Source organism: Nelumbo nucifera, chromosome 6 (assembly GCF_055504915.1).
Source record: "Nelumbo nucifera cultivar China Antique chromosome 6, China Antique-T2T, whole genome shotgun sequence".
NCBI lineage: Eukaryota > Viridiplantae > Streptophyta > Magnoliopsida > Proteales > Nelumbonaceae > Nelumbo > Nelumbo nucifera.
In genome coordinates, this window is record NC_142654.1 from 55302889 (window position 1) to 55447067 (window position 144179).

General features: G+C 38.0%; 3 protein-coding genes across 12 annotated transcripts in view; all 3 read left to right on the forward strand.

Annotated features, from left to right (window-relative positions):
* LOC104602034 (uncharacterized) overlaps positions 1 to 843 on the forward strand; it is a 6218-nt gene extending 5375 nt beyond the window's left edge. For both annotated transcript variants that reach the window (XM_010265581.3, XM_010265582.3), the window contains exon 4: positions 78 to 843. In XM_010265581.3, the coding sequence (XP_010263883.1) occupies positions 78 to 612 (535 nt within the window). In that variant the 3' untranslated portion in view covers positions 613 to 843. The remainder of the gene's footprint in view (positions 1 to 77) is intronic.
* A 22162-nt stretch (positions 844 to 23005) lies between these two features.
* On the forward strand, positions 23006 to 87686 carry LOC104602033 (transmembrane and coiled-coil domain-containing protein STS1-like). Of its 2 annotated transcripts, none has more exons than XM_019198566.2 (16): positions 23006 to 23701; positions 24209 to 24290; positions 26384 to 26568; positions 26678 to 26885; positions 44748 to 44913; positions 45054 to 45206; positions 83028 to 83125; positions 83262 to 83353; positions 85294 to 85364; positions 85457 to 85592; positions 85791 to 85850; positions 85961 to 86046; positions 86120 to 86196; positions 86304 to 86374; positions 86901 to 86958; positions 87064 to 87686. In XM_019198566.2, exons 1-16 carry the CDS (start codon positions 23460 to 23462, stop codon positions 87196 to 87198), a joined length of 1920 nt encoding a protein of 639 aa, XP_019054111.1. In that variant the 5' UTR covers positions 23006 to 23459; the 3' UTR covers positions 87199 to 87686. The 2 variants fall into 2 exon arrangements, with proteins under 2 accessions (XP_019054111.1, XP_088745610.1); XM_088889484.1 differs by having other exon boundaries at positions 23124 to 23701; positions 26678 to 26939.
* An 11546-nt stretch (positions 87687 to 99232) lies between these two features.
* On the forward strand, positions 99233 to 143726 carry LOC104602032 (protein FMP32, mitochondrial). Of its 8 annotated transcripts, none has more exons than XM_088889466.1 (10): positions 99233 to 99689; positions 101200 to 101259; positions 131169 to 131297; positions 131421 to 131484; positions 131664 to 131795; positions 134232 to 134291; positions 142979 to 143055; positions 143147 to 143203; positions 143346 to 143412; positions 143554 to 143726. In XM_088889466.1, the coding sequence occupies exons 3-10, from the start codon at positions 131230 to 131232 to the stop codon at positions 143671 to 143673; spliced, it is 645 nt and encodes a 214-aa protein (XP_088745592.1). In that variant the 5' UTR covers positions 99233 to 99689; positions 101200 to 101259; positions 131169 to 131229; the 3' UTR covers positions 143674 to 143726. The 8 variants fall into 8 exon arrangements, with proteins under 8 accessions (XP_088745592.1, XP_010263876.1, XP_019054099.1 ...); XM_088889465.1 differs by lacking the exons at positions 99233 to 99689; positions 101200 to 101259 and adding exons at positions 123256 to 123926; positions 128573 to 130989; XM_010265574.3 differs by having other exon boundaries at positions 131169 to 131484.
* The last annotated feature ends 453 nt before the right edge of the window (positions 143727 to 144179 follow it).

Genomic DNA, 144179 nt, shown 5'->3' on the forward strand with positions numbered 1-144179 from the left:
TTTGTGTTCTTCCTTGGATTTGTATTGCCCATTTTGATTGATGTTGTCTATATCTATGCATATAAATTCTTTACCAGGCACATCGCATCAGAATGCACAACCAAGTCTTTATGTTGGAACTGTCGAGAGCCTGGCCACGTGGCCAGCAACTGTCCAAACGAGGGTATCTGCCACACTTGTGGCAAAGCTGGCCATCGTGCCAAAGATTGTTCGGCTCCTGAGCTGCCACCTGGTGAGTTGAGGCTATGCAACAACTGCTATAAGCAAGGCCATATAGCTGCTGATTGCACAAACGACAAGGCATGCAATAACTGCAGGAAGACAGGCCACTTAGCTCGAGACTGCCAGAATGAACCTGTTTGCAACTTGTGCAATATCTCTGGGCATGTTGCTAGGCAATGCCCCAAGGCTGACATTCTTGGTGAGAGGGCTGCTGGGGGTCGAGGTGGTGGTTATCGAGATGTAATCTGCCGGAGCTGCCATCAGATGGGCCACATGAGCAGGGATTGTATGGGCCCGTTGATGATTTGCCACAACTGTGGTGGTCGAGGACATATGGCATTCGAGTGCCCATCTGGGAGGTTTTTGGACCGTGGTCCTCGAAGGTACTGATGGGATGGGGGAAACTTGCAGCGTGGGTCAATGGGAGACGATATAATCTTGTTGGCTCTATCTACCTTTGAGTCCTTTTGGTTGTTAATTTTGAAGTTCATAACATTGACGGTTTGGTGGATTTCGGCAAGCTTTTCCATTAAGTGAGATTTAGCATGTCTGCATCTTCGGCTTACTTGAAATTATAGTATGGATTTATACATTACATTTATGTTACTGTTAGTGAACTAATTTGCCCTGTGTCTCATGACTTCCTCCTCCCTTGACCTACCCACTTTTTGGAATCATTGATGTATTTTTGTTGGGCTGGTTGCCTTTTTTACTAACTTTGATCTGTATTTGAAATCCTCTACGGGCGTTGAGTCTTTGGGTCGAAGCAGGAGAATGAAGGAGCTTTTATTTGATCCTTTATTGTTGCAAGCGTCAACTGCTTAAACCTTAGTTTTTTTGTCAATTTAGTTGATACTGTGCCCGTATTGGGTTGATGCTAGGGGTACTGGTGGGATAAAGTTAAGTTTTGGCCTTTCCACCTGCCACGTATTTGTAACATTAACATGAGAAATTGATTCCACCCCCATGGTGGAAGTTAGATGATACATATTGATGCTTTGTACATCTGTCCTGTACATTATGGTCTCACATAACAAGGCTCAGTTTGGAAAGGAGTATAAATACAAATCTGCATGCTACAAAATATTAATGTCCGGTTCATGCGAGTGCAAAAGTGGTTCAAGATTTTCATGCCCACTTATCACTCAGCTCAAGATCTCCGTGCAAGTGCAAAGTGGTTGACCGTTAAGGTTGGAGATTACAGATCAAATCTCGATTGCACCTGGGTTTGGGAGAGAGAGTGGGGGGGGGGGTATGGGTTGGGGATGGGCTACCCCCCTCCCTTCAAAAGTTGTTAAAAAAAAGTCCATTTGTTTTGCATGATGCAAAGAACAAGAACAATACAATTTTTTTTGTGGATGTTTGACACTTTAATCAATGCAAAGACAACTGTGTCTGCTACCCAATGATGCTCCAACTATTCCCCCACTAATTTTTACCATTTTCCACGTTTATATGCAACAACATCAACTGTTAAAATTTGTAATCTGCCACAATCTAAAAGTAAAGGAAACATGCAAATTACAATAAAAATAGCAGAAATTTTAATATATATTTCTCACATGCGTTGCACGTGAAAATTTTTTTTTCATATTAATTACTTGAATTTTAGATATGTCATAATTAAGATAGAAATTGAAAATTAAAAAAATAACAATATGATTAAAAATAAACTTAAATATTTATTATAGAATTATGACATCATGTGTTTTTTTAGAAAAGTTGGATCATTGATCCATCATCTAGATAAGAAATAGCATTACTTTTGGATTAGTTTTAAAGTAGGGAAAATTATAGTTGGAGCTAGTTGTACATTTAAAATTTGGTTACAAGTTGGTCCATAAACCAACAAAACTTTAACAAATGGCTCTACATTTCAAGTTATAAAAACCTTCGCCATGTCATCGAAGGGTTATGTGGCTACTGCCAACATGGGACTCTTAATCCATATTGGACACAATAAAAAGCTTATACTGAAATTGCCCTCTAATGTTGGGTTAATAGAAAATAAAAAAAAGGGTTTTTAGTTTCTCTCTCTCAATCTCCCTCACACTCTTTCACTCACAATCATCTTTATCTGCTTAATGACTATGTGATTTGAAAATTAATAAAAATGGTTTTTGGTTTCTGTATTTACGTTCTCTATATCAAATTCTCTTATTCTCTCTCTCCACCTATCGTTCTCCCTCAATCTCTCCCATTCTCTTTCTCGATCGATTTCTCCTTCTCCCTTAATTTCTATCGTTCTCCCTCAGTTTCCCTCTCTCTCGTTTTTTATTTTCTTATTTTCTTACACACTTATATGGTATTAATCAAATCGTGTAAAAGAACATGAGACCAACTTGGTATGGTTAAAAAATTATTACACCAAATTGATAAAATTCACAAGAAACTCTTGGTTATGAAATTTACACCAATTGGAGAACGATAGAGATTGAGGGAGAAAGAGATTTTAACCGAGAGGGAGAGTGAGGGGGAAGAATGAGAAAGATTAAGGGAGAACAATAGAGAGAGAGAGAGAGAGAGTGAAAGGTTTTGATTTGGCTACAGACCGAAGCAGAGAGAGTGGGAGAGATAGAGAGAGTAGGAGATCGAGAGATGACTGTGAGAGTGAGAGAGAAGGGAGGGAGATTGAGAGACAGAGGGAATGGAAGAGAAACTGAAGACTTATTTTCGACATAGGTTTTTTGTTGTGTCCAACATGGAATAAGAGTTCCATGTTGGCAACAACCACATAAGCCTCTGATGACATGGCGGGGGTTTTTATAATTTGAAATGTAGAGCCAGTTTTCAAAGTATGGTTGGTTTTTGGGCCAACCTGCAACCTAATTTTAAACGTACAACCGACTTTGACTACAATTTACCTTTTAAATTATATATTTCATTTACATTGTATAAAATATTTTTTACTTATTACACTTAATTTTTGTTTGTCTATGGTATCATTTTACTCAAACCATTAACCCACCATTTAAAAATAAAAATTGTTTGATTTCAAGGTTGACATTAAATATTGCATTACATTTCCATCATTGATAAAATTATTTCATATGTATAAAACTCATTTTTTTTCAATATAATGAATGTACAATATTAGAGATGTACCCAATATTTTATTTTTTATAAATATATAACATTAAATATGTGTCCAAAATTTTCTCTAATTTTTTTTTATTTTTGTGATTCTTTGTATTTTCTATTATTAAAAAGTTTATCATTTGACTCTAACATCATTTAAATTCTGGGTAGATTTTGAAATTGGCTTTCCATTTCACCATTAACAAAAATATTTCTTACATTTCATAGTTATTTATTTTATTTTTTATTATTTAATTATGACATTATTTATTAATCCATTTGACCCAAAATGGTCAAATTGCTTGCCCACCACAAGGAGGGAAGAAAATGATTTTGTTTTCAATTACTTTTCAAAATATTTATTTTTATACTATTAAAATTAATATTGTGGATTTAATTACAAGAATTTAATAATGAGAAAAATATATTCTAAATATAGGATTTAATGAGAGAGAATAGGAAAATATTTTTATTTCCAATTGGTTTTAAATTTTACATTCAATTTTCATCATTAATAAAAACATTTCTTATTTAACATACTTATTATTGTTTAATTTGTATGTTGAAAATGTTCCCAATTTTTTTAATTTCTATTTTTTTCATTTTATCTATTTTTAATTTTATTATTTAATCGTGGCAACATGGATTAACCCATTTGACCCAAAATGATTTAATTTCTTACTACCACTTAGATGAAAACACTATTTTTGCTTGGTAGATTTTAAAGGTATAAGATTTTATGTTATTGGAATTATTAATTTATTAAGTATGAATTTAATTAATAGAACTTAATGATAAGAAGAAATAAAAATGACTTAAATATATGATTCAATGAACATGAATGCAAGTTAATAACTTAAATGTTGGATTTAATGAGAGAGGATTGAATGCATTGAATATCTTTAAATTACCTCTTTTCAACTCATTTAATGTCAAGAACCAATTACCCTACTTTCCCTTATTTTTTATCATTAAATCTAAATTTAGAGGGATAAATATTGTCCTTAGAAAATTCCAAAAATATTTGTGAGGCCATTAGTACTTTTTAAAGTAGTAGTATATATATATATATATATATATATATATATATATATATATATATAAATGCATAGAAAAGAACAGAAATTGAATAAAGATATAGAAAGTTCAACAATTACAAAAGAAAAATAATAGATCATTAAACAAATATAAAAAACAGATTGATTAATAAGTTATAAAAAGTAAAAAATAAAGGAAAGTTTATCAAAATTTTCAAAAAAGAAAATGCAGAAAACAACAAATAACAAAATATTTAAACATAACCTAGAAGCAAATAATAGATATAAAAAACGTAAAAAGTGCAAAAATTATAGATCTAAAAAATATATCATTTAGATAGAAGTTCAAGTCCTTTATACGACTTGTACAGCCTTGTAATTGATAGAAGTATAATGTGAAACCTAAAGTCATTACAAACAAGATGGGTAGTTATGTTGGATAAATGATCAACCATTGATTCAACAAAATTATGTTTTAGGAAGGTAATGTGTCGGGGGATGATTTTCAAATGATGGCCTTAGAACATGAATAGAGCATTTTAGAAGATGATATGACAGAAGATTCAGAAGACTCCCAGGAAGATAATGTGCTAGGGGATGATTTTTCAGATGGCATGCTAGAAGATGAAGAGAGCACTAGCACTTCAAAAAGTGATGATGATTTTCCATAAGATGATTATATGTAATCATATGTAACAACGGTCAGTAGTTGCTTCTGATTGTGATATGATATCAGTTCTTTGATAGATGATCTGATTGTCCATGGAGTCTCGATGCTATTTTTCAATTCTTTAATATATTCATTTAGCAAGGAGTAGACAGAAATCAGGTACTAGAATTTGCTACAGTGTTCTTGAACCATCTTTTTCCTCAATTGACTATCTTGAATGCACCATACTTATGGAGAAAGAGCTATCATAATCATGTACATAATGGCAAAAGGGACTTAAAAAATGTTTTTCATACATTGCTGCAACTTGCTTCTCCCTCCAACAAGGTACAAATGGATCGATGAACCACTTCATTAGCATCCTTTAGTTTTGGAAAAAAATGATATACACAAAGTAGGAGTGCAGAAGGCTTTATCTTGGACAACTTTAAGTTTTTTATAGGTTTGGTATGTTAAATGGTAGTGAAGTGGAGCTCCTACATTTTCATAATATTTGTACCAATTGTCTGGCATATGTTTTATGTTGGGTTATGTTTATAAATATAAATTTGCATAAGGATGTTTAAATGGTTTGACAAAAAGTTTTTAAGTATTAGGCAAGCATTTAGGTAAAGATGCATAAAGTAACAACTTTTAGCTTTAAGGGAAAAGTAGTTAATCAATGCATAGATCTTTTGGATCAGTTGCAATAAGTTCATTTTATTAGTTCTCATTTCTACATGTAAATGATGACAATTTGCTACTCTACTTTATGAGACCAAATGAGATTCTTATGGAGCATCTCTTGTAGAGGTATCTTGGATTTGTCACTAAGGGCTTGTTTTTATGGAGCATCACTAAAGGATATGATGGATAGATTTTTGGAGCTAGACCTGACTAAACAATAATATTATTTTTGGACCATAATAACCAATCAATAATGTTAAATTACTCTAATGAATCCATAAATCAACAGTTCTTTGAACCATATTAAAAATACAACTTAAAAGAGCAAGAAAAGTATACCCAAAAAGCTATAGTTAAAAAATATCTTCTATAAATGAGATATGGGGCAAAGTTTTTAAAGTTATTGTGTTCTGTCAACAACATAATCAAAACAAATTAAATCAAAGCATGAAAGGGACAAAATGAGAGATAAGAATGGTTTAAACTTGTCAAGATTAGTAAAAGTATCTCCCACTACCAAATTAGGTTACTAGGGAAAATTAGAGGTGATGGAATGAACTATTTTAACCATACGGGGCTTATCTCTAATAAGAAATATTTTGGCTTCTCTATCATTTCGAGCAAAGTAGCCAAATACTTCATTTAATTCTTCATGATCAAAATCGTCAAAGTCCATGACCTCATTCCAAAGACCCTTGGGAAATTCTTGCTCACTTTGAACTTTGAGAGCAACTGCAATCTTGTTCATTATTTCATTCATTGTAACAATTGCACTTATAAATTCATCGTCAGATTTCGTCTTATTTCCATGGACCCTCTTCTTCATACTTGTTGAAGGGGTTGTCTTACGTTGTGTATTGGATTCTAATGGGGTACCCTCATTGATAAACACCGGTGTTAATGCATCATTATCTATATCTACATCATTTTTATCATAGCCAATTTGTTTAATCCCTGTTTCATTTGCCAACTCAATACCTACTTTAACATCTTCACCTATGGCTTGATCAATTCCCAATACCACTTGCATTTCATCATACATTTCCATGACATGACCCTTTACATTAGCTACAAGTGGATTGACCTACATTGTACAATTCATGATCAATACATGCCTCATTAACCACTTTTTTTTACAAATGAAGACATATAAATATATCTATGTTATATTTACCTATAGATACTCCTTACAAACTTCATGATCTGCTTGAATTTGATTTTTTTGCTTCACTCCAACTAAAGCCACTTGTACCTAATAACGTTTTAGACTCTATGTAAATGGCTTCAAGGTTTACATCCTACTCTTAATGTGTAGTGTTTTGAACCCCTTGTCAATCATATTGCCTAAGGCAACTTGATTAACAAGTAATTCAATTAATGCTTTATCCATGGTATCACTCCATCGAAGTTATCAGGTTCTTTCATGCTAAGTAGAGGTAGAGTGAGAGATAGATAGGATGTCCTCACCCTTATCCCTTTTGGTTCCAATAGATGAAACTTGGGTATCTTTTTCAAAAACCATCCCTAACAAGTATTACATCCCATAAATAAATAGCAAACCTATGATTAACAAATACATTAAGAAATATAACACATGTGTCATTAACCCAATTAACATATTGACAAATCTAATTAGAGATGTTCATAATACAACTGATATGTTCAAAAATCCAATTAAAGAATACACATGCAATAATAAAAATAATGGTTCAACATCAATAAGGTTTTAGTAATTAAGACACAACATCAAATAAGACTCTGACACATTCTCCTCTAGTCATGAAACATATCTGATCCAATTTGATCCCTAAATTATGACCATCTTGCTAATTCATTCCTTTGGAGTCTTTGTGTTAAAGATTTTGGGTGGGGGTCATTATCTACGTATTCAACATCATCTACTATAACACTTCTATATGCTTCTTGGATTCCTCATTGAGTAATTTAATCAAATGGGTCAACTCCCATTATGTGATTATGGAGAACACAAAATGCCACAACAATTTTAACTTGTATAGAAAAGTCGAAACACTGGGTGGCATCAATAATGGCCAATTGCTTTTTTAAAACACTAAAAGCATGTTCCACTGCATTTCTCAGTAAGGAATTTCGATGATTGAATATCTCTCTTGGAGATTCTGACAATCGACCTTGTACCTCATTGAAGTGATATCTTACGCCTTGATAAGGAGATAGGAATCCTGACAAGTTTTATCCAACATCTACGAGGTATTACTTTCCTATATTTACACTTAAGTGAGAAATCAACCCAAAATTTACGTGATGATTGGTGGTATGTTAAGGATGAATAAATAACTATACAATTTACTAAAAGACAAAGTTTTTGATCCCTCTGTAAAGAATTATAGAGGACTGTGGCATTTGTAACTGAACCCTCCCACCTAGCCACTACATAGGTAAACTTTAGATCAAATGTGATTGTTGCCATCACATTTTGCATTGTCTTTCTCATCCCTTCACAAATTTTTTCATTCTTTTCAATAGGCACATTGTATGGGATATGAGTGCTATCTATTGCCCCTATGCAATCCTACAATTTCACCAAGGGCTTGTTCGTTTCCTCTTAACTCTTATCTCTTAAAAAGAATCTTACAACTTTAAGAGGAAATGGGTGTTCAGTTCCTCTTATATCTTATCTTTTAACGAGGTTACAACTTTTTATTTTCTAATGATACCCCCAAAACATAGACAAAAAATTTCATATTTGGCAATTTCAGAATTTAGAATTCAGAACAATATTTTCTACATTTAGAATTCCGATAAAAGAAAAATTCACTAATGCCAATATACCTATAATGTAATTATTGCACTTTTAGATGTCAGATATCAAAGCAATTAAACAAGCCCTATAATAGGGTCACTATTATTGTGTATTGGTTATATATATTTATATATTATAAATATATTTATATATATATATATATATTAATTAAATAGATAGTTGGAACATACCTTGAAATAGGGCATGAAACAAGGGTCATTACTAATTGGGAGGGGGGTATGTGCTCTCAAATGGTTGTATGACCAATATGGGATATAACTTATGAATGACATGTAAGATTGTGAAAGTAACGACTTATGGTCTCTTAGGAACATTTGAATCGTGCATGAATACACTATTCTAGACATTATGTCCAATAGTGTGTAAAAACATTGCAACTTACTCCTCTATGACCATATGATTGGTTAGTTGATTGAAGTCCACCATGCAAGGTAAACAAATCACATAGGGTGGAAAAACACATTCTCATTCTAATTTGTGAAAGACACTCTAGATCACTCATACGTATGCATTTGAGATAAACTCCTTTACATAGACTTCTAATCTTTCTGTTCTCCAGTTTGCAACCAATTTTTTTGTATTTCATCAAGACAACCTCCATGAAGATACTGAATATGGCTACAATGACCCCACCAACATTCTTCCATATGGCACTGACCAATGGGGGTCTCAAAGATAGTAGAACAAGAATTAATACTCTATCAAAGTCTAATAAAATTAGAGTAGAGATAACAACAACCCAATAAGCCTGTTAATAAACTTTTTACATGAGCTAATTCATAAATTTTTTTTATTATTTAGAAAAAGGTGTTGACACAATTCAAGAAGCAAGTTGTTTTGTTTGTGAATTGAATCTATATAATTAAGCTTTTATGGAGAAATACAAAATTGGCCTTCATTATTCTTTATGGACTAAGTTTTAAGCATTAAAAGTAATAATGGCATAAGAAAAATCTAGTTCAACTATCAGCAAGAGTGACAAATCTTGTAACTATAGTAAATGAGTGATTGTATAACAAACAAGTATCTATGGTTACAAGTTAAAGGAGATGGACTTGATATTAATGATTATACAACTACTAAAAACAGCTATACTCCATAGGATTAGTAAAGCTAAATCCAATAGATAATAGCAACGGCCTATGGGTTCACTCATATTGTATTAGTGAAGCTAAAACATTAACCATGGTGAATATTTTATTCCATTGAATTAGAATATTGAGTTAATAGCTTAGCTGATTTATTGGCTATAGAAGTAGAATTCATAGGGGATTTTCCTTCAAAAGTAGCATTTCCTAAACAATCCAATGACTTGCATAGATGTTTTTCTAATCATTAAAGAATGTGTTCAAGTTCAAGCCAAAGAAGTCCACTTTATCTGTAAATCTAGCTCCAAGTCCAAACCTATTTTTTTTTCCAAAAACCTCTTGTTTCTTTCCTTTCATATGCACCAACATATATCATATGGAGTTAAGTTATATAGGGTTACCTTAATACCTTTCTTGTTGTAAGTTATGCCCTTAACAAGTCATGCATCAACCATGTTCTGCAACCAATAGATTTCAGAAAATACTACCAGATTTATAATGGGAAGGCACAATGTAAGAGAAGGTGATGATATGAGGTAGCAATCATTTGATTCATTTCTAGGACAATAAAGAAAACAAAGGCTCTGGATATAACCTAGAAGAAATAAGGTGATCAATAGGATTAGAGAATTAAGTTATTCAAAAGCAAATTCATGATAGTTAGTAAACATAAGGTTCATGGGTAGTTTCAAAATGTTATCATGGAAAGGAAGCAAATTGTTTTCACATTAAAAAAACCAAACTATTTTCATGGGAAATAACCGACATGTTTTCATAGCCAAAATAGTATCAAACTACATCAGTTCCATCTCTAAGCAAGACTGATGAAAAAGAATCATAATGTTTCATAGAAAAGAATCATAATGTACTTAAAAACATGCAAATCCAAAAGTGTAACATTCCAATATAGAACGGGTACAAAAGTTGTATATAGAATCAATACTTCTGGAACATAAATGTTCCATTGGAAAGATATTCCCTTAAGCCTAAAGTGTATAATTTGTTAGGATTGAAACTTATTAATTTATTGAAGTAATTCTGAAAAGAATCTTTACTGCCTATAAGAAAAAGACATCCATGAAATAATGAAACTACAATCCCTCATCACACAATACCACCATTTTCCTTTTTCTTGTAAGACATTCTAACCAAATCTTAGATCTTATTTTCTAGTAAGTTCTTTTTATATTTTACTATTAAAAGAAATTTAGAAAGAAGAAAACATGTCCATTCCTCAGAACAAGAAATTGTTGGATAATGACATTTTTTCTAAAAATTTCAACACTTGGATCATTTACAAAAATATGAGGAATGGTGCCTCTAGCATAAACTGATTTATAACAAACCCTATTATATCAATGCAAAAACTAGTATGAATTCTGAACCTATGATATCAATGCAATAACCCTGATATCCTTTTAAAATATCTTGATTTCTTTTCTTCCACAAGCCCCACTTACAACAGGAGGGATGATCATCTTCCATAAGATAGCTCTTGGTTTCAAGTGATATTGCTATCCATCAATAGAGCAGAAATGGGACACAGTTGGGAACCCACCAATCAATACTCAATATATAAGAAGGAACCCCAAATCTGACTTCCTAGTTTCTACTTCCACATAACAAAAAGGTGGTCAAATGTTTTCTTTATCCTTTTGAGCATCAAACATTTGCTATAAATGTCAATATTTGGTATTTATGTTGATTTTGGGTTAGTATCTTCTCCAACACCATTAACCATGGATTTCCCCATAATTTGGACAAACTTCAAATTGATTAAGCCATTCCTCCAACAAGTTTGTTGTAGAACGATTTCACTATAAATTTCTCATACTAAAAATTTTTCATGTTTGATTCATTCAATCATGCAAACATGCAAAATTTTCTTATTCACTTTGCCATACTAAAAAACATGCAAGCATGCAAGAGTTTCTTATTCTCAAACATGCAAAATTTCTTATACTGAAAATTTACAAGTTTATGATAAATTAATCAACACTTGGGCATTGATTCATCGCCTACTTGCCATTCATTGCATCTCCTAAAGAGGCCAAAATGACTAGTCATTGCCCTACCACATTGCATTCCTATACATATAAACACTATTATAGTGTCTAGTCTAATTGAGTGAGAACAAGTATTATTTTCCTTCTAGTATAGTTGGAATTATTCAATATATTACGATATTGATGCCAAAATATATTTTTCTTATTCTCTTTGTTATTTATTACTTTCTCTTTTCAATTGTTAATTTACTAAAGTTCTATCCTTTACAACTTCTTCCCGGAAAGTATACTATAGCTTTTAAATGTTTTTAGCCTTCTCTTTCCAGCTTAATTTCTTATTTTTTCTTAGCCAACCATAAGAACCTAAATATTAGTCCTTTACTTATAGATCCTAAAACAAAGCAACCTCTATTCTTATGTTCGGACCTGAAAACTAAATTTGAGAACCTAAATTTGCACTTCTAGTCACCTATTTGAATGAATTTTTCATCCTATTGCCTATATATTGTGAATGTATAACCAATGAATTAAAACTCCATGGAATCTCTTGTTTCTGCAACCAATATATCATTGTGTGGCAATCTACCTCAACCTCCACAACCCTCATGCCATATATGTTCATTAGTTCAAACCTTGAACACTTACCAAATGGAAGCAAATCTGAACCGGAGTGCAAATTTGCAATGGCTCAACATTTGCACTCCAACCAACAATGGAACAAAAAAAGCAAGATTTTTATAGCCAACCCAAGACAATTAGGATAAGACCTAGTTGAGTTTAGTTCTTTGATGAACCTTTTGAACTCTCAACATGACCAAGAAGTCTCATACTCTATACTAAGACCACAATATGAGGTAGAGAGTAGAGACATAACTTGAACAAGCAAGAATTATGAGTTTCAATATGCTTTGTACTGTACAGTACTAGATACAAAACCATTTTTATATGAAGCATCTGAAATGGAAGGGCTAAAGAGATTGACATTATGTAATACTTCACCTTTCACTTGCCAAATGGCTAGGGAGCCTCCTTTTATAGCACCTTTTCTTTTTTTTTTGTTTTAAGGGAAAAAAAGAAACATTGCTTCCATCCACTTGCCAAATAGATGATTGTATTGGAAGAACAATTTGAATTGGCACACATGGTTAAACTACAAATGGAAATCTGAATTTTCATCTATTGCAATCGATGTCACATAACAGACTTGAGACACCCTATTGAAAATAGTCCAAAAAAAGATAGAGAGCAGCAGAAAAGAGAAGCAAGAAGAAGAAGAAGAAGAAGGTGGCGGAAAATAGGGTTCAGAGGAAGATTTTGAATATTATCTTCTCTTACACCCTAATTCCTTTTCATTAAACTTAATTTATAGTAATTACAGAGAGGCCCTTAACTGGGCAATTAATCTTAAGTAAACATAACATAAGGCACATTTTGAGACCCATTAATAGCATAGAACATAAACAAAAGGATAAATAAACAGTCTATAGGCCATTCGGCCCATTCTCTCTACACACACATTAGCAAGTAATCTAACAAGCAGTATTAATTCCATTTTTAGGTTGCTATTTCTGTTTGTAAATTTAGTTTGAACTTTTATTATGGTCAAGCTCAAAAGAGTTAGTTGTAAGCTTTTATTATTTGTTTCATACACATGTATATGTTGTGAGCTTAATTCCATCCCCTATTAACAAAGTCCCTATAGTTTCATGATTAAAGAGAGTATCATTAGTAATACGCATGTATACATTGTATATGTTTTCTATCATTCCTCACTAGTAGAATAGTGTTCATCAAGTTGGTACCAAAACACCATTAGGGTGTATAGTGTCAACTCATATGCAAGGGTCACCCTTAACTTCAAAATAATTTGATGCTATCTAAGATAAATGCCCCTTCACCAACTCCAGCAGAGAAGAAGACCTTTAGCTCCTTGCAACAAGAAAATGGATTATTAGATCAAAAAGCTATAGAAAAATCTTGAAATCATTGTTCTAAGACCTTGTTATTAAGCAAGCTAAGTTGCTTTTTCCCATCAATGGTATCTTGTGTTCTTAAGTTAGCATAATCCAGCTAATGGTTGCAAATCTCATCTAATTATTTTTTCCCATCTTGTAAGTAGAACACACAAACATATATTAGGAAATTAATTAGGTTGCAAATTGGCTCATCAAATTAAAAGTTTTAATAGAAAAAGAGATAGCTTAAATCTGTTGAATTATATTTGTTTCATGGATTGTTGGGGAAGGGCTAGTTCCAAGGTTTGTGTAGCCTTTTGCTTGAGTAGGGGTGATCATTTTTAACTTGGTTTAGATGCAACCATGCCTAGCTCACTTCAAGCTTGTGTAGGCCCGAGCTCCAGTTTATATTTTAATTTTATGTTCTAACATTATTTGGGTAGCATAGCTTCGAACTCCTTCACACTGATAATAAATTTGACCTTATATATATATATATATATATATGTATAAAGAAAGAAAGTTTTTGATAGAGGATAAGACTTGCAATGTTGAAATGAAGAGTTACTCAATTTAGGAAGTATAAAGCCCCAATTTTCTTATTTTTCTCTTTGTCATCTCTTTCCACCTTAATTTCTTATTTTATCTTAACCAGTCATAAGAACCTAAATTTTAGTCCTTTGCTTACAAATCCTAAAACAAAGTAACCTCTACTCTTATGTTTAGACCAAAAAACTAGACTTGAGAATTTTTTGTAGCCTAACCAATTTAGCTTGGATCCTTGACTCTCATAAATCCTTTTTCAAATCACTATAGACGAATAGTCTGTTCAGAACCTTTAAACACAATGTTGCCATATTATAACCTTTCTAGACCAATAACATAAATAGTCTCTAATCCCCTTCATATCTTATTTTTGCATTATACTAGACCCTATACAACTTGAGGAGGCATTTCTTGCTGCAATGATAATGCCAACAAACACAAGAATGCAATTCAAGTATTAGAACAGTCACTTTGTGCAAATATCAAAATTATGATTGACATTATTTGAAATTATTTGCATAAAAACTAAGGTGGCTAGCTCTAATTTTCCATGTGGAAAGGTCTTGGGTTGAAGCTTACTCCATGGGTATAGGGTGGAGAAAGGACCACATGATGCCAATTTCTATACAATTCATCAAGTAAACTTGGCCCTATATAATATCATATTTATAACATTAGATAAATGACCATGTACAAAGCGAGTTGAGTTAGGATAAATCCTTCTAAGTCCAAGATTCTCCCTATTTACTGGGCCAAAAAACTTGATCATTCTCCTAACTAAGATGGACTGGGACAATCATGCTGACCTTCCACATTCCATCCTTACACTATATTTTCTTGTAACCTAATATTTATATTGTCCCCTAACTCTAAATCAATAACCCATTGCCTTGCCAAATTTTAATTCTAGAAAAAATTGAGGCTACAGAACCATCAAACCTTATAATGTATTAGGCCAGACTTCATTGTTGCCGTACTTCATAGCTATTACAAATCTATACAAAACATCCTAAAAGGAATTTTCTAAATTTTAAAACAAGAACATCTACCATGCAACATCTTTAGAAAAAATAAACCAAGCTAAGACAATGTACAACTTATTTACTGTAATTTCATATATAACCTTATTTTGGGTACTCTGCTTCTCTAAAGAGACTAATGGTATTGTGATAATACACATTACACCAATGGGACAGTTGGAGTTGAACTACATTCTATACTATATATGAATAATGGACAAGACAAAATTAATTCAAAATCCAAAGAAGGTTCCAACTTCCAAGACTTTGCACCAAATTTAATTTAAACCAAAGAAAATAATCATTCCATTCCCTTCCTTCATCAACTCTTCATTACAAGTTAAAGCCAGCAATCTTCTTATTTATAAGAAAAACAAATAAACATAGACCCACTTAACAAAAATACCAAAAAATAATAAGAAAATAAAGTGAACAAAGAAAAAAATCCATAGTCAAAATTTAATGGATTCTAATCAAAGGAAATAGTAAAGGCAAGTTATAAAAACTTAAAACCCAACACATTCCAATCTAGCTTTGGTTTCCACTCCATATAAGTCAATAAAAAAAGAAACTTAGATTCTTATATATCATACTTCACAGTTTTGGAAAATAACAAGAAGACCAAAGCCTTAGATGTTAAATATTCAGGCAAACTACTCCAATTGCTCTAACATCATTAGATTTGCAGCCATGGCAGCATTTAAGGAAGAGATAAATCATTTATGATAGTATATGCAACCTAAAGACATAAAAAAATGCATTCTCATATACAACAATTGATAGAGTTGAGAATATAAAAAAAAAATTGAGGTAAGATAGTATGGATGGAAGTGCAGATACAATGAGGGAAAGCTCGGTTTGGAGAAATAAAATGAACATGAATAAAAGAACCTCAAAAATGGAACATCAGTGGTTATATTTCCAAATCAGAGGCAAATGAAGCATATCTTACAATATCTAGACTTACCATTGAGAATGGGGCTATGATAGTGAAGTTTTAGGCTAAGATCTAGGTTTGATTGCGATGAAGAAGGCAAGGGCTCAAATCTAGATATGGATTTGAGATATCTTGACTACACAAAGAAGTTATTGACAATAGATATCAAAGATCAGTAATAGTCATTATCGTTAGAATTCGACCAAGGTATGTAGTAAGCTGTGACAACGAATGCAAATGGTTAGCTTGTTTCCCATGATTGTTTGAAGAGAACAAAGTTTGCTAAAAAAATTGAAGTAACCTTTGTCCTTAATACCGATGCTTTTTTTTTTAACAAAATGCATATTTGTGTTGATCTTCAACACATTTTTACACTCTTTCCAAATACTTACAAATCTAATCTAGGATGCATATTTGTGCTGAACTGGAATTTTAACCCCTTCCAAATGGAGCCTAATATGTAATAGCAATAATAATACCAAAGATGTAAAACAATTTAAATCACTCAATTTGATATGCATTGATATGTTACAACATTTTGAACCTTGCAAAACATAAGACATGTATACTTTAATAATTTACACGGAGAAAAACATTTATATTAAAATCCTTTATTAAGATGGTGTCTAGTACCAACTCAACTCAAAGCCATTGGGTTGGGTTCGGATAGGGCTGCAAATGTTAACCATTATGTTTGAATTTGAATTCAAATTTGATCACATTAAGGTTAACCCTTATTTAATCCCTTTATAATTTGATCAAATATGGATCCACCCCTATCCTACCCAATAAAATTCAGTTCAATTCAATTTAAATGTATATGCACATATATTTAACATTTATATTGTACTATTTGCAAAGTTGGTTTGAATGTCATGTTTTTCCTAAATTGTCATAGCCTTAAGTTTCATGCAAGATGATTTTGATTCAATTTGTTCATGGAATACAATTATAAAGTCATTTTTATTCATTTTATTAATAATATACAATATTTTGGTTATTTTTAGTTTACTTTAATTAACACTATTCAGCATTCGATTGCAATTCAAATATGATGGATATGATCCAATTTGATTTTAAATGTAAATGAATCAAATTTGGTTGTTCCTATATTCAATTAGGCTCAATTTGTTTGCATCCCAAGGATTAAGGTTATTGTTGGGAGTTCAACAACACTGGTTACATTAAGGTTGACTTCAATCTCATATCACCTATGTGTTTTTTTGGGTTATTTATTTACACATTCCCTTGACTTTCTCATAATTACTAAAACAACTCCTTTAGTTTTCATATTATTAAGACACACATTGTGGTTTGCAATTGTATTATTTATTTTATTTTATTTTTTATGCCCAATTGTATTACTTATTACTTGCTCTCTTGAAATGAAGTGGAACATGGCATTTTAAACCCTAAGATTAGCTCAAACAATTTAATCAAAAGAAAAGAAAGACCTAAAATACCAATTTTGCCCATAAAAAAAATTATCTAGGAATTGATGTTGGTACTGTCTTCACATGATCATTGATTACATGTTTGAATACACTCATAAAATGATACACCAAGGTTTGGGTCTATCATTTTCAGCCTCTAGTTGTGACAGTTGCCCCCACCCCCTCTTTTAGGAATGGCAATGGGGCATGGCAGGATTGTGTTTTACATGCCCCATCCCTACCCTAAATCCCATCGTGGCTAGAAATCCAAACTCAATCCTCATCCCCACAAGGAATAGAGATGACCAAATTTGTCATGCCTTATCCTAGTCATTCCTACTTGCAAATCAGTTTTTTATTTTTTGAAGCCTACCTATAATTATAATATATTAGTAATTAAGCACGTGCATTGTGCGTGAGAAATTTTTCTTCATGTTAATTACTTGAATTTTAGATATATCATAGTTAAGATAGAAATTGAAAATTAACGAATAATGATATAATTGAAAGTAAACTTAAATGCTTGTAGTAAACGTACACGTGTATTGTACGTGGAAGTTTAATATTACAATAACAATTATTATTATTATTATTATTATTATTATTATTATTATTATTATTATTATTATATTTTGTATTCTACTTCTAGTATAAATAAAAGAATATTTTTATTTTAACGATTATTTTTATTGAATATGATGAATTAGAAATGTTCCCAAATGATTTTAACAAAATTCTATACTTTTTCATTTTTGTGTTCCTTTTTAAATATTTATTATTCAATTATGACATCATGGGTTTCTTTGAAAAGTTTGATCATTGACCCCACCATCTAAATAAGAAAATAGCTTTGTTTTCATATTAGTTTTAAATTATATATTTCATCTACATTATATAAATAATCTTTGCTTATCACACTTAAATTTTTTGGCATAATTAATATATAATTTTTTATATATTCTTTTGATTACTTGTACTTTTTATTTTATTTAAGATTTATTATTTAACTATCATCGACTAGTCCATTTGACTTAAACCACTAACCCACCACCCAAAAAGGAAAATAGTTTGATATCTAGTTTGACATTAAATTTTGTATTACGCTTAAATCATTGATAAAATTATTTCTTATGTATAGTACTTATTGTTCTTCAATATAATGAATTACAATATTAAAGATGTAACCAATATTTTATTTTTTATAAATATATAATATTAGATATGTGCCCAAAATTTTCTCTATTTTTTTATTGTTGTGATTCTTTGTATTTTCTATTTAAAAAAAATTATTATTTGACTATGACACCATTTCATTTTTAGGTTGATTTTAAATTTGGCATTCCATTTTCATCATTCATAAAAGTACTTCTTACATTTCATACTTATTTTTGGTTAGTATAATGAATATACAATATTAGAGATATATCCAATTCTTTTTATTTTTTGTATTATATATTTTATTTATTTTAATTCTTTATTATTGAATTATGACATTATTTGTTAACCCATTTGACCCCAAATGGTCGAATTGCTTACCCACCATCTATAAATGAAATTATAGATGGATATTGATAGATGGAACACAATAGGTACAAACTAAAGGAATTGGGATTTGCTCTCCTTAAAGAGCACTCCTCGTAACAACCTCATAGCCACATTCCACCGTGTATTGGGAACATTTCCCATGAATAATAACATACGAGTATGAGAGATGTTCCTAATGTATGGTCGGTACATGCTGGCATGCTATGAGGTCAGTATGGGGAGCGCTCTATGAGGAGCAAGGGCTTGCCAGAGGTTGAGAGCTATGGACTTAATGTCTAGAAGCCGCTATTGGGATAGAAATAAACTTATTCAAAACTTTGGTCCAAGTGAAGTTGAGTTGATTGAAAACACTCACATATTCAATAATTATGAGAATTACCAATTCCTCTAGTTGGGATCTCCTAATGGTTAATTTTTGATGAAAAGTTTTATGACTTGACATGAAGAAATTTACATGCAAGAGAGATTAGATAATAACTTATTATAGGTAATTAAAAGAATTTGGATGTTGAGAATGCTAATAAAATGCAAATTGCTCCTTTGGACGGTTGGCTAGAGATGTTGTATATGCTAAAGATAGATTGGTAGTTTGTGGCTTGATTGTTGATAAATCTTGTTTGTTTTGTGGAAAGGGGAGTATATCCTACATTTGTTTTGTTATTGCCTATTAGGATTTTCTTTTTGCTTCTCCTCGGGGTATTAGAGTTAATAACGAGTAGTACAATTCCTTTGTTGAGATTTTGTTTGATGTGTTGAAGTTCTTTGGTTGATGTTCATAATTCCCTTGCATTGTTAGTTGTTGCATTGTACATTGTTTGGAACTAGGAATGCATGTCCATCGGTTTGTAGAAGGGATATTGTGTTGAGCATCAAAATTTTTCATGGAACTAAGTGGACTTAATTCTATGGTCTTAAATCCTTTGTTGTCTAGTTATGTGGATGATAAATAATAATAACAATTTTTATAGACATAGAAATATAAAAAATTGTAGGAAATGTTAAAAACATATTATTTACTACCATCATCATCATCATTAAAAATTTGCTTACAAAGCACATGCTCACTTACTAATCTCAAAAACAATGCAAGAATATAGAAAATGATAGGGGTTAGTGCATCATAAAAATTTATCAATGATTGCTCCCTGATGCTGCCACCGCAGGCATCTTGCACAAATGCAAAAGTCAATAGGGTTAGGGTGTCTTCTCTATTTGTAGGGCATAGGTGGTCATTTTGAATTTTTTTGGGACAATCTTGTCCCACTAAAATGAAATAAGTACTTATTCCTGTTTTTTTGTCAAATAGGAATGTGCTTATTTTTTTTTCACTTATTTCACTAAAATGAAATAAGTACTTAAGAACCTTTGGGATGCTTATTTTAAGTGCTTAAAATTTAAGTGTTTATTTGTTTTTCTTGGGACGAGTCTACCCCTAAAAAATTTTGATATGATGAAAATGTTCACATGAGTGGAGAAAACCCTATCATATTTCTCCATTTGTGTAAGGTGCTTAAGCAATAACAGGTTGAAACATGGAGGGTGGCTTGAGGCTAGAGATACGGCCTAGGAACCTCATGTATGTGATTTGTTTTGCATCTTTTGGGCTCCTCATCCATTTATAGTCCAATTTGGACTATCTTTCGTGAGTTTTTATTAGTTGAAACAAGATTCTTGACATTTTTTGCACATATATAGTTTCTAAATTAGAAACTACTCGAATTCTCACTGGTGGCAATGGGTACGACCATCCTAACCCCATATTTTGATTGTTTAGAAATTTATATTTTGTTTTGCGTATTCCATTGAAAAAATCCAATTATCTGATTTTTATTTGGATTTTTAAGAATATTACTCCAATAATATGCAATTCCTGATATTTTTGTTATTATTATTATTATCATCATTATTATGATTTTATTACCATATATGAATTATTATTGTTGTTATTATTATGGTAATAATGCCATGTGTAGTTCAATGTGTGTTACACGTGATCCATGTGTCTTGAAGGAGTGATGTGGTAATTTCCTTAGAAATAAATAATATAATATTCAAAAACCAACAATTATATGGATTTGTGAAGTAGAGGCTAAAAATGTCATTTCCATAAAATTAAGTACTCGTTTGAGAAGTGGTTCACCAAATATCATCACCACATTAAGTGCTTAAAATAACCATAAGTGGTTTGGGAAAGGGGTCTCCAAACAACAATAAGTACTTATTTTTTAAACCACTTATTTGCCAAATATAGCCAAAATAAGCTAGCCTAGGGCTACTTACTTTTTAAGTTTTATTTTCAAAATGAATACTTATTCTGGTTTTTTTTTTTGCCAAATATAAAAACTTATTTTTAACTTATAGTCTCATCACTTATTTTAAGTGATACAAAAAAAGGGCTAAATATGCAATCATTGTTTTAAAAGGCTTAAGCCTTGAGGCGAGAAACACATATTTTGCCTTTAGGCTTAAGCCTCACAACTTTGATGTAAGGCTTAAAGCCTTTGTTAGAGTAAGGAGTAAACCTCAAGCCTAAGGCATGAGGTGTAACCTAAGGCGTAAAAAGGCATAGGCCTTAGTATCAATGATTACTTAATGATTTAATGCAAAAAAAGATATATTTTTATAATTCAAAACATATAGAAAAAACACTTCAATAATTATAGGCCAAATAAAAAAAGTAAAAAAGAAAAACCAATAGGGCAATTCCAATTCTATTAGCTTTTCCTAATATTTTAAGAGAGTTCAATGTAAAAAGGACTAATCAAGCTTTTAGTTTCTTTTTGATAAATGAAGTGAGATTTTTATTATTATTCTAAATATAATGTCCCAAATTTGTTATTTTTCTCATTTCTTCTACTAATGGCTCTTTTTTTTTCTTTTTAACAACAACAATAATAATAGTTGATTCTTCTTCTTCTTACTATTATTATAATTATAGATAAAATCAACTAAGTTATTTCCTTTCTTATAAATTGTTTTTTTACATGAAATGTACTATGTTATTAGTTATTATTTTATTTAATGCTTAAATGTTGAAATTTATTGCTTAAAAATTTATAGTTTATGGATGTATAGTTTTTATCATTTTAATTTGACATATTATCTATTATTTTCATCAATTGACAAATTTTAATTAATTTTTCTCTTAAGGCCTATTCGTTTGCTTTGAAGTCTAACATCTGAAAGTGCAATAATTACATTAGGATATATATTGGTATTGGTGAACTTTTCTTTCCTCTGAAATCTGAATGCAAAGATTATTGTTTTGAATTTTGAAAATGATCAAATATCCATTTTGACCCCATATATGAAAGTTTTTGTTTGTCTTTTTGGAAGTACCACTAGAAAACAAAAAGTTGTATAATTACACTTTAAGAGGTAAAAAATAAGAGGAAATGAACAACCATTTTTTTCTTAAAATTAAAAGATTCATCTTAAAAGATAAGAACTAAGAGGAAACAAATAAACCCTTAAACTTTGAGGCTTATGTTTTGCAACACCTTAAGGCTTAGACCTCACCTTTTTGTGCTCAACTTTGTAATTGTAATAGAATTTTTAGAAACGGGTTTTCCTTCCCTTTCTTGGGAAGCTTTTTGTTTGATTAATTGTATTAGATCTCTATTTGGTTAATTTTAATTTTTTACCTAGAATGTTTAATAGGACTATTCATAAACTTGCCTAAATAACTAAATGTTTGAACTCGGAGCACAAAAAAAAATCCTCTTTTTGTTGTTAGTGGCAGTTTTTTTACTTGTCAAAACACAAAAAACATAAAGGGGGTATTTTAATAAGAGGCATTACGCGTGGATGCTTTAATTAATACAGTAAAGTGAAAGGGGATGTCTTTATAAATGAGATAACTCCAATTCTCACCTTAACCCTAGATGCACACTGGTTTTAGCCGGTGTGGCAGCGGCTCTGATTTTGATGATAAACAGAGAAGTCAAAATGGTCAACCATGCTAAGCCTTGATCCCGCGTAAGATTCCAATCCAAGTGCCGATAACAAAAGACTACTCTTCGTTCCGCTGGTGCAGTGTCTGTGGGCTGGGGGCCGCCGGACGAGACGAATGTCGTCGAAAGGGCTAAAGAGGTCTTGTTAAGATGAATGATGAGTTTGAACTTTGAAACGGTGAAGAATGATGAAGAGGATGAAGAGTGGTGATCAAATCAAAGCTACATTGTCATTGGGTTTTACTTTCGTTTAATTTTATCTGGAAAAAGAAGAAAACAGAAGTTGAAGAGAGATTTATGCACGAAACGCTCACATGTTATACGACGGCGGATGAAACGAAAAGTCCAAAAACGAAACTTCAGTCTTGTGGTCTCCTTAACCTTTTTCTAATCTAATCTAACTGCAATTTACCTCTGATGTCCCTGAGAAGATTTCAGTTGTTAGAACCAATGCGGAGAAGGAACTCCATCGAGTGTTGATGAGCTTTGAACATTCAGTTAATGATGGGTTCGTCGACGATTTTGACGCCCACGCAGAGATACGCGGCTGGGGCTCTTCTTTCTCTCGCCCTCCACCAGGCTCAGATCCACCAGACCCCTTTAGCATCCCTTCTGCCTAGTGATGACGATACTGCCGAGGAACGAACGAGCAGCGGCAGCAGTACCGATTCTGTGACAGAGGATCCTCACATTTCTCACCTCTGGATCCACCAAAACTTCGCTCTCCTCCGCCCTGTATTCAGGTCTCGCCCTTTCAACGTGATGGATTTTATTGAAATCTGAATTCTTGAAACAACTCATACCAGGTTGCTTGTGTTAAATCCTCGGTTTATCTGTTTTGACTGAACGATGCTGTTGCTCTGATTTCGTGTTCTGTTTATGCTATGGTGTCAGTCACTTTGAGGTTCACTATTGGTTCTGCATTCTTTTACAAGTTTCAAGTATAAGTTAATTTGTGGAATGAATTGATTGAAAGTTAAGTTTTATCTCGACTGATGATATTCTTAATGTGAAATTTTAAATTAGTGAAATAGGGTTATTCTATTTTGGGTAGTTATGGTCTTATGGATGATTATTGTATTCGGAACTACGTTATACTACTAAACTTTACATTGGACGTTCACGTAGGATCCTATTTTCAAGAATTACTGGAATCAATTTTGATCGGTTCCCTTTATCCATTTTGCAGCATAAACAGGTTATGGAGCATTTTGTCTCATTTTCTTTTATGGTTTTTGTGCTATAAACAGGTTCCTACAGATAGATCCTAAAGCCTGGACTGGGCTGGAGGAAACTGCTCGGTCTTCTCCAGCCAAGCATCGTGTTGGAGCTGTATGCCTTCTTCCCTACAATTCATGCCTTTGAAATATCTTATCTTATTGCATAGGATATATATGATTTTTTTTTTTGATTGGGTTTCTGCTCAATGATCTTAAAGAAGAGGTTGATGATACTTTTATTACTTTGCAATCCATAATCAAGAACCTTCAATCTTTCTTCATTAGAAAATAGTGAAGGTATACAATATTTTTAATAAGCATTTTTTCCAAGGACCAATGGTAAGTGGGAAATATATTTTGAATAAATAAAGGGATACTTTCCCCTGGCATGATGTTCGATCCACATGCTCCAGGGAAATATATATATTGGATTGATTTTAGAAGTTGAAAGTGTCAAATACTGGAGCAAGAAAACAACAAACATACTGGCAGTTTTCTTTTCCATTTAATGTAGAATTCAAAATTGTCATTTGAATGCCTGGTTTTGGATTTTAACGTTAATCTTTGGTTCCTCACAAGAAAACATTACCATATTGGCAATTTCTTTTTCTCTGCTAATCTATAATTGAAATGTATCAACTGAATGGTAAGTGTTAAGTTCTCATTTTTTAATCATTGGGTGCTTTTGCTGCCTTTCTGGTTTTATTTTTATTTATTTATTTGTTTTTTATTTATTGGTATAACTTTAGAATACAAAAAGAACTTTCATGACACCTGTTAATTATAAGTATTGGTCTTTAAACTATTCCTTAGATGGTTATTGGGAGGCCTGTAGGGGAGTCTCCAGATTTCCTGATATTTAGTCATCTGGCTAGTACATTTTGGTCCAAGAGATAACTCAATGTAACCTTTTCTGGTACCTTGGTTTGATAATTCATAACAAGGGGAGATTGAGGGGGGTGCCATCCATAGAATCAGAGTGGGATGGGCAAATTGGAGGGGGTGCACCTAGAGTTTTATGTAATAGATGGATACCACATAGATTAGAATGAAAATTCTGTAAAAGAGTTGTAAAACCACATATGTTTTATGGAGCATAGTGTTGGACAGTTGAGAAACAACATGTCCAAAAAATGAGTGTGGAAGAAATACATATGCTGAGATGGATGAGTGGATAAACTAGAAAGGATGGGATCCGAAATGAAGTCATTTGAAGGAACCTGCAAGTATCTCCAGAATGTGATAAAATGAGAGGAAGTAGACTAAGATGGTTCAGTCACATGCATAAAAGACCATCAACAACACACATAAGAAGAAGTGATTTGTTGCAAGTTGAAAGGGTTAGGGGTAGACCAAAAAGGACGTGGGTAGAAGTAGTAAGAAATGATTTAAATGCCAATAATTTAACAATGGATATGGCATTAAACAGAATGGAATTGCGAAAGAGGATTCATGTAGCTGAACCCCATATGACGGTGAATTGGTGATGATTACTAGCAAATCGTAGTCACCAGTCTAAACAAAGTATAACAATCTATTAAGAAATATAATTAACCAAGTTCCATATTTTATCCTACACCATCCTCCCCCTTTGAAAGTTTCACCTTCTTTTGAAAAAATCAGGTACAATTTTATTGACCTTAATCATGTCCAGGAGCTAGTTATTGAGAAACTGTTTCCACCTGCTTGGTAGTTATTTCTCAGCCGTTATCATTTTCAGGTGTCTTAGTACAGATTATGTGACGAGAATTATGGGTATCTTATAAGATATGGCTTCATGTCTGGCTGAATCTGATATTCTTACTTTTATACAAAGATATATGAATTCTATGGCCATATTTAATCCAGTAAAAAAGACTTTATTATCTGGAGATAGATAAAATGGTGAAGTGGCATTATAGAAGAGTTGTGGTTCTTTATTTTAGATTATCATGTAATATTATTATAAATTCTATTTTACCATGCATTTAGGCCTCTCAGGATTATAAATTATAACTGTGACAGATGGGTAACTCGTATATGTCCCTTTTTTTTGAGAATTCTTGGAGTTATGAGGCATTATTACTCTCTTTATTGTAGAGACTATGGGATTTTTACCTAAAGGTGTTCACTACCGTTGTGGAAGCTTCTAATCTTGCATATTTGTTTTTCATCATCAGCAGTCATCATTATGGTTAATTAATAATTAATATTCATCTATTACAGTTTTTTAGGTTACTTTCAGAAGATAATGATGAAACTTCTTCAGAAAGGTTGGACCAGGAACTTGCTTTGGCAAAAGCTGTTGATGCTACAGAAATGAGCATGGGAATCAGTCCTGTTTCTTCTGAAGCTACTATAGAAAAACATCATGAGGATGAACATGCATGCCATGAGAATAGCTCCTCTAGGTGAGAAGAATTTAACCTCTAAAGTGTCTGATGTGCCCATTGAAACCTCTCAATATATAAGTTTTAATATATTGTCCAGTAAAGAAGATGCATCTGATTGGTCTGGCAGGGGATCAGATGAGAATCTTGTGGAAGAAGAAACATTGCTCAGTTATCAGAGGAAAGTAGTTGTTCTGTATGAGCTCCTCTCTGCTTGTGTAGCAGATATACCTGAAGATGACAAGAAAGATACTCGACAAAGAAAAGGTTATGATGCTCGACATCGTGTGGCTCTTCGGTTGCTGGCAACGTGGCTTGGAATCAAGTGGATTAAAATGGTTTGTCCACCAACAAGTGCCACTATTTGTATACACCTTTTATATATGGCTGTGGTACATTTTGCTACTTGTTTGCCTCTACATCGATGGAACATCTAATATGTAATGATATCCTTTTTGATTTTAGGCTCCAATAGTTTTTTTGTTTCTCCATCATTGTTGGGACAATTAGTATGCTATTCTTCTTGATTGTAGGCTTTGGTTGCATTAAATTTTTGTGGTCTTAGTATATTTTATTTTGAAGGAAAAGGATGCTTTAAAGCATCAAAACTGTCCTCACTTTCCTCATTGGTACCATACTGATTATAGTACCTGTTATGTATAGACAGCATAAAATGGTAGTTTCTATTTATTTCCCGTTGTATGATACCCATCATAGCTTTATATGTTTTGTGTCAGAATTCATAAAGCTTAGCTAGATGTAGGGTGCAGAGGGCATTTTTCTATTGTTTCTTCTCTTTACCTACCATACTCTTTGTATTTGAGATTTTTTATTGTGGATATTGCATATGTTTAAGATCCTGACATGTAAAATTGTTTTTGCCATATATTAATACAACATCCATAGATCCTGACAACAACCAACAGTGGGATTAAGCAAGATCATCAAAACAATGAAACATGCGTTCCAATGTCCTAAAAGTGAGGTATTATGTCAGTTGTTGTCTCCTTGCTTTACAAGCTATGGATGTGCGGTTTGAATTAAGATAAAGAGAAAAAAAAAAGCCATCAAACTTATTTATTGCATTCTTCTCAATAAAATAATTATAAACTCTTCTTCTATTTTGATTGTGAATACAAGTTTCTGACACCATATCCAAATAGCTTTTGTTTGAGAGATTTTCCTTGCTTATCACAAATTTGTGTATATGTATTATGGAAAAGTTGACATATATTTAATTATTAAAGTAAAAGAAATAGTGCAGGATGGTCTAGAAACCCTTGATTCCCCTAAAGTTGAAGAGAAAAGTGGAGAAGGAGATTGAATAATAACAATGAAGCTGAAATTGCAGCAACAAGTCTCCAAACCTGAAGTTGTTGATCAGTTCTGGATCAATTTGCAGCTGTCTATCTATGTGCAGAACTTGTCAAATGTAGGATTGATTTTAATACTTGATTGGTCTTTTGTCATTTTTTTAGATTAGCCGTACTATGAAGGATCCAAATATGGTTTTGCTTGGCTGGAAGTACATAAACTGTTTTCTATAATTATATCATGAATGAAAAACTGGGAAGGGGTGTAATTGAGAGTAAGATGAATGGTAGCTATCATCAACATGAGGAAGTTTGTGGAGGTAGGCTGATGGAAAAAAGCTTTGAAGGTAGAAGCAAAGGACTTCTTGTTTGAAGAGATGAGGCTGAAAGGTATGCTGAGCTTAAATATTTTTTTTTGATAAATGAGTGAAATTTTATTAAACCAGTAAATAAGAACTACATGCAACCCATGGAAAGGCATGAAATGTGACCTTTCCTTTAAAGCTAATTACAGAATTATAAGTACAAAAGAAATTACACTGAAGCCCAAAATAAAGTATCCCGGAAAACCCCTTGTTTTGCAAGTGAATCAGCCAATGAGTTTGCTGATCTGCCTACCCACTGAACTCTGATTGTCATATTCCTTGTTAACCATTTAACCTTTTTGAGAAGATCTCTAAAACCTCAAATCACAGTGTCTAGATCCTTCAGCCAACCCACTATCACCTGGGAATCCCCTTCAATAATCAGATGCTCTATGCCTAGCTGATTTGCAAGCTGGATTCCTTGTACAGAAGCCAGTAATTCGGCCCTTAAAGAGTCTCCCACACCCGCAGGACCTGAGTACAAAGATGTCACGTTACTATCTTTGTTTCTTAGCACTCCTCCTATGCCTGAAGGTCTTGGATTTCCTCGGCTACTTCCATCAAAGTTCAGCTTGATAAACTCCTCCTATGCTGAGATTAAATATTAGGGAAGCAAAGAAAGGGATGGTGCTGCTACAAGGTATGGGGGTGATTGAATGGCTCAAGGACTTCATGGAGGAAGCAAGTTAGAAAGGTAAGCAAACAAACTGTAAGGAACATCTTTCCGAGGATGGAAGGAAATTTGTAGTAGAAAGCAAGAAAAACTCTAAAGGATCTTTTATATCACTGACTGAGTATTTTGAGAGAGCTGCTGCAATGGAAGGTTGCTAAACAAGAAGGAAATACAACAGAAAAGGAAATGAATAGTCTCTCTACAGCCCAAGATGGGTTTGACAAGCAATAAGGAAGTACAACAGAGAAGGGAACGAATAGTTTCTCTACAAGCCAAGATGGTTCTGACAAGCAAGAGTTTCTAATTGTGGCTAACAGTGCAGGGAGATACAGAATAGGAGTGAATCTAAAGAAAGATGATTGGGAAAATAAATTTATAGTTGTACCAAAGTCCTGGGTCAAAGATTGGAAGGAAGTTGCAGATCTGTTAATAGTAAGATTGAAGTTGAAGGATCTCATTTATCAAAAAAAAAAAAACAAAATGATTGAAGTTGAAGAAAACCTTCATTTTAACTCCTTTTGAGAAATGTAAGGCAGTGCTGGATCTTCTTGAAGACAGAGTAGAATTTACGGCTTTAAACATTCAAGCAGATTTATTTGTTGAAGATAGGGGTACTGGTGAGAATGTTAGATTTGCCCTTTTCACTTGTGGAAGCAAGAAATTGCTGAATCTATTGCACAGCTGTGTGGAGGGACTCATGATGGAGCTTATTGGGGAGATCTCCACTCGACAGCTATTCTTTTAAGTGGAGTAAGACCAAAGGAGATACCACAAAAGATAGAACTGAGAATGGAATGGCAGTTTGTATCAGTATGGTTGGCTTCATCCATTGAAGCTTGTCTCTGGAATGAGGCTCACAGGGAGGGGAGATGAGAAGTTTGAAGAAGAAGCACTGTTTGACACTAAACGATTGGTGGATTCAAATAAGAATAGACTTTGCACCAAAATGGAAATACAGGCTCTGGGGAGACCAAAAGGCAGGGAACATGAGGGTAATCTCAAGCGTGTAGGAGAAGGAAACAATCTGACAGGTAGCTGGACCTATGCGCAGGTGTTATCAGCCACCAAAAAGTCAGTTTTAAACACTGGGGAGGTGTTGGCCCAATCTTAGTTCCAAAGAAACTGAACCAGGTGTAGGCCTGAATCAGCATGCCCCTTGTAACGTGGGGTTGCAGGTGACTAAAGATGGCCCCCCAAAAGATAAAATTCCCATTAGTCAAGACCTATCGGTTGGGCCAAGGGCCAAAGTTGATAAAGAGGCCCATATTAGAGTTTTAGAATTGAGTAAGTGACGTGAGACTTTAGAAATTCACATGGTTGAATTTTTGAAAGCAACTATAGACCGGAAGGACGGTATATCATTGTCTTCCTCAAGCTCCTCTGCTGGTTGCTGCAAGTCTGGAGCGGATTCTCTCCCCACAAGCTCACTGCAATGGATGCTGACCAAGATTATAAAATCGATCTCACCTGAAAGGCAAAATCCCAGATGCGTAAAAAGAAGGGACCTGGATTTTGCGAAAGCTGGAGATTGGTCTGATGAAGAGGACAGTGAAGATTCATAATCGGATGAAACTGTAAGCTTGGATAGCGTCGATCTACAAGCAGAGGTGAACATGTGGGAAGAAGAAAGCCTTAGCACAGAACTTTTGTTCATTGTAGAGGAAATGTTCGGCATCGGTGATGTCAAGGAAGACCACAGGATTGAAACACTGGCTTCAGGGGCTGTGCTTGCAACACCAACCATTGTCGTGGGAGCTAATTCAAAAGAGAAACACTTTATGGGCATTAGTGTAGAGAGGCATAACTCGCATGTGCCTTGCAAAGGTAGGTTGGAAAAGGAAATACAGGGACAAGGTTCTCTTACGATAAGATTAGAGAGGGATGTCAATCAAACTCAAAACACTCTGCAGGAAAGCCAGGATAAGGGGAAAATTGTGGCCTCAGACTTGAAGTCTCATCTCCTAGCCTCTTCTAATGTTCCTTCGTCTTCTCAAAGCCAGGTACGACTGTCCATTTGTTTTCTGGTACTGACTGTGTGTTGATCCTCCTGCAGATATCCTAACGCCTCATCTGGAAGGGGGCAGGGCAGTGACAGATCTAAGGGTGGAATTACAGTTGTTGTTGATGAAGGAAAAGAAAAGGCTGATTCTGTCTGTAGGAAGGGACTGGAGGAGAAGATTGAAAGGATTTGGAGTCTGATTTGGATGGACTTTGAGGAGCTTAAGCAGAGGGAAGAATTTCTGGAAGAATGTAATGAAAGGAGATTTTGGCCAGAAAGGAGGTGGAGGATGAAGGAGAAAAGGAAGGTAAAGGGGTAGCTAAGAAGGCAGAATTTGAAAAGGAGAGGGAGGCTTTGGAAAAATATCATAGAGAAAATGAGTGAAAGAAGGAAAGTAAAAAGAAAAAAAAGAAGGTGAGGTGGAAAAGTTGATATCTGGCATTGAGGGGGACGTAGAGTTTAGTGGAAGGGGAGATAGGAGAAAGAGCTCTAGGTGAGGAAAGGAGCAGGAGAGGGGTGCTAGAAGGGTCTTGAGAAGGAAGGTATTGATGAGAATAGTAAGCTGGAATGTGCGAGGTTTAGGGAGTGTGAGAAAGAGAAAACTAATAAAGGACTTAGGAGGGAAAAGCCTGACATCGTGATGTTGCGGGAGACAAAAATTTTCTGAGCTAAATGGAAGATGGATCAGAAGTTTTGGAGATCCAGGGGTATAAGATGGTCTTCAACTCCGTCTTGGGGAGCCTTAGGGGGAATAGTGACAGTCTGGAAAGATGAGGTAGTGGAACCTTTAGAGGAAGATAGGGGAATTCTCTGTTTCTATCAAATTTAGGCATGTGGAGGATGGAGTTATTTGGATTTTAACTAATGTGTATGGGCCAAACTCCTACAGAGAGAGAAATGAAATGTGGGAGGAGTTGTTTGCAATTAAAGGTCTATGGGATGGTCCTTGGTGTTTGGGAGGGGATTTTAATGTCATAAGATTTTCAGATGAAACTAGCAATTCCCAACAGCCAATAACAACAAGTGTGAGGAAGTTTAATGACTTCGTAGATCAATGCGAGTTGAAGGAAATTCCATTATTGTAGAATAAATTCACTTGGTCTAGCCTCCAAGAAAACCCTTTGTGCTCAAAGCTGGATAGATTCCTTTTCAACATAGCTTGGGAGAATAACTGGGGCAGCTTGGTTTCTAGAGCCTTGCCTAGGATCACCTCCGACCATTGTCCACTTAAGCTAGGGGTAGAATCCTTCATTAGTGGTCCTAGACCTTTTAGATTTGAAAACATGTGGTTAACACACCCAAAATTTTAGGCAAAAGTGAAGGAGTGGTGGAATGAGGAATTAAGGGGTGTAAAATGGAAGGGCATGAGATTCCATAAGAAGCTACGAAGTTTAAGATTTAAATTGAAGGAGTGGAATAGAGATCTTTGGAAGGGTAGGAACAAAAAATGAATTTATTCAATCAAATCGAACAACTTGATTATGTCTTAGGTACGAGGAAAAATAAGAGATGTGATATTTGCATGGGTGAACAGAATTGCAAAACAAGATTAAAGATGTTTTGGTAAGTGGGAAAAGGGAAGAGGAGGTGTTCCTACTTCACTTTCTTATGTGTTTGACTCGTCAGTAGTTCGTAGGTGGTTAAGGATGTTCTGGAAGTTGGTCAGAGTGTAGTTGTGGAAGCAAGAATGTGGAAAAAGGGAAGAGGAAGAAGATTGGGGGGGGGAAGCCTGGTATAACCCAGTTCGTGCAGGCGTAGGAGTTAGAAGAAACCTTTCCTTCAAAAAGGTGACTACGGTTGGAATTTGGTATCTGGCCGAGTTTTGGTTAAACCTCCTTAAAGTGTTTGGGAGATAGGTCTTTTCTAGAAATGGTGGTAGATGGAGTACGAGTGAGAAAGCTCTTCTGCAAAGATGCCTGGACTGGAAAATCCCAGTAGAAGAGTTAGAAGCGTGGGTGACAGGAAGCTGGAGAGCGGTGGGAAGGGTGAGAGTCAAGAAACTAATTCAAGACTGCTGCCTTTTCATCTTCCCTTCCAAGGACGAGGCGGAGTGGGTCCTCTTGAATGGACCTTGGTATATCGGCCAAAACAGAATGGCTTTGCATTGGTCGATGGAAATGGCGGTGAGTTTGCTACCGGAAAAGCAGAGCAACTTGAACGATCTGAAGGAGATCTGGTTAAAAGTTTTTGGGATCACGTTCTCTCTGTGGTGCCCGAGCGTGATTGAAGGGATTGGCAATTTGTGTGGGGTTTTCTAGGGATAGATGGCTCTGCGGAAGAGCTGAAGACCTGTGAGTGGGTGGGAATAAGAGTGAAGGCTGGAAGGCTGATTCCGGAGAGGATAGAAATAGTTGCAGGTGATTTTTCCTGCTGGGTGTGGCTGTGGCAGGAGAAGATGCCGAAGTTGAGTCTAATAGAAAAGAGGGAGAGGGAAGAAAGGGAAAGGATTTCAGGGGGTGGGTCAGGCCAGGAGGAATTGATGGTGGGAGAGACGGTGGTACTGATTCAAGATGAGATGGACATCTCTGGGGGGAGATCGCCGCCGGAGAATGTAGAGGAAGGTGTTTTGAAGGGGGAGGCTGGAGCTGGAAGACAACCCGTATCCCGAACAGGTCCTCTGCAACTTCCTCGACTGTCGTATGAGGGTGAGATGAAGAAATCCTTTGAGAACCGTCTGATACTGGATTGTGACAGGGCAGAATCTTGGAAGGTGTCACCTTTTTCAAATTTCAAAACCAAGAAAGAAGACCACTTTAAAAAATGATTCAAGGAAATATTATTAGAATGCCTTAAAGACTTGCATCTGCTGCCAGCTAGGGCTGTCAATTGGACTGGATTTGGTCTAATCCGATCCAGTCCAACATTGGTCCATTTATAAATGGACTGGACCAAATCCAGTCCAAACCCCATACAAACCGGTTCCAATCCAGTTCACTTGAAATGCAAATGGACCAGATTGGACCCAATCTGGTCCAAACTAAATGAAACCTCGAAAATTACATGAAAGCCCAGAAAATATAAAAAATTGCAGAAATATATTATTAAAAATTTCAGAAAATATAAAAAATTGCAGAAATAAAGCCTACATTAAAACTGTATCAAGAATTATACAGTTGTTGTATATGTGAGTATATTATACAGTAATGCAGTAATGTCTACTTCTGAATTACAGAGAAATTGCAACAAGTATCAGATATTCTCGTATTCTTAAACAAGTATCAGTTATGCAGTAATGTCTTCTTTCACAAAAAGAAGACCACCAGCCCATATCACCTTCAGCTCCGCTTAAGCAGAACCTTGAGATATTCTGCAATAACTAGCACCTGCAGCACATAAAACACTTTGATCAGTTCTAATAACAAATACATAAGACACAAATTATCATCTTTTATGTCACCATAGCACCTGCAATAACACATAAAACACAACAGTAACATTTTATTCAAAGCGCTATCTGGTTCACCATTAATGGGAACAGAATTTTCCAATCCATAAAAGATGAGGTATGTTTTATGGCTCTTCCACATGCAAAACTTTGCTTGTTTGTCCCTTTTAAATGGAAAACAAATACAACCTATGTGAAATTCCTCTCTTGGGCAGAAAAATACTGGGTGTTTGAAGCAGAGAAGCTATTCATGCAAAGGACCAGAAGTGTCCAATGTAAGAGAGAAGGTTATGAGAAAACGAAAACATAAGAAGCAGATAAATGACTGGAATGAACATTTCGACATTCATATTACAGCCCTTGCATGAATATAAAACAAACTATCAAATAATAGACCATGTGATCCAAACAGGCAATCCTCCCTCCACAGAAGGGTTTCTCAATGGGACTTAATAAAGAGAAGAGGGCAGAAAAGAATAGACCATGTGATCTAACCACAACAAATGTAGAATGTCCAGTGACACTACCAGCCATTAAGGAACGGACCACCTGTTGCCAACCACAACGAATGGCTAGTGACTGCCAACCAGTGATTTCAATCATAGAATGGCCATTGACCCAAATTCAACCACAACCGGTGTAGAATGGTCACCGGTTCTGTTGACCATTGCTTTTACCAACAGGTAACCCTCCCTCGTGTTTGTTTTTTTTTTTGAGCATAATTCATAAATGTCAAATGTGTCAGTCAAAGACTCAAAGCTTTGATGTAATATTTCCAATGGAAACTCCAATAAATGATGCAAATTGGCTCACATTTACTAAATTTGTCAACTTCTAAAAGCTTGGAACTCTCCGTGCACACCTGTGGACCATCCTGAATTAGAAATAACCCTTTCAAGTGCATCTTCATTGTGCTGCTCTAGAATGTAAGGTTTACCATATCAGGCAGGGCACAGGATAGTTATGGCCTGGCTAGTGAGGCAGTTCAATAACAATCCTAGTCAATAACTTTCATTTCTATATGCAGTACATTGCATCGTTGATGGCATTACATCATAAAAGTTTTCTTCATCTTATCAAGGATAAAGAAAATATTCCAACAAAAATCATTAGACAAAGAAAACAAATATCTATGAGGACAGATCCTTGGATGGGAGATGGAGAGTTCAGATCTTTGAAGATGCTACAAGATGGAGAAAGGCCTTGAAAGTGGAGGCTAAAGACTTTATCTTCGAGGAAATAAGAATCAGAGAGTGTTACAGCATGAAGATAAGGGAATCTAAGAAGGCTAGAGTTCTGGTGGAAGGCTTAGAGACGGTAGAATGGATTAAGGATTTCTTGAATGAAGCAGAAACAAAAGGAAAACAAATTTGCTGGAAAGAAAATTGCGCAAAGTCAGGTGGAAGATATATAGCGGAAAGTAAACAGAATGCAAAAGGGTTGTTCATCTCCCTAACAGAGTTCTTCGACAAAGGAAGGAAACAAATGGTCTGTTTCGCTGCTGGGAAAAACAGTCAAGGGTGGCGAGGAGTGATTGAGATTTTGACTGCTTTCATAGGTCGAAGGAGCCTACAGCAGGAGAAAAAGGAAGTTGCAAAAGAAGGCAAGGGATTATTTGCTGGAAACTCATCAGCATTGGAGGATGAGAGTATCACCCAGGGTTTTATAGCCATGGCAAACAGCAATAGTAACTCTTTATTAAATGCAAACTTCAGTATAAATCACTGGAATAAAATGTTAGTGGTCGAAGCTAAGAATCTGATCAAGGATTGGAGGTTGGTTGCTGATATCTTGATGTGCAAGTTGGGATTAAGGAAGACTTTCATATTAACTCCCTTTAATAGTAAGAAGGCAGTATTGGGTCCTCTTGAAAACTTGGTCGAAGTTGAAGCTTTGAGCTTTCAAGAGGATATGGGATCCTTTACTCTGTATAAATGGTCTCCTTCTTCTAATTCAAAATCTTATGCCATTGAAGACAGAGTGATAGTCAGGCTGATTGGGCTGCCTTTCCACCTTTGGAAACATGATGTAGCTGTCTCTATTGCTGCATAATGTGGAGCTCGGTTTGTTGGGGAGTTTTGGGGAGATTTGCGCTCTGCTGCCCTGTTACTGAATGGAGTTAAGCCAGAGGAGATTCCTAGGAAGATTACTCTTCGGGCTGAAGGACTGTCGTTACAGGTGTGGATAGTCTCCTCCATTGAAGCTTCCCTGTGGTTAGAAGCTAGACAGGAAGAAGATGAACTGGTGGAAGCACAGGCTCTGTTTGGCAGTCTAGGATTGGAGAATCAGAGGAAGATGGAAAGTTTCACTAAAATGGACAAACACAGGTTAGACCAACCAAAAGATATGGGCAGAAAAGATGGTCAATTACGTGCGTTAAAAAGTAAAGGACTGACAACCAAAAGGTCCTTTGCTCAGGTGTTAGTTTCTGGCGCCAAAAGTTCAAATGAGTTAATCCATTTGATAAAAGTAAAATGTGGGTTGACCAAGGAAGTTGAGCTGGCTATTGAGAGGGTTGAGTCAATGGGTCAACCCAAAAGGGGCTGCCTTTTAAAAACTCATGTGACCAAGCTTTTATCTCAGGCTGGGTCTAATGTATCGACTGGGCCTTTAGAAAAGCCCATTAATGGGCCATCTGGATATAGCCCATTTGATAAGTCACATGCTCCCTTAAAAACACACGTGACTGAAGCTGGCCAGTTGATAGACGATTTAATTCGTCCAACATCGTCCTCATCGAGCTCCTCCAAGTCTGTGAAGACTTCGAACCAGAAAACCTGCTCATTACAATGGGTTCCTTCGAAAAAGCTCCCTTGACCTTCCCAAGATTGTCGCAATCCCAGGTCTGTTCGATGTAGTGATCTTGAGAACGAAGAAGATACGTCAACAGAAGTTGAGGGTGTTTCAGATTCAGATTCGGAAGATACTCTAAGCCTTGGAAGTGTGAATCTACAAGCTACAAAGGAGTTGTGGGAAGATGAAAGTTTCTCCACTTTTCCTGGAGGAGGAAGTTTCTGGTTCGTAAGGCCTTGGAAACAAGGATAAAGGGAATCTAGCAGCAACTAAAAAGGATGGCCAGGGTACAAGTACTCCAGCAACCAAATCCATTCCAGGAAAGCAACCATCAAAGAGTTTCAGTATGGCAGGGCAGGAACCTTCTTTGCAGGTTTACAAAGAGGCACATACAAAGGATAACCCAGGAAGGTTATGTTAAAACTTCTGGGATTGGGAAAATTTCTGGGGGTTTCAATAGAGAGTTTGGAGGAAGTGACGGTGAGATACCTGGAAAATATTGAAAAAAGATGTTTAGATGAGAGGAAAATTACTAGCGAAAAAAGGGAACTTGGGGGTGAGGAAAATAAGGGAAATGATGAGGTTGTCTTGTGGATTTGAAAATAACAAAAAAGGGAAATAAGGGGTTTAGGGGAGCTCTCTGTTTTATATGGATCTGAAAATTCTTTCTTGGAATGTGAGGGGGTTGGGATCTGGTAGGATGGTGGTGTGTGATCTTCTGAATAGGTGGAAGTCAGATGTGATTTTCTTCCAAGAAACAAAGCTGGAGGCAGGGGTGGTTAGAAGCATCTGGGGGCAGGGTCAAGTGAGATGGGTAAGTAAGCCGGCCAGAGGTTCAGCTGGTGGATTACTAATTATATTGAACATGCAGAAGTGCAATTTGATTTCTTCTTAGGCAGGGGAGTTTTCGGTCTTTGTAATTTTGGAGTTTGAAGGAGGTAGCCAAAGGCAATTCACCAATGTGTATGGTCTGACAGTCAGCTCGGATAGGGAGAGACTTTGGGAGGATTTAGCTAATGCAAGAAGGGGGCTCAACATCCCTTGAGTCTTGGGAGGTGATTTCAATGTTGTCAGGTTCATGGAGGACCGAAAGGGAGAAACCCAGAGAACTAGGGGTATGTGAAGGTTTGTGGACTTTATTAACTAGTTTGATGTAATAGACTTACCTCTCTTAGGAGGGCAATATACCTAGACAAGCAACTAATAGATTTTCTTTGGATTTATTTCACTAGTTCTCCTGTAATGATCTTTGGAGGCAGTGGGCAGCAGTGGATTAGTTGAATAGGACTGCAATCAGTCCCAGGTACAATGTGAAATAAATAAAGAAAAGATTGAGAAAGAAAGAAGAAGACAAAGAGAAGAAGAGAAGAAGAGAAGAATTCAGAAAAGAGAGAGAGTTGATTATCTTGTTGCCCCACTCTACAATTTATATTAATACTCAAATAAAAGGTGAAAGAGCTGAATTACCCTTACTGCTTACATGGCCAAAGAAATAAATAAAAAGAACTAATAAAACTACCAACTGAAACTAACTATAATCATAAACTAACGAACATAGTGGGGACCACATTACTGTTCTCTACACTCCCCCTCAAGTTGGGAATAGATGTTTGTGATTCCCAACTTGCATAGATCTGCTTCTAACTTTGTCTTTGCAACTGCCTTGGTGAGAAGATTTGCAAGCTGCATGTTGGAGGTGATATATGGAAGACACATTTCTTGAGAAGCAACTCTTTCTCTAATGAAATGTTGGTCCACTTCAATATGCTTAGTTCTGTCATGTTGTACCAGATTATGGGTTATATTAATAGTGGCCTGATTGTCACAGTACAACATTAGGGTTTCTTATAAGTAATACTGAACTCCTCAAATAGTGATTTCAACCATAGTATTTTAGTCATACCATTTGCCATGGACCTATATTCAGCTTCAGCACTAGAGCGAGCAACAACATTTTGTTTCTTACTCCAAGAAACAAGATTACCTCCTACAAAAGCACAATATCCAAAGGTAGACCTCCTATCATCAACACACCCAACCCAATCAACATCTATGTAAACTTCTATTTTCATGTGACCATTATCCTTGAATAGTGTAGAGAAGATGGGCCGAATGGCCCATAGGCTGTTATTCTATGTTATATTTATGTTCTTTTCTGTAATGGGCCTTATTCTGGGCCCATACTCTTCTATGCTGTGTTTTTGTAATTTCTTGCCCAACCAAGGGCCTCTCTTGTAATTATTCATGAATTAACTTAATAAAATTGTATTAGAGTGTTAGAGGGAGGGTAAGTTCGAGACTCTCATCCTCTTAACACTCCTTGTCGCCAGCTCTGTCTCTCTCTTATCTTCTCCAATCTTCTCATTTGTTTGGTTTTCTGGTTTTCATCTAATCTTACACAGTTCCATACTTCAAAGGGCTGTTTTCAACTAATAGTATACCTCTACCTGGACACCTCTTCAAATATGCCAATATCCTCTCAACTGCAAGTAGGTGAGTAGTTTTAGGAGAGTGCATATATTGACTAACAACACTGACTGCATAATTGATGTCCGTTCGTGTGAGACAAAGATAGAGAAGTTTTCCAACTAACCATTGGAACATAGCTTTATCTTCAAGGGGTTCTCCACCTTTTGCACTGATCTTGTGATTTTGTTTAATAGGTGTGTCAGTAGGTTTAACACCCAACTTCCCTATTTCTTACGACAAATCAAGAACATACTTTCTTTGGGAAACAAAAATCCCATGTTTAGACTGAGCTACCTAAATACCCAAGAAATATCGTATCTCTCCCAAGTCTTTTACCTCAAACTCTTGATGAAGGAGTTGCTTAAGAGACTCAATCTCACAGGTATCACTCCCTGTCACAACAATATCATCCACATATACAACAAACAGTGTTAAGGATGAATCCATTTTCTTAATAAATGGAGTATGATTTGACTGGGCCTGCACATAGCCAAATTTTTCTAGAGCTTGTCTGGATCTATCAAACCAGGCTCTAGGAGATTGTTTTAGTCCATATAAGGCTTTATTTAGCCAGCAAACCTTCTTTCCTATTTCTGCAATATAAAAACCAGGAGGCAACTGCATGTAAACTTCTTCTTGCAAGTCTCTATTGAGGAAGGCATTTTTAACATCCATCTAAAGAAAAGGCCATGAGTAACTGGATGCAAGAGATAATAAAACTCTGATAGTGGTCATCTTTGCTATTGGTGCAAAAGTCTCCAAGTAGTCTATGCCACATGTTTGAGTAAATCCCTTTACAACTAATCTGGCCTTGTACTTTTCAATGGAACCATCAACATTATGCTTCACAGTAAACACCCATCTACATCCAACCGGCTTCTTCCCTTTAGGTTGATCAACTAGCTCCCGTGTATTGTTCTCCAGAAGGGCATTCATTTCTATCTTCATTGCATCCTTCCACTCAGGTACTGATAAGGCTTCCTGCACTGTTTTGGGAATGGGAATAGCAACAATGGATGCCAAAAAGGACTTGTAAGATGGAGACAAATGATCATAAGACAAGAACTGGGAAATGCAGTGAGGTATATGAGGTACAACGGCGTTTGCCTTTACGGACTGCAATGGGAAGGTCAAGGTCATCCAATGGAGGTGAAGGCTCAACAAGAGGGGGTGAAGACTCAACAATGGAAGGTATCTCATCTGTAATGGAAGATAAAGGAATTGTAGTACCTGGATCTGGATCCGCAGAAGGAATTGGGGCTGGCCTGGACTGCTGATGACCGAAATCAACCTGCCTCCACCATCTGTGATAAACTCTCAAATCCCAGCACCTCTGACAACCATCCCCACTACACTCCTCTTCAGTGATTGGGACATGTAATGGAACTTATGATAAATGAACCTCATTACTCTCCCCCTGAGAAGAAACCCTAGGATAATAAGGTACATCCTCAAAGAAAGTGACATCCATAGAGACAAACCTCCTCCCTGAGTTTGTGCATAACCAAGGAAACCCATTCTACTGAGGTGTATGAGGACATGTACTTTGATGAATAGTCCCATGGTCAAGGAAATACGATTTCGACCCCAAACTGTGTTAAAATCATCTGATGGAAGATCCATGTTAAGGTAGGAACCTCATCTCGAGAACGTATAAGGTAAGCCTAAGAAAAGTGGGTATAGTCATCAACAAACAACAAGAAATATCTGTACCCCCCCCCAGCAGTGATGTGATAAGGTACCCAAACATCGGTATGCACAATTTCAAAAGAAATACTACTTTTATTACTCAATGAATAGGTTGTTTTACAATGCTTTGCAAGCTCACAACTTTCACATTTCAAATTGGACATTTGGAGAGACTCAAACAAACTAGGAAACAAACTTTTTTAAGACCTAAAAGATAAATGACCCAACTGATTATGCCAAAGCATAACCTGATCAACAGACTGAGAAACAAAAGACCTCCTAGCTTCACCATCTTCCCCATGTGAGCTCCCTCCAAGCAGATAGATTCCATTCGTCTCATGGCCAATCCCAATCATGTTCTTTGTCTCCAAATCCTGAAAAACACATCAATCAGGGAAAAATGTTACCGAGCAATTTTGGGTTTTAGTAATGCTACTAATTAAAAGCAAATTAGTGCTAAGTTTAGGAACATGTAAAACTGAAGACAAAGAAATGGCATTAGACAACTTGATGTTTCCCTTGCCAGAAATGGGAACAAGAGGGCCATCAACAATAGACACTTTGTCTCTGCCAAAGGATAAGTGATAGGTAGTAAACAGTGAGGACAAACCAGTCATATGATCAATTACACTTGAATCCGTCACCCAACAAGGTTCAATGTTACCTGGGCTGAAGCATGATAAGCTGAGGCCCGTGTACTTGAATGAGCAAAAGTTGAAGTGGGAGGAGCAGATGTTGTGACTAACGGATGAGATAATGGTGCTGAATTACTAACTTCACCCTCCAACTGAGTCAGAGCAGCCTGGACAACAGCTAAGGTATCTAGGGATGTGGCTCTTGTGCCTAATGAGGTTGCACAATCAGTAGTAACAACCACATTGGCATTTCCCCTTTCGTTTCTGAGTTTTGCTGGAACTAGATGTGGATGTAACTTCCAACAGGTGTCTTTAGTATGTTTAGGTTTCTTGTAATGTTCACATTATTAGGTCCCTCTTATCTTCCTTTTTCATATCCCTCTCCTTATCACCCTAAAATTTGGTTTAACTATTGCTAAGGCTGATGCTGCAACATAACCTTTCTCCTACTGTCTTCACTGTGCACTAAGGAGTAGGCTTGTGATAAGGTCATACTTTCTCTTGTGAGAAGTTGTTGTCTCACAATATCATATTCAGAATTCAGACCGACTAGGAATTCAAACACCCTATTAGTTTCAACTTACTTTCTGTAAGTTTGTGTATCCTTCTAACTTTCCCACTCAATTGTTTTTAGGTGGTCAATTTCATGCCATAAGGATTTCAAGGTTGAGAAGTAAACTGAGATCAGTTTCTCTCCTTGCTTAAGATTATTAACTTCACATTTCGGCTCATAAGCCCTACCAACATTAAGGGGTTGGGAGTAGGTCTCTTTCATGATGTCCCAAATTTCCTTAGCTGTTTTTGCCCACAAGTAGTTTCGGCTGATGTGTGGCTGCATGGAGTTGCACAGCCATGTCATAACCAAATAGTTCTCCTGAACCCATTTGGCATAGGTTGGGTCCTCCTTAGTTGGTTCCTTTATATCCCCCAACAAATAATTGGTTCCCTCTACCCCCAATGGCCATCATGGCTGATTGGGCCCACTCCAAGTAATTTGATCCATCAAACTTGATAGTGGTAATCTAAAAGTTGTTATTAGGCATGCTACTAGAACTACCAGCCCCCAAAAAACCTCCCCCTTGATTTTTAAACTCCATTGCTGCCAGCCCTTCTTAATTTATAGGTCAAAAAACCCCTTTTTAGAACTGAAATAGGTGAAATTACACCCAAAGTTTACTTGACAGTTAACCTAGAAGGTTTGGCCACCACTCAGAAAAGATGAATCAGATTTGTTAGTTTTCTAGAAAGCAGAAAACTCACTCTTGAATGCTGAAACTGGTCTAATTATTGCCTTAGAATTGGCAACAATCATAAACTTTAGGGTTTCAATCCTAGAACTGATCGTAGGTCAAGAAAGAAACCCTAAAATCTCAGGAGAGAACTAAAGATCCTCCAGCCGCACCTCCCAGATTGATAAAAAGAATGTCCTTTAAGGTTTGATCTCAAGAAAAGATGTCAACTTATTCAGAAAGGTCTAGCCGCCACCTTCAAACCAAGGTCTGAACCCTAAAACTGAGATTTCTTCCCTTCTGCTGATTCTTCCTGATTGCTGAACACTCACCAAGGCCCTACAAACCTTTGGGCATCAATTGCATACTGCCAGCAACCTCCAAGAACCAGCCGATGAACATATCTCTGCTGAAACTTCCAACCCTAGGAAGTTCTCATGTAGTCGGCCTGATTAGACTAGCATAAGAATTCCTAGGTTGGTTCTGATACCAAGTAGTCGAATAGGACTGCAATCAGTCCTAGATACAATGTGAAATAAATAAAGAAAAGATTGAGAAAGAAAGAAGAAGACGAAGAGAAGATGAGAAGGAGAACTCGAAGAGAAGAATTCAGAAAAGAGAGAGAGAGTTGACTATCTTGTTGCCCCACTCTACAATTTATATTAATACTCAAATAAAAGGTGAAAGGGCTGAATTGCCCTTACTGCTTACATGGCAAAAGAAATAAATAAAAAGAACTAATAAAACTACCAATTGAAACTGCTAACTGAAACTAACTATAATCATAAACTAACGAACACAGTGGGGACCACATTACTGTTCTCTACAAGTGGCAAGTAGCTCCTCAAGAAAGAACAAGGTGTATATGACTTGGGCAGCCCTTCCTGAAGTTTTTATGAAATTAAATTTTGATGGCAGCAGCCAAGGTAACCCAGGCCCCTCTGGAATGGGAGGGATTATAATGAATGAAAGTGGTAATGTGGTCCTATTGGTGAGGGGGACTCCTCTAGGGCAGAATTACTAGCTGCCTTCCAGGGGGTACAATTTGCAGTACAGTTAGGAGTGCAACAGCTACTAATAGAAGGTGACTCTAAGGTGGTGGTGGGGTGGTTGCAGAACCCGGAGAATGTAATCTGGTGTTACAAAAATGAACTGAAAAAATTCAAGTGGCTGACCAGGAATATATGTGTAAGGATACAATGGGTGGGGAGATCAGCAAATGCTATGGCTGACAGCTTAGCCAAGCAAGGGGCAAATAGGGAACAATTTTACTAGGCACATTTGTAATTTGTCTTTCTATTTAGTCTGTTGGGAGGGGTTGCAGCTCGTGCCTCTCTCTAAACAGTTTTATCTTTTTATCTCTTTTTAATAAAATCTTCTTATTCATCAAAAAAATAGGATGGAAATTCTCAGAAGTCTTATTTTTTTTTCCTCTTTTTTATCGGAGAGATCTATTGTATTTATCTTTGATTGACAATATTTTGGAAATCTCTGATATTTTCTGAAGTAACTTTGCTTATGGAGAAGTTAGGTTATACATGCCCACAATACTTAAGCTTTTCTATGCTTTTCTTGTGCAACCAGTTGACTGCATACTGAACTGTAATGCATGCCTGTTGAATTTAAACATTAGCTCTTACTGATTCTTAGGAAGCCATGGAGGTCTTGGTTGCTTGCTCTGCAAGGGATCTGGTGAAATCTGAAGAGCCAAAGGAGGTAGCCAAATCCCAAGACAAGTCATGGGTTAAATGGAAACGCGGAGGTATTATTGGGGCAGCTGCAATAACTGGAGGGACCTTGTTGGCAATCACTGGTGGTATGGCATAATCACATCCCCCCCCTCCCCCCCCCCTCCCCCCATATTTTCACAATCACACTTTTCCTCTGCAACTTAGTTTCTGACAACTTGTTTTTTTTTTTTTAAATCTTTCACCTTGTATTGCATTCTTTTAACAGGTTTAGCTGCTCCAGCAATTGCTGCGGGCTTTGGTGCTTTGGCTCCTACATTGGGATCTCTTGTACCTGTGATTGGAGCAAGTGGATTTGCTGCTGCAGCAACTGCTGCAGGGTCAGTTGCTGGTTCTGTTGCTGTTGCTGCATCGCTTGGAGGTAAATAAATGGTTTATAAATGTTTGGTTTTCTCTTGACGACTTTTATGTTTTACATGGAACTTTCTACATTGGAAATGGCTGAAGGCAAGACAGAGTATGTATTCACAGAGATTCTACAAGTTTTATGGTCAGTTTTTGTAGGCTAGTATACACTACCTACCTCATGATTTTGTTCTTTCTACGTCAAGTTTCCCCTGGAATCACCCCCCACTCCCCACACACATGCAAAAAAAAAAAAAAAAGAAAAAAATCAACCTATAAACTCTTTCTCTCCCTGTTAATACAAATACCAACCAACTCAAACAATCAATTATTACCATGGGGGATAAGATCCTTGATAATGGATATAGTTCTATATTTCTTTTTGATCAATAACAGAAACAATTCCATTAATTAAGGAGTACGATGGGTACAAGAAAAGAAAGGGGGAGTGATAAACTCTCTTAGCCCTCCCCACCCTTCACCCCAACAGAAATTTTTATTACAACATAGCGCAAAAGAAACTATCCCTTCCCACCGTTTAGCAAGTGTGTCAGCAAAGGCATTGACATCCCTTCTCACCCATTTGACTTCACCTCCACCCCCCTGTAGCAATCTCATGACTTTTCTCTTCTGAAAGATATAGTACCATCATCCAGCCTCCTCCATGAGCTTCGAACCACCCTCAATGAGAAACTTTCTGATATTCATCTTTTTAGCCTTTTGGATGCCTTCCACAACAGCCATAATTTCAGCCCCCAATGAATCATCTATTCCAATTGGTCCAGAATAGATTGCAATGACTTCTCCTTCCTCATCTCTGAAGATTCCTCCTATACCAGATGGACCCGGATATCTTCACTGCTGCCATCAAATATGAGCTTGAGGAAGCCTTGAGATGGAAGGGAGGAAAGAGGCCTAATAATCTTCAATTGATATAATTCTATGCTGAAGCCCTTCTCTAGCTAGTCCTTGTGCTTTACCTTTGCAGATCTACAGACCACTGAAATGATTTCTGTAAATTTTGGTAAAGGATTTTTTTTCTCTTATTTGATGCTAGAATCTCTGAGATCCATAATCTCATTTCTTACTATCCTATTATGACGTGACTCCTGATTGTATCATACTATAATGCCAGAAAAATCCTAAAGAAAGCTTAGTCCAAGACCCTGTAGAAAGGATTGTAGCTCTGCCCTTGTAGAATCTCCTATCCTTACAAGACTACAAAACAGCAACAGGATGTGCTGATGGTGATTTTTGAATACCCCCTCCAATTTTAGAGTCACCGGGTTTGCTGAAACTTTTTTTTCTTGATCAGCCTGGTGTTCTGAAACTTTAACCATCATAGTTTAGATCCACTGGGGGTGGATTCCAGAAAGAGGTCACGACTGCAAACCTGTCAAAATGTCATTGCTGCTGAGCATAGAGAACTCTGTTCTTGATCTAATCCAGTGAACTGTCATGAGAGAAATAAGCTCCATCAAGCCTTCTATGATTTTCTTTTTGTCAAAATATTTTTTTATTCCTTTCTTCATATATTGACTAAAGGATGGTGTACCTCATATATTGCCAAAGGATTTTCTCCTCTGTTTTTTTTTTTTTTTTTTTTTATCAGCAACTCTAGAAACTTTATTAATATTAAGGAACAAAAAGGTACAAAAAGAAGTTGTTAGGGCAAAGACTCTTTACATCAAAATCCCCCCACACAATTAATATTGAGCCCAAAACAAATGCTGCCTATGAATTCTTTGCTTAGCTAATCCATCTGCCAACCCATTAGCAGACCTCCTAACCCATCTTATATGGATTTGCATATTTCTTGATATTATCTTGAATCTTCTGAAATCATTTCTGAATTGCCATAGAACATCTTCATTTTTCAACCAGCTAACGACTACTTTTGAGTCCCCTTTAACAATCAGCCTTGTAATTCCCATATCTTTAGCTTTTTGCACCCCAACAATAGCAGCCATAAATTCCGCTCTCATTGAGTCACCTTGATCATTAGGTCCTGAGTACAAACCACATATATTCCCATTCTCATCTCTAAACACTCCACCAATTCCGGAAGGCCCTGTATTGCCAAAACTACTTCCATCAAAGTTCATCTTCATCCACCCTCCACTTGGGGGGCACCAGGGCTCCAAGACCTTATGATTCCTAGAGGAAGAAAGGGCAATTGACCTCCAGTTCCAGAAGAAGTCATCCATTGAGAAGTCTTGGAATACTTTCAGTGTTTTCACCTAGTGAGCTGCTCTTACAGTAACAATCTCCACTATTGCCTCCTTATTTCTTTCTCTCTCTTCAAAGATTCTTAAGTTCCTTTCCTTCCAAACTGACCATAGCACCACTAGGATTTTTTCCTCCCAATCTGATACACCCATTGATACCCAAACTGACCATACCACCACAGCTGATACGCCTCACGCCTCGCGTCATGCCTCCGCGTTTTAAAACATTGATAGCAACTGGCCCACTAATCTCTGATACCTTCCAACATCCTTCTCTAGCTCACCTTTTGAAGCATTTATCCTGTGGTTCTGATCAATGGGTGTATCAGCTGCCCTTGCCCCAAGTTTTCCTGTCTCTTGTAGTAAGTCCAAAACATACTTCCTTTGTGAGATGAAGATCCCATGCTTGGATCTTGCCACATCAAGTTCTTCTTTAAGGTATCAATCTCACTCAAATCATTTCCTGTGACTACAATGTCATCCACATACACTATCAAAACCAACACCAGTGATCCCCTCCTTTTCACAGAATATGATCAGATTGAGTTTGAGTATAGCTAAATGCAACCAATGCACTTCTAAATCTCTCAAACCGAACTCTGGGTGATTGTTTCAAACCATATAAAGACTTCTTTAATCTACATACCTTTCCTTTAGCCACATCGCTATAAAAACCAATTGGAAGATCCATAGACACCTCTTGCAGGTTACCATTAAGAAAAGCATTCTTCACATCAAGTTGGAAGAGGGGCCAAGAGTATGTAGTTGCAAGTGATAGGAGAATCCGGACTGAACTCATCTTTGCCACTGGTGCAAAAGTCTCCAAGTAATCTATGCCATAATTCTGAGCGTACCCTTTTGCAACCAGCCTTGCCTTGTACCTTTCTATACTTTCGTCAGCCTTGTACTTCACTCATACTTTTCAAGGTGCCAAGGTGAGGCTAGGTGGCCATGGGGTGCCCAGGCGCCTAGGCGATGGAATTTAAAAATAAGAAGCCAATGGATTTCTACCTCTTCTAAACTAGTTTTTTTTTTGGTTTTATGTATTCTATGCTTTTGTGCTTGTGTTTCTTGTAGTGTTACTTAATGAGAACATGTATTAAAATAAAAGAAGAAAATGAAGAAGAAAAGTAGGGGGTGGAGCCCCTATTCTAGACCTAGAAAAGCTAGTGAAAAGATATTAAAACAAAAGAAGCAATGTGAAGAAGAAAAGAAGAGGCGAAGCCCCTGTTTCAGACACCAATGCTGAGAACAAAAAAGAGCTGGAAAAATACAAGAAATTAAGAACAAAAGAAGGGGGTGGAGCTCTTATTCTAGACCTAGAAAAGTTGGTGAAAAAAATGCTAAAATAAAAGAAGAATATGAAGAATAAAAGAAGGGGCAGAGCCTCTGTTTCAGACACATAATGAGAGAAAAAAAAGCTGAAAACACGCAAAAAAATTAAGAACAAAAGAAGGTGGCGGAACCCCTGTTTTAATCCAATAAAATGATTCAAAAAACTTGGGGAAGAGATACAAAATGAAGAACTGTGGGGGAACGATGGAGGGCTGTTGTTCTCTCCTCTTCCTCTTCCTTGATTCTTTTGTCAAAGTGAAACCCCTCAAAGATTATTTTGTTTTTACTTTCGTCACAACAAAACCTGATAACATGCAACAAGTTCTATTATAAAGACTAAAACCAACCAATAAAATATTATATATTTTATATATATTTTTATTTAATAAATATTATATATTATATATGTGTTTCAGTCCCCTAAGCATGCGCCTAACATATTTTTTCTTGGCGTTTGGGCGAGGCGCTCTTTGAAAAGCGCCTAGTCGCCTAGGCGTCGCCTTGACAACTATGACTTCACTATATAAACCCATCTACATCCGACTGTCTGCTTGCCATCAGGTAATCCACAATCTCCCATGTCTGAATTTTAATCAATGCTTTCATTTTCTCTTGCATAGTTGTCTTCCACTTAGGTTTGGAGAGAGCCTCACTAACATTCCTGGATATAGACACAAAGTCGAGGGAGAAAAGGAATGTCCAATAGGAAGGAGATAATCCACTATAGGAAAGATAGTGTGAGATGCAATGAGTAGTACTCTCTTACCTTTTCGGGTGCAAGGGCCGTACCTGGATCATTTAGGCACCAAACCATCAGTACATTTCCTCTTCCCTTTTTAGTAGTGGTATCAATAGGAACTAAACCATCAAAGGAAGCAAGGGTGTACCTAGATCTGTGTTAGTCGATTATGGAATCTCCAATGAGTCGAAAGGGAATGACGTGGGTTCCTTTGCATCAACCTCCCTGTGTTGTCATGTAAAACACTAAGAGGCAGGATACAATGGAGGTGGCAAAGTGGGTGGAGTAGGTGGGTCAGACACTAGAGTGGACAAAGGAGCTAGAATAGGAAGTAGTGTAGATTGCTCACTTCCTTCCCCAAAACACTCCCCCTGAGAAGAACCCCTTGAGAAAAAGGGCGTGGACTCAAAAAAGGTGACATCCATAGAAACATACCGACTCTCGGAGACTGGATCATAACAACAATACCCCTTGATTTCCTGCATACCCAAGGAAGACACACTTCTTCGCCTTAGGGTCCAACTTTAAGCAATGAGAACTAAGAACATGGACAAAGCATACACATCCAAAAACCCTTAGAGGAATATGGAACATCTCCCCCTCAAGAAAAAGAAGGCTGCACGGAGTGCTATATCCAAGAACATAAGAGGATACTCGATTAATGAAAAAAATTGCTGTAAGAATTGCATCACCCCAAAAATGAGTTGGAACTACAGAGCTCACCATCATGCTTCTTGCTACTTCCACAATATGTCTGTTCTTCCTTTCTGCTATGCCATTTTGTTGTGGAGTGTATTTACAGTTGTTCTAGTGGACTACTCCATGCTCCAATAGGTTTGATACCGAGTTTTTTTTCAAAGTATTCCCTGACATTATCTGATCTAAACACTTACACTCATACCCCAAATTGCGTCAACACCATCTGATGGAACTGTTGAACCAAAAAATGTACCTCATCACATGATCTCATCAAATGTATCCTAGAGTATCGAGAATAATTATACACAAACAGAAGAAAATATCGATACCACCCATAGAAGAAATATGATATGGCCTCCACACATCAGTATGAACAACTTCGAAAACAGAAGAACATCTTTTATTTCTTGCTATAAAGGAATGTCTACAATGCTTTCCAAATTGGCAACCCTTACACTCTAAGCTTACAAACTAACAAACTCAAAACAATTTTGGAAACAAAAAATGCAAAGAAGCAAAAGACAAATGCCCTGATCGATTATGCCAAAGCATAATCTGACCCACTAACTCTATCTCATTGTTCCTGCTGACATGATGACTTTGATGACTGGGAAGCACATCAAGAAGATGGGTTCCATTCACCTCATGACCACTCTCAGTCGTCCTCTTTGATTCTAGATCCTACAAAACACAATTACCCGGAAACCTTCGCTCTAGTAGCCAAGATGAACTCTATCGAAATCCTCCTTTCATTGGCATTAATCTTGATTGGGATCTTCACCAACTGGACATAAAAAATGTATTCTTGAATGGTGATCTAGAGGAGGTGTACATGACTTAGCCTCTTGGTTTTTGTGTCAAAGGTAGCGAGCAGAAGGTGTGCATGGTAAAAAAATCATTATATGGGTTGAAGCAGGCACCTAAGGCATGGCTCAGTAGGTTTCACTTGGCTGTACAACAGATGGGGTTTAAACAATGTCAGTTAGATCATACATAGTTTGTAAAGAAAGGTGAAGGAAAATTTGCAGCTCTAATGATGACATAGTGGTCACAAGTATTGGAAAACTAAAATATAGAAGTTCAAGGTGGAAGATCTAGGTCCCTTATATTATTTCCTTGGGATTGAAGTTGCCCATTCTCAAAAGGGCATCTTTATTTCTCAAAGGAAATATGTCCTAGATCTATTAGAGGAAACAAGCAAGTTAGGAATGAAGCCAATTGATTCACCCATTGACATGGTTGGATGATAGTTAGGGAGAGAAGTTAGGAGTGAAGAAGTTCCAGAGACTTGTAAGGAGACTTTTATATATGTTCATGACCAGACCTAACATTGCTTATGTTGTGGTTGTCCTTAGTTAATTCATGCATATCCCCAAGAGTACACACTTTGAAGTTGTAGAGAGGATTCTTAGATTCCTCAAGTTCCTGGGGTTGGTTTGTTATTCTAGAAGCATGGGCATTTGAAAGTTGAAGTGCATATAGATGCTGACTGAGCAAGAGCAGTTGATAACAAAAAATAAACCAGTGGATATTGGTACTTTTGTGGGAAGAAACTTAGTCACCTAGAGAAGTAAAGAAAAAAAAAAAAAAACCAAAGTTTGGTGGCTAGGTCCAATCCTAAAGCAGAATACAAAGCTATGTCCCATAGAGTTGCTGAAATTATGTGGATAAAGAACCTGTTAGGTGAATTGGACTTGTAGTCGATGGTCCCATGTCACTCTATTGTGACAACAAAGCTGCTATCAACATTGTAACCAATCCAATCCTCCATGACAGGACAAAACACATTGAAGTGGACATGCATTTTATTAGGGAGAAACTTGTGAGTGGAGATGTAAGAACTCCCTATGAGCTTAGAAGAACAACTTGTAGATATCTTAACCAAGGGCCTCCATCACTTGCGACACAATGATTTATGTGACAAGTTGAGCATGATTAACATCTATGTCCCAACTTGAGGGGGAGTGTTAGAATAGTTAGTATTTTGTACTGTACATGCCACAAGGGTAGTAATGTCTTTTTACCTCCTCTCTTCTCCCTTCTCTCTTCTCTCTTCTCTATTGTTGCTACTCTCAAATCTCCCCTCTCTTCTCCTTTCTCTCTTTTGTCTCTTCTCTATTTGTGCTCTATTTTACTGCTAATAAGAAATAAATAAAAATTACAAGAGTTTAGCTTAGATGCCATGTATACCAATAGCATATGATAAATGTGTAGTCAGTTTGGTTTAAGCTCTATTTACAAAGTCAAAACCCGCAACCAAACTGATAAGTCAGGTTCTACAATCAATAAGCTTTTGCTTCTACTTACCAAATCCTATCTAACCTTATGATCATTTCCTTCCTCCCTTGGTTCCCAAAGGAAATCTTTCATTACTTATTCCAACTTCCTAGCTATCCCCTTTGGAATTTTGAATACTAACAAAAAATAGACAAGCAAATTGACTAAGGTGGACCTTATTAGTGTGATTCTCCCTCCAAGAGACAGATAATTTTTCTTCCAAGAAGCAAGTCTGTTTTCAAATCCTATTACAACTGGATTCTAGAAATTTCCTTTCTTAAGGTTATCTCCTAGGGACAAACCTAAATAATTCAAAGATCATTTGGATACCGCACATCTCAAGATACTTGAACAATCTAATACCTCCCCTTCCCCCATGTTTATTCCCACTATACAACTTTTCTTGAAATTCACCTTAAGATTTGACATTTTTTTAAAGAGTTGTACAATAAGTTTCAAATTCCTAATCTAGCTAAAATCACCTCATTCACAAAAAAAAGTACCATGTCATCTGCAAATTGCAAATGAGTAATTGGTATCCCTTCCCTATCAATTCTTCAACCTCTTACTAAATTCCTAGAGTCTACTTTAGAAATCAGTCTCCCAAGGACATCTGCAACCAAGGTAAATAATAAAGGATAAAGAGGGTCTCCTTGTCTTATTCCTCTCAAGGCCAGGAAAAAAATCCATTGTTGTCCCATTCACCAAAACATAATAATGACATGTCCTAACACACCCCATCATCCATTTGCATCACATATCACCTCACCCAAAGCTTACCATCACCTCTAGCAGAAATGACCAATCTAATAAATCATATGTGTTTTTCTAAAACAAGCTTGCAAACCAGTCCTTTCTTTTGCTATTAAAATGATCAACTATTTGTCTCCCTTTCACAAGAGCTCTTTGATTAGGTGCAATAATGGTAGGAAGGACTTGCCTAATCCTAAGAGACTTGGGATTTTGGTTTTCGTAGAGGACTTAGGGATGCTGAAATTGAGTCTCTTTCTTTTTTGCTTGGGTGTCTTAATCAGGTTTGTTTGGATCCCTCTAAGCCAGATAAGAGGGTTTGGACTCCTAGACCCAATGGAACCTTCACTTGTGCTTCTTTTTTCAAGTCCATCTCTCAACTTTCTACTCACCAACCCTTTCCGTCAAAAGAAATTTGGTGTAGGCCAGTCCCCTCAAAAATTATGGCTTTTTGTTGGGAAGTTTTTCATGGGAAAGTAAACACTTTAGACAACCTACAAAAGAGAAGACCTTTTCTCTGTATTTCTCCTAATTGGTGTATCCTCTGTAGAGCTCACGGTGAGGATTGTTACCATCTATTAGTATCTTGTCCCTTTTCTGCAGACCTTTGGGCTTGGCTACTTTCGTTGTTTGGGGGTAGTTGGACTCTACCAGCAGAAGTTCACATGCTCTTCAACCATTCTACCTTTTATTGGCCTACAAAAATAGGGAGAATTATGTGGAGATGTGCCTTTTCTCTGTATTTCTCCTAATTGGTGTATCCTCTGTAGAACTCATGGTGAGGATTGTTACCATCTATTAGTATCTTGTCCCTTTTCTGCAGACCTTTGGGCTTGGCTACTTTTGTTGTTTGGGGGTAGTTGGACTCTACCAGCAGAAGTTCACATGCTCTTCAACCATTCTACCTTTTATTGGCCTATAAAAATAGGGAGAATTATGTGGAGATGTGCTCGTGCTGCCTTGACTTGGACTCTTTGGGAAGAAAGGAATCTCATAATTTTTCAAGATAAGGAAAGGAACAACCAAGATTTGAAAGACTGTGTGTTAAACAGGGCAATACATTGGCTAAAGACCTTGGAAATCTTTCGTCAATTCTCCTTTAATGACATTTGGAGAAATTGGTTAGCAGTAGCAAGGTGCTCATCTTTAAAGGCCAAATCAATTACAAGCTGGTCTCCTCCCCCCGAAGGCTCAATTAAGTTGAACTTTGATGGAAGCAGCATGGGTAATCCAGGATTATCCGGAATGGGGGGTGCTTTGAGAAATGAGAAGGGAGAGATTTTGTTGCTCTACTCAGGTCCTTTGGGAATTGGGAATTCCATCAGGGCAGAACTTTTAGCTGCTGTACAAGGGGTCCAATTTGCAAACCAGTTGGGGGTACAACAACTAATAATCGAGGGGGATTCCAAAGTGGTGGTGGGTTGGTTGAAAAATTCTGAAGAGACTATGTGGCAATACAAGAATGAAATGAAGAAATCTAGTTGGTTGACAAGGAATATGTTGGTCACTGTTACAGTGGGTGGGGAGATCAGCAAATACCTTGTCAGATGTGTTAGCTAAGCAAGGGGTAAATAGGGAAGAATTATTTTGGGCTCAGTTGTGATTCTTGTTTTTCTTTCCTAGTTTACTTGTAAGTTTCAAGGAGGGGCTGCAGCTCGCGCCTCTCACTGGGATGATGTATGAACTCACTCTAATTTGCTTCTGAATCAATAAACTTACTATTATTCATAAAAAAAAAGGACTTGCCTAATCCTAAGAGACAATACCTTAACTATAATTTTGTACAAACTATTCACCATGCTGATTGGTCTAAAGTCTCTCGGATGGACAACATCTCTCTTCTTAGAGACCAAAGCAATGAAAGTGAAATTCAACCCCATATCAATTATTCCCCTTCTGTAAAACTCATCAAAGACAAACAAAATGCCCTCTTCTAGTATGTCCCAACAATCTTTGATAAAATGCCATTGTGAAACTATCTGAACCCAGTGCTTTTGATCCATCCATAGAAAACACCACTTCTTTTATTTCCTCCAATTCAAACTTTCTCTTTAACCACTCTGTAGCTTCTATTTCTAATCTTGCCCACTCCAATCTACCCATATCATTCAATTTTAGGGGCCTTCTGAAAATAGGTTTGCAATGATCTACAAAAGCCCTAACAATCTCATTCTATTGGGTGATGATTGACTTGACCCCTCAACTTCTGATTTTGAAATAAAATTTTCCCTTTCCATTGCCACAACATGAAAAAATTTTGTATTCCTGTCTTCCTCCTTTAACCATTTGTACCTTGATTTTTGCCTCCAACTTATTTCCTCCTTGTACAAGATATCCTCCAACTATTTTTCTTCAAAATCCACTTTTGTTTCTTGTCACCTTCCTCTAGAGATCCTCTTCCTTCAAATCTAGTTCCTCAATTTGGTCAACCACAGTTTGCTTCCTTTCTTCTAGCCTCAAACTCCAACAAGTTCCACTCCTTAATTCTATCCTTTAGATATTGAAGCTTCTTATGGAACCCCATTCATTTCCATTTCACTCTAGGATTACTTTCCATCTACCAATCTTTAACCTTATTAACAAATCCCGATTGGCACAACCACATATTTTCAAATCTAAATGGAGATGGCACAACATTTCTTCGCTCTTCTTTATAGATCACTGTAGTTCAATGGTATGATATTACCCCTGGAAATGCTCTAGAAATCAAACCTCCCCAATGCTCTTCCCAATCTAGTGAAAATAGGATCCTATCCAACTTAGAGCAGATTGGATTTGTTTGGACATTAGTCCAAGTAAAGTTACTATGTAGAAGTGGGTGCTCCTTGAGCTCAAAAAGTATCCACGAATTGTTTATTTCCTCATACTTGTCATCACCCTCTGTCTTGAATTATTGGTTTCTTCCGTGAATCTAATTACATTAAAATCTCCTTATACGCATCACGATCCCTTCGACAAACCCCTAATATCCCCCAATTCTTCCCACATTTCTTTCCTCTCCCTATAGTCATTGGGACCATGCACATTTTTCAAACACCCATTCAAATCCATTCTCCTCCCATCTGAATTTTAGAGGCATTGAGAATTTACCTATTAGCTCCTTAAAACTTACTAATACATCAATTTTCCATAATGTCACTATGCCCCCAGAAGACCACCACAAAGGTGCCATTGCCTAATTAATCCCCCTAGCCTTCCAAACACTTCTATCCCATATGCTATGAAAATCTTTTCCTCGCACTCCCTAGACCTCTAACGTTCCTACTAACTATTCTCATTTTAATCTAACCTCTTAGCTCCTTCTACCGCTGATCGCTATTGATTCCCCTTCCTCCTTTCCTCCTTGTAATCAATTTTTTATCTCCCTTAAACATCCCTTCTTAATCTTTCAATGCCACTCAACTTCCTTTTCCTCACCTTAATTTCCTCCTTTTTTATGAAGACTTTTAGATCATTTGGATCCTTTAATTTACATCTAAGTTTTTCAAATCTATTGCAGATTGAGTTCTAGCAAGGTTCAAAATTTCGATACAATATGCCTTGTATCGGGCGTATCATTTCGTATCAGTAGCTCCCCGAAATCAATTAGGCAAAATCTTCAAAGGATGGATTTCATTAGTAACAAGCTGGGGCTTTATGATATTTATGCTCCAACTTGAGGAGGAGTGTTAGAATTATTGACAGCAGGATTTGTTTGTCTCTTTTTCTCTTTTATATTGCCTAAGTTTGGGCAGAATTGTAACTGTACATCATATTATAGTAATAAATAAAAGTGGGTGGCAGTTATGAGAGAGTTTGAGTTTGACCTCTCTTAGGCCGAAATCTTTTTCTTTTCCCCCACTCTTTCTCCCTTCCTTTCTCTCTATTTGTTCTTAATTGGACTGATATACAGGTACTTCCCTCATGTTTTATCCTTATTTTAAGAACTTTCTAAGGCAAATCACAACTTCAATAATATCTATGTTAAATATGTTCATATATATGTAATATGTGCTGCATGGGCACTATGGTCCTTTTGTATTCTCTTTATTATCAAGTTATGTGGCCCTAATATATATTGAAGATCTGGGATGAGAGCTTTAGGAAGTGCGAAGGAAAGAAGGTTGATTAGGGAAGCTCTTAGAAAGGAGAAGCTGGTTGTGGTGTTATTGCAAGAAACGAAACTCCGGGAGATCGACAATAGATGGATTTGGAGGATATGGGGTGCAAGGGGTTTGAGTTGGGTATTTGCACTGTCTTTGGGAGACTCTAGAGGAATTCTCACTGTGGAAGAATGACGATTTGGAGGGCCTGGAGGAGTTAATAGGACAGTTTTCAGTATCAATTAGAGTTAGAAGAGTGAAAGATGAAAAGGAATGAGTGTTGACAAATGTCTATGGTTCAAATTCTTATAGAGAAAGGGCTCTTTTCTTGGAGGAGTTAAGTGTAGTTAGGGGTCTGTGGGAGGGAACCTTGTGCCTAGGCGATGACTTCAATGTAATATGGTTGTTTGGCGAAGACAAATAACCCAAGTCATTTGTCAACACTCATTCCTTTAAAAAAAAAAAAAACCAAGTCAAAGTATTACCAAAAGTATGAGGAAGTTTAATGAGTTTGTGGATTCTTTTGAATTGAAGTATCTCCCACTGCTACAAGCCGAGTACACCTGGTCGAATTTTTAGGGCTCTTTGATCTACTCTAAGTTGGATAGGTTTTTCGGTAGATTGGAAAGTGATGTGGGAGAACTTGACATCCCGAGCTTTGCCTTGAGTAACCTTAGATAACTGCCCTACTTGCCTAAAACAAGGAAACTTGTTAGGTGGCCATCCACATTCAGGTTTGAAAACATGTGGTTGGAGGACACCACCTTTGTGGAGAAGGTCAAATCTTGGTGGCAAGAGTTAGGTGGTAGAGGTTCGAAGAAAGGTGTTGGTTTCTTGGGGATGTTAAAGAGACTAAGGGAGAAAATAAAAGCTTGGAATAAGGAACTCTTTGGTAAAGTGGAGGAATCTTAGGCAAGAATCAACACCTTTATGAATTTTAGGGAGAGGAGTTTTGCCCTCCTAGATCTTCAGTGGGATAGTGTCTGAAGCCTTGTCAGCAGCCTTGGAGAATATCTTTACCCTTGAAGAATTAAAAGAAGTTGTTTTTTCGATGGATAGATCAAAAGGCCCAGGACCAGATGATTTCTCCTTGGCCTTTTATTAGGAGTGTTGGGACTTCATCAAAGGAGATTTGTTGAAAGTATTCAATGAGTTCCTTCATGAAGAGGAAATCTCTCGAGGAATAAAGTCAACTTTCATTGCCCTAATCCCTAAGGAGGCAAAAGTTCTAAAGGATGTTACTAAAGGTGACTTCACTGTTTCAAGGAGGCTTTGTTGAAGGGAGACAGATTACTGATCACATTTTGGTGGCAAGTGAATAGCAAAAAAGAGGAAGAGGAGAGGAAAGGGGTTGGTTTGTAAATTGGACATATAAAGTCTTATGATTTCATTCATTACTTTTTTCTCCTTGAATTACTAGAAATTGGGTTTGGGTGAATGATGGAGGATGTGGATTGTTTGAGCTTAGTGCACTACTTAATCTTGATTATTGGTGTGGCTAGAGACTTGTTTTCCAGCAAAGAGGTTTGAGACAAGGGGATCCTTTATCTCCTTTTTCATTGTAATTGTTGAAGTTCTAAGTATGATGATTGTGAAGGTTAATTGGGATAACCTTTTTAGAGGGTGAAGGGTTGGAAGGCTTGAGGTGGTAGTCACACACTTGCAATTTGAAGATGACATCATTTTATTTTGTGAGGGACACAATCAAGAAGATATAAGAAATTTAAGAGAACTCATCCTCTTCTTGGAATCTGTCTCTGAGTTGAAGGTGAATTCAGGAAAAGGTTGTATAGCAAGGATCAATCTGGAAGAAGTTTTGAATATGCTAGCTGAGATCCTGGGGTGTGAGGTTAAATAATGGCCACTGGAGTATCTAGGACTACCGTTGGGAGGGAATCCAACATCAGAAGTCTTTTGGAAACCAGTGATTGAGAGGTTTAGGAAGAAATTGGTTTAGTTGAAGAGGAACTACTTATCTTTAGGAGGGAAAATTTCTCTGATTAGGGTAACCTTAGCTAACCTACTAGTATATTTCCTATCTACCTTTAGGATCCTAGCTAGGATAGCCAGTCGACTAGAGAAGTTGATGAGGGACTTTCTTTGGGAGCCTAGGGATGAGAAAAGGACAATCTAGTAAAATGGGAATAAGTTAGCAAAACAAAGGAGAAGGGAGGACCAGGAAAAGGGAACCTAATTCATAGGAGCACTTGGTTGGGATGCAAAAGTGGTCAGTTCCTCAACTTCGAACTCTGCCTGGAAAGCAATACAAGAGGTATATCCAACCTTTATCAATCTTACCAAGTATGATGTGGGATGTGGATCTATGGTACTCATTGGTATATCCAAACTACCTATGGCTACCTGACCTTTATTCAATGCCGAACTACAACCTTTCTCATATTTCATTTACTTTTCTTCATCAAGTTCAAGTTGGGTTTAAGAGGGGGTTGAGGGATAATGAGTGTGAGGCCCTTATTCAACTGGTAGACAAACTTCATTTAGTTATTTATTTATTTTTTGGTTCAATCTATGAGGACACCAGAGTTTGGTTAATCACTTCTAATGGTATCTTCACTTGTGCTTCTTTCTTCAATACTCTTGCGCAACCTCCTACAGGGGGGTGAGGGGTGGGGGAAGAACTTCCTGGTAAAAGAGATATGGAGTAAGCCCATTCCACCCAAAGTTCAAGCATTGTGTTGGGAGGTTTTTCTTGGTAAGGTGAACACTTGTGGCATGCTTCCAAAAGGGAGGCCAAACAAATGTCTCTCCCCTCGTGTGTTTTCTTTGTTTTTATTTTTTTGATAGGTAAATAAATTTTATTAAAACCCGAAAAACATCAATACAATCAGCTGGGGGAGAGGTGAGAGATTCACCTCAACTAGCAGCAAAGAAGAAATAGGAAAAATAAATTACAACTGAGCCCAGAAAAGCTGATCCCTATTACCCCCTGCTTGGCTAGAAAGTCGGCCAACCCATTAGCTGATTTCCTGTGATATTGAAACATCATTGATAGATTAGCAGTGAGTGATTTAATCTTCTTCCATCATCCCTGAATTTCCAAATAACAGTCTCTGCATTAGCCAGCCCACTACAATCTTGGAGTCCCCTTCCACAATTATCTTGTTCAAGTTTAACTGTCTAGCCATTTTTAAACCTTGGACAACTGCTAACATCTCAGCTCTTATTGAGTCTCCCACACCTGCTGCTCCAGAAAACAGAGCCCACATGCCCATCTTTGTTCCTAAAGACCCCCCAATCCCAGAAGGGCCTGGATTTCCAAGGCTACTTCCATCAAAATTAAGCTTTAAGTATTCGTTCTCAGGAGTCCAAGAAACAACAGTTATATTGCTTCTAGTTGAACTAGCAGCCACCTGGCCCCAATTACTCTTCCTCTCTTCTTAGGCCATCGAAACATGTTTGGGTCAAACAAACCTCACCTCTAACAGTAATGTCCACCTGCTTCCAAAGAGAGAAGAAACAACCCCAGATTTTTGCAACAAAGGGACAAGAGACCAATAAATGGAAACAATCCTCTCCATTTGCCTTGCACAAAATTCACCAGTTAGGGGACAAGCAGAGATAAGGTTTCCTTTTTTGAAGATATCTATAGTATTGATTTTCCCATGAAACACTTCCCAGAAAAAAACACAAATTTTAGGGGGAATGGGGTTGCAGTAGAACTCCTTGAAAGGTACAAGGAGAACCTAGAAAGTGGAAGAAAGAGAGCTGAAAAAAGAGGCGCAAGTGAAAAGTCCTTACGAGTGTGGAACCCAAACGCATTTGTTAGACTCAAAGAAATCGAAAGAAGCTTTTCCTAGAACCTTGATGTAATCTTAGTTATGTGCTGCAAGGGCACTTATGTCTTTTCAATTATTATTTTTTTATCTCTTATGTTGTCGCCCTATTATTTAAATTAAAAGTCTGGCGCCACCAGAATAGAACAGTTCGATCTCCATCTTCTCTTCTCGTCCTTCTCTTCTTCCTTCTTCTCTTCTCTTCTCTTCTCTTCTTCACTCTTGAATGAAATCATGGTATCAGAGCAGGACAGCACTCTGTAAAAAGTTTTTTTATTTGATTGAAGATCTTACAAACCACATACCTGGACTGAGAGTGAGAAAACTTGTTCAACCTGCACTGAGAACAGAAACTGAGAAGAAAGATCCAACTCAGAGATTGGCGGATGATTGACTGAGTTTTTTCTAGAGGTCGGTGGCTGTTTTCTTCTTCTCTCCCATTCTTCTCTAGACTGTAACTTCCAAAATCAGTCGAACTGATCAGGAACCTTGACTGAAGTTCTCTTTTATCACTGGCTCTTGGTATTGTTACCAAGAACATCCTAAAATCTGCCCTAGCCGAATGGTGTAGGCGTGTTTAATGACCTCTGTAGGTCGGTGATCCAAAACTGTGTGGGTGAAGAACCTGTGTAGGTCATGTGTGACCTGGTTCAGATGAAGAATTACATCAGCAGAAGTGTAGATGTTATGTGTGGCTTAGACTATCCCTTGTGAGGTTGGATAGACCTGTAAATCTGTGACAGCAGGTGCTGTGTTTTTGTGGCTGCATTTGGACCTGAAACCTTCAGTGGGGGTTGTGTGTTTGTGAGTGTGTGAACTGCGGGAGGAGGGTTGTAGGTCTGAAACTTCTGCTAGCTGCCTTGGTTATGGCCTCTAAAGACTCTGCAACTTCTGGAACCTCTTTTAACCAAGGAGGAATGAACAACAATCTTGACTCTGTGAACTTTCCAACGACCATTACTCCCTTAGATGGCAGAAATTATTTGACATGGTCTAAGGAGATGCGGCTGTACATCACAGCCCGGGGTAAGACATGGTATATCAATGGAAAAGTGAAGGAACCTAGGACCGGTACTGCGATTATGGTAAGTGGGACCAGGAAAACTGCATGATTATGTCATGGCTTTGGACTACTATGCTACCATCAGTTAAGCAAAATTTTATGTGGGCTGAGAAAGCCAAGGAAATTTGGGAACAAGCAAGGTCAACTTACTCCGAGCAGAGACACTATGCTAGAATCTATCAATTGCAAGGCGAGTCAGCAACATGCAAACAAGGGGAAAGAAACTTATCCACCTACTACTCTACCCTTACATCTATTTGGAAAGAGTTAGATTACTATCAGAACATCGACTGGGAGAGTGAAAAGGATGCCAAAGCTTACAAACAGTTAGTGTCACAGCAGCGGATGTTTGCGTTTTTGTTAGGGCTTAATCCTATGTATGAACCCATTCAAGTTCAAATTTTGGGCAGTAAGGACCTTCCTTCTATCTAAGAGGTGTATGCTTTGGTCCAGTCCGATGAAAGTAGAAAATCTCCGAGGGAAAGACCTTTGTTTTAGCTGCAAGAAGTAATACCAATTCAGTGAAAAGGGCAGATGGTCAGAAAAGGGTTGATGATAAAGATAAACTGTGGTGCACTCATTGTTAGATATCCCGACACACACAGGAGACATGTTGGGGATTGCATGGAAAGCCAAAGTGGGCACAAGGCCTAAATAAGAAATCAGCTCAAGAACATAACAAGAAACCAAATCAGAAGAGGTACACCTCGACTAACTTGGCTTCTCATGAGTCGCAGAGTGGAGGAATTACTGTGAACTCTTAGGATTGCCCCCCTAGGTATGATCTCAAGGAAAATATTATCTTTTCCTTCCATGACCATTTGGAACAATATGGTTGGGCTCTCACACAAGTAGATTCTGGACCCACTCCTTCAACCTCCTTTGCTTCTACCTCAGATAACTTAGCTTTTGCTTTCCATGTGTCTACTGATACCTCCAAATCTCCATGGATTATTGATTCTGGTGCTTCCAATCACATGACTGGTAAGTCAACCTTTTTTCAATCATACACCATTCTTTCTGGCAAAGATAAAGTGAGGTTAGCCGATGGATCCTTCTCCTCCATTGCTGGTCGGGGATCTATATCTTTGCCATTCGGCTTACCTCTATCTAATGTTTTACATGTTCCAAAACTGCCTATTAAACTACTCAGTGACCTTTTTTCCTCAATCCTGTGTCTTTTAGGATTTGGCCTCCGGGAGGACGATTGGTAAAGGGAACATGGTGAATGGTCTCTATGTGCTGGAGAATAAAGTTGGTCTTGCGGTGGTACAAAAGTCAAGGTCGGGATTAACAAGGTTCAATAGGCACAGAGCATCCTGAAACTGTGCAACCTATGCCATCAAACTCTCAGGGGTTGGATCCATCACCACATCCAGGTACTATTGTTCCAGTTAATGCCCCTGAACCTATTGATATTGATACTTCTAATTGTGATCTGGACCTTCCTATTGCTAAGAGGAAGGGTGTCAAATCATGCACCACACACCACCCAATGACTCACTCTTTATCCTATGAGAATGTTTCACCCTCTTTTCGTGCATTCCTCTATGCTATTGATAGCGTTTCCCTTTCCAAAAGTGTTGTAGAAGCTTTACTTATTCCTGAGTGGACAGATGCAATGAAGGAGGAGATCATTGCCCTTCACAAAAATGGCACGTGGGATTTGGTAGATCTTCTTGAGGGAAAGTACCTGTGGGGTGCAAATGGGTATTCTCTGTGAAACATAAGGTAGATGGCACAGTGGAAAGGAACTTGTATGGAGTTGATTATGCGGAAACCTTTGCACCTGTAGCAAAAATGAATTCTACCCGAGTTCTCCTTTCTTTAGCAGCAAATTTAGATTGGGAGCTTCATCAACTGGACATTAAAATTGCCTTTTTGAATGGTGACTTAGAAGAAGAAGTGTACATGACCCAACCTCCAGGTTTTTGTGCTAAGGGAAATGAGCAGAAAGTCTACAGATTGAAGAAATCTCTATATGGCTTGAAATAGTCTCCAAGGGCCTGGTTTAGTAGGTTCCACAAGCCAGTAAAACAGATAGGCTTTATGTAGTGCCAGTCTGATCACACACTCTTTGTGAAGAGAGAACAAGGAAGAATGACAGTTTTAATTGTGTATGTCGATGACATTATTATCACCTGTGACTGGGACTCAAAGATACAGAGATTGAAGAGATTCTTGGCTACTCAGTTTGAAGTGAAGGATTTGGGGCCTTTACGTTATTTCCTTGGAATTGAAGTTGCCCGCTCAAATCAAGGTGTCTTCATCTCCTAGAGGAAATATATTCTAGATCTCTTGAAAAATACAAGGAAGCTTGGAGCAGAACATGTTGACACTCCTATAGATGTAAACCACAGACTTGGGGATTGCAGTGATGAGCCCATAGCAACACAAAGCAATATCAAAGATTGGTGGGCAGACTTCTGTACCTATCTATGACAAGGCCTGACATTGCATATGCAGTGGGAGTCCTTAGTTTATGCATGCTCCTAGGACCACACACTTGGAGGCAGCATATAGAGTTCTTAGATATTTAAGAAAATTCCCTGGGACTGGACTCTTATTTGAAAAACATGGACATATGAAAGTTGAGGTTTACACTGATGCAGATTGGGCTGGTTCTATGGATGACAGGAAATCCACTAGTGGCTATTGTGCCTTTGTTTGGGGAAATCTTGTTACTTGGAGGAGTAAAAAACAAAGTGTGGTGGCCAAATCGAGTGCAGAAGCTGAATACAGGGTCATGTCTCGTCGTGTGGCAGAACTTCTATGGATAAAGAACCTCTTGGGTGAATTGGGCTTTCCTTTCAGTGACCCTATGTCAATCTATTGTGACAATGAGGCAGTCATCAACATTGCAGCTAATCCTGTTCTCCATGATAGAACTAAACATATAGAGGTTGACAAACACTTCATCAGGGAAAAATTGGAAAAAGGAGAAGTTTGTACTCCCTACATCAGCTCTGAGAAACAACTTGCAGACATTCTTACCAAAGGATTAAACTCCATGTGGCACTATAATCTTTGTGACATGTTGGGGATGATTGATATCTATGCCCCAACTTGAGGGGGAGTGATTCTTAGTTATGTGCCGCAAGGGCACTTATGTCTTTTCAATTATTTTTTTTATCTCTTATGTTGTTGCCCTATTATTTAAATTAAAAGTCTGGCGCCGCCAGAATAGAACAGTTCAATCTCCATCTTCTCTTCTCTTCCTTCTCTTCTTCCTTCTTCTTCTTCTCTTCTCTTCTCTTCTCCACTCTTGAATGAAATCAAACCTCTAGCAACAGAGCCATCTCTCTAACCTCACTATCTCTCAGACCCCTTCTAAAACCGAAATCCCAATTAGGAGACTAAAAATAGACTTCTTTTTTAACAAAGAAATACAAAACAACGAAGGTAAAAGATCTTTCAAAGCACAATTACCAATTGAAATGTCCTCCCAAAATAAAACAGAGTTCCAGAGCAAACATCATATGTAATAGACTTCTTTTTCAAAGCACAATTACCAATTGAAATGTCCTCCCAAAAGAAAACAAGCATCTAGAATGGAGTCACCAAAGTTGCCCTTGCAGAGATACCAACATCCCAACCATTTTCTAAAACACTGTGAATGCTAGCCACCACTTTACCCCACAGCCTTTCCCTTTCAAGCGGCCATCTCCACAACCATTTCCTAATAGAGCTGTGTTTTTCTTTGCTAGATTCTCTATTCCCATACATTGAGACATGATATTTACAAGAGACAAGATCAAAGCACTAGGGTCAAGCTTACTATGAGTAGGAGACAAATCATGAACGAAACAACAACAACCAAACACACACATAGGAATAGAGAACAAAGAAGCCTTGGAAACAAAAGTTGATGTGGGGCCTTGTACTCTAACAACCGAGATGGCATATGGTTGTTGATATATGCAGTAGATATAACAACTTCCATATAGAAACATTTGGATACATGCATATGCAACAACAATCCATGGGTAACCTCAAGTAGATGACGATTCTTCCTTTCTACAACACCATTTTGTCGAGGTATTTTAGCACAAGAATTTTGATGGAGAGACCTACATGAAGCAAAGAACTACATGAGATCACTATGAAAATACTCTTTTGCAATGTCTGACTAGAAAATGTGAATCTCAATCTGGAATTGGGTAAACACCATTTGTTGAAAATCTTTTACAAGCTTTGGCACCTCATCTTTAGATCGCATTGGATAAACCCAATTATATAATAGTCATCAATCAATGTAATAAAGTACTTATAACCAATTTCAAAAGGCAAAGTAACAGGGCCCCAAACATCAGAGTAGACAATATGAAAGGGAAAATCAAAACTTTTATTTCTTAATGAAAAAGAACATCTACAATGTTTGCTCAACTGATATGTCTGACACTACAAATCATTTATTGACAGACTTAAATAATTTTGGAAACATAATTTTTAACGACTCAAAGGACAAATGACTAAGACGATGATTGTGCTATAAATAGGCTTGACTCTTACTAAACAAACACAAAGACTCTATAGCCACAAAACCAGCTTTATTCTCTAACACGTAGAGACTATCCACCATATTGTTGTACCAACCATCCTCCTAGATGTCAAATCGTAAATTGCACAAGAAAGGGAAAAGGTTGCTAAACAATTTAAGGGCTGAGTAATGCTACTAATGGAAAGTAAATTAATAAGACAAAAGGAAGGAAGATGGTTCCTTGATTGGCTATGGTAAAAAACCACCCATAAGCCAATCTCACCTTATCCTTCTTGGAGAAGAGATTATAAGCCTAAAACAAATGGGACATTCTAGTCATGTGATTCGAGGCCCTAGAGTCAATTATACAAGGAGATTTAGATGTATGGGTCCTATTGGATGACACTGGAAAGCAATGGCAAAGTTACCTAGTGTAGGCACAAAAGAGGTAGAGAGAGTAGGACCAGAATCCATCTACGAAGTATCATACGATACAACTCGAAATGATCACGAAAATAATTGATGATCTCTTCCTTGGGATCGGAACCTAAAGGATGTTCCTGAGGTACAGTGGGGCTAGTGGTCTCTTGTGAGGCCATATTTGCAAAATTATACTTCTTTTGGTTTTGCTAGATTAACTTCTTATTTTGATCAGATGCTGATCTTTTACTTAACTCCTGAGCCCACTTTGGCTTCCCATGAAAATCCCGACAAGTCTCTCTAGCATAGTTGTCAAGGCAATGCCTAGGTGACAAGGTGCACTTGGAGGTTCGCCTCATCTAATCACCAAGCAATTTTGTACTTTCTATAATAAAATGCATTTGTGTTCTTTATTTTTTGAGATTATAATTATAAAATAGACATTGTTAAACTAAAATATTCATTTTGTGTGTTTATATACTAATTTCTTTTTATTATTTTCTTATTTGTTAGGGTTTAATTATCACACACATTGCTAAATGTTGTATTGAAATTGAACCCCAAAGATTTCAAAACCTGAACTAATAAGGAATAACTTGAAAATTTTGTCTAATCAACACATTTTCCTATAACAACAATAAGGGTTCAGCCCCTATGTTTTTTGAATTTTCTTTTCCTTCTTTTTATTCTCATGAATATGTTGATTCTCTATACTTTAACATGAACTTTATACTTTTATTATGAATAATTATTAAGGTAATATGGTTATGGTACACCTTGGGAACTACCCTAGGATCTATGTTCTTTTACATAAAAATGTCCATCGCCTAGGCAATGCCTCGGCGCCTCCCTAGGTGTCTAGGAGTCAAGGCACCCCTTGTCGCCTAGCCTCGCCTTGGCACCTTAAAAACTATGTTCTCTAGTGTGCCTAGACCATTGATAGTCCAGTGAGTGAACCAAATTTTATCCTTATCCTCTATCCTCTTCTAACCATTACCTTCTTAAAAGAGTTTCCACCTTTTGTATTTACACTTCTTGGACTGAAGGGAGATCTTTACTTCCTAGGATTTGCACCTTCATAGATTCACAGATAGGATTCAACCCCAAAAGGAAAGAAAGCAGCTGTTGTTGGGAAACCAGAGATTTGTTGGCTTTGGCATCTGCATCACATTTCCATTCCATTTTCTAATAATGATCTGACTCATTCCAAATTGAAGTTAGATCTGAATACTATACTACAAGACTTCTCTCCCCCTGTTTACATGTCGAAGATGCAGCTTGCAGCTAAATAGGTGGACTTTGCTTGTTCCCAGACAAGCATTGATCCCATTTATCATGTTCAGCACCCCCATACTTCAGTTCCTTAACCTTCCCATTAATGTATCCTATCATCCCTCTTGCAGTGATATAGAATAGAGTTTAATCTCCTTCGACCACTCTAGATAAATTAAGGCCATCTACAGGGATAACAGCCATGGGGAAATTCATATCCACTCCCCCACTCAGTCCATTGTGACTAGAAGAAACACCAGAGATAACTGTATCCTTTGAGGACATGGTGAACTAATTAGACTTCATTGTTCAGTTGCAAGAAAAAAATTGTTCACAACCACAAAACCACCAATTCTACCACATGACAGCACTGTACAGGTCAGCCACTTCAAACCACACACTGATCTATACAGAACAGCACTACCGGAAGGCAATGGACTATGCGGCAGTTCCAGACACAGGACAGGGCAAAACTACTATTGGACAGGCCCTACGTTCACAGTGACTCCATTCTAGATGCCACACAGTCATCACAGTCACCAAAAAATTGTATCTAACTGCTATTACAACAAGGAAAGATCATACCTGATCTACAGCCCAATACCTGGGTGCAGAAAAGGATCACTCAATCCATGCAAGTGTTGGGAAGCTACAAAACCTTCACAACATTCAGCCACCACAAATAAAAGATTTTATCTTGGTACACGACCAAGAAAAGGAAGAAAACATGTAGGACTGTTCTCAGATCAATCTGATGTAGTTTTCCAGTGATCGAACTGGAAATCAACAAGAAATAAGAAGAGAAACTGGATCGATCTGTCTTCTGGTCCACAATATCTTCTCTGATACCATATTTTCTTGATTAAAATAAGAAAAAATGAGAGGAGAAAAGAAGAGAGAAGAGAAGGGAAGAGAGGAATAGAGGAATAGAGAAGCGAAGGTTAGAGTCAAAAGTTGTGCTGGCAGTGCATATTCTAGCTTAAAAGCTTTATTCCAAAACTGAAACTTTGAGCCCCAAAACTACCAAACCCTTTTTTGAAAGCCACCCCCTCTTCTACCTCTTCTTACTCTTGTCCTTTCTTGTATATACCTTTACCCCTAAAGGCTTCTCTAGAGTGGCTTTATTTTTCTTCTTTTTAGGCAAATCCTCTAGTTCCATTGAGCTCTCTCTAATTTCCTATTCTCCCTTCTCTCCCACTGCCCTCTCATTTCCTAACTCCAAGTTTGTCAGGTTAACTGGTTCCAAAACAAGTAGCTTCTCTTTCTCCCCTTCATCCCCCAACTCCCCTACAGCCAAGACGATTCTACACTTTATGGTGAAAATAATTTTCAGCATCCATAGGCTTTTGAACTAAGGTTGGCTCTGCAACCACAGAGGAGGACACAAAGCCGACAGTATTAGTATTGGATTAAGAAGAGAAAGTGGACAAATAACAGAGGAAGGAAACACTGAGTAGGGAACTCCCTGTACAACACTTTTGTAAGCTACATCCTTGGCAAGCACAAGCTGGTCGGAATCATTCGAAGGTGAAGTCTAAGCAGCCTCATGTGGGTAGGGATCTTGTGCTACTTCAGTCTGCAACAGGTTGCACACATGAACCCCATTGTTCTGTACCATCCTTCGGCTCGAGGTAGGGTTGTCTAAGTTCTTCCTCTCAAACACAGGCAAAACCATTTCACAATCTACAAGGACCTCTTTGGTACCCAAATCCTCATCACCCAGCTTCTTTTGAGCCTAAGTGGATTTGAGGCTACTTACGCTGGAAGGTTGATATACTTCCTCATCACCCTCAAACTACACATCTTCCTAGTTGTTATCTGCACCAGATTCCCCTCTATCTTCTTTGTTAAACTTTGGGTTAAGTCATTCAGGATTAGTGGAATTTTCATCTACTACCATTCTCCAAGCTAGATTGTTGATTGTCTGGCCACCTGAGAATTTCTGGTGAACACTGATGGATTGGGAATCTGGCTTTACTAGGCTCTCTATCGTCATTGCAGCGATCAGGTGGGAGTTCTTACCCATCGAGGGGGACGATGATACACCCTTCTTAGCATCCCCTATTGGTCCAAAAGAGCAAGGCACGTGACTCTTTAAAGAGTCACAGGCCTTACAAGGAGTGCTTGAACCCCTTCACTTAAAACTACTAGTTGAGTTGACCCGGCCCACTCCCCTACCCGCCTCTCAACACCCTTAAAATTTGAATTTGGTGCCTGTCTATTTGGCTTGTTAGACACGACAGCCTTTTCTAACACAATTTCAGCATAAGTCTTCTTTCTTGCCATCTGATCTTGAATAGAATAAATCCCAAACTTCTAGTTTATGGAAACCTATTAGAAACCTTTCCCCATGGGGAACGATTGGGTTTCCTCCTTTGGGAACCTAAATTCTTTATGCTTTGACCAAGTGTCCACCATGTGGCACCAACAAATTTTCTCTTCAGTGCCACATGTCACCCACCCTTCCACATCACCTTCTTCCTCCCTTCTTCCACCCCAGAGTAATGCTTCGGCTTTCAAAGCAACCCAAACTTTGTACCAACAACCTTCTATTAGCAGATGCAGGACTGTTGGAATCACTTCCCTTTTCACACCAACAACTCTGATTCTTGCTGCACTCAAATCTTTTGTATTGAAAGCTTCTAATAATCCTCCTAACGCCACTGCAACTCTGTGCAATGTAGCTTCTATCCACAGATGGAACAGCAAGCCACATAGTTTAATTGTGAAAGCTCCTTCAAGAATCATGACCTCATTTGACAGGGGACACCAACAATGTATTGGCACCACACTACACCCTTGTTGGTTTCATCTGTTGAAGTCTCCAATGCCTTGTTCCCAACATCCAGCAGAGCCTTGCCCTATTCAAAAGGCCTTCTTTCCCACACCTTTAATACCTTCAAGAGATAATTTTGGTTCACATGGTAAAAATCAAAGCGAGTCTATAGGATCATTAATATTTGATTTCTATTGTACCCCTGTCCTGGAACCTGAGACTTGTTCCTTTGCTTCCTTCTCTTATAATCTCTTTCCTAAAGCTTCATCTCTTACCCCTGACCTTTCATTCATTATCCTCATGTCCTCTGTTAAAACTAGAAAAATGTTGTAAAGCTTCCCCCACTAGTTTCCAGCCCCCGCTTTGCTTCTCTTCTGGAAAGCACACCAGCCTTTTCTTCCATGGCTAAAGAACCCAACTAGTGTCACATATGCTCCATTTTTGTTTTCCTTTACCTCTGCCCATAGATGGTATTTTCTTCTTTGTAGGAGACTGTCCAATTCACCTGCCTCTGTGAATGGATAGCTCCTTCTAGAAAAGCTTTGAACCATAAGGTAGCTTTACTCCTCCAACAAAATTGTTGCTTTCGAGAGTTCATTGAGTTTCAATACAACTCTTTTGGTGATGATTTCATCCAGCACAAACAACCTTGACTCAATTCTAAGTTTCTCTCTCCACCTTCCAATGCGAACAAAGCATCTCTCTTCACCTTCCATTTTGCTTTTGTTGTATCTTCTGGGATGCTTTTATTTTATGAAATCTGATTTCTCTTAGTTATATCAGATTTGTGGTGATTGATTTAAGACTTGTTCTATTAGTTTAACTTTCTATAACACTAGCTCTTGTTGTTTTCTTGCTGTAATGACTTCAGGCAAAAGGGAATTATTGTTCGTCAAATTTGATGGAGGGAATTATACTCTATGGAAGTTCCACTTCTAGTTTTATGTTGAGGGCCAAGGACTTTGGGGTTATGTGGATGGTTCGGTGGCCAAGCCTGATGAGTCTAGTAGCAAAGGGTTAAAGCAGTGGAAGATAGACAATGCAAGAATAGCTTCATCTATCCTTGGTTTGATGAAACTAACGTAGCTATTCGGATGAGGGACCATAAGACAGGATATTTTTTAATACATGGAGAAGGTCTACCAACAGTCCAACCTATCTAGATAAACCAAATTGAAACGAAAATCTTCTTACCAACAGTCCTAGAGTATTACTTGTTGTGTCAGGACTATGGAGGAACATTTTGACAAAAGGAAGATCATGCATTTACGACCTTGTTGGATTTTTCTAGGTTTTATATAGGGGGCGGTTTGGTTTCTGGGAGTATTTGAGCTCTCTAGAGTGATCGACTCACTTTTCTCTCTGGTGGGAGAAGAGGGATTTCTCTTTGGATAGGCTTTTCTCCTTCCAGAAGGGTATGTTGCCCTGATATGTCCTGAAAAGTTCACACACAATTCTCAGACACAAGGCAAGAACTACAGAACTCAAATAAAGAGAAACTGATATTCATTTAGAGGCAAACATTAACAGTAGGTCGGTTCTTCGAGAGACCACTGGCTCTCCCAACACTCAAAATATTCTTCACTCCAGAAAACATCCCCCTCCCCATCCCCCAAAGACCCTTCTTATACTCTTCTGACAGCATAACAGACTCCTCCCCCATAAATGCCCAGCTGGCCTAATTATAAATGCCCAACACTCTTCTTATTCATAACTGACATAGCTATAAATGCCCCAAGACTCTTCTTATTCCCTTCTGACTTCCTCTATAAATGCCTAGCTGGTAAGTCCCATGTTTTCAATTATTTCCCCCCCTTAACTGATTGCTGCCCTTTCCTCTTCCTAGCATACGTAAGGTTAATTGGGGGCCTATCATACCCTTGTGTGTGAGATCAATTTGATCTTGGGGGCCTTCTACCTAGTTATTTTTAGTTTTTGTACTGTTTGAAGTTGAAATGGAGAGTTGGAGTATTGAGCAGAAGTCCACCGGTAACATGGGCACAATCAGCCAAGATGGCTATTGGTGCTCGTAAGAAACTGGGGTACATCATTGGGGAGAAGAAACCTGATACAGATTCCTCCCGGTGGGTACAAAAGAATTACATGGTGATGTCCTAGCTGTGTAATTCTATGTTACCTCACATTGGTAAAATTTTTTTGTGGGCTAATACTGCAAAAGAAATTTGGGATGGAGTGGCTGAAACCTATTCCTAGAAACAAAATGTAGCTAGAGCCTATCAGTTAAGGAATCAGGTGATTAATACAAAATAGGGAGATAGGCCACTTGCCATGTATTTCTCCATACTGAAAACACTGTGGCAGGAGATAGATCATTTAGAGACTGTGGTTTGGGAGAGTATGAAGGGTGCAACAACCTATCAGAAATTGGTATATAAGAATAGGGTCTTTAAGTTCTTGGCTAGATTGATCCTTGAATTTGATATTGCCAGGCAATACATCCTTTCTAGAGAGAGTGTGACTCTCTCTTAAGTTTATGCCTTTGTTTCTACAGAGGAGAGCAGGAGGAATGTCATGTTGAGACAGCCTGGGATTGACTAGTCGGCTATGATTAGTACAGTCAAATCTAAGCCAAATGGAGATAGGGGGAGTGCTGAAACTAGGAGGAAGGATAAGAAGGACTTGGTGTGTGACTATTGCAAGAAGACTAAGCATATCACAAACACTTGTTGGAAGCTCTACCCACATCTCATGCCAACTCAGGTCAAGAACAATATGGGAAATGCAAATGTAGCAATTGCACGAGACTCTTCGGAACCTCTTACCCAAGCTGAATGGGAGTCCATTGCAGTAGAGTGTAGGAGCCAATCACACTACTTCCTTTGCTCATATAGGTAGTTCATATGCAGTTGCAAATTTTGCATCCACCTCAGGTAAGGAGGGACCTCCCTGGATTATAGGCTCAGGAGCATCTGAGCACATGGCCAATATACCTACCCTTTTTAGTTATTACCAATTGTGCTCTGGTAGAGACAGTTTCTATAGCAGATGGTTTGCACATTCCCATTGCAACATAGCTAGGAAAGGGACAGTTAGAGTGACTGATAACATCACTTTATCCTCTGTCTTACATGTCCCTAGACTTCATACTAACCTTCTTTCTGTGAGTTCTTTGACAAGAAATTTGAATTGTTCAGTGAATTTCCTTCCGGTTAATTATGTTTTGCAGGATCTAGAGTCAAAGAAGACGATTGGGAGTTGTCATGAGGTGAGCAGAGTCTACCTTTTGGATGAGATTCCATGACATCAAAACCATCATGTTAGTAGCAATAGTAGTAGTGGATCAGAGTCAGAGTCAGATTATGCTTTGGCATAATCGCTTGGGTCATCTTTCTTTCAGTTCATTAAGGCCTTTGTTTCCAAAGTTGTTTAAGTTTGTTCAATTATATAGTTTGGAGTGTGAAAGTTGTCAATTGGGAAAATATTGTAGGCATTCTTTTAAACCAAGTAACAAAAGAAGTTCTTTTGCTCTTGACATCGTTCACATTGATGTATGGGGACCTTATCATATTTCTTCCATGGGTGGTTATCTCCTTCTGTTTGTGGATGATTACACACGGTATTCTTGGATATATTTAATGAGATCACGTGATGAGGTACCTATTATGGTGTGGCAGTTCTACCAGATGGTTCTAACACAATTTGGAGTGAGGACTAAGGTTTTCAAATCAGACAATGCTAGAGAATACTTTGAGAAGGATTAGGCCACACATATTTTTTGGAACATGGGGTGATTCATCAGAGTAGTTGTGCATATACATTGTAGCACAATGGAGTGGTAGAGAGAAAAAGTAGACACATTTTGGAGGTGGCAAGAAGTCTTAGGGTGTGTGCTTCAGTTCCTGTTCGTTTTTGGGGGGATGCAGTTCTCACAGCTGTATATCTGATTAACTGTAAGGTGCCATTCAATCTCCTTTTTCTTGATAGGGAGATATTTCATATGCCTTTGAGAGTTTTTGGGTGTGTTTGCTTTGTTCACATTCTTGGTCCTCATTAGGGGTGATCATTTCAGCCCGGCCCAAAATTTGTTAAGGCCCAGCCCAGGCCCGCAAAATTTAGAGCCAAGCTTGGGCCTAATTTTTTAGGCCCAGCCCAGGCCCGAAATCTTTATGTATATATGTTATTTAAAAATATTTGATAATTGATGTTTTATACATTAAATAGAATAGAGATTTGTAGGAGATTAAAGATTTTAATCCTACGGTCTTAGATCTTACCAAATTCTAATTTAGTATTTAATGAAATATAGAAATTACTAAACCCTAATCTTCTCAGCTCTCTCTCTCACCAATTTCACAAAACCACCATCGCGCCCAATCTCTCTTTCTCTCTCTCACCAAAAGACGAATCTTCTAGTGATGAAGACTCCATTGATGAAGATAAATCTGAAGTTTAAAGTGGTTGCAAGTTTTGGTAAAATTGAAACCATTTTCAATATTTTATTACTTATTTATTTACATTAATTTGAACTATTTTTTCTTAGTTTGCTAATATCTTTTTTATTTCACTTTTTATTTGTAGGAGTTGAATGGAAGATGGAGCCCCTTATAGAGATGTTTAAAGTTGTTCTGTGGATATTACATGACAATGGATGGTTATTTTTTTATAGATATTATAGGTTCTAGGTTGATTTTTTGTTGATAGAAGAATTGGTTTGTTAAAATTATCATTTTTAGCATATTAATGACCAATTGAAACTTATAAATTACAAGGTATAATTATTTAATTTATTTTATGTTAGAAGCTTTTTTCTTGATACTAAGTTTAAAGTTTCTTACAGGTTACTATAGTCTCCATGATAATAAGTGAATTAAAGTACAATTGTTTAATTTTGGAACTGAAATATACAATAATTAGGCCTGACCTGGCCTAAGCCCATGTAGGGTCGGGCCCAGGCTTATATTTTTAGGCCCATATTGCGGATTGGGCCGAGTCGAGCTTGGGCCTAGCCTAAGCCCATTGTTATAAAGGCAAAGCCCGGCCCATGATCACTCCTAGTCCTCACCGCAGGAAGTTGGATCCTAGGCCAATAAATGTGTCTTCCTTGGGTATGATTAAAACCAAAAGGGGTATTGTTGTTATAATCCAGTGTCGGGGAACAGGTTTGTCACTATGGATGTTACTCTCTTTGAGTCTACATTCTTTTTCTCGTGGTTCTCCTCAGGGAGTGTGTCTTGGTGAGGAAAACTCATAGTCTATTCCTCTTCCTGTTTCTTTTGATCCATCAGTCCCACCTATTGTTACACCACCAGCAGATCCAGTCCCATTACCTGATTCACTACGAACAACCTCACAATGTTATCAGCGTCAACGCAAGAAGAGGGTTGACTCCACACATGCTCCAGTAGAAGAACCGACACCACTCTCCGTTAGTCCATCTGAGATTCCAGGTTCGGCTAATACAGTTCCAGGTATTTTCCTTGAGTCTGAGCCTGTTATTTTACCTGATGGTGATGTTTCTGTACCTAACACTATTGTCGCAATTGATCCCTTTGACCTTGATCTTCCCATTGCACTCTTCAAGGGAAAGAGAAATGTACAACCCATTGCATCTCACGCCATCTCTCCTATAATGCCCTATCACCTTCCTACCGTACATTCCTTTCTTCCCTAGATTCTGTGTCTATACCCAAGAATGTTAGTGAGGCTCTCTCCAAACCTGAGTGGAGAACAACTATGCAAGAAGAAATGGAGGCTTTGATTAAGAACCAGATATGGGAGATGGTTGATCTTCCTATAATCAAAGAGACAGTCGGATGTAGATGGGTGTTCACTGTGAAGTACAGGGCTAATGACAGTATAGAGAGGTACAAGGCATGGTTGGTTGCAAAAGGGTATACATAGACCTATGGCATTGATTACTTGGAGACCTTTGCACTAGTAGCTAAGATGATTTTAGTTCGAATTCTCTTGTCTCTAGCAACAACCTATTCATGGCCTCTCTCCCAACTTGATGTTAAAAATGCATTCCTTAATGGTGATTTGCAAGAGGAGGTATATATGGACATTCCAACTGGTTTTTATAAGAATGTTGGTGAGGGAAAAGCTTGTAGGCTAAAGAAATCATTATATGGATTAAAATAGTCACCTAGGGCATGGTTTGATAGGCTCAGAGGGGCACTTGTATACACACAGTCTCAGTCCGATCATACTCTCTTTGTGAAAAGGAGAGAAGCACTTGTGTCAGTACTAATTGTGTATGTGGATGATATAGTTGTTACAGGGAATGATCTGAAGGAGATTGATGCACTCAAGAAGTCACTACAACAAGAGTTTGAGATCAAGGATCTATGTGAACTAAAATATTTTTCAGGGATTGAGGTTGCAAGATCCAAGCATGGTATATTCATCTCTCAAAGGAAGTATGTGTTGGACTTACTGCAAGAAACTAGGATGCTAGGAACTAAATCAGCTAATACTCCTATTAACCCAATCCATAGGATTAATACATTAGATGGTGAGTTGGTTAAGGATGTGGGGAGATATCAAAGGATGGTAGGCCGGCTATTATGTTTATGTATGACACGTCCAAACATTTCCTATGTTAGTGTTGTGAGTCAGTATATGCAGATTGGGCAGGTTATTTAGATAACAGGAGATCTACATCAAGGGTTTGCACCTTTGTAGGAGGAAATTTGGTTTCATGGAAGAGTAAAAAAATAGTCAATTGTGGCTAGGTCAAGTGCAGAGGCCGAATATAAATCTATGGCCCATAGTGTTTCAGAGCTACTTTGGGTTAGATCCTTGCTGAGTGAGATTGGGATAAAAGCTGAGGAGCCCATGATGTTATATTGTGACAACCAAGCTGCAATCAATATTGCCCACAATCCGGTTCAGCATGACAAGACAAAACACATTGAGGTTGATAGACACTTCATAAGGGAGAGGGTGACAACCAGAGAAATTTGTCTGCCTTATGTCTCCTCTGAATTACAGTTAGCTGATGTCTTCACCAAAGGGGTTGCAAAGAACAAGCTTGAACATTTTTTTTTTGATCAATAACACTTTCATTAATTCATCAGTAGAAAATTTACAAGTAGAAGACAAACACACTTATCTTCCAAGAGTCACAAAGAACTTCAAGAAATGAAAAAAGAAAAAACAAAGATACAAATACACTAACGTTACAGCTTAGCCCAAAACAAAGAATCCCTTTCTGCCCCTTGTTTTGCTAAACCATCAGCTAGGGAATTAGCTGATCTTCTAATCCAACATGTCTTAACTTCCATCTCCCGCACCAGCCATTTGAATTTTCTCCTCATTATTATACTTCCATAAATCATTTTGATCTTTAGTCAGCCACCTTATCACCACCTCTGAATCCCCTTCAATTATAAGTTTCTTGATGTTCAATTCCTTGGCTTTTCGGGCTCCTTCCATAACTGCACATATCTCAGCTCTAAGGGAGTCACCCACTCCAATTGGGCCTGAGAACATAGCAGAGATGACCCCATTTTCATCTCTATAAACACCCCTGATCCCCGATTGTCCCGGGTTTCCCCTACTGCATCCATCAAAGTTTAATTTCAAGAATCCACTAGGTGGGGGGGTCCAAGCCACACTCGTTATTGACTTGGTCTGCGTGCAATTTGCAATTTCACCCCACTTCCTCAACATGTCATCCACAGTGTAATCTGTGAATATTTCCAAAGATTTCAGCCACTGTACCGCCCTAAAATGTATGATAGCCCTCAGATCTGCTGTTCCTCTATGAGTTTTTGAGAATATCCTGGAGTTTCTTTCTTCCAACAGTGTCCAACATACTGTAGCCCTTAGTCCTCTCCACATTGTCCTTCCCCTTTTTAACCGCCACCTGAAAAAGGAAGGTGAGAAAAGGCCCTGCATGTCTGATGGGGGATTCCAGCTGCACCCAAATAAGGAGAAAGCCCAATCCCACAATGACCTCGCGAAGTGGCAAGACACCATTAGGTGAAAACCAGTCTCCCCATCTGCTTTACACAGAATACACCACTGAGGTGACAAGCAAGTATTGGGTCTCTTCTTTTGGAGTAGATCACTAGTGTTGATTAGAACAAGCTTGAACATGACCTACGCAAGTTGGGAATGTGTGACATTTACTCCCAACTTGAGGGGGAGTGTAAAGGTTTTGGGCAGATTTGTTCAGAATTAGTAGTTGTTTCTGTTTATTTATTGCTTAGATAGGAAGTGGGGACCACGACACTCTTGTTGGGTCCCTTTTCAGTGGATCTTTTAAGTTATATATGCAGTTTTATGTGTTAGCCGCCCTATAAGGGCATATTAGTCATTGTACCCTTTTTAATTAATAGTATAAATGCTAGTGAGGAGGGAGGCCAGATAATAGCTCTCTTTTCTTTTTGAATTTCTTCTCTTCTCTTTCTCTTCTTCTTCTTCTTCAAGAAATATCTTTTTCTTTACAGATTCTTTTGTTTAGCAGTTTTCTACTTTTGGCTTGGCTGGGTTTTGTTTTACTTTAGTTGGGTTGTCACTGGGAGTTTCTTTTCCCTCGAGTGATTGCTTATCACTTTAGATAGATAGATAGATAGATAGATAGATAGATAGATAGATAGATAGACGTGGATATATTTTTTAAGACAAAGTCAGATTCAATTTCTTGCTAAAAATCAGTTTGGTGCCAGTATTGGTGTTTTTTGATCAAACTCAGGGAGGAATACCTCGATGGAGACTTTCAGACCTACTTGAGAGAGAAAGGAATTCAATCACAAAGATCATGTTCTAGGACCCCACAACAAAATGGGGTGGTGGAGCGGAAGAATGGACACATTGAGTGTTGTGAGAACCTTTTTGCAAGACTCCCATGCACCTACTTGCTTTTGGGTGTAAGCATCCAACATTGTTGTATACCTCGTTAATTTGTTTCTTTTGGGTAGAAGCACCTACTTCCTTTTGGGATCTTGTTCCTGCACGCTCAAATGCCTGAATCATTGGCAATAGATGGGCATATTCCATCAATCTGAAATCATGTGGTAGTCTTGATAGATACAAAGCTCGCTCAGCCAACAAGAGTTTAGATTATGAGGAGACCTTTGCACCAGTTGCAAAGATGATGACAGTCTGATTGGTTTTGACTATATCAGTAATTAACCAGTGTGACATCCATGATCCATCAAATAGATGGTAAGAATGTTTTCCTTCATGGTCACTTAAAAGAAACAGTTTTTTTTTAAGCCTCTTGGATATTGTGATGATCCAACTATGGTTTTCCACCTCAAGAAAACTCTTTATGGACTGAAACAGGCACCTCAAGCTTGGATTGAAAGATTTCATTCTATCATTACATATGATGGATGGGTTTATACAAAGTCCTTCCGACTATTCTCTCTTCATCTTGAAGTAGACTCAAGGAATCAATCTCTTCTTCTGTATATTGATGATATACTTAATACCAGTGATGATCATGATGGCATTTCTCTCCTCAAGGATCTCTTGAGTCACTCATTTAAGATGAAAGATCTTGATCCTTTGACCTAATTTATAGGGCTGGAATTGACTCGTTCCCCTCAAGGGTATTTCGTACATCAGCAAGAGTATGTTATGGATTTACTTCACCTTGCTTGCCTCACTTGTTGGTAGTCTCATACACCTCACCATGACAAAGCTCAAATTATATGATCGCGGTCCTTCGAATCATTTGGTACATTAGGGGTACCATCTCCCATGGACTCTTCTCATCGTTATCATCTTTACATTTATCAGCCTATGCTGATGTAAATTGGGTTGGATGCCCTGACACTAAAAATCTACTATTGGCTAGTGTGTATTCATGGGTGATTCTCTTACTTTCTAGAAATGCAAGAAACAATAAATTGTCTCCAAGTCCTCCACTATGGCTGAGTATCAAGCTATGTCTTCTGTCTGTAGTGAAATTATGTGGCTTAGAGCTCTTCTTGGTGATTTTCATATTCAGCTTCTGACCCCTATTTCCATCCATGCAGATAATGTCAGAGATCAATTCCTTGTTGGAATCATCACTCTTTTCATGATTGCATTAAACACATAGAGGTTGATTGTCACTTCATCAGAGATCAATTCCTTGTTGGAACCATCATTCTTCCCCATGTTCTGCCTGGTCTTCAACTTGTTGACATCTTCACGAAAGTTATGATGCGTCCTTGCTACAAGTTCCTAGCTGACAAACTAATGCTTCTACCTTGGCATTAGTTTGAGGGGGGGTGTAGGGATAGTATGGGCTGACTTGGTTGGGAGTAGCATGTTATCATGTATCTTATTTACAGTATCTTTTACACTATATACTAAAGTAGTCAATGCCACGTCACATGGCCTCTGTTTTCTCCCTTACCCAATGGAGAACTCTCAGCCCTTCTTTCATATAGCATTTTTTGCTCTCATGAAGCCATGTCATCAGTGTCTTCTCCCTCTCTCATTTCAACATCTCAGCATGCCCAGCCGAGCCCTCTTTCCTCTATGTTTGTCCCTTCAGATATCCCCTTCAGTCACACTATGGCTCCCAAAATCACCTTCCACCATAGCATGGTTGGCCCAAGAAGGTGATGGACCATAAAGATCATAACAAAAGCTGACTATGTGACCTTCTCATCCACAATGTGAGCACTCATGAGCTGAACTACGACCACCACCACTTCTTGCACCTCCTACCTCTCTACCACCACCACCTTCACCTTTGGGTCCATGGCCAAAGCCTCTCACACTACCTCCACTTCTACCACACATACTTTCCCAGTAAAACCTTCTCTAGAAGCTACCATGGCTGATCTCCCTAAAGATGGAACATGATCACTATGTGGAGTTCGGGCTCTCGTTATGCAGGAGAAAGCCTCAAATAAGGATGGAAGGTCACTACCATCTAAGATTTGGGCCTGCACATCTTCATAGTCACTACCATCTAACATCTAGGTGTTCTCTTCATTCCTTAGGCTTTTTAAGGAAGGATGATATTCTTCAACACTTTTATCCTGCTGTTGAAGGGAAAAATAATCTTAATACAGCTGGTATATTCTTGTGACATTATCTTGTCCAGAATACAACTGCTTCGCATGGTCCCAAATGTCCTTGGCCATGTCTAGAAACATGAGAGACACCTTAACCGACTTAGCCTATGGTATATAATTAGTACCATTAAGTTTCATGGTGGTTAATTTTGAATTCATGAGGTCTGATTGCACAACTACACTAGGTTTAGTATTACCACTTGATGAAGCCATGAGTTTGAGAAGAAATTACTGATTTTTCACTTAAGCAAACCGTCAAACAGCTGATATACACCTACTGTAGCATTTTTTTCACTTAAAACAAAACACCAAAATCACCACACATTGAGGATCAATCACCACACAAGTCGAGACACCACAAAGATGCCCTCTTCAAACTACCAAGTAGAGGGACCTTAGAGAAGCACCACCAACTCACAAAACTACAACATGAGGCATTAAAGCCTCTTTTCCAAAGGGGCTATCAGTCCTTTTGTGTCTTCTTCCCTTCCTACAAAGAATAGTGTATTCTCTATTCCTAGGGCACAAAAGAGAGAGACGTCAATAGTGACAGTTGGCTTTACTGCTTTGATACCATGTGCTAGCTTCAAAAGTGTAGTGAAGTTAAAGGAAAGAAAAGGAAGCAATGAAGAAAAATAGAGAAGAGGTAGAAGAGGAGAAAGGGATGATGAAAGTCGAACTAAACTCCCCCTACTGTCGACCTAGTATGTAATATCATTCATGAACAGCTCAAATTACAACAATGCCCCCAGACAAGTAAAACTGATATAAGGGAGAAAATAGTAACCAGAAAAAGACAAGTACGCCCCTGTCAACTAATTCTAACAGTCATGATTTCACTTTTTTCCTTTTGTCTTTTTCTTTTTATATAGATAATTACTGCATCAAATGGAACGTTCATATCATCTTCTTATGCTTGCTTTGTCCAACTTAGCGGCTGGAGCTGGGTTAACTGGGTATAAAACGGCTAGAAGAATTGGAAGTGTTGATGAATTTGAATTCAAAGCTATTGGAAAGAATCATAACCAAGGCGTGAGTTGTTCTTGCCTTTCAGTTGTTGGTGGTATTTCCAAAGGGTTACTTTTCACTTAAATCCATAACCAAGTTTTTATTAAATGTGATCTATGGCTTCTGATTTCTGTTTTTGATGGACTTTTCCCATTTTCAGTGCCTGTCTGTTGGTATCTTCGTTTCTGGACTAGTTTTCGAGGAGAAAGATTTTATAAGGCCTTGGGAAGGACGAGAATTCAACTTAGAGAGGTAAACTATATTTACGAACTCTTCAGTGTTGCCTTACATGTTACATTTATCATGCTCAGTTTGATTAGCGTTTCTTCCCTTTCATTATGTTCTTTTCTGTTTATACATTAATTTAGAAAACTCAAATCATCAAACGCAAATGTGTTTCAATTTTTTGAAGATCTTCCTTATTGTTTTCCTTGTCATCATGATTGTTGTTATTTTGAAAAGTTCAACAATTTCAATCTGCAACTGTAGGAGAAAAAACTAGTTAAAATTTGTTCTTACAAACTATTGTGGCTTGTGAATGAGTGCAAAATGATGGGCAAGGTAATGCAGTCAACTGAGTAACACCGGCTACATGATAGTACAATACTTTTGTTGTGTTGTTTCTCGTTTGGATATTTTGAACTAATAGATTTACCTTGAATTGAATTACAAGCAAGCTTTTGGTTTTACCTAGAAAGGGACAGGAACAGGAATCAGCTTTTTTGCTCTTATTTCTTAGGAAGTATATCTGTACTGCCATGGGTCTTTGCAGTTTAACCTTTAACCAGACAACTACTTTTCAGTCTCCCTCCACCACCAAAGAGCTAATGTTAATGGATTTCATCAATGTAGAACTCAATCCACTGCTAGAAATTCTGCCATTATGGAATTCCCTTGGCCCAATGGGTCCAAGAACATCACCAAGATTCAACCACAGCCATATATCTAAAGATCCCCCCTAACATCTGAAGGACCCAGATGGCCTAGGCTGCATCTGTTAAAGTTCAACTTTATGTTGTTTGGTGGGGTTGGATCTCACTGCCAACAAACTGTGGGGTTTAGCTGTAGATGCAGAAGCGACCCATTGCTTATTTTCATGTATGTGAAAACTGTGGGTTTAGCCTGTCTTTTGGCAGTACAAATCTGAACCAGATACAAAGTTTGCACCTGGTTCTGTTTCGCATCAATTTGTTTGTGACTATGATTTGCACTTCTACCTGCTGAAAATTTTGCACTTTGTTTCAGTTGTACTCACTGTAATTGCAATTTTGCATTTAAGGCTGCATTTGGTAAGAGTGCAAATGCAAATATGTACAGCTTATCAGATGTATTTGGTTGTGATAGGTACAAACATGAATTTCAAGACTGGAATCTATCTTTTTTACATTGACCAACTTTGAGTGCAAAAGTGTCAAAAAAAAGTTTACTTTCATTTTCAGTACAAAGACACATTCTTACCAAATGCCTGCAAAACTGAACTAGAGTGTAAATTCCTTTAAGTTCAGCATTTGCACTCTTCCCAAATGCAGCCTAAAAATCTGATGCAAAATTTTTACCACCTTCCTCCTACATTAATTCTTTCATTAAGTGACGACCACATCATTTTCCCTCCCAAACAAATAATCTTTTCTAATAAAATTATTCTGTTTGGGAGGGATAGGAGGTAAAACGGTGTGGTCCCCACTTGGTATGAGAGAGAATTAAGTGGGGACCACATCATTTTATTTCTCACAAACAAACATGACAAACTCAAATTTGAAGCAAAAGTAACCAGAACTTGCACTCCTCTGCATTTACTCAGGTTCAAATAAACTGAGGCCTTAATGAAATGTCTTGTGGAAGGAGTTTATGGTTGTTTTGTGACCATTGAGGTCTAACATTCTTGGGATACTTACAAGGTGTTATGTCTTGTTCTCTTTTTTGGTTCTCTCTATGTGCCAAGGATTTCAACTTGGATACAGGATTGGCTGTAGGGTACCACGAGGGTAGGAGACTGAATATCTTATCTCTTTCTCTCTCTTGTTGGAGAGGGTGTCGGTGTTCTCTTATTTCTCTGTGTTATTTTCCCTCCCCTTTTATTAATAATAATATTCTGATCTACTGATTCAAATGAGAATGTATTAGTTTCAATGTGCTCTATTTCTCTGCATGCTATTTTCCCTCTCCCTGGTAACACTGCTGCAATTTTATAGGTATGTGCTAAGGTGGGAATCTAAGAATCTGATACTATTGAGCACCGCAATCCAGGATTGGTTGGCTTCAAGTAATTGGCTTGGATAACCTCATAAATTGCTACATCAGTTTCCATGTTGACACAGTGACGTCATTTGTTGACATTATTCTTACCTGCTTCAGGAATTGCAATGGAATTGATGAAACAAGGTGCCATGATGACTGTACTAAGCTCACTTTTAACTGCATTGGCATGGCCCGCAACCTTACTTGCAGCTACTGATTTTATAGATAGCAAATGGACAATCGCAGTAGACAGGTTTGAATCTATGGTTGTTAACTGAATAACACGCTGCATTAGATGGGAGGAGAGGCAGCTCTCCTACCGTCCTACAGTAGTCCTCTGGCTTGAAATGCTGCATTGGAAATTAAGGTCAACTGCATTGTGTGTAATAGTAACACTTAAAGTTCTTCGGTTAGTTATTTCTTATTAGTTTTTATTTTCTGCCTTTTCTAGATCAGACAAAGCAGGAAAGCTGCTTGCTGAAGTTCTAGCGAAAGGATTACAAGGAAATAGGTATCTGAGTCGTATCCAAATTCAAGAAAATTCATATTTTGTTGCTTTGAAACCTTTTGGTTTCTATACATTAATTTACCAGCCCTTGGCTCTGTAAATCCTTGCTTCAGACCTGTGACACTTATAGGGTTTTCACTTGGAGCTCGTGTGGTTTTCAAATGTCTAAAGTATTTGGCTAGGATGGAAATTGAAGGAGGTACCAGAAAATCCATAGCATTTATGCATTAAATTGGTTGAATATTTCTTAATCAACTCCAATGTTTCTGCAGGTTCAGTTGTAGAAAGGGTTGTTCTTCTTGGGGCACCAGTTCCAATTCAAGATGAATACTGGGAGACTGCTCGAAGGGTATTAGAAACGCTTTACCATCTCTTCAACTTTTTGTACTGCAATTATTTCTCCACTGCATACGCAATGCTCTAGAATTTCTTTTTTGACTTGGTAATGCTCTGCAGATGGTGGCTGGGAGATTTGTTAATGCTTATTCCACAAGTGATTGGATGCTTGGAATTGCTTTCCGTGCAAGGTAATGTTTGAAATAGAAAATATAAGCTTTGTCACATGTTTTTTCAGCAGAGTAGGTCTCAAAGCAATGTTTTGTACGTCTAAACTAAGCACAACTGAAAAATAAAATGTCTTATTATAACTATCTGGCCTTGGATACCAGTCTTGTTTTGTTATTAAAATTCTGTTAAGATGTCTTTGATAACAATCCAAGTAATGGAGCTTCTCTTGGATGGGCCGTAACCATATTAATAATCATTGATCGGATGATCTTAACCATTCTAAGTCATTTGACTTTGGTTTGTGGTCCATAAAACACTTTGTCAATTAGATGAGTAGGATGATGGACCAATGATCAAATGGGGTATTGAGCTTGTGGCATATCCAAGGGATCTGGGGTAGATGTGACATTTATTAGGATGCTAATTATAGGTTAGACAACTATAAAATGATATACACTGCTTAATGTACTAAACTTGGTCTGTTTCCTGTTGTATTTATCTCTTCGTTCTTCCTGTTGAATAAAATTGGTCAGTTTCCTCTTGCAGTCTTCTTACACAAGGATTAGCTGGAATTCAACCTGTTGAAGTTCCTGGAATAGAAAATGTATGCTTTTCTCACTTTCATGGTTGATTACTGTGATCATCCACTCTAACCTTTAATTCCTACTTCATCTTTCAAAGAATAATGGTTTTTGTTTTGTTTCCAAAGGTTGATGTAACAGAACTAATTGAAGGTCACTCCTCATACCTTCGGATGTCACAACAAATCCTGGAACGACTTGAACTGGATGCATATTTCCCTGTCTTTAGGAGTTCTGAAAATTTGAATCAAGTAAAAACTTAGTTCCACTCCAACCTGCATCAAACTGAGTACTTCATCCTTTTCTATTGGCTTCCGAAACATTGTGCAGCACAAAGAATCAGACGGCTGATCAAATGTCCAGATTGATTCAAATCAGTAGTCATCTTGGTACCACTTGACCATTATTGACCTTAATCAGGGCTCTGGTGAAATTCTGTTGGTGCTGCTTCAACCACATGTCACTTTGCATAACAGGCTTAGGCTCAGCGCAGGACAAAAATTGTGGCAGTTCAATTTTCAATATCAATTATTATGAACAAAAATTAGTCACCGCGGACAACCGATCTACAAGTTGCATAAAAAATAGTTCACTTAGGCTTAATTTGTTTACGTTGTAAATTTCATTTGCATTGGTGTAAATGCATGGTAGTGCAAATAGGCAGTGTAAATTTTGGTTTACTTTTGCTGCAAATTTGACTGTCTTATTTGTTTGTGAGAAGTAAAATGATATAGCCCAACTTTATGAGAAAGAGAATGGAAGTAGGAGGAAGGTTATTTGTTTGGCAATGAGGTAGGAAGCAAGATGATGTGGTTCCCACATATGAGAGAATTGAGGTAGGAGGAAGGTGGTGCAAATTTTCCATGTGTTTTTTAGATCCAAAATTGGCAATGCAAATGAGACAAAACAGATAAATTTTGCATGGGATGGGAGTACAAATCGTAATTACAAACAAATGGATGCAAACTGCAAAGCTGAATTGGGTGTAAATTTTGTATTCGGTTCAGATTTGCATTGCAAACATATCTTTATGGTTTGGAACGACAATATCATTCCTCCATGTGACAGACATGAACGATTGAAAGATTCAAACCATCCATCTTGGAGACGGGGAACAAATGAATTGGCAACATTTTTATTCTCTTCCTTTTTCAAGCTACGTTCCTCTCTGTACACACAGGAATGGGTTCACTTGAAGGATATAAATACAAAAAGTTCAAATCCAATAAAAATTGATTGGGTTTGGGCCTAGGCTTAGATTCATCTTGGAGACAAAATCCAAGCTCAGTTCGTAATTTCGTATAAAATTACTGGTTAGGTAAGTACACGCACCTTTTTTTCTGCCTTCTTTTACTTATTCCTTAATGTTATGTTTGGTTTGAAGGAAAGAGTAGGGAAAGGAAGGGAAATGCAGGGAAACCTATACAAGATTTGTAAATGTTTTCTTTCCTTTCCTTTCCTTTTCTTTCCCTACTTTTTCCTTCAGGGGAACCTATACAAGGTTTGTAAAGATTTTCCTACATTTTCCTTACTTTCCCTGCATTTTCCTTCAAACCAAACATAGTCTAAAAGGACTAATAACTTAAACATACCCTGTATTCTCACTAAGCTACTTGAATATACTTTGTAATCATTCATCTGTAAAGATGGACAAAAAAAATTAAGGAACTCTCATCCTTTCATTCATCAAATAGCTGCTAGTGCCTGAGAAGGTCGTTGTAGAGTTTATCTTACGCCCTGGGACCTGATTGATCTGGGGCATCCCAGTAGAGTTGGGCATTATGGCATTCAAGTGTCCAGCATTATGGATGTCAATGGATCAGTTTTTGATTGGATTCCATTCAAATTAAAATCAATTTGGACAGATTGGACAGACCAACAGGGCATATTAAATTTGACCAGTTCAGATTTATGGTCCAAAGTATTTATTGGATTGGATTGGACTTGATCCATTCATAATGGATTTATATTGGATTGGGTCGGATTGGATCAATATCTAGTTCATTGATAGAAGATAAGAATGCAGGTATCAATGGATCAGGTTTAGTTGAAACTAATCTAAATTGAAACAATTTGAACAGATTAAATGGTCTAGACATTGAATTGGACTGGTGCAAAATGGTCCAAAGTATTCATCAGATTGGATTGGACCTGATCCGTATGCAATTGACTCATATTCAATCAGATCAGATTGGACCAAATCAAGTCTAATTGACACCCTTATCCAGAATCCACAAGGGCGAATATGTAAGCTCCACATCTCCTTGGTCATTTTGTAGTTGTCCTTGAGGACCTTGACTGCTTATATATGCTCTGTAAACTTTCGATCTAGTTCCTTGGAGTCTTCCATCATATCATCTGTACCAAGTTTTCCACAAACTCTATTACAAATGCCATTTCCTTCTTCCAGTTATCCATCCCCTAACCTTTTCTCGGTGATTTTAACTCGTCGGGAAAGCAACTTTGAACTTTGTAATTGCAGAACAATGCCTTTATTCATAACAATAAGTTGGGAAGCGTGCAGCCATAACCATTGTTGGAATTAAGATTTCCCAAAAGAGCAAAGTTCTCTGTAAATCTTTCTCTTCTATTTGTTCATAAACTATAAATTTTTTTGAACCCAAAATTTACCGCAGGTGAAGGGTGGCCTCCTTAAGATTTTATTAAAGGTTATGGCTGCATTATCTCGGTCAAGAGTAAATGCACACATGATACACCCTTCTTGAATAGGACGACCAAAGGAAGATGTTTTACACTCTCATCTTCCCTTTCTAAAGTCCACACGGTCATGGTTTCTTTGAAACTACTGACCAATAACCCCAGGTCCCCAGCTCAGAATTGCTAATATCAACTAGAGAAGTTTGCCCTCCTTATCCTAAATCTATTAATCATCGTCTCTATACCTCTTCGATGTGGTTGGCAGCTGGTTTGATCAACACCTTTGCTCGCCGGCTACAAAAGCAAGAAAAAGAGAAGAGGAGATAATAACGCAAAAGTAGAATTTGAATAAAATATAAGACACATCTGATATCACATGCAAACGGCTGAAAATAACGTTTGATAAGGGCATATTTGTGTCAAGTGGAACCACCCCACAAAATTTGTATCCACACCATCCTTACAACACTTGTAGCCCTGCATTGGGAGCATCTCCCTATGTCTAAAAAATATTAGAATGAAGATGTTTCAAATGCACAGCTATAGAGTTGTGAGTACAAATTCATCCATCTCAAAACCACAAGTTATATTTAAATAGCTTAGTAAAACCATAGAGTATATTTAACTACCTCTTGATTAATTGAATAAGCCTCCACCCCACTACTAGAGCTGTCAATGGGTTGGAGAAAACTTCTTAGGCAGCTCTGAGAACATTCTTGGCATGACATGTTATCAACAGTATGGGGTAAAAGAGTAATTGCCCTTAATATTCCTTTCACCAAAAAGACAAACAGGGGACTATATGCGTTGGCACGCCAATGGATTAGATCAACCTTGATCGATTCAAACCAACCGAACCAGTTTTTTCAATTGGCTATGGTTATGTGATTTTCTTATGATTAATAATTGGGTTGGAATTGGTTCTAGTTGTTTTGAATCAAGTAAGACCTGAATTGACTATATAGTTAATAATGTATAGAGGTATCTTGGTTTTCTTTAAAATTTTTGTTATATTTTATGTTTAAGAGGATAAATTTTATAGACAGTATATAAGGTATTTTTTTTAATTTCATATAATTTTATTATATTTTTTGTCTAAGGGCTTGTTCTATTATGTAGTGAAAAAGGTGTGGCTCATCTCATAACACACCACACTAGTATATGATGTGTTCCAAAACCATGGTTCTAGAATGCACCATGCGTTCTATATGTTGTAGTGTGGTGCATTCTGCGATGAGACACAACATATGATATGTTTTGCACTATGGTATGTTTTTAATAGAATATGTTAATGTAGTACACATGTACAACATAAACTGGTACCAATACCATATGTTATATATGAGTCACATTTTACAATTAATCAAAAGGAATTTTTTAAATTAATTTATACAAATAAAGCATCATAAAACCTAATAAAAAATAAAATAAATATTAAAGGTAATAAAAATAACTTAAGTAAATCCAATAAAAATCAATTGAACATAATACAGGATAATTTAATAAAAAATAAATCATGGACGCTTACTCCGGATACAACTAGATTAGGATGGACTTAGTTGATTAGGATAAAACAACTTTTGTAACCGAACTAGAGTTGTACTACTATAAGGTAATGCCCTCCAAACTAAAAAACGCTGAAGTAACTTTTCAATGCCTTGTAAACAAAGTTTTTGATCCATTGATTGGCAATAAAGTTGAATGTTATGTTGATGACATGGTCGTGAAGACCCAGTTTTCAAATTCCTTAATTGATGTTTTAAACTATATTTTGCAAATTCTAAGGAAATTTAACATGAAGCTCAACCCGAACAAATGTGTCTTCGAGGTCACGTTGGGCAAATTCCTTGGCTATAAAGTGAACTGACGTGGCATCGAGGCCAATCCGAATAAGATAAAGGCCATACTAGATATGAGACCGCCCCAAAAAATAAAGGAAGTCAAAAGGTTAACTGGGCGTGTAGCCGCCCTAAACTGGTTCATGTCGAAGTCGGCAAGTCAGTGCCTACCCTTCTTTAAAGCTATTAAAAAGAATGAAGACTTCGAGTGGTCCAAGGACTGCTAGCACACGTTTGAAGAACTGAAGAAATACCTAAGTTCACCACTAGTTCTAACCCGACCTGAGGAAGGAGACAAGCTGAAACTGTACCTCTCCACGAGTGACGAGGTGGTTAGCTCAGTACTAATCAAAGAAGTAGACCGAGTCCAACGGCCCGTTTACTATGTGAGCAAGGTTTTGCAGGTAGCCGAGACCAGATATCCCAACATCTAGAAGTTGGCCTATGCACTAGTCATAGCAGCTCGGAAATTACGCCCTTACTTCCAGGCCCACACGATTATCATCCTCACCAACAAACCCTTGAGGCACATCCTACTAAAGCCCGAGGTGTCAGGTAGATTGACGAAGTGGGTCATCGAGTTGAGTGAGTACAACATCCAGTTTGAGCCACGCCCAGCAATCAAAGCTCAAGTCTTTGTAGATTTCATGGCGGAATGCATGTTTAGCATGTTGGCCCCTAAGGTGTCTGAGCCGGTTAAGACATCGGAGGTGTCAACTAGTGCGGCACCGGTCCCGGCCAGAAAAACCCCGACCTGGGATGATGAGCCATGGATCCTTCACATAGATGGCTCATCTAATCAATGAGGAAGTGGTGTTGGGCTCATACTGTATGGGCTAAGCGAGGTGAAGCTAGAGTACGCTCTCCAATTCAGATTCGAGGCGTCGAACAACGAGGCGGAGTATGAGGCATTGATAGCCAGGCTAAACATCGCAAAGGAGATCGGCACGAAGCAATTGTAGTATGCAGCGACTCCTAGTTAGTAGTGAACCAGATGAACGGCGAGTATGAGGCTCGGGAGCCTACGATGATGGCTTACCTGGCTAAAGTAAGGGAACTCCTACCTTCATTCCTCTCCTAGTTTATCCAACAAGTACCGAAGTTAGAGAATGCTAAGGCCAACGCATTATCAAGGTTGGCAAGCACAAGTGACAACACCATGAGGACAATGTATATAGAAGACCTGCCTCAGCCCAACATTCTCGGGGGGGCAGAAGAGGTCGCTCCCGTGTTGCAAGCAGAACCGAGTTGGGTCGACCCACTTGTTGATTATCTACTCCACGGGACCCTACCAACAGACTGCAACGCAGCTCAGAGGGTAGAGCGTCAATCAGCTTGATACGTTATTATCAACAGGCGACTATATAGGAGATCCTTTACGCTCCCCTACCTACATTGCTTATGGCCTTTAGAAGCAAACTGAGTACTCCACGAGATCCATGAAGGCCTTTGTGGAGGACACCTGGGGGGTAGGTTACTCGCCCAAAAGGCTCTAAGGCAAGGGTATTATTGGCCCACCATTAAAGTGGATGCATTCGAGCTTGTCAAAAAATGAGGCAACTGCCAGAGGCACGCCGACATTCTCCATCAACCTGCTACCGACCTGAAGTATCTGACCAGCCCGTGGCCTTTTACTCAGTGGGGGGATAGACATTCTTGGTCCATTCCCACTGGTAACTGGGCAAAGAAGATTTTTGGTTGTGGTAGTGGACTACTTCACGAAGTGGGTGAAAGCCAAGCTGCTAGTGACAATCACAGCCCGAAACATGCAGAACTTCTTCTAGAAGAACATAGTCTGTCGCTTTAGACCCAAGGTGTTGGTATCGGATAACGGGAAGCAGTTTGAAGATATCAAGTTCCAAAACTGGTGTGCCGAGATGGCGATCCGGCAAAATTTCATGGCAGTAGCACACCCTCAGGCAAACAGACAGGCCGAGGTGACGAACAGGGCCATCCTACACAGACTGAAAGCTTGCTTGGTGCGGGCTAAAGGTTTGTGGTTGGACAAGCTGCCCAGTGTCCTTTGGGCCTACAAGACGACCGTCAAGATCGTAACGGGTGAGACGCCATTCAATTTGATGTATGGAACGGAGACCATGATTCCAACTAAGATCGAAGTAGCAACTCTATGGTTCGAGGCATACGACAAAGAGGCCAATGACGGCGAACTATGGACGAATCTAGACTTGATCAAGGAAGTACGCGACCTAGCATATATTCGAACTACGGCCTACTAACAGCGGGTAGCTCGGTACTACAACGCCCGAGTCAAGAGATGCCAGTTCTGAGTTGGTAACCTGGTACTCCGAAAGGTGATGGTACCTGAGCTCAGTGTAGGTAAGCTTGAGCCGAACTAGGAAGGTCTGTACAGGGTGAGATGAGTTTTCGGCGAAGGCACATACGAACTCAAGATGATGGAAGGGAAGCAGGTACCCCGCACTTGGAGCGTTAACAACTTGAAGAGGTACTACTTATGAGCTCGCGAGTTAGATGTCCGCAAAAATTTACTAACTCCAAAAGACTACCGAGTTGGTTAGGGCGCACATTGGAGAGTGGACTATGAGTCGCTCCTAGAGCCTAAGGGCTAAGGTGCTGAGTTGATAAAAGACCTCGATGCTAAATAAGACCTAGTTGCCTTTTTGGCATGGGCAAAATAAAAGAGTAGCTCGTGTTCAACCTCATCGGTGTGTAGACAGGTTGGGCTCATACCCTATAGTGTCTACTCACATCAGCATACATCGACTTCGGATTATTCCTATCTATGCCTAACTTCCCAGCTTGGTACCTCAGGGTAACCTACACTTAGAAAAAATAAAATACGCAATTATACACGAAGTGGAGAACAAAATGTATTTCATTATTTCATTGCAAAATGATGGTTCTGGTACATTCAAAAAAAAGAGGAAAGAAAAGAGAAATCTACTTATCTGAGCTCGGAGGCTCAGGACATGATGTATGTACGGTGGTCCAAGAAAAGAGGCAAAACATCAATCTCCATGGGGCTCCTCGCCCCCACCTTCAGCATGCTCAACATTTAAGGTCAGCTCGACTTCCATGGCGTCTTCGGTAGTAGCAACCTCATCGGTCTCTTCAACCTTGTCGACCCTCTCTGTTCCTCCCTTGTCAAGTTTGTTGTCACTTGCTTCCTCCAAGTCCAAGTCTTGCTCAGCCTCTGTGGCCATGGTGATAGTGACTCCAACAGTAGTGATGGCATGGAGGTCGAGGTCGGGAACTCGCGCCTGATCAGCCACCGACAAAGCTTGAAGCCCTTTCAATAAGAACCTGTGCCGATGTCCATCCTTAACTTATGAAATGTCTCTGAACTCTAGTATCCAGCAATAGCGGCCTCCTAGCACCCTTAATCTCTTCGTCAAAGGCGGCCTCCCGCTCCTTCAAGGTCTTCTTCAACTTGTCGGCTTCCTTCATCAAATGCTTGATCAAGTCTTTCTGAGCTCGTGCATCATTCTCAAGCTTATGGATGAGGCCGCAAGCCTTGGTCAGTTCGACCTGAGCAGTAACCGCCCTTTGGTCAGCTTCTTCAACCTTCGCCTTGGCAACTTGGGCCTCCTTCTGGTGCAGTTTGGATTGTTGGGTGAGGGAATGTATCATGGAATTTACCTGCGAAAATGAGAGTTAGCTCAAGTATTGAAGACCAAAAGAGTTGGAAGAACTCAGGTCAGAGACATACCACAATGCAGCTGCTAGCAGCCTTGGCCAATAATTGTTCGAAAGGTAGCATGGCATACTCCTGGACCTCAGCAAGAAAAACCGCATCCCTACTCTTCAGAAGGCTAGATCGAAGGTTCATGATGCTCAAGACCACCTCGGGGCCCTCGTTGGAGGAGCTAGCTTCGGGAGTAGCAACCTGGCGTGCTGGAGATCGGACCTCTTCAGGTGGGGGAGGCGGGCTCCTTTCATAGTCTTCCTCAACCAAGTTGATGACCAAAGTCTCCCTGGTGCTGGTGGTTGCAGGCACGGTGGTTGGCACACTCGCGGCCTGGTGGAGAGCATTACTTCACAACATCATCCTCTTCTTGCAAAAATTAGCCACCAGATCAGTCGAACTAATCAAAAGAGAAAACAAGGGAAACACGTGTGTGTCGAGGTGGTGACCTACCTAGAGGAGTTAGCCCAGCTTCAACAAGCATCTTCTCGACCAAGTACTCCTTTGCCAATAGGTCAAGGTCAACTAAGAAGTACACCTCCTCTCGTTGTTCCTCACTGAGCTTGTCCTCGGGGTCCTTAAAGCAGGTCCTCCAGTGTGTCGAAAAAGGCCACCCCCCTTCAGTAGAAATGGTGAAATACCTCATTTTCCAAGTCAGGACCTTGTTCGGGTACTCGTAAAGGATTTTATATCCAAGCTGGTAGGAGATGTAATAACTACACTTGTCCTCCTAGATGAGGCCGGCGGAATTTTTCTTGACATCACAAAGCAAACTAAAGGTATCTAAGCTCAAGGGTATGCCGAAGTCATGGAAAACTGAGATGGTCCCTACAATGGTTCGAACCGAGTTCGGGTGTAGCTGGTCCACAGTGATATTGAAATACTTAATGACCTTGACGATGAAGGGATGAAGAGGGAAGCGCAGCCTGACAATGAGCTGCTCCTCGAAGATTGTGATCTCGTCCAGGTCGTGTTGCCAAGGATATCCCTCCAAGGGGATGGAGTACCCGAGGTTTTCAGGAAGTTTGTATTTGAGGATCAGAGCTTGGAGTCTCTTGGGTGACAAAGTTGAAAGACCAAATTTATTTGGGCCTCGGGATTTATTAGCACATTTGGGAGTCAAAGTCTTTTTGGGCGGCTTGGAGGATGACGCCTTCCTACCAAATGACTTGCGCTCCTGAACTAGAGGGTTATCTTTGGCCGGACTGGAATCTATAGGGCTTGCCGAGGTGGTCGCCTCTGTGGCACCGACCTCATTCTCTTGAGCCGAGGAGGTCACTTTGGCTAGACCGGGCTCATACTCACAAGCCGAGGAGGTTTCCTCTGCTTGGTCAGACTCGCTATCACTAAGGGAGAAACTACTACTACTCATACTGGAAAGGAAACGAACTAGAGCGAAGAAAGCTTACCCGAAGAGAAGAGAAAGCGACCTTAGACACAAGAGTGGACACCCCCGACCGGGAGACCAAAGTGCGAGCTCCAAATCATGACAATTCCAAAGCAAGGAGACAAAATGGGACCCCAAGGCCCCTATTTATAGTCACAATAACCGATCTTGAATGGTCCAGATCAAAGCAATCCAACGGTTCTCATAGAAACCGGTCGCACACAATTCCAAAGCAAGGAGACAAAATGGGACCCCAAGGCCCCTATTTATAGTCACAATAACCGATCTTGAACGGTCCAGATCAAAGCAATCCAACGGTTCTCATAGAAACCGGTCACACACCCCTCGAGGCGAAAACAATTGAGCGTGTGTTTTGACATCCGTGGGGTTTTGGAATCCATGTGAAGTCTACGCATTCCTAGTATGCAATCTCGGTACTCGATTGAACTGGGCGGGTCGCTGACGACAGACCGTCGAGCCGAATACCGACCCGGAGGAAGACAAGCCAAATCAACTCAACCTCGTTTTGATCTCCCCGCACCAGGTCAAGACCCCTAGCACGGGGAGTGGGGGGCAACTGATGAGGGGTGATTTGGCCCAAACTAGTAAGCAGGGGACACGTGGACACAACCTAGTGATAAGACGCATGACTCAGCATCCTCGGCCACCTTGCCAGGTCGGGCCACCTCGGATATCTCGATCACCTCGAATAGCACCGGAGCCCAGGAGTCTCGGGATGACCAAGCCTACCGAAGTGACACGTAGTAGATCTCTAAAAGTTTGCCAGCTGTCTCTGAGCCTTTCGAGATCACGCCTCACAACCGTAGGCCTTATCCTCATCTCGCCCGAATCGGATGGACACGATAGGCCTTATTAGCTAAGCACATTATCCACCTTTCGGAGCGGAACAAACTCCTACGGCTTGGACCAAAGATCTTGGGAGTGTTCTGTAAGACCCAATGCAGCCCAGCTATATAAGGGCATCAGCCACGGAGACCCAGGTACGTGCAATTTAGTGCATTCTAGCTTTCTAGTTCTCAAGCTTTCATCTTGCTACTTACATCCAATACTAACTTAGGTATCAGAGCGACCTTGCTAGGTTAGTCACCCGGGTTCTCTGATTCCTTATGTCTTACAGTTCGTCCAAACAATCTTCTAGCTAGGAACAACCAGATCACAGACCATCGGTTATCGAGTAATCTTTGTTATAGAAAATCTAGTGTTATGCCTTCCAAGGCAAATATGTCATCAACTCACTTGTGGCATGTTTACTCGGCCAGTGGTGAACACTGCATGGAGTTGGAAAGCTTTTCAAATATGTTCACTGTAGAGGTATCCATGACCGAGCTTGATCATGTGCTTGATGGGTATTGGCAACATCAACTAATGCACACTCGTGTTTGTTGTTAGATTGGTAACAATCCAACATTTCCAAACCATAGAACTTGTTATATTGGTAACCATCTATAACATTTACGTCTTCAAGGTAAAGGCATTTCACTCGGGGAGATGCAGATATGGGTTGTGTTCGTCATTCATCATTTTGAAGACTGCTCCCCATCTCACGGAACATTTTGAAGAGATGTTGTATGATATGACACGCAGGATCTGGATATACAGATCGTTTTTAGCAATGTTCAGAGCATTATTATTTTTCTAAGTGGATTATTTTGTTGGTAAGGATCCCACACAGAGGTGTTTTCGAATAAGCAGCCATGATTCCCATAACCCATGCTAGAAGAGCATTGGAATAGGAGATAACACGTTCCAACACTCTTCTAACATCATCGGAGACCGTACGTAGATCTCATACATGACTAGATCTGTTCATGGGCCGGGTAGTCCGACGGCCAGGCCCGCACCTCGGCCGGGCTTGGTCATATAATTAGGCCTGCGGGCCTGACCTCGGGCTTAACACAGTAAGCCCGACTGTGTTTCGGGCCGGGCTCGGGATTTGTCAAAAAAGCCCGACCCGACTCAGTTATTATATATTATATAAATAGTATAATATTTATTAAAATATATATTTATAATTTAATATATATATATATATATATTTTATTCTTTTCTTTATAATTTCAATCTATCTCTCTCTTTATTCAGCTGCTTCAACATTAATAATAATATATATTTATTATTTAATATATATTCGGGCTTCGGGCTTTTTATGAGGGCCGGGCTCGGGCCCAAATTGTAGGCTCGATGGTCGGGCCGGGCTCGGGCTCGGGTCTTAAAAAAATTTGTTAATACACAGTAAAAGCCTGGCCCGGCCCATGAACAGGTCTATACATGACGGGTCCCATACGATCTCATGGTGAGATGTGCGGTGTCAAGAGATCCAGACTCCGTTCCAAAATGAGCTGCATCGCACATTTTGATTGCTCCCAACAGAAAACGATTCTAGATATGATCAGACATTGCACATTCTAAACATTATGGGTCCTGATCATCTTGGGTCGTGTTGAAAGCGTTTTTTTGGAATCAAATCTGGTGATCTGCTCCTCACACAGAGGCATCTTACATTGATTTCACATGCACATCCTACCATGCATTGGGAATATCTATCGTACTTATAAGTTATTATTCATGGAAGATGTTTCCGATAAATGGTGGTTGTATATGTGAGGCACCCTGTGAGATGAACAGATCCCGTCTCGTGTTGAGTCTGGATCTGCTCCTCATTAAACGCACCTCACAACATGTTCTGACTATACATCAGAAATATCTCCCTAATATTTATTTTTCATGGGAGATGTTCCAATACGATACAGGGTGGGATGTAGCTATGAGGTCACTGTGAGACGCATTCTGTGAGGAACAAATCCCATTCGACACACTGCGCTTGTAGTCTGTACAAGAGAAAAAAGGTGGAGGCGTAGGGGAGCAGCAATTACGCTAAGTCCAAATTCCCCAACTGCCTAAAACACACAAAAACGCTAGCGTAGAGGAAGGAGGGGAGAGACAGGAGGGAGAGAGAAATAATGGTGGATTTGGTTTTGGGCAAGCAACCGTGTAGAGAGGAAAGCACCCAGGGGTCCCAGTCAACAACCAATTTCTGAGAAAGGGAGAAACAATCTTTGGAGTTTCTTTCTCTCTCGTCTTCATCAACAACGTTTCTCAGTTTGGTTTGTTTGAGCTTTGAAGTTTGAACTTTAAAGAGAAGGGTCGGACGAGAAGATTCTCCACCGGTTTCAAGTTTGAACTAGAGTTAAATTTCTTACACCCTTAACTATAGCCATGGGATCAAGATTTATGTTTCCATGCATGCAATCTTTTGTTTATAGCATCCTGTATGAATCAGAATACAATAGAAACCTTCTCCAATGCTTGTCTCTATTTAGATTTGGGCAATGTTTTTAATGAGTTTTACTTTGTTTCCATTCTGTGATGATTCCCATGGAACATCTTAGTGCTTGCTAGAAGATGTTCAAATGGAGATCCAACCAAATTTCTTTTGCAAAATGGCAGAAGGTTGCATGTAAGAAAAAAAAAAAAAAACTTTGCTCACAAAGAAGACATGCTTTATCTTCTTCATGTAAGAAAAAAAAAGTTTGTCCACAGAGGGAATTGCATCCCAGTAAACTCTCCATAGGAAAATATGGAATCTAAATGCAATTTTTAGCTACCATTTATTTCCATTGTACCACTTGATGAAAATAGCTGGGATAGGACTGAATATAAAGAACTTGTATGCAGATTTTACTGTCTAAATGTAAGAATATTTGAATGTTTCCATAGCAATTGATCATGGTGCAAGTGACGAGAAGGAATGATTATTATTTCCTCCAAAGTGCCTTGAGGGAAATTTAAACAAGAGTTTGTAAATCCCATTGGTCATTTTGGTGGGGATGAAAATTCAATAAATCTTCTTGGCTTAAAAGAAAATGAAAAAAAAATTCTTGTTTAATACCCAAAATAAACTATGACTACAAAGAAAAACAAATAAAAGACCACATTAATTAGATATTATGAGTGTGCATAGTTAGTTACGAATAAACGAGCAAAAAAGAGTGCTAGGCCTAGTTTTGAAACAATGAATGGAGGTTTGGTGGAAGGTGATAAACTTAACTAATTAAATTGAAACAAGGCAAAACACCAAAAATGAAACAGGGCAAAACAAATGTGGAGGAATCCTGTAAAATACAGACCCACCAACTTACTGAAGGAAATTTTGAAATGAAAGTACAGGTTAAGTCTTTAAGTTATGTTAGGGATAATAAGAAATATGAAAATCAGCCTCTGCATTAATGGAGGGGATTGGAATTGTTTTGAGACGGTGTAAAAAATAGAAATAAGACAAAGCCCTTTTATCTTTGATAGCATATCAAAGTTGCAAACAAGCTCCCGTAAACCTTCCGATCCCCCAATTTTCCTTTGCCACCAAGTTGCATTATTTTTGTGTGATCTCGCATCCCACTTTTTGAGAAACCATGTCCCACAATTTTTCCATCCCATCCTTGTGCATCTCACAAACTCGAGAAAATAGAATCTTTAAAGAATATTCCTATTTTTTCATCCCTTTTTCGCAACTCGAATGCAGCCTTATGTTTTATCTTAAGCTTGTATTTTGCATTTGAAGGCATTGGTAATTTTTTCCCCAATAGCAGCAACTATACCTTTTGCTGTTCTGAAGAATAAACTGCTTTTTGATATATTAAATGCCACAAAAATCCCCTCTTGTTTTACTTCTAATTATTTAATTTTGTTCTTTCCACAGAATGACATAACACAAGAAGCTAGCCTGTCAAAATTCAAATCTGAGGTTAAGAGTTCCCAGGTGCTAATTGCAATTCCTTTCTATGAATACAAGATTTTAGTTTTTCATATTTATATATCTTGATGTGTAAAATATAAAGCAATTTCTGCATAACTGTTTTGAATGTGAAATTAGCTGATTGTTAACAACATGGCATTGGTCCACATTTTCACTGTTCTAAAATAGAGTTCCATTTAGAAAAATGACCCAAGGATGAAACAATTTTATTTGCATAGCATTCATTGGAAAAAAAAAAACCATTTATGAATCTTTCTAAAGATAAGTTAGATTCGGAACCGAATATTACAAATCAAATTTGGATCTAGAAATATCCAATTTGGTCTGATCCTTTCGTAGCCCTGATTTGGGTTGGCAATGAAGTAATTTAGTTAACTATAAAAAAAAGCCCCCAAGTACTAGCAAAGAAAAGTAAACCTAAATGAAAAAAAAAATAAAGAACACTTGCCTATATTATTTAGTGAACTTATTATTTAATCATTTCATGTCCATATTTGAGCTTTTACTGTGTGTTTTATGCTGCAAAAGTCGTTTGGTAAATGTTGCTTTTACAACATTATTTTAAGAGTAAAAGTACAAACAAGCATTTGATAACACATATTTTAGGCCTGTTTGGCAAGTCTTTTTGAGAATATTTTCTGGTAGCTCTAACAGTCAAAAGACACATTGAGCTTTTGCATAAATATCTGAGTAGCCCGAAGCTAGTTTGACAGATACATGTCATTCTATGTGTCTTTCTATGTCTTTCCGTGCGAAAATAAAACGTGAAAGATGCGAAAAGGTTTATTTGGAGTTTCCCAAAATGGGTTTTTCACGTCTTCTCGGTGCTCTGGCTTTTGGCGGCTAGATCTTCCGCAAACCAACGGAAATAGACCAAAAATCGATCTGTCCAACCTGCAAACAGCCAAAAGACCGCACAAAAAGATGCACCAAATGGGCCCCTATTTTACATGTGTTATGTCATATAATATAATTCATGTCAACGAATATTTAATTTTAAACTTGAAACATTCAGCTGCCACCTATCTTCCTCAATATGCCATGTGGCATCCATGTGAAACATTTGCTCAATATGCAGAACCACAATTCTACCATGTGGAAAGTTTGATTTTGTGACGTGGTAAGTGCACAAATCTTTGTGCCTTATTACGTTTATGGAAAAAGCATAAATGGGTGTTGTGTTGTTTTTAAAGCATAAAGTCATTGTCATTGTGTAACCAAAATCAGAAACAATTTTTTGTTGATTCCTGGATTATTCTATCTTCCTTTTCTAATTTTGCAAGTTCATCCGGCATTACTGTGATATTATGGTCTGCCATTGAGTTCTTACCAAGTGGTCTAACTTATAGGCCTAAATTTATTGACAACCAAGGAAAATACTTATATATCTTACGATTTTTGAACTGTTGGATAACAAATGTGCTATATCTTGCAAAAAGACTTCTTGCATATCTAGATTGTTGGAGCATTTACCAAAAAAATGTCTAAATTGCTGGAGTAACAAGAAGATTTCTACTTGGTAATACTCAGGAAAATTGAAGGTTGAGGTAAAATAAAGACGGAATCCTGTAATGGGGTCTCAATTAAGGCATAGGTTCAAGTCGGCAAATAGGCAGGTTATTCGGTTGTTGTTGTGGGCCCTGTGTGCACCCTGACACTAACTCCATTTACCCTATAACTAGGTCTAGTGTATAGCACCTTGTCCTTGTGGAGCCAAAGGCACATTAGAATTCCAAAAAAGAAAAAAAAAAAAGAAAAGGAATTACTAATAAAAAGTTATTGAAGGTCTCAATATTCATGATTAGATTAGGTTATATTTAAGAAGATGCAATCATGAAACAAGCTGAAAATTTTTATTTGCACGTAAATAAAGAAACTGTGGTTTCAGCATTTGTTGTTTGTGGTGTTAGAGTAATAAAAACCAAGTTAAACAAAGCTGTTACTGAAAACGAAGTAAAATGTAAGAGGATATAGAATTGTTCCATTTGGGGAGTGAGGATCATGCAAGGAAAGCTTTTTCTAGAACATGAGAGGAGGAGAAAAGGCAGGGTGGAAGTTGATAAAAAAAAAAAAAAAGAGGCAAGCTGGAGTCATCTTAAAGAAGATTGTAGAGTTTTGTTTAGGAGTATGGGAGAATTGATTAGGTGAAGGCATAAAGCTCAAAAGATGAGATGGTTATAGCTGTTTGGTGTCTAGCATTGTCTCTTGTTAATAGATCTCTTGGTGGTCCATATTGTTAGATTTGGAATTTTTAGTAGATGTTTCTGTTTTTCACATCTTGTACTGTTACTAAGAGAGTTGGGGTGATATTTTTTTTATCAATAACAGAATTTCATTATATTAATATATTGCAACATTATAGCAAACAGAGAAGTTAAAAAGGCTTAACCCTCCCCAAGAAAGCAACATCAAGCTCACAATATAGCCCAGTACAATTGATCCCTTCCCACACCTTGTTTTGCCAAAGCATCTGCAGAGGCATTTACTATTCTTTTCACCCACCAAAATTGGATGTCCATCCCCCTAGTTAGCCATTTGATTTCCCTTCTTTCATTAGCAAACTTCCGAAGACCACTTCCCCTTTGCAGCCAGCTCAACACTAACTTTGAATCCCCTTCAATAATTATTTTTTGTACATTCAGTTCCTTACTCTTTCTAATACCCTCCAATAGAGCATAGATCTCAGCTTTCAAAGAGTCCTCAACCCCAATGGAGCCTGAATACATTGCCATCACCTTCCCCTCCTCATCTCTAAAGACACCTCCTACACTTGAAGGGCCTAGATTACCTTCACTACTCCCATCAAAATTTAGCTTTATAAAACCATTGCCAAGTGGTGACCACACAAGAGAATCAGTAGACCAAGCCTGTGCAGAATTAACTACTTCCCCCCAGCTATTCAACAACATATCTGTAGACACATCATCAAACAATCGAACAAATTTTAGCCAATGCACCACCCTAACTATTATGGCCTCAACAACACCTTCTTTGTTTCTTTCCTTTTCAGAGAAAATTTGGAATTCCATTCCTCCCATAAAGACCAGCAAGTAGTATCCCTTACACATCTCCGCATGATCCTTCCCCTTCTATTAGGCCATCTAAAGAACAAAGAGCTAAAAAGGCTTTGGATGTTTGATGGAGGGGGGTTCCACCTACAACCAAAAAGGGAAAAAAAATCCATCCCAAATAGCAGAGGCAAAAAGGCAAGAAATTAATAAGTGGTAGGAGCTTTCACCATTAGCATTACAAAAAATGCACTAGCTTGGAGACAAGCACCAATAAGGCCTTTTCCTTTGGAGTAAGTCATAGGTGTTACATCTTCCCAAGAAAGCTTCTCAACAAAAAGGTCCAATCCTTGGAAGAATCGGCTCACCCCAAACTTCCTTAATTGGAAAAATTTGTGCAAGGTTACTATTAGAAGGCAAGAAGGACTTGAAAAAGGAAGCACAAGAGAAAGACACGGAAGGAGTTAGTGTCCATAGTCTCTTATCCCTTTTAGAGGGGTACACCACCTCATTTAAGATTTGAATCAAATTCAGTACACTTTTAGCTTCTAAATCTCTTAGGCTTCTCCTAAGCCCTAAATCCCATTCAAACCCAAGTTTGGACTGAGAAGGAACAAGAAAACTAGATATAACCTTGCCTCTATATTGGGAAAGCGAGTAAAGCGAGGGAAATTGTTCTTTCAAAGGCAAATAACCTACCCAAATGTGTTCCCAAAATTTAACCTGATTCCTAGAACAAAAATCATACCTGATGTGTTGCAGAAAAGAGGGGAGAATTGCATGTATAGATTCTAAGGACAGGCACCAGTTGATCTTGTTGAAGTCCCTGTATCCCAGCCATCCTCTGATTGACCATGAATACTCAAAATAACTCTAGTCCACAACTTCTCCCTTTCACCTTCCAACCTCCACAGCCATTTTCCCAACAAAGCTTCATTTTTCTTTCGAATATTACCTAGTCCTAACCCTTCATCAGCCCTGCTTTTAGAGACTAATTCCCAATTCGCCCTGTGATCCTTCTTTTCCTCCCCAGGCAAATTTGACAATGTAGATTTAATCAAAGTGATTCTAAAGACTGATAAATAATACATAGGCAAATTTGCCAATGTAGATTTAATCAAAGTTATTCTGCCACCTAGAGATAAGTAATTCTTCTTCCAAAAGGCTAATTTCTTTTGAAACCTACCAATTACAGGTTTCCAAAAACTCTCTTTCTTCAGATTATCCCCAAGTGGCATCCCCAAATAACTCATAGGCCATTGAGCCACCACACACCCTAAAGCTTCTGTTGTTTCCCTTATAGCTCCCTCTTCCATATTAATCCCCACTACACAGTTCTTATCAAAATTCACCCTCATATTTGACATCTATTCAAAAACTTGAATCGCCAATTTCAAATTTGTAGCCCATTTCACCTCCTCCCCCTCATAGAACAAAATAGTATATTCAATAAACTATAAGTGGATAATTGGTACACTAGTTTCTCCAACCCTCCACCCCCTCACTAGACCTTTCAAATATGCTCTCTCAATTAACCTCCCCAGCACCTCTACAATCAATGTGAAGAAGAAAGGAGAGAGGGGGTCCCCTTGTCTAATTCCCCTAATGGTTAGGAAGTGATCCACTACAGCTCCATTTACCAGGATAGAATAATGACAAGATTCAATACAACCTAGTATCCATTTGCACCATTTCTCCCTGAAGTCAAAATAATCCAACACTTGCATCAAGAATGACCAATCAACCATGTCATAAGCCTTCTCTAGGTCTAGCTTGCACGCAATCCCTTTCCTCCTTGTTCTCTTTAGATCCTCCACACACTCATTGGCTATTAAGATTTGATCCACAATTTATTTATTTCCCACAAAGGCTCCTTGATTCAGAGAAATTAGATCTGGAAGCACCTCTCCAAATTCTTCTGGACATTATAGTCATTCCACCAACTCTTAACTAACTTAACAAACCCTGGGTGAGACAGCCACATATTCTCAAATCTGAAAAGTGTAGGCCCCCCCTATTACCAAGATCCTCTTTCTCTAAAGTAATGGGCAAGTGGTCTGAAGTTATCTTAGATAGTGTTCTAGAAATAACAACCCCCAATGCTCCTCCCAATTTGCTATGAACAAAAACCTATCCGGTTTAGAGCATATAGAGTTCTCTTGAAGATTAGACCATGTGAACAAACCATGCAACAAAGACACCTCTTTTAACTCAAAACTATTGATGAGGCTATTAAACTTCCTCATGCTGGCAGTAGTACCTCTCCTCACACTATTGGTTTCCTCCAAAAATATGATGACATTAAAATCTCATCCTAAACACCATGGGTCTTCCCAAAGTCCTCTAATATCTCCCAACTCCTCCCAAAATTCACTTCTTTCAAGTCATTCAGATTCTTCACTTTACACCCCATCTACTCCACAAACTCTACAACCGAATCTTTTTTGTTAATTTTCTTAACAACTCCTCCTTGCCCTTCCTCGTTATTCTTCTCTTCCCCAACCTCCCTTATTTGCCACTTCCCTTCTATATTCCCCTCCCCAATAATCCCACCCAAAGCACTTGTCTCAGCTTCTTTCTTTTTCACTTCTTCCAAAAAGTTTTCTATTAACTTCCATACTCTCTTGCCCACCTCCACCTCTTCTTCACTATTACCCCTTGCCCCTTTGCTTTCCACCCCAACAATCTAAGAGGTCTACGACAGTAAGGCTAGCTGGGACTCTTGGGCAAAGGCATAAGACAAAAAGTTAGGACCATAAACGAAATTCACTATCGTACCTTGGCTGGAGTCTAGGATAGGTTCGGTAGAAGAGGGAATACACCCTTCCGCAGCTAAAGCAACAGAAACCTGGGTTGAACCTAATTCCTCAGATGGGGCAAACATTTGGGAGGCGTTTCCTATAGAAGAGTTCTCTTTCGACAAACTCTCAAGGCTTTGTGGCTCACCACTTTGTTGAGCATCAATGATTAGTTGGTGGTGAAACACTCTTAATTGCTTATCAGTATCCAGCCCATTGCCCTCCACTTAGTTACCTTTTTCCCCCATCGGTTTCAGAGTATCACCCCTTCCGACCAAACCCAAATCATTGTTTGCTTCATCCATTTCCTTTGTCTGCAACAGAATGGGAGTTGTATTTGCCACTAAATCATTTTCACCAAACAACAAGGAATTATCAAGCACTTCGTCTTCAAGAACTACTACTTTTGTGACCTCCTCCAGACTTTCTGCTTTAAAAGTCTCAATCAAACTTGTATCCTCATCATTTGAAATTCCACAATCAATCCATCCCTTGTCTTCCACCTCCAAATCTTCCTTATTTCTTCTATAGTATCTCGGATTCGACCAGTCCTTAATAATCCTGCTCCCTTCCTGTTCTTTGTGGATTGATCTGTCTCTGCTAAAACACTTCCTTTCTCCCCTTTGTATATTTTCTCAAAGATCCCACATCTTTGTGTATCAAAGATCCTACCTAATAGTCATCCACCCACATGACTGTTAAAAGACTCACATGCATTTAGGACCATGGTCGACCCTTTGGTCTGGCTAACCCGTGCCCGATTCGACTCAACTAGTCTCAACTTATTACTAGCTCACGTTAACTCCTGAACTATGTCCACATATGTGGGCCCCACCCCTTGAGATTTTGAGTTTGAAAGAATTTCTTTTTCAAGGTGCCCTCCAACTACACCTCCTACACCCGACTGTTCCCCTTCCCAAAAGGGAGTTTCTTTGCCCTTTCTCCTATCAACCAGTGGGTTATTGCCACGTAATACTTCACCTTCCACCTCATCATCTTCTTCCACCGTCGAGGACCTCTTCCACAACGACACTTCCACTTCCGTCAGAAACTAAACCTTCCTCCATAGCTCATTTGAGAAAACAATTATCACTCGAGGTATCTCCATCGGCCTGATCCCCTGGATATTCACCATAACTGCTCACATGTTCTTGAAGTTGGAATCCTCCGATTTTCCCCCCATGATATGACTAATCTTCACCACCAAATTCCTCCAAAAGTTGAACGGTAACCTAACTAGCTTAATAGCAAATTTATCCACCACAACGTCATCATCATTACAAGACATATACAATTTCTCGATGATGACCACCCCTTCTTAGGTGACAATGGAAGAGAACTCCATCTTTTCACTCCCCACATCAAGTATCACTTTGCTATCACTGAACGGCACCACTACCACAGGTGACATGAAGCCAAACTTCTTCCCTATGTCCTCCACAATCAGCTGCCAATCTTTAATTTTTTTGGCCGCTGTTAGCACAAACCTACTCACCCACTTCCTTTTATCCACATCCATCTCCAGTTTCTACATTTTAACAATGCAAGCCACTTCGCAATTCATGCTTTGTTCTACATCTGCTACTTCATTTATTTGTTTTGGGAAGTCAGTGTCGTAGCTCCTCTGCACTTCCCTTTCTTCTTTCTCCCAAAAGGATTTCTGTGGCATCGCCTCTGTCTTCTCCGTCACCACCAGGTAATCCTGTAGTTTATCTATAAACCTTTCCATCATGTTTTCTTTTTTACCTTCCGGGATGCAAATCAGCTTCCTCTTCCCATTTCCGAAACATTCTATTAACATTATGAACCATCCCTCTCTGTTGTTTCTTCATTCCACCAAGAATGTCTTCCTCTCTGTGTTCATCTGCCCCTTCCAACCATTCACTTTCTTTGTGTGTAATGCTCCATCAATAAAACCCTTTACACAGGCTACCGCATCTCTAACTAGAAAGATTATGGACTTCTTTTCTTCACACATTTTCAAGTAGACCTGATCATTAAACCTGCATTCTTCAAACATGAACCTCTTTGCCTCACATTCCCACCCCTTCCTCCACCTTGCCACCAGCTTGAACTCCACAAGTAAACCACCAGCCAAGCTAACCCCATACATACTATTATTATAAAGAAAGAAAGTATTATGACATGATTTCGGGGTATTTGTATTGAGTGAATATTGGAGAGGTTGAGGTGTTTTGCTTTTGTTTTTTTCTCTTGCAGGTTCCTTATCATCTTTCTTGTATTCTCCTTTTTCCTTCTAATAGAATTTTCTTTACCATAAAAGAAGAGGTAAAGTTGCTTGAAGACACTAAGGGATATATCATAATTAAATTTAATATAAAATTTGGGATTTTAGATCCAAAAGTTTGTGCTGATTGTAGAAAGAAGATTCACCAAAATATAAGCTAAGTACATAAGTTCTATAGAGGATGATAGTATTGATGTTGTTCTTTACATCTTTTGCACCATTATCAAATCACCTTCAAATGGTAGTGGTTGGGTTGTGTTTAAAAATCTTTAATCTTTCCACAAGATCAATATCTTCTATCTTAAAAGTCATTCTATCACCTTCATAAAATCCCCAAGATTGTTGGGCAATATTTGTGGTGAGTGATTGAATGGAATGACCAGTGATGGGTCCAATGAAAGATGATCCAAATTCTAAGGCTAAGTTTGGTTTCAGTAGAAATTTCATTTGCACTTGTGTAAATGCATAGGAGTTCAAAAAAATGTCAAAAAATATATATATATATATATATATATATATATTAAACATAATATTAATAAAAAATATAAACTTAAATTTTAAAATAAATATTTTAAAAAACCTATTATCTACAATTAAAATACATAAACATAAAATGTAAAGCATATTCAAATGAGAATTTAAAAATAAAATCAAACATATAAAACATTTACAAGCATGTAAAACCAACAATCTCTTTTTTTCCTCAATTGCAGTTACTTCAAGTAGCTAATGTGATGTAAAGCATACTACATTCCCGATTCTATGAGTCACCTTTGTGCCACGCTCCTTGAGGCAAGCCCAAACAAGTCCATGTTAGGGTCTTAAATTTTTAGTTCTCACACAAAAATAATGATTTTATAATTTTAATTGTTTTTTAATAAGATATTTTATTAGGATGAATGAATGAACAACATTAGCAAATAGGGGGTTCTTGGAGCTCCAGAAATCATTATTTTTGTGTGAGAACTAAGAATTTAAGACCCTAACATGGACTTGTTTGGGCTTGCCTTGAGGGGCATGGCACAAGAGTCGAGGGGAAGAGCCCCCGGCCTAGTTGCTAGGTTCAAAAAAAGTAAAAAAGTATCAAATTTTCAAAAGGCTCACGCTTGAGCTAAGGCACAAGGTGCATTGGGCACACCAAGCACATGCCTTTTGAAAGGGCTGCTCTTAGAACCTAGTCAAGGCACATACCCTAAAATGTGCCTCACTTGTGCACCTAGGCACGCCTTTTAAATCACTGGATGTGAGGCAATCCACTACTTGGAGGTGTGAGGTGTAGTTCAGAATGTAAGACACATACCCTAAAATGCACATTGCCTGTGCGCCTAGGCACACCTTTTAAATCACTGGATGCAAGGCATTCCACTACTTAAAGGTGTGAGGTGTAGTTTAGAATGTAAGAGGCATAAGCCTCTTGAACATAAGGAAGCATACACCTCCTTAAGAGGGAGGGGGATGAGGAGGTGGGCGAGGAGGAAGAAGAGGAAGGAGGATCTCATCCTTTTTTTTTAATTTTATAATGAAAGATGCCTTGTATTAAGGAGGATCTCATCTTGTTTGTCCTCCCCTTCCTTGTCCTTTCTTTATTTTCTCTTTCTTTATTTCTTTATTTTTTCTTTCATTCTATCTTTTTATATGAGGTGTGCATGAGGGATATGCCTCTAGCACACCTTATGCAAAAGGCATATGCAGTATATACCTCCTCCTAAGCCTTTTAAAAGACCTGTTATGGTAAAAGGTTATTAACTACTTCCCCTCAGCTACAAGCATGGGGATACAAACCAAATACTTGCTCTTTAAAGTCTGATGTAGGATGGGGTAGGGTCCTACTAATTTAGGAACTAGTGGTGGGTTTTGTGGGGAAAAGAAAGTGCTATAGATGATTAGGGATAAAGAGAGAGAACTCTTGCTATTATGGTAAACAGCAATGAGATTTGAAGAAGAAACAGGTGAGAGAGAAGGAAAAGGTAGGGAATGGTGGGAGGGTTGTGACCCCATATTTAAGTGGCAAGGAATGAGGTTCCATAGGAAGCTCTAGATGTTGAAAATTAAAGTTAATGAAAGGAACACCATGGAATTTGGGAGACTTGAAGAAAAAAGCAAACTATGATTGATCAAATTGAGGAAATAGATTTGAAAGGAGAAAGGTTTGGAGAACATTATATTCCAAGAGGAAATAAGTTGGAGGCAAAAATCAAGGCATAAATGGGTAAAGGAGAGATGGGAATACAAAGCTTTTTCATGCAGTGGCAAATGGAAGAAGAAGGAACAATTTTATCTCAAGTAAGAAGTTGGGGGGAGGCTAAAACTCTCATGTAACAAGATGATATAGTTGGGGCATTTGTGGATCATTTTAAGTCAATGTTAGAATGCCCCTTGGTGGTAGAGTGTGGGTAGAACTAGAAGGATTGAAGTGGCCAAGTTTAGTGCTGGAGATTAAGGAGTGATTAGAAAGAAAAATTGATTTTGAGGAAATAAAGGAAGTTGTCTTTTCTATGGATAGATCAAAAGCTCTAGGGCAAGATGGGTTTACAATGGCATTCTATCAAGATTGTTAAGATATCTTGAATGAGGACATTTAGCTAGTATTCAATGAGTTTTATAGGTGAGGAGTCATTAATCTAGGGTTGAATTCCACCTCTATTGCTTTGATATCCAAGAAGAGTGATGTTGTCCATCCAGGAGATTTCAGACCTATTAAAGTTTTATGTTGGGGGTAATATCATCTTTTTGTCCTTTGTTTAGTAGTCTTATGTTATATGCAACCATTGGAGGGTATTTTTGTATTTTTGTTTTTATTTGAAGTCCAATAAAACAAAGGTCGATAGGAGGAGGAGAGGCAAGTTCAAATCTCACTCCTGGATCTTGTTTCTTCTCACTTCTTGATTTGGTTAAAGCATATCCTCCAATAGATTGGCATTCCTATTAGCAAGCTAATTAAGCTCTTCTATGATAATGAAGCTGCCACACATTACTTCCAATCTAATTTTTCACAAGAGAACCAAACACATAGAAATTGATTGCCATTTTGTAAGGGAAAACATGACAAATGGTGATGTTGTCACAGCTGATCTATTCACCAAAGGTTTAAGTCATGCCAGGATAGGTTACATTTGTAAGAAGCTGGAGCTTTATGATATATATGCTCTAGCTTGAGGGGGAGTGTTAAAGTTTATGTTGTAGGGTTAATATTGTCTTTTTGTCATTTGTTTCCTAGTCTGATCTTATATGAAACCCTTGGAGGGTATTTTTATAATATTGTTTTTATTAGAAGTCTAATAAAACATAAGTTGATAAAAGGGAGGCAAGTTCGATTCTCTTGCTTGGACCTCGTTTATTCTCACTTCTTCTTGCTTTCTTCTCTTTTTTTTGGACCTTGTCTTGATTGAATCTCTTCCTCATCCCTTTTCTTCTTTATTTCAACCTTTCTTCACCCTTTTTCTAGCCTTTATTACAAGATCAATTGATTTGGTGAAACAATCTATCATAGTTGTCAAGGCGATGCCTAGGCGAGCCCTTCGAAGCTCGCCTCACCTAATTGCCAAGCAGTTTTGTACTTTCTATTATAAAATACAGTTTTATTTTTTATTTTCTGAGATTATAACTATAAAATAGGCATTATTAAACTAAAAGACCAATTCCCCTATTTGTTTGCTATCTCAAACTACAAAAGTGAGCTCGTCTCTACCTTTTTGGTATGTTCCAACTCTATAATTGGGTATGGATGGGATTTGGGACAAAGAAGAGCCATTAGGCATACAGAGGTTAATAACATCTCAATGCTACTTGATAGGATTTTCTTGGAACCTACTAAATCTGACATTCAAATCTAGGCCCCTCCATCCTCTTGTGTGTTTTCTTGTGCTTCCTTCGTTAATACTTTAACTTCACATAATGTTAATGGTGGACAACCTTTCCTTTTAAAAGAGGTATAGAGAAAGCCTAGTCCCCCTTGGGTTGGGAAAGTCTTCCTGGAAAGAACAAATACCTATGATTTGATTTAAAGAATGAGACCTAAAAGTTGCTTATCCCCTCTTCTTTGTAAAGATGATGGTGAGAATTATTATCACTTATTAATTTCCTACCCTTTTGTTAAAGTTATTTGGGAATGGTTTCTTTTTTTGTTTGGTGTAGGTGGTCCCTCCTGTTGAATGTATATAGTTTGTTTGCTTCTACAACTTTCAGTTGGCCAAAGAAGAGGGGAAGGATAATGTAGAGATGTATTAGGGCTCCTATAAGTTGAATTGTATGGAAAAAAAGGAACTCAAGATTATTTTCAGACAAGGAGAGAAGCAAAGAAGCTATCATAGAGGTGGTTTTCAATAAAGTGGGACATTGGATTAAATCCTTGGAACTTTTTAAAGGCTTCCCAATTGAAATTTTTTAAGAAGCTAAAAGAAAGCTGCCTTATAGCCTCAGTCAAGAATGCCTTATTCCCCTCTTGGATCCCCCCAATTAATGGGTTTGTTAAGCTGAATTTTGATGGAGCAATGTTGGAAATCCATGGCCCTTAGAATTGGAGGAGTTTTTAGGGATAAAGGTGGTAAAATCACTACTTTATTTTCAAGCCCCATTCGAGGGGGTGCTTCTTTACAAGCTGAGCCATTGGCGGCTTTGGAGGGGTAAAAAGGGCAAAGGATATGAATATTCAAAAGTTAATCATTGATGGGGACTCCAATGCCCTTAGATCCACCATTAAACATGTCTGATACCAATCCGGTGGCCCGGAACGACCCCCACTTACACCTCAAACACCCACCTGTGAAATCTCAGCCCAAAATACCATCATTTACCCTTTAACCACACCAAGATTCCATTTCAAGGTTCTAGATTGGTCGAATTACAAATCTGCCTGATTCGGGCCCAATTGGTTCAATCTAACTTTACCAATCACCCCATAATACTCAAATCCCTTACCTTGAGAAGTTTCATCCAAAATAGACCATGTTTGCCCTTTGACCGCACCTAGATTTCGTTTCGAGGTTCTAGATTAGCCAAATCAAACCTTTTCTATATCTTCCTGATCCGGGCTTAGTTGGACCAAGATGACCCCACCAATCACCTCATATCACCCAAAAACCCCACCCTATGAAATTTCAGCCAAAATTATCCTCATTTACCCTTCCATCTAAAAAGATTTTATTTCGGTCAATCTCTTTAGTACACTTACACAAAACCCTTTTCAGCAGTCAGACCCATCTCAACCTTCCACTTTTTTACCCAAAATCTTGGCCATCCATCCAAAACCCCAGTTTGACCACCCTTTGACCTAGTTTGACCAAACTTTTTTAAAATTACAAAAATGACCCTCAGAGTTCCCAAAATTATGAAAATGCCATTCCGTCGAACCAGCTACCCTCTCGCATCCCAGAATGCCATCATTGGCATAGGAAGAGTCCCAAATCGTTCAAACACATTGCAAAAGTTCCCGGTTATAAGCCACATTATAAATGAGTCTCCAGTCAATCTGGCGATAGTAGTTATCACCCGGAGATCTCTTCCCTTCCCGTTCACTTAACGATTTCAGGCCAAGATATTACTCAGGTAGCCTCACTGAAACTCTTTTTCCTTTCTTTTTTTTACTATGACGATTAAAGGTTAGGGAATAGATCGATGGAGTAGGTTTCATTGAGCTCAATCCCGTATATATGTTCTTTAGCCCAATTTGACCTAGAATTTGCTATTTTTTATGCTTCGTGTGGTTAGATCTGTGATTAATTCGGTTATACCTTAATTCTGGATATCGAATGGATATGGATTTATGTCAGTTGTTTCTCTATGAAGTTTATGTTGTGTTAGGCCGATGAAATATAGAAGCGTTTGTTATTTTCCTTCTTTATTTTGTTTCATTTTGATTTATCTGTTCGATTACAGAAGCCTGTTATTTTCTTCTTTTCCTCTAGTTCTTTTTAGTTTATTATTTTTTTGTTGTTAATGATTTATGAGATTGGGGTTTCTGAACTAATACCTGCTTGTTCATGCTAAATGATGAAGTATGCTTTGTTTAGTTTTATTTGATCTTATTGATGCTTTAAGATTGCATGTGCCTAGTCTTTTTGTATAAGAGCAATAAATCCCTTTTACCTCATCACTATCAATGCTTTTCAAAAGAACAAATATGCACGATGTGGACACTTGCATTTTTGTATTGCGTAGCTGAATTCTAGTTTGGCATTTGGGTAAATTACAAAGAATCTCCTGTATTATGGGGTCTGTGATAAAGACCCCCTGTATTTTGTTTTGCGACAAAGACCCCTTTGTACTATGACCGTGAGACAAAGACCCCCTTCCATCCAAAAAGGCTATTGTAATATTTTTAATTCCCATACTACCCTTGTAATTAACTATTTCGAATGAGTGAAATACTGTTCATCTTCCCCGACCTCACGATACACAAATAGCAGCGACAGTAATCCCCATATGGGAATGGAATCGTGAGGCTGGTAAACGTCGAGCACCTTAATGGAAAAATAGCTCAAACTTCAACCCAGCAAACAGAAGTTTGAATTAGAGGTCTAGAGAGGAAAATAAAAAAGAGAAGCAAAGAGAAACAGAGATTGAACTGTGTTTGGCTCACCTACGTAGGACGATAAGCATATAACCCAGTCCCAGGTAGACAAAATACAGAGCATACGACCGTCATTGACGATGATGACGATGCTTTGGCAGTGGTCGAGTGTGGGCCTGCTTCGCTCTAATCGGTACAATGAAGCACATCTGGCTGAAAGAACTCTCAGCTCTGATTAAAGTGATGCACAATGGAAACCCTCAAGTAAGGCATCGTTCAAATGCCCTGGTGCAGATTTTCATCCTATTTACCCTACTAGCGCAGAAAACTAGCTAGTGATGACTTCTGCTGTATATTGTGCTAATTAATTACATACTTGAACAAATGTCCTCACTGATAATATGCATATGAAAAGTATGATCGGTTCCAAGGAAGAATCCGCCAATCCTTACATGATGAGAGATTTCCTCCATTGAACACCTGGCAAGTTGGTCTCTAGCTGCAACTACTTGCCTTGTAACCTATCAGCCTCGCTGAAAGAAAACAAAAAAAAAAAAGAAGGAAAAACAGTGATGATGGAAATAAGAGAACCAAAACACAAATGCACCCTAATGGTCGAACTATCAAACAACAACACAAATATGATCAAGAAAGTGCAAAATGAAGAAGAATTTCAACTGTCGCCGCCACCACCATCACCACTGTGGCCCCCAATAACAACACCGTGATGAATAGTACCGCTTCTATTTTTGTCTCCACTGTGACCACCACTATCATGATGTTGGGTAGCAGCTTCACCAAGATGTTCGACAATATCATGAAAGCCATCCCCTTTATCCTCGGCACCATTTCTAGAGATGCAGGCAACATCAGTAGCAGCTATCTTTGGTTCTCTTGTGCTTAGTAGCTGCTCCTTGTTCTACATCATGAGAAGCATTGTGAGCCGAAGGCCTACGACCTTCACTTCTGGCAACCTTGCACAGTTTGATACTTAACTTCTTATGGCCGCTCTTGCAAAGGTAAGCTAGAAAATCTCCGAGCAACATGGTCTACAATAGACCCATAGGTAGTACTCAGGGCATTTGCAAAGGCTTCATCTTCCTTGTGGATGCCCCCCACTAAAGGTTGTTTATACTCTTCTTTTTTTTTTGTCAAAGTTGGTTCTGTATAGTGTATACCTTAGATTATTAAGGTGATGCTCTTTTTGTCGTTAAGTTCTTGTTGTCATATGCATGTTCTCTTAAGCCTTCTTGACGAATCCACACTCTAATTGCGGACTGTAGACAATCATGCATGGTTTTAGCGGAAATAGAGGAAAGCGGGAAGAAGAAAGGGGAAGGGGAAGAAGAGAGGTCGGGAGAGAGAGATGTGAAGGAATCTGAGGTAGAAGGGATTACGTTGTTGTTGTTTGTGTATTGTGAGGTCGGGGAAGATGAACAAGGTTTTTCTCCCAAATATCTAAATAGTTATTACAAGGGTAGTATAGGGATTAAAAAATACTGCAACGGCAAATTTCAACGGAAAGCTAACAAAAGGGGGTCTTTGTCACAAACCCCATAGTACAAGGGGTCTTTGTAATTTACCCTTGTCATTTAAATGCCTTCCTTTTATAAGCTAGCTATTGTTTGTTTAAGTAATTACTTTTGTTTCATATTGGAGGCTATAATACCATGTGGGCCCCACCTATTGGACTCGGGAGAGGGGTGCCTAACCCCTTCCCTCTCCCATCTTATTCTTACCCGGACTAGTTGGATCAATGCCTTGGGCTTTGGAGTCAATATTAAAACAAAGCATTTTAAAAATCATTTTCGGAGGTCCCATCACCTTCATTTTCTAATTTGACGAGTGGTGACTCCATTTCTAGCCCAAGTGGCAAGTGAGTCATTTTTCTCGATATTGGGGAGTTCTCGAACCATAGGTGGGGTTCACATGGGGCCCACTTGGCTTGATAGCCTTTTTCTTGTATATACGCATGCTTTTATGTTACTTTTCTTTTATTAGAATAATAACTACTCATTTCATGTTGATTAGTAGATAGTTGTTTATTGCTTTATTTATGTAATTCCTTATTTTTTTATGCATATTCTCCATGCACCATTTGCATTAGATTTTAGCATCCTATTTCCTATTAGGAGGGGGGCGGTAGGTGCTAGGCCATTTGGACTGCACCGACAACCCGCAAACCAACCACCAACAAGAAAAACCTGTTTGTTCGACGGGTGGAGGTTTGAAGGCTAACAACCTTGTTGGAGCCTTGAATCTAGGTGTCAAACTCTTCCCACATGCATCACTTTCTACGTGTCAACCTAGTCATTTAGGATGTCAGCCACTGCCACTTTGTTTGCTTGCATGCCCCCTGTGGGGCCCACATCAAATAACAACATAAAATAAAAAATATTAAAAAGGATAAAAGTCAAAAATAAATAAAAAAATCAAAAGTCCAACACAAAAAAAAGTATAAAACCAAAAATTAAAAAAATTAAAAATTAAAAAAAAAATAATTAAAAACAATACATATAATAATATAAAGAAAAACAAGTAAAACAAAAAAGGGTAAAAAACTTGAAACAAAAAAAGGGATAGTAAGGTTTAGTTAAACACAAATACACATAAAAAATTAATTAAAAAAAATTTTAATCTAAAATTTTGAACTAAAAAGGTAAAAAAAGAAATAAAAAAAAAGAAAATTAAAATAATCAAAATTCCCATTTAAAAAAATCAAATACGGGACAAGTTTTTAAAAGAGAAAAAATGTAGAAAAGATAAAATATATAAAAAATAAAAGGAGGGACAAAATCACAAATTTTTGAAAAATCCAAAACTAAAGTGTTAAAAAATAACAAAATGAATAAAAAACAAAAATAATTGATTGAAAATACTGATGTAAGAGAAATCAAAATAAAAAAAATAATAAGATAAGGAATTCAAAAAATCAACAAACATAGAAATACTAACAAAATAAAAAAGAAAGAGAAAATTAAAAAAGAGAAAGAGAAGAAAAAAGAAAAAAGAGAATAAAAAAATAAGAAAATGAAGGAAGAAAAAGAAATAAAGAAAAATGTATAAAAAAGAAAACAAAAAACAAAATCATTTAAATAAGAGATATCCGGAATATTTTTTATGGTAATTAAGAAAATTAATTATAGAACAAATATAAAAAAAATAAAAAATAAGAGAACAAGAATTAAAGATCTAAAAAGAAGAAAAAAGGAGAAAAAAGGAAGCAAGAACAAAATAAAAAAACAAAAAAATTTAAAAAACCAAAAATAAAATAAAGATATTTTCAAAATAAAAAAAAAACAAAAAATAAAATCACCTTAGATCAATCAGGAGTTACAAGTAAAAAAACACAAAGAAAAAAATAAACAAAAAAACAAAACAAGAATTAAAGATCTAAAAAGAAGAACAATGAATAAAAAAGGAAACAAAAATATTCAAAATAAACAAAATAAAATAAAAAATAAAATAAAAATATTTTCAAATTCAAAAATAAAAATAAAAAATAAAATCACCTTAGATCAATCACGGAGTTACAAGTAAAAAAAAAACACAGAAAAAAATTCAAAATGCAAAAATAAATGCAAAAATAAATGTAAAATCCAAAAAAGAAAAAAATGAAAAAAAGGAAGAAAAGAAAAGAAAAAAGAGGATGAGGATGATCTAAATTTCTTTGAGTTTGTTTTAATTAACCAAAGTTTTGGGAAATGTAATAAGTGCGTTATCAAACAAAAAAAAATGATCAAAAATCATATCATTATAAAAAGAGAGAGAGAGAATAAAAAACAAAAAAGAAGATGTATACAAAGGTGAAATAAGAAAGTAAAGCTAAGAAAAGTATAAAAAAAAAGAAAATAGAAAAAAAAACAAAAGAAAGACGAAAGAAAAAAATAAAATAAAAAGAAAGAAAGAAAGAAATGAGAGATGCTCAAGGTAAGATATAGAAGAATAAGTAAAATATGAGACAATGGTGCATAATGATCTAATTGATGTCCTTTTTCATAAGAGGTTATTCTCGAAGATCTAGAATTCAGAAGGCATTGCAGTTCAACCCGAATACTTTATCATGTCTAAAGTCCCTTCTAAAACTGATTGCATCCCTCAAGTGGCGGTCCCACCAAACACAAAGACAACAGTGTTGACTCATGTCTCGTATGGTGACTACCTCCATCTCCAAGAGACATTGAATGAAATGTCAATTAAGTTGGCCAAATTGGAAGCCAAGAAATCTCAAACTGCTCAATCTGCTCCCGCAATGGGAACCCAACCATCTTTCCCTCCTACATCCTATTCCTTTGTATCCTCTTTATCCTATAACCCTAGTCCCATGTCAGAAGCAGCATATTGGTTATCTCCCTTTGTTTTTACTACAAGAACCAAATAGACTCATCAATCAAGGACATTTCACATCTCTAATTTTGAGAATCCAACCTTACCTCAACCCACTGGTGCATCCTTGGAAGGAAAGAATTTGAATGATTGTCACCTAGTCTCCGCTCCAAGATCCCTTCAAGATTGAATTAGAGCAGATTAAAGATGAGTTGAAGAGGTTGAAAAAAGTTCAGAATTTGGGAGTTACAGATTTCAAAGAGTTGTGCTTGTACCCTAATGCGGAGTTGCATGTTAAGTTCAAAATGCCAGACCTTGAAAAATATGATGAGAAATGATGCCCACAAATGAGAAATTATTCATTCAGATGTTTTAGAAGAGCGTTATAGGGAGTGCTAGAACTTGGTTTGCAAATATGGCATATGAAAAGAAAAAGACTTGGAAATGTGTTTCAAAGGCATTCTTAGACCAACTTTCTTATAACATGGAGTTAGCACCTGATCGAACAGATCTCGAGTTTATGACTTAGAAGTCAGGAACAAGTTTATTGGATTATGCATATCGGTGGCATAAATGGAAGCTAAATTACGACACCCAATGCCAAAAGAAGAGGTGGTGTGGTTGTTTATCAAGACATTAAATGATCCATATCATACATTGTTGATTGCACAACCTTTGAAGGATTTTAGTGATGTCGTGAAGGGAACTGTCAGAATCAAAGAGGCTCTTAAAGGGTCGGATCAACCCGATGATGATCCCTAGAAATTCACCATCATTCAAGAAATCCTCTCCAAAGTATAATGAAGGGAATGAAGTGCAAGCTACTTCTGCTTTTAAGTTTCGGGTACTTCGAAACCAGGTTCGGTCCAACTCGTTTGAGAAGTGCAAGCTATTTCTGCTTTTGAGTCTCGGGTACCTTAAGCCCATTTCCCAAAAGTTTCAAAGCTGCATTTTATCCTGAATCTTCTCAAACGAGTTGGACCGAACCTTAGTAGACATATTATCCCTTGCCCATACAAGCACAGATGTATCATTTGCCTCCCATTATTAGACAGTTATGCCCTTAGCTCCAATCAGATTGATGTAAATGAATAAATTACATAATTGATTCATGTCATTGTGGTGTGTTTCTATGTAATACCTTTAAACTGGACACTTATGAGACTTGTGTTAGTTTAGAATCTTCACAGTCGTTGGATAGATCTGGGGAGATTTATCCTACCAAGGCTGACACTGATGTACCGCCAAGTTGGTTGGGGTGACTTGTCTCAGCTGCCAAGGTGAGACTTGAGGTACATGCAGTGCGGGTTTTCTTGAAGCCCTGAACCGGACCGAAATCACAATATTGCCCTGGACCTTGGAGATAGATGGGCAAAACTGGAATGTTACATCAGACCCCTAGACTCAATTATGGTATTGCACCAGGTGTTGGATTGGGTTGCCTTTGATATGCCAATCAGTGAGATCCTTATAGGGGGTCAAAACTTGGGTATGTTGGGACAGTTCGAGAATTCATCTGAGTGAGTTTTCCGCTGCATAACATATAGATTCTCTACCATCTAGCACATTATAAATTAGATTTTATGTTACATAGCACATATGTTTTCCGCCATCTAGCACATCCCAAATCAAATTTTCTGTTGCATATCACAATCTTCCACTATTTGGCACATTATAAAATTACCAGTTTTCTCACTTCATATCACATAAGTTTCGCTGCATAGCACATAGTTTTCTTTTCGCCACTTTTGCACATTATAAATCACCGATTTCTTCGCTTTATAGCACTTGAGTATTTTCTGTTACACTAGCGCATTATAATTTTAATCAAGGCTTCATCATTGTTTTCATCGCTACATGGCACATTATTGATTATGATCTTATGCTTTCTCACCTCACAGCAAATAGTTGACCTCACTCGATAAGATTATCTAATACTTGTTGGAAAGTTAACTATTGCCAAAATTAAATAGATTTCATACATTGAGATACTTTTGTCTTTGTTTTATACTTTTTTTAATGCTTTTCTTTACGACAAATGTACCTTGATTCCAAAGGTTCTTGATACCTAAGGAGGGTCACCTTACCAAGAATCAAATGGCTTGAACATGTTGAAACGATGTTGCATGAGAACTTCTTTTCATCTCAATCCTCTTTCCTCATCTTGCCCCTCTTCCAAGTTACCTTTCAAAAAACTTTGTGTGCTTCTTTTGGTATTTGTTGTTTCGTAGTTACCTACCTCACAACAAAGAGGGGTGGCTGTTAGCACTTGATTTTTGCTCAGTTCGCTGCCTGAACCTCCAATTTACCTTAAATACCTGATCAAACCCATTCAACTTCTTCGAAAACACCCAAAAACTCAAAAAATCCTAACTTTTAGCCCAAAGGCCGTTAAATCAATTGTTAAAGCTATCCAATACCAATCCAATGGCCCCGATCGACCCTCACTTACACCTCAACCATTAGATCAAACTTCATCATCAGATCCCAAACACCTCCAAATACCCACATGTGAAATCTCAGTCTAGAATACCTTAGTTTACCCTTTAATCGCACCAAGATTCCATTTCAATGTCCCAATTTGACCGAATCACAAATCTGTTTGATCTGGGGCCAATTGGTTCAATCTAACTTCACAAATCACCTCAGAATACCCAAAACCCTTACCCTGAGAAGTTTCATCCAAAACAAACCATGTTTGCCCTTTGATTGCACATAGATTACGTTTTGAGGCTCTAAATTAGCCAAATCAAACCTTTTCTAGATCTGCCCGATTCAGGCTGAGTTAGGCTAAGCTGACCCCACCAATCACCTCAGACCACCCAAAAACCCCACCTTGTAAAATTTCAGCCAAAATTATCCTCATTTACCCTTCCACTTAAAAAGATTTTGTTTCGGCTAATCTCACTAGCCCATTCACACAAAACCCTTTTCGGCGGCCAGATTCATCTCAACCTTCCATTTTTTTACTCAAAATCTCGGCTATACATCTAGAAACCCGGTTTGACCACTCTTTGACCCGGTTTGACCAGACTTTTTTGAAATTACAAAAATGCCCCTAGGAGTCTCCAAAATTACGAAGATGCCATTAACGCTATTATAAATACAGACCTAACTCTCTCTTACAATCTAAGTACCTGTTCCCCTTTTCCCCGTTCGTAAGAACAGAGGCGGCGGCAGCTCGGCGAGAGAACAATCCTTCACCGGTCTCTCTCTCTCTCTCTCTCTCAGAAGTCTACCTCTCTCTCTTGTCTCCATCTCTCCTCCTCCTCTTCTTCTTCTTCTTCTTCTTCTTCTTCTTCTTCTTCTTCTTCTTCTTCTTCCCTTTCTCTGTGATTGCAGCGGCGGATTCAAACTCAGCAGCGATCTCCTCTCCGACTTCTCACCGCCGAGCTCTCTTCCATATTTTTATTCTTCTCTATCTTCCATTTCCCCTTTTGTTCCAGTTTTCGTCCCCGCCCCTGCAAGCGGCAGACCCTCTATCTTTCATTATTCATTTTTTTTTTCTATTTGTGCTCCTTCTCACAGTTGCCGCCACCTCTCTCACCGCCGAACCAGTTGCCTTTTGCTCTGTCATTCTGCCGAACCAGTTGCCCTCTCGCATCCCGGAATGCCATCATCGGCATAGGAAGAGTCCCAAATCGTTCAAACACATTGCAAAAGTTCCCGGTTACAGGCCACATTGCAAATGAGTCTCCAGTCAGTCCGGCGACAGTAGCCATCACCCGGAGATCTCTTCCCTTACCGTTCACTTAACGAATTCAGGCCAGGATATTACTCAGGTAGCCTCACTGAAACTCTTAGTCCTGTTTTTTTACAGTGACGATTAGAGGTTGTACCTTAATTCCGGATATCGAATGGATATGGATTTATGTCAGTTGTTTATCTGTGAAGTTTATGCTGTGTAGGCCGATCAAATATAGAGGCCTCTGTTATTTTCCTTTTTTTTTATTTTGTTTCATTTTGATTTATCTGTCCGATTACAGAGGCCTGTTATTTTCTTCCTTTTCCTCTAGTTTTTTTAGTTTATTATTATTATTTTTTGTTGTTAATGATTTACGAGATTGGGGTTTCTGAAGTAATACCTGCTTGTTCATGCTAAATGATGAAGTATGCTTTGTTTAATTTCATTTGATCCTATTGATGCTTTAAGATTGCATGTGCCTAGTCTTTGTCTTTTTGTATAAGAGCAATAAATCCCTTTTACCTCATCACTGTTAATGCTTTTCAAAAGGGCATTGCTTTGTCATTTAAATGCCTTTTTTATTAGCTAGCTATTGTTTGTTTAGGTAATTACTTCTGTTTCATATTGGAGACAATAATACCATGTGGGCCCCACCTATTGGGTTCGGGAGAGGGGTGCCTAATCCCTTCCCTCGTTGGATCAGCGCCTCAGGCTTTGGAGTCACTATTAAGACAAAGCATTTTAAAAATCATTCTTGGAGGTCCCATCACCTTCATTCCTAACTGTGATGGGGTGGCGATTCCATTTCCAGCCCAAGTGGCAAGTGAGCCGTTTTTCCCTACGCTCACAAGAGGACCTTGCCTAGGGTTACTTCTAACCATTGGTCCATCTGCCTTTTCTAGTGGAGTTCCTTAGGTGGCCCTTCATCTTTAGAGAATGAAAATATGTGGATCAATCATCTAGGTTTTAATGAGAAGGTAAGATGTTGGTGGGATATGGATTTCCATGCTCTATTGCGGGAAAGCCAAAGGTTTTAATAGAAGCTACAAACGTTGAAGGTGGAAATAAAAGAATGGATAAAGTTGAATTTGGGAGATTGAAGGAGAGGAAGGATACCCTCGTTCCTTAAATTGAGGATATTGATTGAACGGAAGAGGACAGCTTTTTGGAAGATGGGGATAGAGAGAGGAGGTAGAGTTTGGAGAAGGAATTAGAGGAAACTTTGCCAAGGGAAGAACTTGGGTGGAAGTAGAAATCGAGAGAGAAGTGGATTAAGGAGGGGGTAGTGACACTTGTTTCTTTCATGCAATTGCTAATGGAAGAAGATGAAAAGGCTTAATATCCTCTATAGTGGTGGAGGATGAAGAAATTACAGACCAAGGTAAGATAGCAAAGGGCTTTATAGATCATTATATATCAATTTATAGAAGGCCTCTCAATGGAAGATGGTTAGTGGAAGGTCTTGATTGGGATGTTTTGGAAGCTCATCAAGGGTTTTTTTTGGAAAGAAGGTTTGAGGAGGAAATTAAGGAAGTTTACTTTTTTATGGATAGGTTGAAGGCTCCAGGACTAGATAGTTTGACAATGACCTTTTATCATGATTCCTAAGATAATTAAATGCAATTTGGTTAACATGTTTAGGGGGTTCCATAAAAGGGGTATAATTAGTCTAAGGATGAACTCAACCTCCATAACCTTGATCCCTGAGAAAACCAATGCTTGCCATCCAAGGGGCTTTTAGACTGATTAGCTTAGTAACAAGCATTTACAAATTGATTGGTAAGGTGTTATTTCTCAAGGTTATAAAGGTGTTGCCTTCATTAATCTCCTAGCTACAAGGTGCTTTTATTCATGATAGGTAGATTATTGATTAGATTCTAATTGCAAATGAATGTGTTGAGGCTCAAAAGAGACCAAGGAGGGAGTATCAATCAAATTGTGTTTGGAAAAAAGCTTATGACTTGGTGGATTGGGGGTTTCTAATCAATCTCTCGAGGACTTGTGGATTTGGGTAGGTTTGGGGTAAACGGACTAGAGGTTGTTTGAAATCTAGTCATTTCACCCTTAGGGGTAGGTTGGCTGAAATTGAATTTTGATGGTAGCAATGTTGGTAATCTGGCCCCCTCAGGAATTGTAGGGGTATTTAGAGATGATGGTGGTACTATATGTGCTTTGTTTTTAGGCCTAATCGAACAATGTGACTCGGCGAGAGCTGAATTCCTACTAGCTGTATTTGAGATTGAAAAAGCCAAGGAATTAGGAGTTGGTTGGCTGATAATTGAAGGTGACTCAATGGGTTGGCAAAAAAAGGGTGTAGGTTATGTTGGAAGTTGCAAAATGAATTCAGGCACTTATAATGTTCTAGTCAAATGGGCTAGAAGTGTTAACAGTTTTGTAGATACTTTAGCTATGCAAGACGATCAGAGACAATAGATGTTTTGGGCACAGTTGTAATTTCTTGGGGGGTTAACTTTGTATTGGCATTGTTTTCTTTTCACAACTTATTGGTTGTACTCTGGCTCTGGAGATTCCCTACTAAATCTAATGCTCTTTGCAACTTTGTTGTAAACAAGTATGGGAAGGATGCGAATGCTTGGGACAACAATCACCACTTGGTATGGGTCAAATCAACCAATCCTTGGAAAGGTAGTACTCAAACCTATAATATTTTCATTAAATTCACTAATTTCAGGTGGGGAATGGTAACAAAATTAAGTTTTGGATTGATCTTTAGTGGGGAGAGAGGCTTCTTACCGAGTCTTTCCGCTACTTATTTGGCCTTTCTTAGGTTAAGAATGCTTTCAAATCTTCTTTGTCCTCAATGCCTTCACCCCACGGAAATAATCAGAACTTGTTTCTTAGAAGACTTCTCAGGGATTATTCTTAGCTGAAGTAAGTTACGGGCCTCTTGAACTTCTCAAGGAGGTTCACTTGTCCCCTAAGCCTGTGGCTATTTTGGAAAATCCATCTGTATGGTAAGTTCACCAACTCTTTAAGGCCCTTGTTTCAGATCTACAAGAACCCAATTTTCTAACTAAGAAGGCGTGGGACACTATTATTCATCCAAGAGTATCATTTTTTGTGTGGGAGGTATGGGGAGAATCAATACATGTTACATCATGCAAAAGAAGAAACTAGAAGGATTGTGGATATCTCCTTATGTGTGCATCATGTGCTTTCAGGATGGAGAAATAACAAATAACCTTCTTATTCATTGTTTAATGGAGGGCTTCCAATGGAACTTGTATTTAAACCTTGATGGTTATATAGCTGGGCTGCTTTGGAGCATATTTTGGACTTTTAAACTAGTGGCATCTGTGTGGCTTCGGTAGTAGAGGAGAGATTTATTGGAACATTACCACATATGTAGTAATGTGGGGCATGTTGGAAGAGAGAAACAGAAGATAAGGCTAGATCCCACCTTTGTAAAGGGTTCTCACATTAAAGGATTATTTTGAATGATCTCCAAAGGAATCTGGTGGAGATTCTTTACACTTCATGGAGTCTCACATCCCATTGCATTGTCCAAGTAGGGTGGAGGAGGCTTCAATGAATGGACAGCCTTGGTGCGACTAGTGCTGGAGGTGAGATTTTAAGAAGAGATAGTAGTATTTTCTGGGTTTTCAGTTGGTTGATTGATGTGATTAACTGTATAAAAGCTGTAGTATTGGCTGTTTTAACAGGTTCAAGGTTAACTAAGCAACTGGGATTGTCGTCCCTTTCTATAGGAGACACTACAAATACCATTAATTGGTTAAGGGAGAGTGATGGCTAAAGTGTCATTCTTCTTGGAGACTTGACAAATACCATGACAATGTATTTGGATTTTGGAAATGTCAATGCCCTCCAAAGTATCATTCTTCTTGTGGATGTGTAGTTAGAGAATTCTCACCATTGACAACTTCTTAACAAATGTAGCTAGAGAATAACCTATGGTGTATGGTGAAGGATAACGTGATACGAGGATGGTGAAGGATAATATGATATGCGGATGGCCAAAAAAATGGCTGAAGGTTGAAATGGAGTGGTCAAAATTGACACAAAGATGGCGAGAAAAAGGGTTGAGAGGATAGAAGTCATAAATGCAAGTTTAGCTAGAAGGTTTGGATTGGAGTTGGGAGTAAAAAGTGGAAGCATGGGTATTATTTGAATGGGGTAAGGATAGTGTTTTAGGAGTGCGGAAGTTAAAATAGGGGCTTGTTTTTGTTTATGTTTCATAGTAGAAATGATGCTGACTGGGTTTTGGAGGTAAAGGAAAGCAGGGACTACGACTTTAGATTAAGTTGGTAGTTTCCAGCGACAGGTTTGGCTCAATAAGTTAATGAGAATATAACATTTGGAAATGCATTGAAATATATAGGTCCTTGGTGTAAGCTTTCTTTTGTTACCCTTGGTAAGGAGTCACTAAGCCTGCTAAGAGTCTCGTATGAAGTTCAATGTAGTTGTCTATAATCTTAGTTTGGCTAATGATTTTATGGCCACTTGTATGAGTCCAAAATGAATAAAATTAGACTTAGGTTTTCTTTTATAGGCTTCAATTGTCTCTTGACCTATTAGGTGGAAGTCTTCATATTTAATATCTAATGTTATTGTTTTTCCTATGGTTTTTTATGTTAAAGTCTGTCTTAGACTAAGTATTCCCTTTCTATATATTTTTGAAGGTGCTATTTTAGGAATTGCCCAATTCTGTAGGGATTTTTCTATATTATTATAGCTAAGTTCTTCCATATTTTTAATGGACAGGGATTTGGTGATGGTTGGACTAGAGCTACTAGTCAGAAGGGTTCTCTTTTTTAGACAAAGAGATTTAACCTAGCAAAGCAAATCGCCGAATTTGTCCCCAACGACGCCGCCTCCCTACAAGCAGTTGCTTTGGTCATTCATTTGTGAAACGAAATAGAGAAAGGGCTCCAACAGAATTCAAAAAATTTGCAAAGAAATAAATTTAATTTCTTCGGTCCTCCCTTCTAACATTCCCAAAATCTGCTTTGAAAACCTATTTTCCCTCAGTTGTTCGTTCAAAGTCCAAAGAGACCATGAGTGGTGATTATAGCCGATAAGATTACTTACTACACCGGCGAATCCCTCTCCTTCATACTTCTGTTTGGGAGGTTTATCTTTATCATGTAAAAGAAGAAGATGAGAAAAGAAAAGGCTGATGTCTTGCGCTCCAAGGAAACAAATAAAACTCCCTCATTGAGTCTCCCTTTTTTTATCTATCTATTGGCACTATTTATATTGAAATCGGTGGAAAATCTTCTCGTCTGACCCTTCTCTTCAAAGTTCAAACTTTAAAGCTAAAACAAACCAAATTGAGAAACATTGTTAATGAGGACGATGGAGAAAGGGACTCCAAAGATCGATTTCGTAGAGGTTTAAGGGATGGTGAGTCAAATTGTGTTATTGAGCTAATTCATTTACTAGAATCCGTTTGCTTGGACCCCACTTCTTTTGATCAAAGGGTTTGGACTCCTCTTCCAAAAGGTACTTTTACTTGCTCTTCTTTTCTAAAATCCCTCAGTTCTAACCCCTTTTCCCAAGGATTCCTTGTCAAAGAAGTCTGGGCGCGACCTATTCCCCCAATAATTGCTGTATTTTGCTGGGAAGTCTTCTATGGGAAGATCAATACTTTGGAAAACTTACAAAAAAAGAGACCCTCGCTTTGTCTTTCCCCAAATTGGTGTTCCTTGTGTAAGGCCGAGAGTGAGGACTGTGTCCATTTGCTGATCTCCTGTTCCTTTGCTACAACTATATGGAGGTGGAGCCTTTGTTTATTTGGAGGTAGGTGGTCTTTGCCTTCTGATTTAAGTTTGTTATTCAACCCATCTGTCTTTGTTTGGCACACTAGAAGAGGTAAGGTCATGTGGAAATGTGTCAGGGCAGCCACTCTGTGGACTCTTTGGGAGGAAAGGAATGCAAGAATTTTCTTAGAGAAGGAAAGAGGGTTAGATGAAATGAAGGATTGTATCCTAACAAGAGCAATCCATTGGCTGAAAACTGTGATATCTTTGATGACTTCTCCTTTGATGATTTGTGGAGAAATTGGCTAGTAATAGCTAACACTTCAACAAAGAAAGATAGAATTCTGTCAGAATGGATTCCGCCTTTGGAAGGTGTCATCAAGCTGAACTTTGATGGAAGTAGCCAAGGCAACCCCGAGCCTTCAGGTATAGGGGGTATCCTAAGAAATAAGGACAGCAACATAATTTCCCTATTCTCAGGACCGGTGGGAGTGGGGGATTCCACAAGGGCAGAAATCCTTGCTGCAGTACAAGGAATTCAGATCGCCAACCAGCTTGGGGTGGAGCATCTCCTAGTTGAAGGGGACTCTCAGGTGGTAACCAGGTGGCTCCTAAACTTGGATACCACCATTTGGGGCTACAAAGATCTCATAAAAAAAGTAAAGTGGTTAACCAGTAATATGAGAGTTGAGGTAAAATGGGTTAGTAGGTCTGCTAATTCTTTGGCTGATGCTTTAGCCAAATAGGGGGTTTCTAGGGAAGATCTTTTGTGTGCTTCTATGTAAGTTGTTATTAATTTGGAAATCTGTACTTAACTAGCCCGGAGAGGTTGCAACTCGTACCTTTCCTTGAGGACTTTGTACTATTGTCTATTGCTGTTTTATAAAATCATTTCAATTATCAAAAAAAAAGGGACTCCAAAGATCTTCTCCCTTTCTCAGAAATAGGTTGTTGACTGGGACCATTGGGTGCTTTCCTCGCTACACGGTTGCTCGCCCAAAACCAAAGTCCTCTCTTTGGACTTTGAATGGACAATAAAGGGAAATAGGTTTTTGAAGCGGATTTTGGGAATGTTAGAAGAGAGGACCAGAGGAATTGACATTGTTTCTTTGTAGATTTTTTGAATTATGGTGGAACCCTTTCTCTAGTTTGGTTTCACAAACGAATGGCCAAAGCAACCGGTTGTAGTCGGGCGGTGTTGTTGGGGACGAATTCTGCGATTTGCTTCACTAGGTTGATTCACTTTAATGGATCAAATGCGACAAATGCTATAGATTGTATGTCGCCTGATTCTTCCATTAGGTTGTCTAATTCTTTCGCTTTGAAGTCGTCACCTTTTCACAGATTCGATTGCGATTGATATCTCAACTTGTTAAATCAAACAACAAGCGTGCATTTCTGGTTGATACATTGGCTTTGGTAATTAATCGTTAAAAGTCTTTTCATTATTGTTATATTATTGCTTTTCTTCAAGATTAAATTAAGGAAATATAAGTCTAGGATTATGCAAAATATATTTTCAAGCAATTCGGTTTCTATTGAATCAATTTTATCTTTTGATTTAATTGTCTTGAGAAAGTGTGAACTTGGATATCCAGGTTAGAAGATTGGAAGCACAAGTCTGGTGGATTCCTTTCTCTAGTTTCGTTTCACAAACGAATGGCCAAAGCAGCCGCTTGTAGGCGGGCGGTGTTGTTGGGGACGAATTCTGTGATTTGCTTCACTAGGTTCAATCACTTTAACGGATCAAATGCAGCAAATGTTATAGATTGTTTATCGCCTGATTCTTCCATTAGGTTGTCTAATTCTTTTGCTTTGAAGTCGTCACCTTTTAACAGATTCGATTGCAGATTGATATCTCAACTTGTTAAATCAAACGGAAAGCATGCATTTCTGGTTGATACATTGGCTTTGGTAATTAATCATTAGAAGTTTTTTCATTATTCTTATATTATTGCTTTTCTTCAAGATTAAATTAAGGAAATATGCAAGTCTAGGGTTATGCAATATATTTTCAAGCAATTCGGTTTCTGTTGAATCAATTGTATCTTTTGAGTTAATTGTCTTGAGAAAGTGCAAACTTGGATATCCAGGTTAGAAGATTAGAAGCACAAGGTGTGCCCTCGAAGCAAGCCGAGGCAATAACAGCTGCTATTACCGAGGTGTTGAATGACAGTTTGGAAAATGTTGCACAATCCTTTGTTTCAAAAGGAGAGATGCAGAAAGTAAGGAAGTCTCACCTGTCTTCTTTTAGGCTCCTTTTGGTTTGTGGGAAGATTTGGGTGGGATGGGAAAAGTTCACTTTACATCGTTTGGTTATACAAGGGAAAATAATGGAAATATTCCTTTTTTGTGGGAAAATAAATGGAGAGAAAAATGTTTGGTTTACCTTTTTTTTGTCAACTAAACCCAAAAATAAAATATTATGTTTTATTCAAAAAGATTTGTCCATCAATCCCCAATGAAGGGAATACCACAGTTTCTTTCCCTTCTTACAAATAGTGTATGCTATTTTATGAGCTATCTCATTTTTCTGCAAATAGCTCTATTACTTCATTCCTATATATTTAATCGCAGCAGTTACAATCTAATTTTGATGTTTAAACACAACTACATATACATGGCATTCGAAAAAAATTTATCTGCTAGGTTTTGCCTTTATAGCTGCTTTTATTCCTTATAGTATTGCCTGCCATTTAGATTCCAAAGGATTCAGATTGAGATGTGCAACCTACCATTGCTACACCCTGCAATTTTGCTTGATTAGCACACAATCTATAGCAGCAGCTATAAAGGGCTCTATATTGTTGTATCTTTAGCAGTAGTAGTAACTAGAAAGAGTGAATTACACCCATAACTATAACCATGGGGTCAATCATGCAATCTTTTGTTTATAGCATCCTATATGAACCAGAATACAATAGCAACCTTCTCCAAAGCTTGTCTCTATTTAGATTTAGCAATGTTATTAACGAGTTTCAATCTGTTTCTGTTCTGTGATGATTCCATAGAACATCTTAGTGCTTGCTAGAAGATGTTCAGATGGAGATCCAGCCAAATTTCTCTTGCAAAATGGCAGGAGAAAAGTAAATGATGCATTGTTTCCTAATGTACACCACAAAGAAGACATGCTTTATCTTCTTCATATAAGAAAAAAAAAAAGCTTGTCCTTAGTGGGAATTGCATCCCAGTAAACTCTCCATAGGAAAATATGGAATCCAAATGGAATTTTTAGCTACCATGTATTTCCATTGTACCACTTGATGAAAATAGCTGGGGTAGGACTTTTTAAAGAGCTTGTATGCAGGATTTTACTGTCTAAATGCAAGAATTTGAATGTTTTCATAGCAATTGATCATGGTGCAAGTGACCCGAAGGAATGATTATTATTTCCTTCATAGTGCCTTGAGGGAAAATTTAAACAAGAGTTTGTAAATCCCATTGGTCATTTGGTGGGGATGAAACTTCGATACATCTTCTTGGCTTAAAAGAAAATGAGAAAAAAGTTATTGTTTATAGCCCCAAATAATCTACGACTACAAAGAAAAACAAATAAAAGGCCATATTAATTAGATATTATGAGTGTGCATAGTTAGTTATGAAGCTAGGCCTAGTTTTGAAGCTAGGGATGGAGGTTTGGTGGAAGGTGATAAACTTAACTAATTAAATTGAAACAAGGCAAAACACCAAAAATGAAACAGGGCAAAACAAATGTGGAGGAATCCTGTACAATACAGACCCACCAACTTACTGAAGGAATTTTTGAAATGAAAGTACAGGTTAAGTCCTTAAGCTATGTTAGGGATAAGAAGAAATATGAAAATCAGCCTATGCATCAATGGAGGAGGGGGTTGGAATTGTTTTGAGACATTGTAAAAAAATAGAAATAAGACAAAGCCCTTTTATCATATTTAGGAAAACCCAGATTTAAGATATTAAACTCAAGTGGGTGAAAAGTTTAGACCTAGGAAAACCCAAATATGAGATATTGAACTCAAGTAACTCAGACCTGGATGATAAATAGCTCAGAAAGGTATTGGTGCATAGAAACAATTGACATAGGCCGACCATCATTGTTAGGTACAAGGCAGCCGCGGTGGTGATAGCATATCAAAGTTGCAGACCAAAGGCAGCCATGGTGGTAATACCAAGTAGTGTGGAAATCATAAGGAATCTAAATAGAGTTTTACCTTGACTAAGAAACATGAGATGAGAACATAGCTTTTTATGTCATTTATTGGAGAGATCTGCTTGATGCACAAAATGGAGAAGACAAACTCTCTTTGACAAGCCCTGTTAAACTTTCCCTCAATTTTCCTTTCCTACCGGGGTCACACTGTTTTGGTGTGACCCAGCATCCCACTTTTTGAGAAATCGTGTCCCACAATTTTCCCGTCCCATCCTTGTGCATCCCACAAACCAAACTCAAGAAAATAGAATCTTTAAAGAATATTCCTATCATCCCTTTCTCACAAACCAAACGCAGCCTTATGTTTTATCTTAAGCTTGTATTTCATATTTGAAGGCATTGGTAATTTTTTCCCAATAGCAGCAACTATACCCTTTGCTGTTCTGAAGAACAAACTGCTTTTTAATATGTTAAATGCCACAAAATCCCCTCTTTTTTTACTTCTAATTGTCTAATTTTGTTCTTTCCACAGAGTGAGATGACACAAGAATCTAGCCTGTCAAAATTCAAATCTGAAGTTAAGAGTTCCCAGGTGCTAATTGCAATTCCTTTCTATGAATACTAGATTTTAGTTTTTCATATTTATATATCTTGATGTGTAAAATATAAGGCAGTTTATGCATAACTGTTTTGAATGTGAAGTTAGCTGATTGTTGACAACATGGCATTGGTCCATATTTTTACTGTTCTAAAATAGAGTTCCATTTAGAAAAATGACCCAAGGATGAAACAATTTTATTTGCATAACATTCATTGGAAAAAAAACCCATTTATGAATCTTTCCAAAGATAAGTTAGATTTGGTACCAAATATTACAAATCAAATTTGGATCTAGAAATATCCAATCTGATATGATCCTTTTGTAGCCCTAATTTGGGTTGGCAATGAAGTAATTTAGTTAATTGTCAAAAAGAAGCCCCCAGCTACTAGCAAAGAAAAGGAAACCTAAATGAAAAAAATAAAGAACACTTGCCTATATTATTTAGTGAACATAGAGCTGGTATCATGGTGGATAGGAGATTGCTCTAATTATTTAATGCCCATATATCAGCTTTTACTGTGTGTTTTATTCTGCAAAAGCTGTTTGGTAAAATGTTGCTTTCACAGCATTATTTTGAGAGTAAAAGTACAAACAAGCAATTGATAACACATATTTTACTTCACGTGTTATGTCATATAATATAATTCATGTCAACGAATATTTAATTTTAAACTTGAAACATTCAGCTGCCACCTGTATTGGGATTGTTTTCTTTTCACAACTTACTGGTTGTACTCTGTTTTTTTTCATCTTTAATGAAATTCTGTTTTCTGGGTTGCTGATAAAAAGTAAAAAAAAGAAAAATAAACTGTGGAAAGGGGATGGTGAGAAAAGAAGTTGTTGAGTAAAATGGGAGAAGATTTGCATCAAAAGGAAACTGGTGGGTTGGGATCGGGCATATCATGGAAAGGAACATGGTTCTCCTATGAATATGGCTCTGGAGATTCCCTACTAAATCTAATTCTCTTTGCAACTTTGTTGTAAACAGCAAGTACGAGAAGGATGTGAATGCTTGCGACAACAATCACCACTTGATCTGGGTCAAATCAACCAATCATTGGAAATGTAGTACTCAAACCTATAATATTTTCTTTAAATTCACTAATTTCAGGTTGGGAATGGTAACAGAATTAAGTTTTGGACTGATCTTTAGTGGGGAAAGAGGCTTCTTACTGAGTCTTTCCCCTGCTTATTTGGTCTTTCTTAGGTTAAGAATGCTTCCATTTCTTCTTGTCCTCAATGCCTTCACCCCACGAAAATAATCGGAACTTGTTTCTTAGAAGACTTCTTAGGGATTATTCTTAGCTGACAGAAGTGTGACTATAGAATTTGGAAAATCAACCTGTTGGGTAAGTCCACTAACTCTTTCTTTAAGGCCCTTGTTTCAGATCTGCAAGACCCCAATTTTCCAGCTAAGAAGGTGTGGAACTTTATTATTCATATGAGAGTATCATTTTTTGTATGGGAGGTATGTATGGGGAGAACCAATACATGTGACATCATGCAAAGGAAGAAACTGGAAAGATTGTGGATATCTCCTTATGTGTGCATCATGTGTTTTCAGGATAGAGAAATAGCAGATAACCTTCTTATTCATTGCTCAATGGCGATATTTTGATGGAACTTGTATTTAAACTTGGATGGTTATATAGCTGGGTTGCTTTGGAGCATATTTTGGACTTTTAAACCAGTGGCATCTGTGTGGCTTCGGCAGTAGAGGAGAGATTTATTGGAGCATTACCACATATATAGTATTTTGGGGCATGTGGAAAGAGAGAAGCAAAAGATAGGGCTAGATCCCACCTTTGTAAAGGGTTCTCACATCGAAGGATTTTTTCGAATGATCTTCAAAGGAATCTGGTGGAGATTCTTCACACTTCATTGGGTCTTGCATCCCCTTGCAGTGTTCAACTAGGGTGGAGGCGGCTTCAATGAATGATTTTAAGAAGAGATGATTTTTTGGGTTTTTAGTTGGTGGATTGGTGTGGTTAACTCTATGAAATCTGACGTATCGACTGTCTTAACAGGCCCGAGGTTAACTATGCAACTGGGATTGTCGTCCCTTTCCATAGGAGACACTACAAATACCATTAATTGGTTTAGGGAGATTGATAGTGGTCCTTAGAGGCTGGCTAAAGTATCATTCTTCTTGGAGACTTGACAAATACCATCGACGGGGAACCAATACCATGGGAATGTATTTGGATTTTGGAAATGTCAATGCCCCTCCAAAGTATCATTCTTCTTGTGATGTGTAGTTAGACAGGATTCTCACCATTGACAACTTCTTAATGAATGCATCTAGAGAATAACCTATGGGTGAAGGATAACATGATACGAGGATTGTGAAGGATAATATGATGAGGATGCCAAAAAAATGGCTGAAGGTTGAAATGGAGTGGTCAAAATTGACACAAGGATGGTGGGAAAAAGGGCTGAGAGGATGGAAGTCATAAATGCAAGTTTAGTGGGAAGGTTTGTTGGATTGGAGTTGGAATAAAAAGTGGAAGCATGGGCAGCATTTGAATGGGGTAAGGATAGAGTTTTGGGAGTGCGGAAGTTAAACTGGGGCTTGTTTTTGTTTATGTTTCTTGGCAGAAGTGGTACTGGCTGGGTTTTGAAGGCAAAAGTAAAGGAAAGCAGGGACTACGTTAGATTAAGCTGGTGGTTTCCTGTGGCAGGTCTGACTCAATAAGGTAGAGGAAGAAGAGTGGTTTGGATGGGAGTTTTGGCTTTTCCCCTGCATGTGTGGTGTATCTTTGCCTTTAACGCAATTGGGGGTTTCTATGACAAGTTTATGAAATTGGATGAGAGGAATAGAAGGTGGGAGGAAATTGATGTTGTAAGAATCTTGTGGAAGTTGAAGAGATCTTTGCTGTTCCAAGTTCTAAAATGCTTATGTTTGAGAAGAGTACGAATTAAGGATTTATGTAGAAGGGGAAGATAGCTCATTCTTTAGGGCAGAAGATGGCATTGAGAGGGGAGAAAAAGAAAGCAGGGGAGAGGAGAATGCAGATTGGGGGATGAGTCTCGGGTCTGTTGCTCTGGTGAGATGGGGAATGCGAACTACTGCTCAGAAGTGGAAGACAATGGAGGAGATAGGTTGAGGGGCAATGAGGAAAATTCGAGTAGGGATGAGGAGTTAATTAAGGAACACATGGATAAAGACATTGATGATAGATAGCTAAAATGTGATTGGCATTGGATGAGACACAACCGGTTATTAATGTGATTGGCATTGGAAGCTGGGGCCCACTTATTAATTCTGAAACATAGGTTTCGAAAATTGGGGAGAAAAAAAGGTCATGCCTTTAAATTGGGGAGAAAAAAAAGAGGTGCATTTAAACCCTTAAAAGGAAAGGCGGAGAACTTCGTTTCGGTGGTAGCAAGGTAGAATAGAATTGGTAGGAAGACATTGGTTTCAAAGGGAGTGGGTTGGATTGAAGAATCTTCAAAGCTCTGTTTGGTGCAAGCAGATGACCATTCCAAGTGAGCTGATTGATGGGATTGTTGAGTTGGAGAGGTTGGACTCCAAGCGGCAGGTTGTTAATGTGATTTACTTCGGTTCCTTCTTAGTTGAGGTTCAAGCTGAAGTTGCTAAGGTGGGTGGTTCTTTTCTAGCAATCCGGGACAATGAATGTTTAGGAGGGAGGGAGAAAAGGCGGATGTGGAAGACAAAGTGGAGGAAGTAGTTGGGGGGGAGGAGCATTGAGAAGGGGAGGTTTCTAAAAGGGTTGAGAACAAGCTATTTGAAGACTATAGAAAAAGGTAAGCCCTGAAGTTAATGCAACCTTCTTAGCCCTTATCCCAAAGAAAATAGATGCAAAGCATCCTAAGGATTATAGGACGATTAGTTTGGTGACAAGCATCTATAAAATCTTGGCCAAAGTGTTGTCCATGAGAATCCAAATAGTACTACCATCCATCATTAGTCAAGCACAAGGTGCATTCGTGCAAGGAAGGCAAATAACAGATCAGATCCTAATAGCAAATGAGTGTGTGGAGGACATGAGAAAGTCGGGGAACCAAGGTTTTGCGTGTAAGCTAGACTTAGAGAAGGCTTATGATCTTGTGGATTGGAGTTTTTTACTAGAGATCCTTCGGTGTTGTGGCTTTGGAGATAGATGATGCAACTGGGTAAAGGTGGCTTTGGAGATAGACTGCCATTACTCAGTCTTGGTCAATGGGATGGTCAGAGATTTTTTCCCAGCTTATCGAGGCCTTAGACAAGGTGACCCACTCTCCTTGTTTCTTTTCACCTTAGTGGCAGATGCTTTCAGTAGATTAATCTCTAAGGCAGATAGGGAAGAGGAGGTGAGTGGTTGGAGGATAGGAAGGAACAATGTCCGGGTAACCCATCTACAATTTGCTGATGATATCATAATATTTTGTGAAGGGGGTGACAGGCAAAAAGTGAGGAACCTTAGAGCATTGTTACAACAGTTTGAGAAGGCTTCAATTTGAAGATAAACATGGATAAGAGTTGTGTGGTAGGAGTCAATATGGATGAGGAGAGTATTCAGTCTGTGGAAAGTTGTCTAGGTTGTCCTGTCTCTTCGTGGCCCTTGCAGTACCTAGGTCTCCCTCTAGGGGCTAACCCAAAAGAGAGTAGTTTTTGGAACCCAGTTTTGGAAAAGTTTGAGAAAAGATTTGCTGCTTGGAGAAGGAACTATATCTCTATAGGGGGTAGAGACTTTATTGACAGCCACCCTAACGAACCTACCGATCTATTTCTTACCTGTTTTTAGGATTCCTAATAGGGAAGCTAAGAAGTTGGAGAGATTAATGAGAAATTTTCTTTGGGAGTTAGGGGAGGAAAAGAAAGATCATTTAATTAATTGGGAAATAGTATGTAGGAGCAAAGAGGAAGGTGGACTGGGGTTAGGAAGGTTAACTCTCAAGAATAAAGCCCTCTTAGGAAAATGGCTGTGGAGATGGCCTAGAGAAAGGGAGAGGTTGTGGCATGAAGTGATAGCGAGTATACATGGCAGATTGGAAAATGGTTGGGATGCGGGTGTATCACGGTGGCAAGCAACATTGGCATCTCCTTGGAAAGCAATCTAGAGTACCCTCCCTCAATTTCTCAACCTTGTCAGGTATGATGTCAACTCTGGTAACTCTGTTTTATTCTGGGAAGACACTTGGGTGGGTTCTATTGCTTTAAAGGACCAATTTCCATTCCTTTATTCTGTTTCCCTTTACAAGGAAAAAGCTATCTCTCATTTTCTCCCTTCTCCTTTTTCACCCTCGTCCTTAAGTTGGGACCTCGGCTTTTGGATAGGGTTGAGGGATGATGAACTTAACAGTGTTTCAGACCTGTTATCTCTGCTTGGCAATGTTTTTTTGGACCCTCTTAGTGTGGATGTGAGATTATGGTCCCCTCATCCAAAAGGTCACTTCTCTTGTGCTTCCTTTTTCAAGGCTCTTTGCTCTTCCTTGAGTCAATGGGGTTTTCCAACTAAGGAGATTTGGTCTAGACCTGTTCCACCTAAAATTGTTATTTTCTGCTGGGAGGTGTTTTATAGAAAGATTAATACCTTGGATTTCTTGCAGAGGAAAAGGCCTTTCATGTGTTTATCCCCTAATTGGTGTGTACTTTGTAGGGCTAATGGTGAGGATTGCTCCCACCTACTTGTATCTTGTTCCTTTTCTAGAGCTATTTGGAGTTGGATTTTCTCTCTATTTGAGTGTAGGTGGAATCTGTCCACAGACTTAAGCCAACTGTTCGATCCCTCCTTTTTTGTGTGGCCTACAAAAAAAGGAAAATTGATGTGGAGATGTATTAGAGCAGCTGCATTGTGGACAATTTGGGAAAGGAGCGCAAGGATTTTCAAAGAAAAAGAAAGAAGCATTCAGGCCGTTGAGGATTGTATCTTGACTAGGGTTATTCACTGGTTAAGAACTTTGGGCTTCTTTCATACCTTTTCCTTTGATGATATTTGGAGAAACTGGGTAGTGGTGGCTAACAGCCATACAAGGAAGGACAGGGAATCTGTAGTGTGGACCCCTCCGCCTAAAGGATGGGTAAAGCTGAACTTTGATGGCAGCAGCCAAGGAAACCCAGGCCCATCGGGGATAGGAGGGGTGCTGAGAGACATGGAGAGCAACATATTAGCCTTGTTCTCAGGCCCCGTGGGTATAGGAGGCTCTAATAGAGCTGAGATTTTAGCAGCGGTACAAGGTATTCAGATTGCAGAACAATTAGGGGTTCAACACTTGGTAGTTGAAGGAGACTCTCAAATTGTGGTGGGATGGTTGAAAGACCCAGCTTCAGCCATGTGGCAACACAGAGATTTATTAAGGAGAGTAAACTGGCTAACAAGAAATATGACTGTTACCTCTCTATGGGTGGGAAGATCATCTAACACCTTAGCGGATGGGTTAGCTAAGCAGGGGGCTACAAGGGAGCAGCTATTTTGGGCTGTTTTGTAATTTTTTCTGAATTAATAAATTTCTTCATTCATAAAAAAAGAAGCTATTTGAAGACTGTTGTCATGTACTCATGTAGAGGAGGTGGATGAAGAGGGTGAATGTGACCTGCCAGATGAGGGTGAGGAATTATTGAACATCGAGGTACCAATTGGAAGCTTGGAGTTGATTTAGAGCAGGAAAGGAAATCTGCATTCAGTGTTGGAGCTGCTGGTGATTTGGAGGTTTTGAAGAAAGCTCGAGTCTGTAGTAAGTCTCACATAGTCCATGTTACTAAAATATTGTCAAGACTGAAATAAGGTCTAGTTGGGGCAGGTCCATGAACAAGTTTATGTGAGTCTATAGGAAAAAAGGAACGAAGGCCAAAGCCTTGAGTAAGAAGTTTGCTGTGGGTTTGAGGTTCAGGATTCAGCTGGGGCGGACTTCCAGATTCTGGTCTCTCAAGAGTAAAGTTCTTCACTAATTTAAGGGTTAGAGAAGGAGAAAGATGGTGGCTGCCATGGCGAGAAGTGATATGGTGAGGAGTTGTTAGTTAGCAAGGAGTGGAGATTGAGAGTTTGTCCGATAGGAATATCAAGGTTGGAAAGAGCTTAGGCTTGTTTTTCTGGGGCAGAGAGGAGTTTGCAAGAAGAGCATTTGAAGCTTTTGAACGAAATGGTATTCTCACTTTCAATAACTTTTGGACCTCTTCAAAACCATGTCAGGACTCATTGATGTTTCTGATCCCCCATGGCATGTAACATCTGCAGTATTTCAAGATTCAGGACCTCTGCTGTTCATTGAGTCCTAACTAAATGCCAAAATCAGCAGTTGGATGGTTTTGACCATTAAATTTGGGCACTATTTGTATAGCTGCTTATTTTTAAAATTTTAGCAGAAAAATTTAACCACCATCAAATTAAATACGGTAAAATCACTTAAGTTTAACCTTCTTTGCATGCTGACTTTTGGCCCATCTGATTTATTAGACAGGACCTATCAAATGGTCCATCCTAGTCCATGGGGCATTGATATCCAGCAAACTTATTACCATCTATTGGGTTCTCTTCCCATGGGCCTCAGAATTGACAATCTTTTGATTAGTTTGGACTAAGAGTAAATTATTATGTTTGAATTATCAAAGGGTTTTATAACCTTTTGGCTTTGTTTTTTACAGTTAGAGCTTTTTCTTTTCCTTTTCCTTTTTTTTGATGTATATATTTTACAGTTAGAACTTTGGACACTACCTAATCTGATAACTAGCCAAGGCATTTGAAATAATTGCTTTATGTGTCAATAAAGAAGTAACAATCAAGATTGTTGCGGGTTTACTGTGGGATTATGCCTTTGACTATGGTCAAGGATTACTGCATGTCTTTTCCTTTGCCTCTAGTTTCTTTCTTCTTTTTTTTTTTTTGAAAGAAATGTTAGTTTCTATTGCCTCCACTTTCTATGCCTCTAGTTTGTATTTAGGTGTTATGGAATGGTATGCTTAAATCTAGCTGCTAATTAGCTATATGAATTGTTTGGACAACCTGTTGTCTCCAAAAAATAAACTTGTTCATCAGCAGTTGCTGAAAACTGCTTCTTTTGCGTTGCTGTTTCCTAGGACCATCTGATATTTAAGTTGCTTAGTTATTTGGTATGGTTGCTGCATCTTGCTTTTATGAGGCAATTTGATCAGGTTCTGGCCTCTGAACTGGTTATGAGCTTGACTTGGTAAGGAAAAGTTGTGCATTACTGCATTTGGTTTAAGTTGCTATTTCTTCTTGGCAGCTTATCACTGATTGGTACCTCAAGTATGCTATTCCCAACAGCCGAACTTCATATCTGATCATGACAAGATCTTTACTCATTCACTTGCAATTGAGATTAACTTTATGCTTGGTTAGATAATGTGGATATGATATATTACTTTTACCTGACATGTGGACATACTATATAGTCTATATAATCATCATCATCATCATCATCGTCGTCATCTAAACCTTGTCCTAACTATATGGGGTCAGCTGCCTACCAAACATGAAACCTAATTTGCCATTCCGTTTGGTTTAGTGCCATATCCATTGTTAAATTATAAACATGTAACTAACTAATTTGATAAGCTATAGATAACATATGTGGTTTTCTTTCTAATACATAAAGTTTATGTTTTTGTTCTTTTGTTTTCAACATCATGCCTCTGTGGGTTTTAGTTTTTGTTTTATTTATGCTTCAATTTTTTATGCCTATACTTCTCAAGATGGATATTATTTATTTTGGTGCAGGAGCACCATTTTTCTATGTTACAACGAGAGACTGAAAAACTTCGTGGAGATATAGAGAAGATGCGCAGTGAATTGAGGTATGTCTCAAAATTTTGTGTTGTTTTGGTTCCTTGTTTATTTATTCATTTTTTTAAATTGTAAGCTGACAAGAACATTGATTTATTACAGGTATGAGATTGACAAGGTTACTGCAGGTCAGCGTTTGGATTTGAACCTTGAAAGAGGGTATGGAAAATAGAAAAATAATAAATTCCTTATTTTCTACAAGTTGCATGTTTGGATGTTTTGCAGTCAGGTGCCATATTAATTAGATGGTTCTTTGCCCCTGGTATTATATCCTTGTTAACTATTGGCCACTTAAATGTAGACGCATACGTGATGAGTTAGCTAATCAAAATGCAGAAACCACCAACCTTACTAACAAGCTTGATCGGGTGAGCTTTATGAATGAAGTTGGTACTTAGATATGGTTGAAACATAGTTTGGCGTGTATTTTTTTTATTATTTATTTTTGGTAATTAAACATACTTGGCTTATTGTATTGAATTTCTGGGCATTTTGAATCTTATCTATAGGAAATCCATGCATTAAGGGCTCAGTTGGAAGCAGCAAAATATGATGTCATCAAATATTGCATAGGAACTCTTGTGTCCATTTCCGCTGTTGGTCTTGCTGTAGTTCGCATTCTGATGTAAGTAAATTGCTACTTTTGCTATTTAAGGTAACACAAGCAAAAGAAATTTGAATATCTTCATTTTTTCCTATGTGGACATTGGATACCAAAAATTTGAAAATTTGTTGGCGATGTCAATTGGAAAATATGTGGCTGGCTCAAGGGAGCATGCCACTGGGCTTGAAGCCCTGAACAGTTAATTACTTTACGGTATTAGACTATTAGGTTTAAAGAGAAGAGAATTGTATTAATTTAGGAAGAATGCATATGAATCTAGCGGGAAATGGTAAAGATTGAGTTTCTTAGGATTTAGGTGGACGTCGGTGTTGCCTTTTCTTTGGCAGATTGGTTAGATTGGTGTTGTTCAATGGAAGGTCGGTGTTGTTTCTGCTTGCAGGATCATGTTTTTCCCCAATACATAATTTATATTTAACGATTTTTTCCCCTGGTAGCGACCTTTAATTATTAAATCACTCCATATAAAAAGCCAAACATACCACATCAGATCCACATTTATGAAAAGAAAAC

Bases quoted from the DNA above. Each gene is read 5' to 3' on its own strand.
- LOC104602032 (XM_010265574.3), top strand. From the start codon at position 131,230: ATGGCCAAAGCAGCCGCTTGTAGGCGGGCGGTGTTGTTGGGGACGAAT. The intron at 131,485-131,663 runs GTAATTAATCAT...TTGGATATCCAG, and splicing joins TGGTTGATACATTGGCTTTG to GTTAGAAGATTAGAAGCACA. The intron at 143,413-143,553 runs GTGAGCTTTATG...TCTTATCTATAG, and splicing joins TTACTAACAAGCTTGATCGG to GAAATCCATGCATTAAGGGC.
- LOC104602033 (XM_088889484.1), top strand. From the start codon at position 23,460: ATGATGGGTTCGTCGACGATTTTGACGCCCACGCAGAGATACGCGGCT. The intron at 26,569-26,677 runs GTGAGAAGAATT...TTGGTCTGGCAG, and splicing joins CATGAGAATAGCTCCTCTAG to GGGATCAGATGAGAATCTTG. The intron at 86,959-87,063 runs GTATGCTTTTCT...TTGTTTCCAAAG, and splicing joins AAGTTCCTGGAATAGAAAAT to GTTGATGTAACAGAACTAAT.